Here is a 144,179-nt window from a genome sequence, read left to right as displayed (position 1 = left end):
TGACCACTTGCCTAAAGAATACTGGTCTTGGTTTTAATGAGCAGTCTACAAAGTTGTAGCAGGAAACTGATGATCTTTAGAAGTTGCTTACAATTCAGGTTTCCTTGTGAAGGAGGTATACTTCACAAACTAGTGTCCACAAGTACATACTTTATTTTAGTTTCACTTTGTGGTACCATCAGAAGTTCTTAATTTGTACAGCACAGTAAAACTCTTGAAGAGCCCAGGATGATGATGAGACCAGTGAGGTCAGCAAAGGATAAAGGAGACACAAGTATGGCTCATGTTACTGGTTCAGGCAGAAGAGGTTGAGGAGAGCCTAATGGTGAATGAAGGGCAGAGAGGGGAAGCTTATTGAACAAGGTGGAGTTTTTGATTGACTGATGCTTCACTTAACTGAGCAAATGAATGTAGTTTTTAATAGAAGAATTAGTTACTAGTTATATTTCTGATAATTTGACTATCTGGTAATTTAGTTGAATTGTGTTAGTTAGAAGTGATTGATTCCGCTGTTTGCAGGGATATGGTTCAGTGCCACTTGGGGTGCCAGTGGATTAACACAGGCAGCAAAAGGGATTGGGAATGGCACAGCAAACACTGCAAGGTTTGTACTTAGCTGTCGGAACACACTTTCTCTTTCCTACAGCCTTTAGCAGCTAAGGTTTTTAGATGATATTTATAATGCATTGTAAACTTTATTTATCTATGTAGGTAGCTTTGGATGTTCTGATTATAAAAACAAAGATGGATCATAGATTCAGGGCTAATTTATCAATTGGATGTTTATTCTCCCTCCATCTTGTTTTACTTTGCTATCAAAAGACATTTTCTTTCTGTTAATCTAGAAAATTAAGCTGTAATAATCTAAGGCTACGTGCCCTGAATGAAACCATTCACATGCATCTTAAATACACTATAATTTACGTAAATTGACTTCACACCTTTAGCTGATTGATTTATTTAACTTTACTTGACCCTGTGTAGGCAACCAAAACCGTTTTTAATTAGTAAAATGAGGACTGGTCTACTAGCTATATCTCTTACAGCTTCTCTCAACCCCTATCCTGCACTTTTTCATTACTATGAAAATTTAGCTCACTGCTTGGACAACACTTTGGACCCAGCATTTTTCTCACTGCCATAGGATCTTCTCTTCCAGCCCTGTTCCTGCAGCACCCCATCCTCCTGCCCAAGCGGTGCTCCCAGTGCAATGCACCAAGGTGTCTTCCAGTGTTACCCACATACCTTGATTTTTCTTCTTTGTCTTTCTGACAAATTTTCTGCTTCTTTCTGGTACTATGCTAATTTGGTATTTTTCCTTGAGTCCTTTCCAAGACAGACTCACTCCGATACATTTCCTACCAACACAGCACAATGCAAAGCCCTGATGTAGGAAATCCAGGAGTGCCCCCTCTTGTCTGGTCTCCAGTAAAACATCTTTGGCATCTTTTCCACAGAGTGAGGGGAAAATACAGTAATTTTGATTAATCAGTCCATTTGCATTTTTTTTACAGACTGAAATGGAATAAAATAGACAAATTCACAGAATGATAAATGTAGATGCCTGTACATGCTTTCAGACAAAGGTTAAGCAGGTTTTTTTCAGTGGGGAGGAGATTCAGAAGTACAGACGCATGTAGTAATAGTTTTTCTGCCTACTTCACATTCCTCATTTTTTTTACCACATACAGAGTTTTTGGTATTGCTTTGATCAGAGAGTTCTTAGATGATAAAATATTCCCTTTTTTCTCAGCCCTGCTTGAATCATGTGATTCACTTTTTCTTGAAACTGTATCTTCAAAATGATTACATGAAGAAGTCTGATTTCCCAGCTAGTCAGACTCATAAATATTAACATTCTCACAGCCCCTCTGGAATACTATAGGAAAAGAAAATATGTCTATCCTTTTGAAATGTCCCAGGTGATGAGAGTGAAAGTGACAAATGGAAGTCACATAAAGAACTACCAGGAGGACAGATCTCCCATGGTTACTGTAGTTGAGCTGCAATCTTCAGAGCCAAGCTTGCAGAGCTAGCAGGGCTCTGTCAGGGTGCTGTGCTGTGGGATGGATCTGGACAGAGAAGACTGTGGGGTAGGATCCATTGGGAAATGGACCCAGGCAATCTGTGTACTTGGGGACAGCCCCTGGCTTGGAAACCATCAGCTCTTTGCAGTTAGATGAACATGGATGGCTTGAATACCAAAATCCTAATCTGTGGATTTAAACATTTCCCCATAAAAAACCCTGAAATGTTTTCATATCATAAATTGAAGGTGTGCAACACAGCCTGATTTTTGTTCTCGCTTTGCCTTGTTTTCATTCTCCTGCACAGCTTTTGATTTGCTGGCTGGAAAGTGACCCCTGGAGACAATCTTATTTCAGGAACTGTGCCCGCAAAACAGAGATATGACTGTTGAGTTCTGGATAATACTAAAGAAAAACAAAACACAATGCAGCACTGAAGTCTGTGTGAAGGCCCTACTTCCAAGCAGGGCGACACTGACAGCAACAGGGAATAGAGGCTCCAATGTACCCAAATAATACAAGCCCAATACTGTGTTATCCCACTAGTGCACCCAGGGATCAGGGCTGTGTCTCTACCATCTAATCAATATGGTGCTGTGTCTGGCCAAATTAGTTCACATCTTTAATTAGAACAGCCTGGCCTCTATGCTGATGTGGCCATGTTGCTTTTGGACTTTGGCAAGTGTCTCTGCACATCTCTGCACTGCACAGACCAGTCAGCTTGATGGGATTTGAGAGGCCACTCCATGCTGTGCAGGATGTGAACAGTGTAATCCTGGTCTTTGTTTGATGCTCAGCCCTTGCTGAACCACCAGACTTGGTCTGACTGAGCAGCTCGTAAGCTTTGTTCACGCTGGAGTCCTCTTCTGGGGAATGAATGACCCTGCAGCCATCAGCAGGACCAAAGCACATTTCAGGGTTTTGCCTTAGTAATCTCCAAATACTTGACTCCTCCATCACATTTTCTGTCTCCTGAGCAGATTCCACTGAGTAGAGTTCATATCTTGCCCTTAGTATAATTGACTTAAACAATAGGCAAGTCCACCAGAAATGGGCTTCAATGAGTTCCAGAGGCTTGAGAATGGACATCTCTCCCAGGCATACAGGGTGGGCTGACACCAGCCTCCTCCTCCTTGCCCAAGTCACACAGTGAGGTGATTTCACTTATCTCTGATCCAGTCTATTTTTTTCCCAAGCCCTTCAATGCTAGCTTATTATTTTTATTTTCTTTACAGCTTTGGGATATTTTCGCTTTTCTAGGATACAGTTCCCAGTTGAGACTGCACTATATTCTGTCAAATCTCTGCCAGAAAAAATTACAGATGTTTCAAAGGAATTGTACAGGAACCATGCAGCTGAAACAGAATAAATTATGCTTAAAATCAAGGAAATGTCTTAATAACTGAGAAATGCAGCAATTTCTCTAAGAGTTTTTTTCCACTGCTTCTACCACCTGTGTTTATTTTTGTTTTTTTACTTTACTGTGTGGTACAGCAGATGGTTTCTTCATATGAAAAAGCCTGCAGTAAGGCCTAAGTTTGAGAGTACTTTTCGAATTTCTGAAATTTTCTAGCTTCAGAGTACTTTGCTAAAATTTGCAGATGTATTTCTTAGTCTGTACAGTCAGAAAACATTATTCTGGAGCAGGTGTTAGAATTACAACCCCTCTCTCACAAACTGCATATGGAACACTTGACCTAGTCATTAGGCAGAGCCCCATTTGTTGGCAGAAGTGTTCCCATTTTGAATCAGTGTAGTGAAATATGTCTCTGAACTCACTGGATGATGTCTCATTTTCTGTCTACAACATGCTGTGAGAGACTAAAAAGTTAAGGGTTATTGACTCAAACAATCATCCATTTGCAAAAACAGAGGGTGTTTTGCTGAGGATGTGCAAAGTAACAGACCAGGTGCAGAGGATGTGCATACCCACCACCAGAGGCTACAAGATGGGGTTTGAGCCACATAAGGGAAGAGGCTGACTAAAAGCAGATCCTTTGAGGTGGGATAATGCTTTTGATCATGCCAATGTCCTCCCTTATGCAACTGGCTTAGGTGTAAAAACTCCCATTTCAGGGAAGTATTGGGACATTCAAATGCAAAACTAAAGATGGGGCATCATCCAGGCCCATCATCCCTTCTGATGAGGCATAACTGTCTCAACTACATGATGTGGAAGGCAGCTGCCATGTCTTAGAAGGTTTTGTAAACCATCAAAGATCCCCAAAGTGCCCACAGACTAATTTCTGGGGCCTTCTGCCAGACGACTGCACATGGTCCACAGTGTTACATCAGAGTAAAACTCCCCCTCCAAGGGAGGTAACTGGATTTTCCCACCTGAACCTTAGTTACAATAACCCACTGAACTTTGTATTCTGTGGGCTTTGCCCACCCCCAACGGATCAAGACTGTGACCATCACTTCAGTCAACAGACACTGAAATTGTAATAATCAAGTCTCATAGCTAGATCCATGAGTGTTGCTATCTTTCTGCTTTTATCCTTTTTTCTCTTTCTTTATTTTCCTTATAGATTTTCTTCAGTGTTATTTTTATGCTTTTATATTGCTGTATTTCTACAGATAATAACCAAACCAGCATATATGTATACATATACTTATAAACATCATTTATTGTCATTTCACTCTAATCTGCCTCAAGGGATCTATTATTAACAAGAACCTCAGTTGCCCCACCTTCAGGTGTGGGCCATAACACATGCTGTGTTTAGAAAGGAGCATTTCTCATCTTTTTTCTCCTCATATCTGTATCCCAGTGAAATTGCAAACATGAGTCACGCCTCTTGGCTCTTTGCTTTCCATTAAGCTTTTCCCTTACTTAGCGATGCCCATTGTTGCACCTACACATACTCTAACTGTAAAATACTTCTGGACTGCTAATTTTAGACTATTCCTTTTTTAAGTCTTCTTGAAAAGAGTAGCCAAAATTCTCAGAAAACCCAGTCCAACAGAAGATATCAGATTTTACACATGCCTTTCCAAACCAGAGCTTCTAATCAAATATACAATGGGATCGTCACATAGTCACCTGTTTCAACACTTACTCATTCCCTTCAAGTACTATCTAACCATGCCCGAAGCTCATTCTGTCTTCTGAACTTTCCTGAACAATTGTGCTAGTCACAGCAATAACACTCATGAGATGAGGTCATTTGCCCTGTTATGGAAGAGAGACATAATTCCACTGGAATTTTATTGTAATTTAGCATGCATTTAAGTCTGCTTATTTGAAAGTTTTTTCTGGATAATGAATTGTATCCCTCCAGCACTCCGCAACAGTCCTTCTTGAATCATACTTCTTTTAGTAATACTATATCTTCAATGCATTTTTAATACCAATAAGTCCTTGTCAAGCAAAATGCTCAAAACTGAATGTATTTTCTCTGGTGTAATTTAGCTCAGATTTGAATTGCTTTCTAGCTGTGTATTTAATTATGCCAGCTGGGGACGAAAAAGAGTTTTGCCATGTTAACAGAAAGCACAAAAAATTTTCCAATGCCAAAAAATGTAAATCTCCTCAGCTTTTGTTTGGCTCCCAGACTTACTGTATTTTCACGCACCTTAAAAGTCTGTTGTACCAGGTGCATAGCATCAGCTGTCACAAAACCAAGATCTTGCTGGCCCAAGTTTGGTTTGCAAATGTGCCTTTTTTTTTTGTAGTTTATGAATAAGGTATAGCTCTGACATTGACTTTTTTGTAACGTGATCCCTGGTTGTCTGGTCTGCTTTTGGAAAGAGGCTGAGATTTTGCTCACAGAAGAAAGTGTTTGAAACCACTGGGTCAAAATGAATCGTGAGCCTCTTACCAATTCTCCCCATCCACAGTGTTAACAGTAAGCAGTGTGCCCAGTTAGGGCTCTTACACCACTGAGATCTGCACATGCTACCCCATGTCACTTAAAAAACTACCATCTATTGTCTCCCCATGTTTCCCTCAGCAGTCACAATCATGCATACTCTAGCTCTCCTTCACAGTCACTTGGATTGTTTTCCTTCAGACTCAAATAATAGGTCAATTAGAGCAGGTTTAGCCTCTGGGAAGTGAAACCAGTTGCTCGCTCTCTTCCAGAATGAGGACCTTAAACTATCTGCTTGAACATTTTGATTCCCTTTCTCTTTTTTTTTTCTTCAATCCAGTGAATCCTTTCTCTTCTAATTAGCTTGCAAAAGCCATCTATCAAATGTTTCTCTCATTAACTTAGAATAGTGCTTTGCATCATCTTATCAAGCTACAGCCAAGTTTAGTGTCTGGTGGAGCTAGAAAACAAACAGCCAATCCATCCCACCCCAAAAAAAGCTCTGCCTGACTCTATGCTGTTTTCACACAGGAACAAGCTTATTTTCTTCCCTAGCTGATGGTCTCATTTTACTTCTCTAGCAGTTGGGAAAAATCATGGTGGAGTCCTCTTTTATAAACACCAGTAGTGTTTAGACAGGGAGACTACACTGCTGGTCATGGTTTTCATTTCCTGGATTAAGACAGGCAAAAAAAAGTGGTTAGCCAATATAAATGAGTTTTGGCCTTGTTCTGTGTTAAAAAGCAAGCAGATTCAAAATATCCGCCTGTTTTCTGTGCCTAGAATTTAAAGGATCAGCACTGGTTCCTTGACATCACATCTGATGCCACCAGCAGGATCAGCAAGAGAAGTGGAAGGGTAAAAGCCAGAAAAATTATGGGTTGAGATAAAGACAGTTTAATAGGGAGAGCAAAAGCCATGTACACAAGCAAAGCAAAATGAGGAATTATTTCACTGTTCCCTGTGGGCTGGGAGGTGTTCAGCCATCTTCAGGAGAGCAGCGCCGACACCATCACTCCAAACCTCTCCTTCCTCCTTTTTCTCTCAGCTTTATACACTGAGCATGATGTCATATGGTCTGGAATATCCCTTTTGGTCACCTGTCCTGTCTGTGTGTCCTCCCAGACTCCCGTGCACTCCCAACTTCTTGCCAGCATGGTAGTATGGAGAGCAGACAAGGCCTAGATCCTGCTCAGCAACAACAAAAACATCTCTATGTTATCAGTCCTGTGTTCAGCACAAATCAAAAACACAGCCCCATACCAGTCACTGTGAAGAAAACTAACTCTACCCCAGCTGAAACCAGCACACCCCAGAAGCAGCAGCTGAGGCTTGGAGTGGCAGTTACAGGAAAGGCAGGAAAGAGCCAGGGAGGCACTCCAGCTGTGAGCACAGCTGTGTGAGGTCTCTCAGCGTCCCCTGTTGCTGCCTCAAGCCATGCAACAGTTTCTCCATGGTGTCTGGATTGTTGCACTCATGTTACGTAGGAGATGGAAGATGCAGGTTTTGTTGCAGGGCCTCAGCTGTCAGTAAGCAAGTAGAGGAGGCAAAGCACGACAACAAAATCTGCTGACAAACGAGTTTGTGAGAAGCTGCTAAGAAAAAACCTGCAAAGACCCTGGAGCCTGGCTGTGGACCCTTTTAGGTGATTTCTCTGAGTACTAGAAAATACACCTCCTGTTTGCAAACAGATCACTGTAACTGTAGTCTGGTGTAATGTGGGCCTTGATTTAACAAAGAACATATTAGAAAAGTGTCGGATTAAAAGAATCACAGCATGGATTTTTTGACGCAAAGCTGTTCAGAAAAGCTAATTGTTTTCAAATCTGGTGGTTTGGTTTGAGGGGAAAAAACCCAAAATGTTTACCCACAAGCGGGGGAGGGGGCCTCCTCCACAATAATCACGCCACTCTGTATAAAATTTAAGGAAAAAGGAATTTAATACAAGAAGGATAACTGTTCTTAACAGCTATATATAAACAGACTAGTGCAAACCGCTTCCCCAACACCACAAGAGAAAGAAAAAAAACCCCATAACAACAACAAAACCCAGCAGGTTTTCCTCCAGGAGGAAAGTTATACTTAAGCAGTGTCAAATGTCACAGTCCGGTTGGCTGCGGAGTGAGTTCCCAGTAGTTCCCAGTCCCTCTCCAGCGAGACAGAGTGGTGAGCTCCCAGATGAACTCTGTGTCTCTTGTCCCAGATGAAGGAAAAGGAAAGCTCAAAGTGGGGAACCACCACGTGTCCTGCAAAAGCAGCTGCACACCTCTCTCTCCCGGGTCACGGCCCCAGCCGGGGCAGGCAGGCCGTGACGGTGCAGGCGGTGGTGAGGCTGGAACAGAGGCCCCGGGATCCCAGATGCAGGAACCAGGAGAAACGGCCGCGGCGAGGAGAAAAACAGCTTCTCAGCCAGAAGCCCCAGCAGTGCCAGCAGAGCAGCTTCCCTCCTCGGCAGCCACTGCTCCCGTGTTCTGCGGAGCTAAAAAGGGAAAGATGGCCTCCAAAACAAAAGAGACAAACCTGCCCCCATCCAAGTGATCAGCAGTTAACTACTTCTTTTGTTAACTGCTGGCATGGGCAGTTAGTGGCAGGGGAGATAATTTACATAATAATCCCAAACTACAACATCTGGAAATGCAGCTTCTGCTTTCATCTTTTCTACCCACTGCGCATGCATCTGGATGCTCTGGGTATTTCACTTGGGACTATACTCTGAATTGCACGTTTATGAATCTTCATCTTTTGAACTGTGAAACACATCCTATATTTTAAATTTAACAAGGCAAATATCCATTGACAGAGAATGAGAGGTTAATGTCAGGCAGAGCCAGTAAGAGAGACAAATGTAGAGATGTGTGTGTGGAAAGCACCCAGGCAGTCGCCAAGTACCTCTTAATAGATTCTGGTGGCAGCTTTGCACATAGTGTTCAGCAGCACCAGTGTCTGTTGCGGCTCTCCCTGCCAAAGAGCTCCCTTTGGGCTGGACTCGCCATGCATCAGGCTCTTCTCAACATCCTTCTTCTGGCACTGGGGCTGAGATTAACAGCCTGGCCAGGCTGGGCCAGGGGCCTCTTGATATATTCAGTATTTAGAACAAAGCCATCATTCTCCAGGGCAGCTGAATGTGCTGTAATGAACTAAAATAAGGCAGAATGTAAAGGCAGGGAGATACAGGCACTCTGCTGGAAAGCAAAGTCATTAAAAATAATGAGCAGTTTTTCACTTCCTTCTTTTTATTAACTTTCTGCAGAGGACAACCTGGGACTTTATTTTTAACACACTCCCCACTTTAGTAATATCTGTTAGACAGATGGCTAAATTTTTTTTCCACAACATGCCCCGTAATATTTAGAAAAACAGTTAAAAACTTTTTTTAAAAAAAATTCAAAACTAGACTCCTCCTTCCCAAATTCTTCTCTGTATTTCTCAGAGAGTTGTATTTCAGTGACTTCTCCGAATTCAACAACTCCTGTCATGCTCTGTGGTGATCTCATGAAACGTGACATGCAAAGGTGGCATGCTCAACAGAATATGAAACATGTATACTAAGCATCATTAACAATTAGTGAAAATTTGAATGAATAAAGTTCTGCGAGCTCTTCCATGGGACAGAGGCCTGTCTGTAGCCATGGACAGAGCTCTGGCATCTTGATTCAGGCTGGATAAATCAGTTGTGCCTGGAGGAGCAGGGGTGACACAGGTGACAGGAACCTCCAAGAATTGCATGCCTTAAGCTGCTTTCAAAATGATTGTTCAGGCCCATCTCTCCAGCCCTTAGAAAGGTCTGATAATTTGAAACAGGACTGTTTATTGCTTTAGCAGCAATCTCCTCCCATAATCACAGAAATATTCAGGTCCAGCTCAGAACCAAAAGGTCAGATTCTGACCCTGTTCCCCAGACCAGCACCACCTCTGGGCTCCTCTGCCCATGCCAGATGCCCAGGCTTGAAATGCAGGGATTTGCAGCCCTTTATAGACACTGAGGTACAAAGTACAGTCAGTGAAGATTAAACTTAGCTACAAGCAATGTATAATCAGACATGTGGCTGAAATCTTTGACCCAGATCTAAAGAGTTGTTCAATGGGATTTAGACTTCTAATTTACACTTGCAACTTGTATTTGTTGCCACTCTAAACTGATCTTTTTTTATTTATTACTGCAATTCTACCATAGTGGTTAAGGCTTCCTGGACTTCTGAAAACCAAAGGATCTCTCCAGGCTCCCTTGGGTGAGATGTGCCCTTGCTGTTCTCTGGTCTGGGTTCTTAATTTTTGTCACTTCCCTCCCTATACCCACACTCAGCACCTCTGCACTCTGATCACAAAGATCTGCAGTGAGGCCAGAAATTAATATTTGAGAAGGGTGTAAGATAAACTGACATCAACATGAATAAGCAACATATTTGCATCAGGCTTGAGAAGGGGGTGGATGGGAAGAGAGAGGGAACTTGCTGGGGACAGAGAGCAATACCACAGAGCTCTGTACTACCTGCTGGCTACAGCCTGAAGTGTCACAAAAGTCTTAGATAGAGAGCAAAAGGAGCCATGAGCAGCATGTTGATGCTCTTCTGGCCTGCTCAAGTATGTACAGACACATGTACAGCCCACAACTGAATTTAGCATCAGAAGATGACACCTTATAACTACAGAGGCCCCAAAGATACCCAAAGCACATCCTTTAAAAGAACCTTCACAAACAGCTGCATGGCAATTTTGTGTCTATGGTATAAAAGTCTAGCAAGTTTGTATAACTTGCATGGTCTTTGTATTTCCTCTGGTGCAAATTTTCAGAGAAATGGCAGATTTCAGACATTGACCCAAAAGCTGAAGTGGAATAATTGATGGTAACATTTATCCAGAAGATGTCACCTATTTTTTATATCACTTTGGCATGTCAGTACCTCTGTACCTTACATGGGTTAACTCATGACAAATCACTGGCTAGACCTAACCTCCCTCTTCTGACACAATTGCGAGCAAATTGTGATTTCTGCTTACTCAAAGCTCTTGCTGGAGAAAGCCATATTGCTTACCTCAACCATGCGCTGAGGAGGCATCTGCCATTCATCCTTCTCTGCGGTGCCTTTGTGACTGGGATTGCTCAGACATCCATTTCAGTGGGAAGTCTGGTCTAAGCACCCTGTTCAGGTCATATCCCTGACCTAAGATCCCCTTCACATGTCCCCACTGGCACCATCAGGAAGTGATTACATGCCTCCCAGTAGGGAGGCATACAGGGGATGCCAAGACCCGCATCCTCTTAAGAACAGTCCCTGCAAACTTGGGGCATCTCTTAAGATGGACCTGTAGTCCTTTAAATCTACTGCTTCCAGAGGAGGTTTTAGAACCTGAAAGAAGTCTGAGGGATGGGGCTTTTACAGTCACTGCCCAGCTCCTAACAAATCCAAAGTGTGTGCTAGATGAGGATGGCTCTTAATTCACAACTTTTCAGCCCAGCTTGTTTTCAATCCTTCAACATTAAACACACATAGCCCTGCCAAAAAATCACCATTACTTGTCCCAGTGTTTTGTATAACCAAATCAAGCTGACACAGCATTTTCCTACATGACCGCAGCAAAGCTTCCTATCATTCATGTCAGTCTGGATTTATAGGGTTGTCACGATGACCTAGCATTGATCCTCTGATAAGAGAACAAATATTTAAGTCTGGGTTGGTTGCAAATATTTGCAATCGAGTTATGCTTCTCGGTTGTAACTGATAAAGTGTGTGTTGCTCTTTCTTTCGAGGAAGGTCTGGTGTTTTTTTCATTATACATTCCAGAGGGATATCCCTCTGAGTTTGCTATCCATATTCTGGCCAGTTTTACAGCCACTTCCAGCAGCAGCAGAATGGACAATCCCAGGCACCAGCAGCAGGTCTGCATTTCATTTCAGATGTTATATTTCCTATTTCAGATATTTTTGGAATTTTCTATTTGTATATGCATTTGTACATATGTGCATGTGTAAAAATATGTCTGTCCTGGTTAGGACTGACTCAAATTTCCAAAACCTTAAACTTTTCATGAGCAGCATGAAACAGCAGAGCCTTTGTTTCAGTCAGTTTGCTACAGTAGGCCAGAGGAAATTCAGTTAAAAGAAAAATATTCTTTGTGCTTATGTATCGTCGTGTATTAGTCGTCCTTCTGCTTCGCAAAATGCTGTGGGCTATACTGGTATACAAGGTATACACCAGCTGAGGATTTGTTTTTGAAATCCCTTTCGGGTTTGCACTCCAGGAGGGCCTGTGCCAGAGACTATCTCTGACAGCTCAGAAGAGATATGAACTGTAATTGATTGTGCCCCTGAGAGCTTTTCTTCCTGTTTGTCTGTGTGTGTGTGTGTGTGTGTGTGTGTGCATGAGAGAGAGAGGGAGACTGTCTTTTATCCTTTGCCAAAAGTGGCTTTAATCCAGCACTGAGCTTTTCATCTTCACTCATGTTCTGAAATGCTCAACATTATGTGTTTTCAGGGTGGGATCAGCAAAAGGCAGTTTTCAGAGAACATCTTGCTCTAGAAATTTCAGAAAGATTCCTATTTTTTTTCCAGTTGAGAGGCAAGGCAGGCAGCAGTAGTGATGACAAAGTTCAGTTTTGAAGACATGAGGAAATGGCTCTCAGCACCTTGCCAGACCCTGTGCTGTTCTGAAGGACTCTGTCAGCAGAGCACTGCCAGATCCTACCAAGACAGTTAGAGGGGTCACAACTTGCCCCCTCTTTGTCCCTTTACATTCACTTCCCCTGCTAGAAATCCCCATCCCAGTGCCATGGCATGCAGCAGTCTGCATTTCACACCCAGCCTGCTAGCTAGTGAGGAGAAGGCTGGTCTTTTTATCAGGCTGGGAAGCACATGGGAGGGATGTCAACTGCTTTCCCTTCTGCTGCATCTACTCGTCTTACAGCCTGTAAATTAGAATCACAGAATCATAGTACATCCCAGGTTGGAAGGGACCTCAAAAGATCATTTGGTTCAATCTTTTGTGGCTAAGGAAGGCTAGATGATATTATTTAGCATCCTGTCCAATCACATCTTGAAGATCTCAGGTGATAGGGGATCACTGGAGGAAGGGAAATTATTTCAGTAAACCTGGGGAGGTTATTCCAGTAAATGATTTTTCTCACTAAAATAATTTTTTTCTTATATCAAGATGAAACCTCTCCTAGGGCAACATGCACCTGTTGTCCCTTGTCTTCTCTATGTGGCTACTTGTGAAGAGAGAGCCTCCATCCTCTTTGTAGCCCCCTTTTAAGTCCTCAAAGGTTATGCAGCTGTTCCTTTTGGAAGCCATTTGCCAGGACATAAAAATATGGGAAGTGCTTGGGAATAGTAGGAGTGGACTGGGTTGGTGACCAAACAGGTAGTACTCTGTGCTGAGGTGACTGGTAGTCAGACACAACATGTTTACACCACTTTGACTACAGGGTAGTTGGAAATTGACTAAATGAATGGTGACCAGGAAGACCAAGGACAGTGAGCAGCAGGGCAAGGCTCATCCAGTACCTGGTTAATAGTGTCATCCTCAGGGATCAAGCCATTACAGTTCAATATCTTTATTAAATATCTGGACTACAGGATGGGGTGCACCTCAGTGATTTTGCATATATCAGTATATTCAGCACTTGTGAAAATAGGTTTGGTGTGCTTTGTCCAATTTTGGTCAGCTGCAGTACAAGGAAGACATTGACAAGATGGAGCTAGTGCAGCAGAGAGCTGCCAAGCTGGTTAGGGACTGGAGCACAAGGCACATAAGAGGAGACTGGAGAGCTGGGCTTTTTCAGTCTAGAGAAGAGATGTCTTTGGAGTGACATTATTCCTGTCCACAAAAATTTAAAGGGGTGTAGAGAACCATAGTCTTTTCAGCAGTGTGTAAAGAAGCAGACATAAATTGCAACACAGAAAAGTCCAACTAGATAGTAGGATATAATTTTTTTCCTCATTATGAGGGTAGTCAAACACTGGAAGAGAATTCCCAGACTATGCAATCTCTGTTGTGGCAGATATTAAAAATTTAAATATCTGATGGGATCCTGAGAAACCTGATCTAGTTAGACTTCAAGTTGGAAAGCCAACTAGGAATAGAGGAGCAGGGTTCTGCATTTTATGTGACATTTTTAATTCACAGCCCAATGATTTTTCCCCTCCTTGTTGTATAGGGCCAAGAACTAGTCCCTGTGGATCCTGGCTCAAAAAACAGTCATCTGAGGATGTTTTCTCTTCTAAAATTACAGTTTTTTGCTTCTGCTATTGAAAAAGCTCATAATGATTGTATTAAATGCCCTGCAGAAGCCTAAACAATTTTATCATCTGTGCTGGTTTAAAGGTAAACCAGAAGAAGAAGTGAACCCAACACAATAGAGATTATAAGTCAGAGTTACAATTTAATAAAAATATTACTATAAATGCAATGATCCAAAGAAAAATTGGTTTTAACCAACAAAAGCCAGAAGCATAACCCAGCACCCTGGGGCATAAACACAATGATGTTAATTGGCTGCTGTGCTGAGTCCCACATGATTCCCCTGAGTCCAAAGTAAAAAGGAAGGAAAAAACCTGTTGGTGCGGATGTCACAGTTTGGTCAAGAGTTGTGGTTGCAGTCCTGTCAAGGTTCTGGTCCTCTTCTCGATCCAAAAAGTGGTCCCAGAAATCCCCAAACCGCAAGATTATATACCCCCAGGTTCGGGTGGGAATGCCCAGTACCTCCCCCAGGGCAGGGAGTTCCACAATGAGTGATCTAACTCAGTGAGTCATGGGGTATTTTTGGAATTGTTGATGTCCCATTAGCAGACACACCCCCTCAGGCTGGGTGTGGAGGTGCTAACGACTTCCTGGAGGGGAGTTTTCACAGCTCCTATCTCACAGGCTTCTTTAACACCCATTTCACATCCTGAGGGGTAAGGTACACCCTGGGCAGCTGCTGCAAATGGTCCATTGTTAACAGTTCATGAGAAATTACATAGAGGATGAAGAATACACAGCTCTGGTCACATCTATGCAGTGATAAACTGGTCCCAGCTGCTGAACAGGACATCATCCTAAAACCTTTATCAACCACTCTTATTTCACTAAAACTTCTGTGTTAAAATAGTTTGAAAAATGATGAGTTTGATGAACGGTTTTCTGTAAAACCATGTCAACTGGTATGGCTGATAGTATTGTGCTGCAAGGAGAACTCTTCAGTAACTCTGGTGTTTTGCCCGGGATTGATGGTAAGTCCAGAAGCCTGCTTTCAGATCATGGTATTTATGCCTTTGAAATAATGGCACACAAATGAGCTTTCTTACAGTTCTCCGGAAACCTAAGCCAAAACTTTCCCAGTTAGGTGTCATAGACTGCACATTTAAATTATGTCTGCAAAGGCCATGGGAATGGCAGAAGTTTAAAATTAGGGCATGTTTATTTATATATTGAAGATGGGTTTAGAAATCTAGCTTCTTATATGAAAATTATACAAGTGTGAATAGCCCATTTCAGACAAACGTGGTTATGCTTGTGATCATCTGCTTTGCTTATAAGTAAAAACATGCTAAAAGTGGGTGTAGACAGCAGGAGCTCACAGCAGGGATATGCCAGCAGGGTTTCCTCCACTTTCAGGTGTCAAATGCAGCATCAAACAACAGAGGTGTGGAACAACATACAACATGAAGATGCACCTGTGTGGGAATTTGCCAACAAGTAGGTACAGGATGTAGATTACATGGTGTCTGAAGAAAGGGAAACAGAGAGGGGGAGGGAGAGAGTGATAATAACCCTTAAAATTAGATTTAAAGTGGGAAGATGATAAATCCTGTCAAGTCCTACTAAGGTACTGCTGTTGAGGACAGGGCTATCCCTGTGTTCACACCATCTCACTTGCTGCCACTTATACTGCCATCAAAGTGTGCTTCTCCAACTGGCTGCATTCCATCTCCCAAGCTAGGAGCTACATATTGCTACAAAAAAATCCAGCTGAAACTCATATGTAGTGTTAAAAGTCATATGCACATCACAATCAGCCTGTGTTAGTTGGGACCAAAATCCATAGGAAAGAACTTCACAGCAAATGTCTTTGCAGTGCAGAGGGTGCGAGGTGAGATTTTGGAGACAATCTAAGTACATGCCTCAGCAGGGCTGTGTTTCCTGCACATGCTGATGCATCACATCTGATAGTCAAACAAGCTTGTTTGGAACAAGCTGGGCATCTCTGCGTGTCCTTGTTTTATCATTAGAGCTTTGGCTCCTGAATGAATAAAGAATTTTTAAGTGGTACTTCTGGCTAGAAATGGAACATATTTAGGAACCAAATGAATATTTAAATCACTGGGAATTAGATGGCAGAACACCTTTGAAAATCGGATTCTATGGCTTTCAAGTAGCTGAAATGCATCTGTAAGTCTTAGCCAAAGGACTAATCTGATCTTGCCATCTATTGATAGAAACTCGCAGCTACAGCTGGGAATGTATTTTCTTTACAATCTTTTGCAGGTACCTGAAAGGCCAGAGCCATTCAGTCTATGAAAATCAGCTCCTGCCCTCACCAAGATGAAGAGCTGATATTTACAGGGTATTCATTATCCCTTGACAGGCAGAAAAAAGCCTGTGTCGCCTTTATTGTTTCTGAAACAATAGAACCCGGGGAAACAACTGTTTCTAATATTGGCCAATACATTTCCTCTTCAAAGACCATCAACTTATAATGTGGAATGTCTGCTCTATCTCCAGTGCCCCATTTGAGGGCACAACTCCAAGAGGCAAGTTCTGCAGTTTACACCCCATTCAGGTTTCTCACCTTAGTTGCCCAGAGAAGACCAGACTGATCAGAGTTACAAATAAAAAGGAAGTCTAATAAATTATGTGGGGACTAAGTGTGGGGCAGAGAGTTTCTAACCCTCCTGTGCTTCAAGAGTCTTACTTGGTCATCATGTTTATTCCTAGCCTTGCCTCTGGAGAGCAAGTATCTGCTCTACAGTGACCATCTCTATTAGGCCTAATGTACCACACTGTTTTTTCATGCTTAATTCAGAAAGGAAGGCATTTGTGGATCATAAGAATTCACAAAAAAAAAAAAAATCAGAGGAAGGGAAGAAGGGAAGGAAGGAAGGAAAGAGAGGGAAGGGAGCAGAGGAAGCAATCTTGCAAAAGGATGGATCAGAAGCAATAAAAGTGCTTTTCCTTCTCCAGCATCTAGGGAACTTGTGACTTCTAATATGGGAGGATTGAAACTTGATATGTAGTACTGAAGATAGTTTAAAATAAAATCAACAAAGTACTTAAAATAATGAACCTCTGCCAAAAGAGCAAGCCATTAAAATATGCCCAAAGTATGTTATATAAGCACAGTTCAATGTAATTGCATGGTAAGAAAATATTTGGAGTTGCTAAATTTGTACTTAGCACAAATCAAAGTGTTGTGTAATTAGAATTATTTTGTCACCATCTTGTGGGACACTATGGTGATATCTGGCATGCTCTTGATTTCAGTGGGTTCAATATGTGATGAAGAAAATGGTGAGAAAGTAATTGCTGTAATACTACACTAGTGTTAGGGCAAACCATACTGTAAAATATCAGATCATTTTTAGAGCACTTTAGGGTTCCAGCAGTTTTACAGTGCTGCTGAGCAAACTTTCTCATTTGCTGGCCGAATATTTCTCCTAAAGTGTGTATGCAGATTCTTATAAAAGTTGGCACAATAAAGGGGGAAGAGAAATCAGATTGCTAACATAAACAGTTGTGTTTTCTCAGAGAATGTCTCTGTTTCAGCCATCTGATTTCAAATGGTTTCCTTAAGCCCTAATTTATTACTTAAAGCTCAGAGACTGTGACTAGTCTGAAGAAGCTTAAGAAATATGCTCCTTCTCTTCATCAGTCCAAGCAGTTGGTGTCTGACGCAGACTTTTCTGGTTAAATGTGAACCAGATGTTCCCCAATCCTAATTTGTGAACTTCTGTCCCAAGTTTCTCCCCTGACCAAGGGAGCTGTGCAGCAGCAAAGGGCTGTCTGGATAAGTGTGCTCCTTCAGACACTCCTCACTGTCACAGGACTCCTTTTCCTGTGCCTGGTCACCAAAATGCAAAGCTTCCTCTTTCTGGGGCCACTGCACAGCACCCTGTACAGAAAACAGATTTGCAGCAAACACACACAAGACATCAAGCCTGCGTGGGCTCATTATGGCAATCCCTCTGTGCCAGCTCTGTCCGTGAACATCATGTTGCAGCCAGCCCTTCTGCTAGTGCTGTGGTGGTCGAAGATGTTGTTTGTACGGGAGAGGTCTGTGAGACAAATCTGGAGTCAGATTGTATTTCCCAACTGCTAATAAAACTTCCCTTGGAATAAAATTAGAGGAGCTGGCGCCACTTTGTGTTATTCAAAACCACAAATTTCCCCTCTCCTGCAATCTGCCAGGTTTACAGAGTCTTCAGCAACTTCTTAAATATTCGAGATGTTTTCAGGTGAGCATCCCCAACCAGGGGAAATTAGTGATACAGTTTAGTGTTGCTATTTATGAGGATTGGGAAGAGTGATATTGACCCAGCACTACCCATGCACTGAGAATATATTAAGTTTCATCCCTGCATATCCCCTGCCTTGTGCAGCAAATATCTCTAGGACTGATGCTCTGTGGCCAAGGTGAAGGGGATAAGCTGTGTGCAAGAGGAATGAGGGGGGATCTCTGCTCTCAGCCTCAGGGCTGCTCTGGGGCTGGTAAACCAAACAGAGCTGGGACAGGCGGTGACCTCTGCCTTGCTGGCTCTGGCATTAAAATGTCACCACATCTCTTGGTGCTATTTTGGCCTGTACTGCTCTCCAGTGTGTGGGCACATTTTGGAGAGCATGTGCCAGAGGCTCCCTGCAGCAAGTAGCAACCGTGCCTCGGAGTGGGGATTTATACCTATAGATACATGGAGATGAACTATGTTGTGCCACTACTTAGTAGCGGATGAAGGCAAGATATTAACTTATCCATGGCAAGATCTGCTTAATATTTCTTGTCTATATTGCTAGTCACATTTTCTTGTTAAGAAATAACTTTGACTCTAATGCATATATGTAGGGAACTGAATGAGAAATCATTATTTCTGTTATTTCTGTTTTTTTAACAGAACATGTTACCTTATGTCTTTCACTGCTCAGTGTTTTACAGTCCTACTGTTCTAAGGCTTCTGGTTGTATAAAACAGACCACTGATATCAGCTGGAGCATCTTGTTATTACAATAATGAACTTATGAAATTTGTTACGTTTAATAAATGCTAAGAACAGTCAAGAATCCTAAACCAGTCAATTGTATCTTTCACATTTTATTTGTATCATTCTTTCCAATAAGCTGAAAGACACCTGGATCCTGAACATAAAGACGGCAGAAGGAGGTCTGTCCTGAGCAGGACACAGCATACACAGCAGTGCCAAGCCTTGGAGCTGCACACAGGACACCTGGGCTCCTTGACAGTGCCTGCAGGAAGAACTAGGACTCAGCTATGAGAGTGACAGCTATCACACTGCCCCTTGGTGGTGTGAAGGCATGAGCTCTATACTGCCCACTGCAGCCCACACTGTAAGGAAGCACCTCCTACCCTCCCACTTCACAGATGAACCTTCTCATGACAACAAAGAATTAACAAATTATCACTGGAAAAAGGACAAGGAGGTGAGTGAGGATCACTTCCCAGAAGAATAAGCAGGGATTGTATATATTCAAGGCAGATTCTTGGACGTACTCTGTAATTCAGCAATTGAGAGCATGCTTTCTTTTTAGGGAGACAATCTAGATTTGAGACTACCAAACAGATAGACAGAAGATATGTAGGGATGACAGCCTGTCTACTCCTAGTCAAGAGGTCATTTTAATGTCCTCATTTAATATTCTGATATTTTTAGTACATGGCAGGGCACTGAAGACATCATTTAGCTTTGGGTCACATGGTAAAAGGCAGCATGAATTAGCAGCACAGTAGGCAGTTAGATAGACCTTTAAAGTAAAATATGCCCTTAGATTTGCATGAAATTTCTGCTTTTAAAGAAAGTGATTCTTGTGTAGCTATGGGGAATTTAATTGACAACCTTTCAAATAAGACCAGCATTTTGAAGAGCAACTCCTGATTAAAAAATACCACAAGAGCTCCTGTGTTACATCATTTATCCTGTATTTCTATCAGCAATAGTACATTTTGAAAAATAACCACACACTTTGTCCTGAACAAAATGCTAGAGGAGGGCACATATCCAAGAACAAATATTCAAAAAAGCCCACAGCCTGAAGTCTCAAGTGTGGAGTACTGGATCACCACAAAAGACCTGTGCAACAGTGCAGAATTACATGCCTGTTACTGGGATTCAGTGAAGGGCTGCAAATATGGCCTGATATGGTGACTTGTGAAATCAGAGCCAAAAATCTGAAGCATGGTCATGCCAATTCACAGAAATTTTTGAAATGTACCACATTACGAAGAAACCCAAGGAGCTTTGCCAAATTGCTTGTGCCGGTTTCTGCATTCTGACATGGAAAATGGCACCAGCTTGATGACGAATGGAAATGTGTGGGTGGGTAGAAATACTTGGATATTGAAATACCTGGTTGCTTGAATGTGTGCTTCTAGGGCAATATCATTAAGATATGACACCTCACTTCTTTTTCAGTGAGTAAAGCAGAAAGAAAATTTCTAACTTTGATTAGAAAAGTCAAGCTCATCCAAAAGATGTGAAATAATGTTTTAGTGCAGAGAAAGAAACCAGAGAGTAAAAGTAATTGCACAGTACAGAATTGCCTATAGATGCCTTTGTTTTTAATTAAAATGTTATGGTTCTTACAGCTTATGTATAATTTAACATGGCAGTAACAACACAACACTGATAATGGTGAGAGGTTTGTTTTTTATGCACAAGATAAGTTTTTCAAGCAGCCAGGAGCATGTTTCCATATTAGAGATAAAGCCCTCCCTCTACCTTTGCTTAAACAGGGTGCTAGTTACTGCTGGAAACTGTGCTCCACAGTTCACTTCCTTTGCTGGTTGGAAAATATTCTGAGCATCAAATTTCAGATGAAGCAATGCTGTCGACAGCTGGTCAGGCAAACACATTGCAAGAGGTGTGCTTCCAGCCCAAAGATTATCTCCCTTTTTTATGCCTGCCTATCTGCATTCTCCATAGATCTGTCTCAGAATAATTCCTCTGAGTAAATGTCTGGCAGCAGGATACAGAAAAATACACCCAGCCACAAAAGAAAAAAACAGCAATGGATCTCTAATCCCAGCATGAAAGAGAAGCCTCTAAAAGCAAAATACTGTCATTTACTGTCACTTTCTGATCCTGCTTTTAGATGAGCACACAGGTTGTGTGGTTTCTCTTTGAGGTAAAAACTATGAATTTACTCTTCCCCCCCCCTCCCCTCCCCCCTTCTCTTTCAAAAGTTAGAAGCAGGAATTTAGTTAAAGAACTGGAGACAGTGTTACTTTTCTGGCAAGAGTACTAATAAACGTAAGACAGAAAACAGTAACTGAAGAGCAAAAATATTCTTAGTTAAAAACCTTGATGAAAGGGGCTACTGGTGGCAGCCTTCCTAGCCCTGTCTGAGTTGCAGAGCTTCCAGAAATACCAATACTAGCAGGGTTGCTGTTTTCTTTACTGAGGTGCTAAATAAATGTTTTTACAATAAACCCTTTCTGCAAGACACTTCGAATACAGAGCACTAAAAAGAAACTTTCTGCTTTCTCATTTTACAAGCACCATTTTCCATTTGTGTTCTGTGCAACCAGATTTCTAATTATTTCAGCTTCCTGAGGAACAGCAAAAAACTCATGGAAAATGATAAACTGACCATGAATGTCGTTATCACAATCAATGAATCACTGCCAGAGACAACTCAAGTGCAAGAAGGATTTCATCCCACAAGACGTAAATACATGCTGTTGCTGTGAATCACTCTAATCTACATATAGAAAATTCATGAGTTCTCCATGAATGTTTCTTGCTTCTGTAAATCAGACTGTAAAATCAGACCATATAGTGATTTCAAAAAAAGTCTTTCAGTGTTCATAAATGAGGGGTTTTGCTTTCCAAAGCAAAATAGTAATGATGTGCAAGACAGAAATAGCTTGTTTTATATCAGCTCCTCCGAGAGAGTCATTCACTACCATTTACAGCTCAGATTCTTCCTGGTTTTGTACTTTATTTAATTATACAAATAAGACTTGAAAAACATATGTGGACAAGAAAGTTTTGTTTCAGGAACAGAGATAAAACTCACACACGGAGATTAAAGAGGAAAACATTTGTTTATTAAGAAAGAAAACGTTCTGGATGGCAGCACAGAGTCAGACGAGACAGATGAATGCATGCACAGCTGTTCATGTTTAAAGGCAGAACATAGACATAAATACAGTTAGATCTCTGCTCTGTTGCTACAGTATTTTTATACAGTCAACTCAAAGAAATATCTGTCATAACTGAACACAAGGAGAAATTTCTGAGAAACAGAGCACAGATTGTTTCTCTAAGGCTGTGATAAACAAAGCCCAGAAAAGCCTCTCAAGCTATGGTATTGCAAAATAAACTTAATTGTGCAGAAGCAAATCACCTTCTGTGGATAGCAAGATTAAATGTCAGATCCAACTCCAAGTCAGATAGTTTGTACTTCTGTTTGAACAAAATGCAGGTAGTTTTCCCCTGCTATTGTCGCAGTCCTGCTGTTTCTGAAGGAAAGCCAGTATTGTGAAGCAGGAATGTCCTTTAAAAGCAGTAACTTTTTCCCCTATGATCTATTCAGCCTATTTTCAAAGCACATCAGAGAGACAGACAGAGAGAGAGAGGGAGAGAGGCTGAGGCCTCCCTCAATATTTTTTTTTAATGCATAGATACAGTCAGACCATTATTACAGGAGAGCAAAAGAGGCTGTTCAAGAAACCATAAGCTGGTCCATAGGATACAAATACTTCCCCAGAGTTGCCACTCTCTACCCTAGAGGACATTATCTTGTATTGGTTCGGCCACAGTGACCTCCAGTCATACTTTACCTCCACTAAGTAAGACACCACATAACTATTCAAGGCATTTAAGTGAAGCCTTTAGTATTTCATGGTTCAATTTCTATACAAGCAGAAATATGGAAGTATATCACAAAAGTTAAATTTTGAAAAATGCTTAGGTGAGCCTCTTTAGAGTGCAATTAGGAGTTGTTTCAATTTATAAATAAAGCCAACACTGATCAACTGCCAACATGGATTACTATGAATCTTAGCTGTGATGTTTATATATGATGCTCATTTTAATGTTTCTTATTTAAATACTCAGTTATCTTGAAAGCTATTTTTATAAATAGCTTTCCTGCTCTTTTTTAAAAAAGTTAAAATACTACAGTCTATTTCTGATCCACTTCTAACTCGCTAAGAAGTTAAGTTGTGATAGCCACAGCACATCAATTTCCACAGATCTATTAGTTTCTTTATAGAAATAATAAAAACCAACTCCTCACATTCCTCCCTAATCATATTTAAAACCTTGCATGATGTAGAAAGCACTTGTAGACAGTAACATTTTGTTCAGATTCTGAATTTCCTAGAGATTTCATGTGTTAATGCAATAAAACTGCAAACACATAAACTGCCTCCCTCTTACATGTAATTTTCATTTCAAATAGTCAACAAAACAGAGAAGTTATGCTAAACATATTCCAGGTTACAGGAGTTGAAGAAAACTCCCAACCTTCCCCTCATCTTTTCAACTATGTCTTGGATATTAGAACCTTTCAATTTGATAAGAAAAATATATGACTATCTATCAGAAACCAGCACAGACACATATACATGCTGAAATTACACAGTCACAGCTCTTCCCATGAATGTAGGATTGACTGATTGCACAACACGTGTGTTCCAGGTCAAACACCTGGGCACATCCTGCTTCTCTGCAGAGGGAGACTACACTAAGAGGAATTCCGCTAGAACAGAGACCTGTTAGTGTATCCAGAGCCATAGATTCCATCTGCTTTGCTACCTCCCATACATAACCTATGGCAAATACAAGTAGAAGACACCTAGATAATGACTTCATCAAGAGAAATCACCAATATGAATATGGCCATGTGAGTGATCCAGACTGTAAGGACTCTGTGAGATTGAAGAAGATACCAGCAAAGAATAAACAATGATGAATACAGGTGGGCAACTGGGAAGAGCACAGAGACACAGAGTTTGTCCCTCTGGAGCAGGATGTTCTTCCATAGAAAATAGTCCTATGCCTATAACCTGCTTGTTTGGCAGTTATTCCAGTAAAAGTCAACATACACCACCGTGAGGAAGTATTAAGAATGTAGTTATTCTGTAAGTAAAGAAGTTGAAATGTATATACAACATTTTGTACGAAGTGTATGATATAAAAAACCACCCAAACAAATGTATTCTGGTACCATTCACACAAACATTTATTATATAAATATTCATAAATTACAAAATTTTAATTGTAAATGAAAACATCTCTAGGAAAATATTTTTTTATATTCTTATTAATGTTTACAACTACTTTAAGGCACATAGTGCAAAAATACATTTCTGATGCAGAGATCACAAAATAATTACCTACATGTGTTATCTAAAAATAGTTGCATACATTTCTGTGGTACAGTATCATTTTTAATTAATACACATTGTTTATTCATGGCTAACTCTTTGTGGGTAAACATATTACATAGCTGCCATTTGAACTACCAATTGTACTGGCATGCAAAATAAATATTTGGTATACAGAATGCATATTTTCAGAAAAAGCATATATAATTATCTGGTACATAACATGTTATTATGCAGGTAAAACATTTTATTCTGAATACCTGAGAGTTGGCCCTGAAATGCATTATCTGTATATGCATATATTTCTACATTTCTGGACTGTAAACTAATACAGAACAACAAATGAAAGAGCTAAATCCTTTTTTAAACCTTGTAACTCTTTCAAACACTGTCTCAAAGAAATAATTTTAGAACTGTATTTACAAATGTTGAAAAACAGTCAAAGATGGACATGAAAACCACTGTGGAGCTTGATACTGCCTGTGTCCAGGTTTGTCACTAAGGTTATTTAAAATTATTTTGAATTGCAATATACCAATACGCCATTGGCCAGGGGAAAGAAGCAAGGTATTTAAGCAAATGCACAGCTGTACAATCACATACAAGATGCTATGGTAAATAAAATACACTGCTTTTACAGTATGCTTGGATGAGAGGGAGGGATTTAAAATCAGTTTTTGAAGAAATTTGTTTCCTTGTTTTCTTTTCCTGTAACCACAACAAACCTAAGCCCAGAGGTTTAATATGTGCTATGGATACTACAGAGGTTAAACCACACTTCTCAGGATTACTGCTAGGATTTGAGCACCAAAAGAATATAATGAAAGTGGAAAATGCTTTTATTGACAGAGAAACACACACTATCTGAAGCGTTTTGGTTACTTACTTTTCTGCTGTAAGTTATTGACAGATAATCCCTAAAAGTTTGAACAAAATTGGAAATACTTGAAATTATTACCTCTCTTGTCTATATAGCCACAAAGTTTTCCATTCTTTTAGTACAGTCAATCAAGAAGACCAGTAGAGTGTAAACTTTACTGAATACTGCATAAAGAATCACACTGCAGGTAAAGAATTAAAACTCTGGTAAAATTTAGAGTGTTATCCGTGATGGTAACCTCAGTGCAATTCACTGGCAAATATATACTGTACATTGAATGAATGTCTCCCCATTAAAAGCTGAAGGGTTATGACTGTGACTTATGCACTTGCCAGCCCACATACAGGCAACACAACCAGAGTAAATCCTGAAGAAAACAGGAATTCTTGTAGTGAGCATTACAGTAATGGTCATTACAGAGATGAAAGAATTAAAATATATATACACAGCACCTACAATTTGAACCTAAATGGCAGATGTTCCTTCTTTGATGCTCTTAGTACATCAGAGTTCTCACTGTATTTGAAGCTGGAGACCAATAACTGTGCTAGGAACACATTTTCCACAAAATCCTCCACATCTTCCATATATTTTAGTACCATCCTGGGAATTAGACAAACAGAACAGTCAATCAAAAAAAGCAATTGAAATTACAGTTGTACAATAAGCTTGTACAGGAATTTTGCACACAACAGGCCTTTTGACAAATCGTACCTACAAATACCAAATTAAGAGATGGCATCAAATTAGCAAAACAGCCACAGAGATCGTCTATCACTATGGCTTTATACCTTGTTTCCTGTATTACCATCCAATGTTGTCTTATGCTGTGCATGCTTGCTGTTCCTGTTCAACTGGTCTTGGTTTCCCATGCAAATCAAGTTAGAGATAAGCAATCTATGAAGATCATCTATAGTATGATATCTTTAACAAACTGTGAGGGTTTGGGTGTTGTGTTCACTTTTTTTAAAAAAAGTATTTTCAAAAGATACTTGAAGATCTCTTTTTAAAGTCATCTTCAAAACTTCTAATAAACCTGATTAACATAACAATAATCTTAAATTCAGTTAAGAGAAGGATAGACAAGCAGTGTTGCTCTGAGTTAGATACTGGACAGTGTGATTAAACACAGTTTTCTGCATTACATCTGGAAGAAGACTTAGATGGGTCAGAGACCTTGAGTGCTTTTTTTGATTCACATCTATCTTTCACTACAGTCAAGACATGTACCTTTTGAGGCATAAAATTCCAAGTCATAAGAACAGGTAAAGGAAAATGCCATTGACTTACATGGGATTTGTGTATGTCAGCAGTTGCATAGTTGCCCTGAGCAATCCACCTAACTGCACTGGATAATCTCAGACCTGTACCAGCCAAATTAATGCTGAACTGTCCCTAGGGAAAAAAAAAAGAAGTAAAATACAGAGCTGATAGACAGGAGTTCAAAACTCTAAAACACTTTACATTGTCAAATATATATATCATTTAGGATACATCTGAACATTAAGTACTCAATGTTGTAAAAATAATATGGGTTTGTTACCCTTTCATGAACTCTCTGCAGAGACACAAAAACAAGTTATTCTGCAATAAGCACCACCTGTGCATCAGCTGATCTGTAACATCTGTCTGCAGAGTTGAAAACAAAATTAATATCAGAGAATTCAAATTATTTTTGCCCTTTCTATGTATGTATCTATGTTTGCAATACAAACCATTCAAAACAGATATAGAAGCTATTGATTCTAAAATATTTGCCTATGCAAATGCTCTGAAAACTAGCTTTAAAACAGTCACTTCATATGAGAATAGGAAATATATTAAAGGCAACAAACTGCACTACCATGGGAAGAAAACTGGGATATAAAAAATTATTAAATTGCATTCACACAGAAGTGCAATATGCTGGAAAGAAGTAGTACCTCCACAAAGAGCCTAATGGTTATTTTAGGCAATGCTACAATCAGAAACTGCACACCTCCACACTATTCACTGAAGGACTAAGTTTCTATATTCAGACCTACTTCAAATTGCCTAAACCACAAGATCAAAGCTTTAGCAAAGGTAAAATTTTTCTTACAAATGGTAGCTTTTGTGTTTTATTGCTTAATAATGTTATATCTATATCTATCTATATCTATATATCTATATATATGTCTATAGATATATATAATTTTGTGGGTATATGTATGTGTGCATGTAGAAAATTCAGTCTTACATTGTTTGGTATGGCAGATTTATTTTGAGAGCACATCCGTGTAAAGTTGCTGTGCTTATAGCATGCAACTCAGGACGAGCTAATATAAACTCATAAGGATAGGGTAGGTTATTCTTCAAGGGCCCACAAAGTGGAAGACTTTCATTTAATGAAGGAGGAAGTTTCTACAAATGGTGTGGAATGTTTTCCATAGTTAACAGGCCCAAAGCAACTTCTTTCACAGTGATATTGCAAAAATAAATGAGAAGTGCTATGTACAATTATGATGACAGTTAACAGCTGCCTAACATATCATACTCTTGGCCAGGAACAGATTTCATGGACTGAGAGTACAGGAATGGAGGCCTTTTGACTGGATCCAAAGTGTTAGCTTCAATGGAGATCTTGTAGACAGAAATGTGTCAGTGCCAAACCACGTAAGCAGAATGACCTGACAACAGAAGTTACAGATTGCAAACAGATTTGTATTGTACTGCACCCGGGAGTTTGCAGGTTGAAGGTATCCAACAGCGTAATGAAGTCCAGATGTTTTCTTGTCAAGGGTTACGCCTGCCAAACCTAGGCCCTTCATTTGTACACATCATCATCATCACCATCATGGCTAGGCTTCACAAAGATTTTTTGGGAAAGGCTCTACCCACGTGGGTGTGTCCTTCAAGCCCGCACAGTGGATTTTTTAGGTGAGCCACAGCATGCGCAGAACTGGCCCCGCTGTTTAAGTCCTAAGGTCCATTTGCCATGGATGGTGACAGTGAAGGACTTGAACCTACAGCCCCCGGTATTCCCAGGAAGTCTCCCATCCAAGTACTAACTGGCCCTGACCCTGCTTAGCTTCTGAGATCTGACGGGATCAGGCGTCAGAGTGGCATTTAACTGCCTTTTGTACACAAATCACACAAAAATTGTCTCTAGCTGCCCTTGGCAGCTCCACCCACATAGCTTAAATTTAGGCATACAGGATAGATGGACAACAGGGCTTCACGTCCACGCAGGACTGAGCCAGTCAGTCTTAACTCCTTTATAATTAGTGAAAAGAAATGCACTTCCAGAGGTCAGGTGACCTCATTCCAAATTGTCTAATGGTGTAAGATTAGCTGAATTGTTTTCTAGGGAATCCTGTTTCTGCCAATGGGCTCCAAAGGCAGGCTAGGTTGACTAGTTCAGACTAGGACTACATCTGCATTATCAAGAAGGGCACTGAGTATGAGCAGACTTGTAGAGTGAAAATATTGGCTCAGAGAGCCCAACATCTATAGACAATGCAGCAACCAGGCTTTTACTTTGGACTAAGTCTCTTCTAGTCCCATAGACTGAATCGTCATTAGCATTGGAGTGTAATAAGATCCTATCTCTGAAGTTCATTGTTTGAATTAGCTTCATCCAGAAGGCATCCTGTTCATGTCTTTCAAAACTGTTCTGTGATGTGAATCAACAAACAGTAAACTGGGGCGATACAGAGATTAATCTAAAAAGCATCATCCAGTAAAAACTAAAACACTAATGTAGACACACCAATGCATGTAGAAATTTTAAAGTATACTGCTAAACAAGACAGATTTCCTCTAGTGGTCTTCAATGATATGAAGCATGAGGAGAGAAACAAAGAAAGGATAAGAAAAATTATGCAGGATTATACAAAAGTCACAGGAGGAGAACAAAAATTGAGAAGGGGATACATCACACACAGAGGGAGGGAAAGTAATACATGAAACACATCGAAAGCTGGATATACATACACTGAGTCTACAGGGAAAGGGTGGAGTAAACAGTTTGAGGGAGAGACTGCAGGGGGGGATGGAGAGAAGAGAGTAAGAAAAAAAATACTTTCTAATATTGTACACTGACTACACAGAATAGGAGATTGTTTTAGAACCTTACAGCTCTAAACAAGTCATGCAAATATTTTTTTCCTCCCTTACATGAACATTTTCAGGTGATAAGAAATCACAAATACCTGTGGACATCTGGCAGCACTGTAGCAATCTCCAGCTGTAGCAAAAGGTACTGCTCTCCCAAGTATAGTCTGAGCAAAAAGAAAATCTGTGGCTAGAAAACAGAAGATTACTCAACACAAGCTGCTGCATTGAAGTTCAAGTGAAAACAGTGTGAAAAGCCATTAACAGAGTGTTTTATTTTTTGCTTTGAGTGTTTTTTGTTTGTTTCTTGTTTGTTTGGAGGGGGAGGATGTGTGTTTTGACTTGAGAGACTACACTTCAAATTTTGGTTATTGCAACACTAGTCCAACCTACAGGCCCAGATTTCTTTCTGAGACACAAGGGGGATAGGAGGAAGATGGATGTATACTTGGACACAGAACCAAGTGTGCTGCTTATGGGCCAACTTCCTAGCTCCAGGCAGGGGCTTGAAAGCATTGTGAGATGGCCTGTCCATTTATTTAGTGCCACAGTCAGACAAGGGACTAAGTAGGGAATAGGAAGACTTCCACGAGAAAAATAAGCCATGTACTGAAATGAAATAAAGGGAACAAAACCTTAGAAAATGAAGGTAGTTCACATATAAAATAAGAATCCATGAATTTCACACTACTTGACCACTTGAGACAAATTAACAAAGGAGGTAGTGGCAGTTTTGATTTATTCTTTTTTCCTTTGAAATTCCCATTGAATTCCTAAATTAAATAAGAATTTTGTTAGCCCCAAAATGGCACAACTGGATCTATAAGTGGGTCAAATTGGTAATCATGACCATGGACAATGTCAATAGAATGCTCACATTGGCTAAAACTGACAAAATGCTTACTTTTAATTTGCATGGAAGTTACATCAAATCTTATTTTGCTAAAAATTGTGAAGCCAGCTGCAGGGTAATCATTTCGACAGGCACAGTCTTGCCTTCTGCTTCCATTGAAAGGACATTCATAGGGATTCTGCAACCTACAGAATAGCAAAGATTTAGTTTTCCTTTTGACATTTTTCCCCAACATGATATCATAGTGAAAAATAAGTGTATTGAACTATGCCACTTAAAAAACCATCAAACAACTGTTACTGAACAAGAAGTTCAGCTTTTAATCTTGCTTCAACTGAAACACTAATGTAGATCAAAGCCATTTCTACTACAATCAAGACCAAAAAAATTATAATCAATCACTGCAACTAACATAATTCCAGTCTGGAAGTACCTGCATTTGCATATATGTATTCACATGCCTAGACATTCAGAACAGAAAATCAAGGACAGGAAACCTATTCATCTTTCTCATAAAAATTAACTATTATTTTATTCTTTTCATTTTGAAGGAATAAATGCACTTCATAAAGTTATATAAAATAATTTCTGTACCTGAATCCATATACTTCAGAAAAGTTGTCAACTTCACCTTTTACTAATGTCAAATATTCTTTGGGATTCTCCAAGTGCATGCCTGAGCAGTAAATCTAGAAGAGAAAATACAGCCTTTTAGCAAAATCTTTATTAGAAAAGTGTTATTTCATAAAAAAAGTCTTCATAAAAAGTCATTAACAGTACCTTTATCATCCTTCCCTTAATGTTAAGTAGGTATTCACCATCCTTTCTAATCCCTTTTTTAATCTGCATATCTTTGCAGGTGGTAAGAACTTCACCTTCAAAATGAATGATTAAATCATATTAATATTTCACAAATAGAGCTTACTTTTGGACTTAATTTTGCATAATTGCGCTCTGAATATATTTATAGCTTTAAAATACATAACCTTGAAAAACATTAACTTCAGTGGAAAATAACAGCTGTCACTTACATTCTTCCTCGTGGCAGATCCTTCTCGCATCTGGTTTTAAGCGTGGCAGACACAAGTCACTGGATAAGCCATTTTCACTCATACATTTTACAGTTCTCTCCTTTATCCCCACTCCACAAGATACTGAGCACTAGACATGGATAGTCATCAAGAGTTAGTTTAGAAAGTAGCAAATAATTAATATCATTACATCAGCAAGTTAGTCTTGGCATTCATTTATGTTAGAGGCAACTATCAAAAATAAGCTTACACATCTGTACTCACTTTCGTCCACTTCCCCACTCTCCAGGTAGCTGCTTGTGAACATCCATTGATATTACATTTATAAATGTATGGGGATGACTCTACCGGGCATTCTTGGTACGCTACAGTTTGAAGGCCATGGGCATGTTGATTTCGAACAGAATGGATTCCAACACAGTATGTGATCCTCTGCTGGTAACCAAACCCACAGCTGGCTGAGCACTAAAATAAAATCACCAAGAACAGACATTATTCCTGTGAAACTGAACCTTTCAGCTCTGATCCTTGCTCTGGCAAAAGCCTGTGATTGGATGTGTGCCATCCTGGGCTGGCACATGACTATGCAGAGGTCAAAATCTACAATAGTTACACATGCAAGGAGCTGCAAAGCCCCATTCTGCCCTTTTCTCAGAGCTCCCAGAGCCATCCCTCACAGCTGTGATACATGTACACACACACACACAGGTAGTGCAGATGTGCAAGGGAAACAAAGCACTAATCTATCGCTTCACTGAAATCAAGGAAGAGATTTTTGGCTACTTCAGTGATGTCAGCTTGCAAAAATGTTTCCTGAGAACCAGCAAAATAGTAGGGGCAGCTCTCCTCTAACTAGTGAGTATAGGTCCTGGGGAGTTAACAGAGTGTCTACAATAAATCACGGCTGCCTGGGAAGGCCAATGTGAAGAAAGTTTAGACAGCCATGTGCAAATGAAAATATACTTTTTTCTTTTTGCTCCACACACATAAAGTACTTTTTAAAGCAATATAACATTCTTAAATGTAAAGTTACATAAAAAATGTTTGAGCAGTATAATTACTGTACCTGTGACAGTTCTCCTGTGAACACAACATATTTAGAGGGAGCCGCTCTGCAGGTTTTGGATGATGGAGGCTTTATGGCAGGATCACAGAAGCTTTCATCCACCTGGAGTCGGTTTTTATTCACACACTTAACCTTCCGGTACACTTTCTTTCTTCTAAATGATGCTGAACACTAAGAATGAGAAAACCAGTCACAATTTTTGTACTTAAACTAGTCATTTACAGAATGAAGTTATCTACTGATTGCCACACACCAGTAAAACCCAGGCAGCAATACCTTTTATGACATCTGCTGTCATTGTCAGACTGAAATACTAACTAAATCAGAATGCTTCACTTTGTTTTCAAAGTTCAGGTATCTCTAATCAGATGAAAAAAACAGCAGCGTGTAATAACATGACATTGTAACTGAGGAGAAAATGAAAATGTCAAGCCAAGATGATAGGGTGAGTGTAAAAGCTCTTCTGTATGAAAAGGTGAGAGCCAAAAAATGTTTTCATAAAATATGAAAGGAATAATTTGGTCTTGAAAACAAAACAAAAAGCATCCTGCAACCATGTAGATATTACACTGATAAAGAAAATGAAAACAAAACAAAACTGTCTATTAATCAAGCCAGTGCTAGCTTTGGGCAGCAGCACCTGTTGAGCCTGTGCCTTTACCCTGAAAGTCCTCAGACCTCTCCCCATGGCAAGCTGTTGGAATGAAGACTCATCACAGCTCTGCCAAGACAGGATGAGAACCTTGCTGCTACCAGAATCCAGAAAAGTGGAGGTACAGGCTAAGTAATACATATCAACATCATGTCCCCAGCTATGGGTGCCTCGACCATGATGTTTGAACTTGCTGTGATAGAGAAGAAAAACTCTCCAGTCTCTTCAGAGGCAATAATCATTAGCACCACTTTCTAGAGTTTACAGGTTGCTGGCCATCCCTGCTGACAGGACACACAGCTCGCCCACCCTCAGCTGCCCACCAGGATCCCAGGGTCACTCATCCCCAGCCTGGGTTGCTGCAGAAGTGCTTCCTTTCCAGGGGTAGCACTTTGAATTTGTCTCTGTTGCATCTCATGAAGTTCTTGTGGTCCTATTCCTGTAGCATGTCTGGGTTTCCTGTATGGCAGCCTTGCCCTCCAGCAAACCAGCCTCCCCACTTTGGCACTATCTGCAAACTTGATGAGCAAGTACTGAGCCCCAAGAAGCTGCTCTACTAATTTCACTGACCTAAGTACGCTATTGAAGGAAGTAGAAAAATACATACTTGGGCTTACAAACTTCATTTAATCTGAAAGCTCTAAACATGCACAGACCAAGACAAGCAATCATTCAAACAGCTTTATGTTTTTATTCTCTTCACATGAGCAACAATTTAAAAGGAAAAGCAATCACTAATATCACATTATTGATGAGGAAAAACAATAGTTTCGTTCCATCTGAGGAACAGTCTGTCATCACTTTATCACTCTTTGTAGCAGGGTGGGGGGGTAGTTGAGGAGAAAGAATGTGATAAAAATTCACTTGAGTTAGGTAGAAGCAAGGTCCTAAGACCCAAAGGAGAAATTTAAGCATTGACTCAGGACTAGGGTATTAAGTGCTTATAATCTCCAAGTCTTGGTGCGTGATAACCTTCTTTCTTGAAAAGGTGAAGTGATAGTGAGGATGGCAGGAAATCAGAGAAAGCAGTGAAAGTATATCAGTGAGAAAGGCTTATCTACCTGTTCAGAAGACCCACAAGATACTGTGGTCCAGCAATGGAAGCCATTCATGAATTAAGCCTTTAAGAAACCTAGTCACTCACAGAATGAAAATGTTGTGTGGACTTGTATCAGAGGATGGAATGTGGATACAGTTGGATGGTGCAATTTACAGAAGTACCTTTTCTTTTAATAGCATGGAGCAGCTCAGGATATTAGGCACATAAAGAATAACCCAGTCATGAGGTGATGGGGACAGGTAGAAGAATTCCTTTCATGATGCTTTATACCTTAGCCTTGTAGACATTCTCCTCCTTAGGATAAAAATGCTTCAGCCAGTCTACCAGTTGCAAGCCGGACAAAATGGTACATCTGGAAATACCTCTGCTGTGTGAGGTGAGGCAAGGAAGTGACAGCCAAGCACTCAGAGCTAAGACAGCTGGGCAAAACATTGTGAGTTTTGTGGATGACGTACCATTACCAGGAGTGGATAAGCACTTGAGCTACTATTAACACTACATACACATATGAATGTGGTCAGAGAAGGGAACAGAACATAGGAATTTCAAGCAAACAGCAATATTCCTGTGGAAGAAGTTATGAAATAGCTGGAGGATGTAGTGAAATACAATGCATTTGTAGCAGAGAGCCCCAAATACCCAGCTGGAATATACAAATATTTGCTGGGAAAAGAAAATACTCTCTCATTCTTTGAAAGTGTATATTTGTGCTAAAAGGACATCCTGAGCCACTTTCATTAATTCCTGATTTTAGCAACTACATAGGAGAACACTTGGAAAAAACATATATTTGTCAGCTTTCCCTCAATACAGCTTAATTGAGGAATACATATGTCTGAACTGCATTACTATAATCCAGGTTTTGCAGAGTGCCAGAACATTTTTTATATATTAACAGCTGTCACTTCTACAGAATTTTGTCCTCAGACTTTTGAGACTTTATATTAAGGTTTCAGGACAATTGCCCTAGGAACTTTATCACTTCAGATTATTAAGGTGCCACAGTTGTACAAACTGGGTTTTTGTTGAATGTTACAGTTAGAGACAGACTCTTTGGTACACCATTTCAGGTATTATACATAATTTTTCTTTTCTCTCCCTCATCTTTATATATGTTTTTATGTTTGCATAAAACAACAGAAGTTATTAAATTTTTGCCATGTTGAAAATAGTCATCACATCTTTAGAAATGACATCTCTCTCCTGAAGGTAACAGTAGATTTTCTTAAATATGAAAATGCATATATTTGGTATGAGAATGTTGAGTTTTATTTTCTTATCTTACTTCATAATTGGTAGAAGAATAGTGAGTTTTATTTTGCTCCTTATCTTTTCTTTAAGAAGAAAAGATGCTCTAGGGTTTTAAGATGCTTTAAGTCTTCCATACAGAACTTTTTGAAAAGTTCTTCCACATGGCATTTCCTTTGCATTTCTATTCTTAAAAACTGTGAGGATTTATTAAACATCTTATGCAGTATATAGAGACATTCCTGTAAATAAGTACCTCCTCAGAGCTCCACCAGAGCTTTTCTCTATAACAATAGATAAGCAAATCCTCTATAAGAGAGCAAACAGTCTCTGAAATTTTTTTCACTTTTTAAGTTTTGCAAGCTTGACCTTCAAAATACCGAGCAGTCACTTGCTATTCTGCAGCATAACAGCTATGAGAAATGCATCCACATGTCGGGGGAAAACAAGCAAAAAACCCAAAACCAAAACCCCCAAACCTTATTATGACATATGACATCACTCGTTTACTTCATACAAGTTGAAAACCTTACTTACATCTTCCCATTCATCTGCCAGCCAGTGGTACAGCAGGCAGGCAGGCAGCCAGCAGTGTCTCTTGCTAGCAGGGCGGGTATCACGGCTACACATTGCTTCACTCACTTGCCCCAGACCTGTCAGCTGACAATAGATGTCTCTTTGCTGAATCCCCACTCCACAGGATACAGAACACTAAAATTGATCAAAATTAGTTATGTCAGTGTGAAATGAGACAGTCCCCAGAAGGGGATGCAGCTGTCATTATTGTAAGTTCTAAGGATATTTTTAAAATATATTTCACAGCCCTTACAATATGAGCATTTCTTTAGACCTAAAGAAACTGATGTTGAAAATGTAGAACTACAATTAAAATAAAATTTTTTTAAAAATACGGAAAACAAGTGCATCTGAATTACCTAACTGAGCTTTCTGCTTATCTTATTTCATAGTACAGACGATCAATATAGGCATATGCAGAGCAAAAGTTTACATTTTTGCAAGAATAAACAGCTGAAGTTCTGAATTTTCATCTTGCCTTTATTAGAGACTGACAGTCTTGTCTGTTGTTTGAAAATGCAAATATTATAATGATAGAAAACAAAATCTCAGCAATTCATGTTAGAAAATCTTGCACACGGTGCAGTATTTTGAGGGCACTTCTCCTTTTGCAGGTCGTACTAAGGATTTTGAACCCTGAGGAACATAAATGCCAAATGCCTCTTTTACTTCTTTCCTGCCAAAGGCATTTCTCTATACCACTAATGCTTGCTCAGATAGACAGACCCCTTTTACATCAGTCAGAAGCAGGACTAGATCCCAAAGCCTACCTAAAGACTCAAGCCTAATCATAAACTTCATATTGTTCTATCAAATGTGTACAAACTGTAAAGAGTTGTAGCATGTCTTTACCAATCTGGGAATTTATATGTTGAAAGAGGGACTGAAATGAAAAAATATTGCAATGTTTTCAGTTATACACAATTTTACAACAAGGTGAGAGATGTTTTAAAAGGCCAAACAGCAAAAAGGCCAATATCTGTGCCCACAAGCTCTTTTTCTTGTCTTTCTCCCATAAACCTGTCTTCATTTTAATATTCAGATTAAAATAGCAAATACAGAGATGCTACTGAATCCATCACAGATAGTAAGAAGTAAACTTTAAACATTTACTGTTAATTTGAATTTCCAAGGTATGTTGAGGAAAGTCCTAAGTACATATTCAGTACAAAATTCAGATTATCAAATACTCAATTTACACAGACATTTATTTTTCATTATTCTTAAAAGAAAGAAAAAGAAAATACAATTAACTACTTGCTAATTTGCTGATTTCCTTGTGATGTGCATATAAAAAAACATCCTGACAATTATTTCCATTAAAGCAGTGTGTCATGTATGACATTGTCTTGCACTACCACGAAGAAGACAGTTATGTCAGAGTTTACATACCTCTTTCCATCTGCTGGCCTTCCAAGCAGGACATCTTCCAGCTCTACATATTTTATATGTTCGTGGTTTTTTCAAATGTTTGCAGTTTTCTTCTTTTATTTTAGATTGGAAGCTATTAATACAATGCACATCACGAAACTTCAAACCTTTTCCACAGGAAACAGAACACTGAAAAGAGAAGTGTTACTTTGTTACTTTACTAAAAATCTCAGAGTAATAAAAAAAACAGAAGAAGTTGTAGCATCACCCAAAATGGACTTTGTGATTATAGGAATAAACTTCTGTATATGACACAACATCTGCTGTATATATCTGAAATTTTTGTGTAAGCTCTCTCATACTGAGCATTACTAATCAGGTGCCAAATATTTCTCACATCTTCTTCATTCATTGATTTCATTATTGACAAATACCTGAGCTCAGCCATCTGTATCCATGCAGGAGACAGCTTGACACTATGATTTCACAAGAACATGCTCCAGTTGCCTCCTGTTTCCAGCATATCACTATTTTCATGTAAGCATGATGCTTATTGTAAGTGTTAAATAAAGGAAAATGCAAAATCATGGCTGTGTGTTTCCAGCTATTAGGCTACAAAGCCATGTTTGCTTGGTGTCTCCCTTCCACAAGCTTTGGGTATCTTGCTGTACGTGGCAAAGAGGCAAGAGAAGAGGTATAAAGTAGACACCATTAGCTAAGGTGGAGTCCTTGCAGGCATGGACTTGCCCTGCCACCCCAGAGTTCTGTTTCCTCCCAAAAACTGCTACAATAATCACAAGTGTCTTTAGGATCTCCCCTGCTTCCTTCAGAGTAAAACCGATGGGACTGTGGCTCCATGCTGTGAACCCCACCCTGGCAGTACGCCCTAGCCATGACTTGAGTCTCTCTGATGGATCAGACCCTTCTGGAGAAATGGCCGTTCCTGTGATAAATTGCTGGGCTGCTGTCAGATCTCAGCGAGGTTTGATTTAATTATTCACATCAGGGCTGTCCTGTGCACCTGCACTACCTGCTTTCAGTACAAAACCTGGCTGGATGAAAGCTTTTAAAATATAGAACAAGCAGCTAGAATAAATTAACCTGCTAGATAAGAAATATTTTTCACAATAACAACAGTTTGTTAAACGGAATCTCAGCCGACTCAGTTGTCCTCAATACCACAGGGATTCCTGTGGGTCCTTACACATTGACATGTGTAATTTTTGAGGTTTAATTGAAACTGCCACCATGTTTAAAATTAAATCTTTGCAGAATTAAGCAATATATTTATCACACAATACAATGGGTAGCATGTTTCTTTTACACAACTGCATTTACAAAAAATAAGAGCACTGATTTGGCCACAATTTGCCTTTTGCATGTCTGCTGTAAAATCTCAATAAATGTTTGTTTCTAAATTAAATCATTTTGCTCTCAGCAAAACCTTTCAATATATCTTTTTAAGATACTGTTCATGAAGTTTTACAATTTATGTTTTATTGACTTGGAAAGTACTTTAAGAGAGGAGGATAACTGAATTAACTGAAATTAACTGAAATTTTAATATATGAGTAATGTGGGTCAGAAAACTTAAAACCCTGGAAACCATATAATTATAAAAGTCTGTCAGAAAACTCAGGCCTGAATTCGAGCATTTATTTATCAAACAGGCAAAATAACTTGTATGTACAAAAACTAAAATACTGTTATTATCTGATTATTTACTCTCCCTCAAAGCTTTTTTCAGGAATCTGAAACATAAACTAAAAACTCAAGATTCTTCAGTTCTTTAGTAGGAAGTGAAGTGCAGCACAGATTTACTTAACCTTCTCCCATGATGTGTTAGGAAAATACTAAATGTCCCTTCTTCCTCAATGGCTCTCCTCTCTGCAGAATAAATAGAGGACTCCAGAGTGCTCCCAAGAGGCCTTATAGCCCTTTTAGGGACAGCATTGCAGGCTGTGAGCTGCAACCAAAGAAGCTCCTTCTGACAAGTCTCCACTTCAGCACATGAGGCTACCACAGCACAGAATAATCTCTCAGCACAGCATAATCTCACTCTTTGTTTTATTGTGTTTTGGTTAAAATTTTTTAACTTACTTCAGGAAAGAACACTGATGTTTAATTCAATAGGTTAATGTGCTGCTCTGAAGGAATGAAAGTTCCTGATACTTTTGAAAGCTAAAAGACCCCCCAGACATTAAACATATATAAACTTCTGTTAAATACAATTGCCAAAACTTAAATAAAACAGCAAACCAAGACTTACCTCCAAGCAGCTTAGCTAGAACCAAGTGCTTGGACTACTGTATCTCCTGGGATTTCATAGAGCTGCTCCTGTCTGCCTCAGCGTGGTTCTTACATCTACTGCAGTAACCATCTCCCAACAAATATCTCTAAGGACCACATCCTTCACAATTTCAACAGGACTTTAATAAAATTTAGGCAAATAATTCAGGGATTGCTATTCTTAAAGTCTTGCATACATATCAGTTACAGAATTACCTAGGTTGCCCTGAGCCACAGTGAAAGACCTTAAAAAAGGTCACTTAAAAAGTGTTGAACAGATTAATTCTACAAGCATGCACAATCTTTTTAAAACACTGACCAGATGAGTGCTTTACATGCCCATAAGGATGATCAGCATTCTGAAAACAGTTTTTCCTCTATTTCTACTAGCAAGTTAAAAAAACTCAAACAAAACAAACAATTTCACTGAGTGTATACTGCACAGGCAGCAGATGAGTGAGGCACACAGTGGTAAACAATATTTAGTGCAACTGAAGAAAGAATAATGCTCCTATTTTTTTCCTTTTTTACTTTTTTTTTTCTTTTAACACATGAAAAGCTAATACACTTGCCCTGGATGTAGCAGTTCCAAGATCATCAATGGAAAGTTCTAGATGACACATTACTCTGTATGTACAGTGTTCTCCTGAAATTGGGCGTATTCTGGCTTCATTCCTTAGATAAAATATAAAAAAATGGTACTTAAAAGGATAATTTCCTCTGGAAGTGCCTTGGCAGCAGATGCAGGCAGGCTCAGCTGTGTTCTTCAACTGGATAGTGACCCACCTTCAGCAAGAGAAATGAAGACTACTCCTGTCTAATACAGTTTCTCATAGGAGGCTCCTGACAAGTAGGTGTTGCCTGGTTCTCCACTACAGAAAATGCATAGCAAAGAGAGCAAACTAAGTCACTCAAATGCTGAATCAAAAGCTTTAATCAATATAAAGTGGAGGATAGCTCAACATTTCTGTAAGGGCAGAGCATAGCTCCTGCTCAGTTCTTAGAATAAAAATACAGAATTCATAAAAGATCCCTGAATGGGAATCTTAAGCGCCTAAAAGCATCTAAATACAGCTTACAGGGAGACACCTTGCCCACATCTATCCCCACAGTCAGTGGTTTCTTTAGAGAGCTGCATATTGAACACTGACCTAAGATACCTGCCTGATCAGTTTCCCTTCAGCTCTATAACATCAGAAGAGTTGTCGAATTCTCACTGCTACAGGAGTGAAGCCTTGTTCTGTGCTCTGGAAGCCACTCATGCCCTTTTAACGCATCCTGCCTATAGTGCATTTCTTATGGGGCTGAACTTTGCCCTTCATAAGCCTGTGTTCATTCTGGAAGCTCCTAACGTGTTATTATGTGGTCTGTGAGGAAATAACTCTGGCTGTTTGACCTCCATCATTCAAACTTGAACATGGTCAAGAACAACATAGTCCTTACAGTTCAATTGTCTATAATGTGGTTTCACTTGTACGACATTCCAGACAACTGGAGGCTTATGGAGAGAGAGTAGAATTTTTCATATACTTTTTGCTCATGTAGGAAAAAAATAAATTTGTAAGAACTTCAAATCTCACCAGAAATTTGAACAGTTCTTTAAAGAATGCAAACTGAAAAAAACCATCCTGTAACCATTTTACATAGAAATTCTAGCACTTGTCTCAACATTGGCAAAAGTAATATTTCCCATATGTCAAGTTCTTTTAAAAACATAAATCTGCAGTAAAAGCTGGACTTCATTACTATTGTTCAAAGTCATTCCATAACACTGGTAACCAGGATTCATCTGTTTGTGTTTTCTTCATTGCAATAAAGTTCTGTGAGGATCAGTCTGACAGAACTGGTGCTTTCTGTGGCACAGATGGACTCTCAGACAGGCATGCTATCATCAATTCCTACTAAATTAGGGGTCTCTCTGCAGCAGACATGCAACTTCGCTAGAAGCTTTTTTTATTCTTTTGCAACTATTATTTCATTGAAAAGTTGAAGATCTTGTGTTTGGTGGATTCTGTACCAAAATTCCTTAACCTTTTCTTTAAAGGAAGCGATTTCTGTAGTTTAGCTGGGAGCTCAGTGAGCTTCTGCATACTGAAAAACAGACCAGTAAATGGAAAGCATGCAACATTTTCTCTTTTTATTTGTATTAAATATACAGATATTTTAAATATAAAAGAGTGACTAGAAGCAGTACTGTAACTTCACTGGATTTGGCTGGGATGGAGTTCTTCATAGTAGCTAGTACAGTGATTTGTGACTAAAACCCATGGTTATTTTAGTTATAGCTAGACTGTGCTCACACAGCATCAAGGCCAGTGAGGAGGCTGGGGATGTACAAGTGGTTTGGAGCTGGAAGAGCAAACCACAAGGTATATCTCAGAACAAGTGATGTGGTCAACAGTAAAAGCTATGGGGAAGAAGTAAGAAGGAGTGGCACATAGAGTGATGCATTTGTCTTTCCAAGCAACTATCACACATGACAGAGCTCTGCTTTCCTGAGGGTGGCTGCCCATGAGAAGTGATGAATGAATTCTTTGTTTTGCTTTGCTTGGTGCAGCTTTTGCTTTACCTATGAAAATTACTTTTTCTTAGCCCATGAGTTTTCTCACTTTTATCCTTACAGTTCTCTTCCCCATCCCACTAGGGAGAAGGGAGTGAGGGGCTGTGAGGGGTTCAGCTGCCTACTGTGGTTAAGCCACAATAGTAGCACTGAAAAAGGACAAAATATATTCCAAATGTTGAAAGGTATTTTCTTCCTCTCTGTCTTTTTTGGTCAGGACCTTCTGTGACTGGATATGAAGACCAGTTTAGAACCTACAGGATTAAACAGGGCAGTTGCTTGAGTTGCCTGACAAACTCCTTTTTATTATCTCTAGTTGGTCCAAAAGTCTGTTTGAACTCTTTATACTAGAAGTAGACTGGGATCACTACTGTACAAGTCACTAATAAAATTTTGAGCATTTCTTAAACTTTTCAGGCTCTTGTGCCTGCCCTCCTCTGCTAGGTGCATTTCCCCAGGGTATTTTGTGATGCTTGAGCACAAGATAGACATTTTTTAACTAAAAGCATTCAAAAAATTGTTCTTTCCTTTAAGTATGTTGACTACTATGAAGATGCAACACAGAATCTGCAATTAAGTCCGATGAATTCTTTGATCCAGTCAGTAGTTCTTCACTAACACAAATACAAACACTTTTGCCATTAGCTGAAGCACTCAGAAAGGACCTCCTTACAAAGGACCAAATATTCTATCACTCCTGAGAAAATGTGGATTGAACTCCAAGAGGTATGTCTATTATTTACGGTTATATCTAAGTTATACATATATCAACTACAGAAGTTAGATTGAAGATATTTTTAAGTTAAATCATTTGAGTACAGCTTGAAATCAAAACTTCAGTTTTAGATGCTCAGAAAATGATTTGATTAATTTTCCTTCCATCTGTAAGTTTGCTTTGCCACTTTTCTCAATGTGCTTTTGCAGCTTTAGCAATGGAAGGGAGGAAGGCTACACTAAGGACTTAGACGTCATCCAATCCATCATGCTGCTCAGAGTTTGAATCAGCTATATCTGGACCATTCCTGGCAGCAGTTTGTCAGTCTTGTCTTCAATGACAGAGATGCTACAGCCTCCCTTTTCTGTGTTTTTCCACTGCAGAACCATTCTTACAGTTAGAAGAAGTACCTTATGATTTAATGACAGTCTCTCTCACCATTAAATAAGATGGTTACTTCTCATTCTACGCTTAGTGACTTAGAAACACTCACTTCTTTGTAACCACTGATTATGTGTTGCAAAAATACCTCATTCAATCTGTTCTTCTATAGTCTCAGTCTTAAGAAACACAGCTACCTCCAGCCTTTCCTCCAAGTTTCTTACCATTCAAGTGGTTTACCTTCACACCCTCCAAATGCCCAAATGGCTTTTTATGAGGAGTTATCCAAGACTGTACACTGTATATCAACTAAAGCACTAGAGTTAAAGCATGCCATGACAAAAAGCATATACCCAACAAGCAAATACCCAGTACTATTCTTTGTTCCAGTTCTTTCTGGCCCTCCCACTTTGCAGAGGTCTAGATGGCATTTGGAAGATAAGCTCTGGAGTGAAAGATTTCTACAGTAATATTTTCAATCCTACTGCTAACACCATTAGATCTTTGACACAAATGCATAATAAACACACTTCCCTCTTGTAAGTATGACTTGTATTCCCACAAGGGCTGCAATACTACAAAACTACACTCTGATCCAAACACTACTCTTAGATGATGATCTTACCACATAATTTGCCTGGATTTCTAAGCTCTAACATATTTTTTCTGTTTAAATAACAAAAAATACTATATTTGTAATGACAAAACACATGCACAGCCAGATGAGCCCAGGGAGGTCCAAGTGGTCCCTTTCCCTCAAGCTGAGTGATGTCTACTTGCAGAAAGTTCTTACATAGCCTCCAGTTACTGAAAATTCCTCCCTGTCTGTTGCCTTTGCATGACAAAATACAGCAACCCTTGAATTTGATTGCTTGTATAACAAAATGTGAAAGGTGAGAAACCAGCACTGCTCCTCTTTCTCTATGGTGCAACACAAATATCATCCTGAGAACACTTCCTAAAGTTCAGTCTACAGCACAGATTTGGCTCACCTGACAATGACAGATGGTCTATCGAGGTCAGTAACGCAGTAACACAAGGTAAACTTCCATATTTCTACTGCTGCACTTGTCAAAAACTTTTGCAAAGTGTGTCATGAGGTACTGTAGTGCATCTGAAAACCAAACCACATATAGACAACGCAGCAACACATGGCCTAATCACACCTCTTTAGAGAGGTAACAAACAGGTGATTATGAGGTTCAACTTTTGTTCTTTCCCAGGCTTTAGGCATAGAGTCAAAAATACTGATATTCTTCTGTTCAAGCTCTACAGTGAGACTTCACAGCAGAGGTTGCCAGTTCTATGCCACAAAAAAGGTACAATTTTTAGCTGTTGCAACTAATACCTCTTAAAAAATACAGATTTTGATTATCTGTTCAAAACTGAGTCCTCCATGTAACTTGTTAGAGCTGCCTGTAATCCTTTCTGAATCCTTGCTAAACCCGATAGCCTATGATTTCACAACCAACTTCCCTCATCTATATTAATACAAACATTTTTTACAGCCTCTGGAATAAGGTTTTATCCCTAGATCCTTCCCTATCCAATATAAGCAATACTATTGCTGTGACCTGTGGAGACATTCTTATGACAAAATATGTAGATAGGCTTAAGAGTCTCAGAGCTTCTTTATTCTAACAAATGAAGAAAACCATCTTCCTTTGTGAATGGATTCCCCAAAAATACCATAATATTGCAATTGCAATAGTTAACACTTGAGTTATTTATAGCTAGAGTCTGCAGATAACAATAATGTTTTTCTAGTTAACATTGGGTTAAATTTCATCAAGAAAGTATAATTTTATAATTTTTTTGCATTGGAATTTCAGTACTTATGACAACACCTCTTTTGTATTCAGATAGCTTTCCAATAAAAGTATTGCTCCAAGTTAAACATTTTTAGTGTTACTTCAAAGTCCTACATTTGAAGACCATTTTGCCTCCCCAGAATTTTCATCTGCATTACTCATATTAACTTTAAAACTTGCAAATGTGGTGTAAAATACATGACTTTTGTAAAGAAAAGAACTGTTGAAAGTCAGTTCTGATTATTTTTCATGAGGGAAGTTTGTATATTTGCTTTTCAGAAGCTGTTCTCTTCAACATAGCAGTTCAGGAAGGACAGCCCTCATGCAAAGTAACTGCCAATTACCTACTGCCCCCAGTGGAATGGAAGCCAGAGAACAATCTGCTTCAAGTGTCATCATCTAATATTGGAATTTTTTAACTCAGCAGTAAAAGAAGGAAGTAATCATTTTCTATAGTCAGCCCAAAAGGAGCTTTTACTTCTTTTTTTTTTTTTTCTTTCAGCCTAGCTACATATGCTGGCTGCATAAGAGGCTGGGAAGCAGGCACACACCAAGTTTCTACCATACACATTGTTTTCCAGGGCTTCCAGGTACACATTTTGGATGCTGACACCAGTGTTCTCCAAACCAATCCCAGTAAGTGTGTAGGAGACACGAGTGCATTGCAGTACGACCTAAGAGCCAGCCTGCATGCAGCAGCTGAGAACAGAGACCACAGTGACTTTTAGAGGTCATTTACTTGTCCATTGTCCCTAGACATACCTTTTCAGTTAGGAACAAGTACTGTATGCTCCATAAAAAAGGGGCTTTTATGAACTCTTTTTAGGACAATTTTGTTTCAACTTTCATCTGAAGTTATGTAAGAAAAACCTCCTGAATAATTATTTTCCGAGCATGCTGAAGTGTATCTATCTAATAGATGGATATATGAAATCATGTACATATACATACAAACATAGAAAAAGTCAGAATGATGGAGGAATACAGAAGATTTAGGACAGATTTTCAGATTGATGTGGATAACTGGAAGGAAAAACGGCTATGAGAGGATGTATTTGGTATCTACCAGGAATGTGCTAATGTGTTCCTTTCAAAAATAAAGACATCCTTATTAAAGTCAGAACCATCCACATATATTTTGAAAGTAAAATGATTTCATGTTTGCAGAAGCCAAACTCTACTGATGCTGCTACAGAGAAATTTTAGACAATATTTTAAAGTTGACAGCACATGGTCTGAATTTTTTTGTCCACTGCAACTGGCAGTAGTCTTAAAGAAGGAAAACAGCAATCTGCCTGGATGGCAGACAACCAACCACACTCTTTGCAGCTGTTCGAAAAATCAAAACCAGAACTCTTAAAATTCCACTTAATGATCATCCACAGAATTTCTTTGATTCATTCCAGTTAGATTTGGTAGTCTTAATTTGGCCTACCTCTCTGACATCTCAAAGCACTGTTCATTATCTTGAGTTCAGAACAAATAGAAAACCAGGTCCTTCTTTGAAAGTCCTATCATGTCTTTACTCCTCAGGATGAACACTACTATTCTTCCCATCACTGCCTAAAGCCTGACATCCTTCTTGATGCCAACTACAAAGGATTTGAAAAAGAGACTGTTGCCACACTCAGCTCCCCACCTACCGTGATACTCAGACAGACTTCACTGTACTGTGTATTCCCACTCTGTCTACATATATCTCATAAATGAGACTAAGCTTTTCCAGTCACATAACACAATTAAGACCTCCAAATAAGCTTTTAGCTATTACAATAGCAAAAGAACGATGTATTACAGAGATGCAAGTGTGGGGCTGGATTTAAAAATAATAACCATAATTTCATGAGTTGATGATTAATATGTTCTCATTTAACAGCAATGCCATATCATATTTAGTGTCTCATTTAACCCTTTATATGTTCCATTTCATCTCTCAATTACAGTAAAAATTGAATTGTATAGTTATTCTTCCTGCCTTACTTGCTCTTCATTTGAATCCACTGTGTCTGGTTACCACCTGAGCATCAAGAACCAATAGGTATTCCTGCCTCCTTTCAGCAGCCATTTGGCAGGCTCAGCTACCTCGTGTGCAGGTTGTCACTGAAGGGTATGAATGTGCCTTTGCTAGGAACTTAAACATCAGCCCTTATTCAAGCAACATTACCACTGTCATTCATGACAGTATATATTAAAACAATGAAAAGTATGATCAGCTTGTTAATTGCTGTGAGGGAAGGTAGAGAGAATCTACATTGCTCAGCCAGCATTCCTGCAGCAGCATATCTGGTACGTGTACCTAACTTTTATCATCTGTCATTTGAATGATACATACAACAGACAGACGGGTGAGGCATATCACAATTAAAAATACAGAAACATTAGTAATTTAAAAAAAAACAAGCCAAACAAAAACAAAATCAACATCTGCAACAAACAATTCTGCCTTACCCGTCCTTCTGAAATCAGTGGCAATTAGAAACAGAGCTAGACTGTCACTAGGTCTTTCTGCAAATCTAATATAAAAGTATAAATTTCTGTCAAATTTACAAAATTGAACAGCAGTTCTGTTCTTTGCCTTCGATATCTTTTGCAACAACTTCATACAGGCACTTTCACCATTACAGCATTGCAGATGTCAAATTGCTTACTTGGCCACACTTTAGCAAGTCTCCTCGTTCTTTACCCCAATGTCACATAGCACTAGTAATACTTTTAAGCAGTTACATGAAGGCAGCAGCACTGGAGACAGTGAGTAAAGCGCAAGCATCAGGAAAGAAGAGTGGCTGAAATGAAGACATGAGAGCTTAGGGAAATCCACTGTGAGCAAAAGAAACACAGGATTTTTCTCCCTGTTTCCAATAAATGGGTAAATTTCCGCGTACATTTTTCAAATAAAGAACAGATATATCTGTGTACATCCAGCAGTTGTGTTCACAAACCTCCATGAAAACCAAAGAGCAACCCAAAGTGAAACCATTTGTTGCTTCCAAAAACTGGACACAGTTTAACAGAATGTATCACATGGAAGTTAGCTTTCTGCCTCCTGTGAAGATGGGGAAAACTGAACCAATGCACAGGAATGACACAATATGCACTGTCACTGGTCGCTTGAGAGGGACATTTTGTTCATGGGTCTTCACAATGAGGGCCGGATCACAATTTTAATGAGACGGGGGAAGTTACGTTTGCACAAAGGGGTTGCACAATAAAAATGCATTTATTTATAATATTTTCATAATTTACAATTTCATTATCTGAAGAGATAGGGCCTTTTCAATTAACCAATTACAAAAGTAACTAGACATAATGCAGTCTTATAGCAGTAGATGAATTAGCTTCAGTTGAGTTTGCAAAAACCTATGAGCACAAGAAATGCTGAATCCCAGGAAATGTAATCTCTGATTTAGCATTTTTAGTCATGTTGGCAACATCAAAACAGTAGCTCAGAAATTAGATTGACAAATACATGATCTCTGTGTGTTTTTCTGCTCTATAAAAAGTATCACTTCCTATCACTTCACTTTTTGAGTTGATTAAAATCTGAGATTTTGAACTTTAAAAAGCTGGAAATACAAAGCAATATATACTGGAACAATATAGTACTACCAGAAATTTTTCAAACTTTTTTAAAAGCATACAAAAATACAACTCTGTGTCATTTGACTAAATATCACCTAAAGAATTACCCTCCCCCAATTTATGTTAAATATTAACTTTCATGAAAATATGAGTGTATTTTAGATGAGAAATACATTTTACCTAGCTTCACATGTTCAAATCCAGTTTGCTTTCCACCTAAGCCACTCTTCTGAATCTTTTCAACTTACTAACAATCAATCTTTTCAACATTACATTTCACGTGCATAATACATATAAGCACACATGAAAGCTTCTGAAGGACTGATTCAGCAGGTAATCTAAGAGCCCAATCCTGCTCTCACTGACATGAAAGGGCCATAGATAGATGCATGCTAGAACATATACTGATCACTATAGCACTCTCTCTTGGTGGAGTCACCAGTCTCCCACAATTACAGATTTTCAAAGAAAGGACTAGAAACTGCTGCAATACAGAACTGTGGAATATAATGTTCATTTTCCAACTTATATTTGTGTATTGACCCTCATAAATGTTTGGAAATGTTAATACTTTAAAACATGTTTAACAACTTTTTAAGTGTGGCCCAAAAACATGTTGAACCAACATTCATGATTTCTGAACGGGGTTTTTGAGACTGCTACATATATACAGGCAGCTCAGAATGATTTTCACACAAATCTGACCACCTAGACCCCTTCAGCTTTTTTGGAAGGTCTAATAAATACACCAGTAATGTCATATTCCTTTCTTTCTCATTAAATGGCTGTATGTATTTAGGCACACTGTTGAGGACCACCTGGCTTCTTTTCCCCTTCTGTTATATTCTGGCTGTTGGGGGTCTGTAGCATTTTTATAATAACTTTTTTTTTTTAATAAGTTACCCTCTACTTGTCCTCTTTCTAAATTCAGTGTCTGAAAGTTCTGCAAACCTCTTCCTGCAAAAGGGTTGTAGGAATGCAAAAAACCATGTTATGTTTTTGACATTAAGAGCTGAGCATTATGTTATGATCCTCAGTTTTCTATGTCTTTTGGCACTGACTAAGTGGGAAAGGACTGGGCCATAAAACTGGAGCTCCAGCAAAAGGTCCAACAGCTAGGATCTTTAAGCTTAGTCATCAAAGGTCATGTGCCATCTACCTATTTTAGTCCAGTTGACCAATGGCATCAACTGCTGCTTTTATCAGTAACAGTATTCTTTTTCTGTTTAAGTATGCGAGCTTTCCCCATGAAAACAATGTCACTAACATATCATATGTAGTTAATTCCAACACAAAGGTTACTCTAGAGCAAAACAACTCTCACCTTCAGGAAAAGTGGTTAGTTCCCATCCCACACTTTTGTTTATTTTTAAGGACTGTAAACATTAACATTCCTTAATAAGGGGCACAATAAATATAAACACAAAGCCACACAACATGCATGAAAAAGAAGGGTTAAAAAGCAACTGTATTTCACAGACACAAGTAACAGTCATTAAATTAAATTATCACACATACATTATAAATTATTTATTCTTTCAAGCTATACATCCAACATAGCACCAAAAAGGAGAAATTTCCTCTAAACTTGATGAACATTATATAGATATTTGCTTTTGAATTTTGGAAACAAGTATTTCTTTTTTCATTTTTATTAGAATGACCCTAAATGAGATTCACTATCCCAAGTCTGTTTTACAACATTATTTGGGCAGTGACATATGTTATCAGTTATCTCTGAAAAGGACCCCCCCCATCAATTTCCCAAGTTTTAAAAAATGAATAGCAGATGCTAACCTTAAGATGTCAGGCCCTGCAATATTAATTTAATGTGCTGTATTGGCAGTGAGGTATTTTGAAGTTCAACATTAGGCAGCAGTAGAAGTAGAGGTAAAAAACTGAAGCTGGTTTTGAAAACCAAATTTACTGATTCTGAATTCCCTTTTAATATAAAAGATTATTTTTAAAGATATAAATACTTTTTACACATTGGAAAAAGTGAATGAAGGCACTTGTCATACATAGTAAGAATTTTTCCAATAAAAAGAAAAATAAATATTTTACTTATGCAAGTTTGGGCTGCTTCTACTTCTGCAGAGGTCAATGGGATACCTGGCAGTAACAACACTGGAAGGAGACTGGGACTATTTTTTAAAAAAAAATTAGATTCATATTCATTAAAAGAAATAACAGATTTCTTCCACTACCGCAAAGACAGAATTGTATCAAAATTATTCTGGAGCAAGTAAGTAGAAAACTGAAGAACTAGAAAAAAAGTCACTTCAAAGAATATTACATTGTGTGTCTGAAGGGCAGTAAGTAATAGCAGTAAAACTTAAAGGTAACTTCAAAGATGATTCACTCTTTTTATGCCTATTTTCTCTGAATCACAAGTAATTATGAATTACATACAAACCCTAAGAGTGAGGAAAATTTAAAAAAATTAAAATCTATATTTTATGAACATTTCAGACAAAGTATAATTATCTGCTGAAAAGAGCCATGTATTCTTTCTAAAGGAAAGAGAAAGGATGAGAAAGAAACATATTTCAAGTTAAAATAATTCAGGTTAAAATGTTTATGATAAAATTTAGGCACCTATCCACACTCATATAAGAATGAACACCCAAATGAAATACAAAACTTTCAAGGTAACATCAACTGCTACCACCAACTGCCTAAGCAGAAACCTTGCTGTTTGTCTGCCTGGATCTTTAAGTACTTTTGTAAGCACTGAAAAACCACAGAGGGCCAAAAATAAAGTCAAGCTCCTAAATACACTAAAATTGTCATCCAAAAATGTGAACAAACTTTCCCCACTCTGTGAACCCTGAGGATTTTGTCTTCCCGTATAGGAATAGTTTATTCTATTCCTCCAGCATAATACCTGCCCATGCTTCCTAAAACCTTCAGAAAAATATGTAAAAATTAAAGATACACAGCACAACAGAAGTATATATAAAGAGAGAGATCATGAATTTTGAGCAAGTTACATTGTTTTCTATTGTGCAGGCAACAAACTAGGTGGCATTTTAGAGAAAGAGACTAGAAAGGAAGATAAGACATTTTAACCAAGATAAAAATATCAAAACCTTAAAAGAAACTGAGATAGAAAGGAGATGCTTCAGTTAGTAGTCAAATAGAATCCTTAATGTGAAGGCACGACAAAAAAACCTCCATTAAGAAATGCATACTAGATGCATAGAAGAGTTATCCCTTGTTGAACAGCAGAAGTAAAATAAAACATATTACACATTTTGCCCAGGTACTAGGCAAGAGTTTTGGCATGTAAAACCTCCTGACTTGCTACTGTGTGTCAAATTATTTCCTGTCCTAGTACTGCTAAAAGTTGTATTTTAATCTCTAACATGCTATACACCAAAGCTTCTCAAGACTAAATATATCTGAACTATGTAGCTGCAGATTTGTTATACCTAAACATAACCATTGTTCCAACTAACATTTGACTTGATTGCATTCCCACGCAACTTTTTGTCAGGTTACAGACAATTGTCAGAATACTAAAGCACGTAGATATGGGAAATGCTGCTCAAATTTAAAAGAGCTTAATATTGAAAGTAACAAAGCATCATTCTTAAACTCAATTAAGATAGATTATTCTAAAACTCTTCCAGCACAAAATTGTTATATATACTAATTATGGTTCAGTTTAAAAGCCTTCTGGTATCTTTGCAAATTTGTAATTCTCTTTTCATGCTTCAAGTAAAACACAACTGGTTGCCATTAGGGTCAGAAAACCAGAACCACTGTGATGAAAATTAATACAATAAACCAGAGGTCTTACTGCCTGGACTAAACACAGAAATCAAACAATGCGCTCTTGAAAGAAGTGATACAATAAAAATCTATACTAGAACAAAGTACTCTTAGATAGCTGTCAGAACACTATGCCATTTCTCTTGACATTATATAATGTGACATATGGTTTCCATACTTTTCAGCTTGTACTTTCTTCATTCTTTCATGAAGTTTTGGAACATTGCCTCAACCCCTTCACCAATGAAACTAGAGTAGCATAATAGAAAAATATTCAGGATATATGAGCTAAATTTACTGGTGGTGCAACTACATTAAAGTAAGCAGTTATATTTACTTCAAGTATAATTTTACTCATAAATACATCACAAATATGCATATATCAAAATATATACATCTGTATTCTTATTTCTATATATCAAAAAAGATGCAGTGTACTTTGATACATGACAATTTGGCAATGAAATTGAAATAAAATGTTTCAAATTTTGAAACATTTGAATTTAGGAATGTTGGTATATTTATAAACCTCAATTACATTAAAAACTGACACCAGTATTCTTTCAAGATGTATGGACTGGGTGTGAACCCATTTCATTTTCTCTGGATTTTGTTGAAAAAGCAGTTAATATAAAGAAAAAAGAAAAAAATGAGAATGATTCAGTTCTTACTAAACACAATTGCAAAACTTGCAAAAAACTGAGAGGGATGACGATGTAAGCCACATTCTAAAAAGATCATTGTCAGAGTCTCTCAATGACCTCTAGATCAAACAAATTCAACTTACAGGCATAAGGATGTGTTTCCTAACCACCTTCCTTGAAAAACTTCAGAGAGTCTTTCTGGTTTGGATGTCATTATATGAAAATACTGGACCGAATTGAAGATTCATAGATTACCAAAGAATCAAAGTTTCTGCAGATGCATGACATTTCTGAGAAAGCTTCCTGGAGTGGAATAAGCCTTCAGAATTTGAGATTGACTTGCTTCACATCCATTTGGACAACTGCAAAAATCAGTAAGAGAGGAGCACACAGCCTTTAAGCCTTGTGATGGTCAGCTCTGGTAGCCACAGATAGACGTTATAAGTGTAACAGCCCATACCTGCCAAACTGCAGAAAGCATCAACCACAATTCTGGCTTCAAACAATAAGCAGAGTCTTCCTTGCAACTGCCCTGTTGTGCATTTACAAGGTATGTTTTATTTTAATTACATTATGAAAAATTAATCAATAACTGAATGAAATGTACTTAGAAAGCATACTGTCAAAAGTCTTCTATTCTCCCATATAGCAATAGCTAGTGGAAAAAATTGGAATCACAGAATCACTAAGGTTGGAAAATATTTCCAAGATCATCTAGTCCAGCCTCTAACCAATCACCAACTTGTCAACTAGACCATGGCACTAAGTGCCATATCAGCAGTTTCTTGCTAGAATTCTTTGTTAGGAAGAAGCTAGAATGTCCCAGTATGGAAGAAAGCACAAAAGACTGACAACTGATAAACTAGAACAATCCTTCTACATGGTGGATCAGGTTCGTGACTGAGGGTTCTGAATTAGTCTTGGCTAATTTGACTTTTTGCTGAATCTATTTCTGCTGGTATCTAAAATCAAAGAGGAAACTATCTTGCTATGAAAAGCTGGAATAATCCATGAGCAGTTCAGACACTGTTTAGACAAAGCTACATAAGAACGATGAAAAAGTTTTTTAAGCAATTTTGATACCATTTCTGAACTGGCTGGGCCAGAGAAGAGCCCATACTCAAGAAGGTCAAGGAGTTTTTCCAGGAAAAACAATTAGTCAGAAATTTCCTTCTTTTTACTCACCCTCCCAATCTTTGAAATGCATGTCAGAAAAAAAAAAGTGGCAGAATTTATTACAGAAAATTACACCACAAGTGGAAATTCTTGCATCTCAGTTTCTGCTTAACATTGGAATCTCACTAGTAGATACAAAAGTGTACTGCATTGCTGTCCTGACATGTAAATATCACTCAATACTTTCATGAAAAAGATAAGTAGTGTTTTCTCTGGTTCTTGCTGTCTATATAGAGAAGGAAGTAAGTGTAGATGTGACAGGCTTGAGGACTTCAGCCTCCAGTCACTAACAGTTCCCTATATTAAAAGGAATAACTTATATCAGGGTCAAACTAACACATCACTAGTTTTTCATGTCTAAACAAAGCTGTTTGTGCTAGGCTGCAAGAGTGTTCCTGTGACTAAAGCTTTTATGCTCCTTCTTAATAGTCAGCCTCAATGAATTCACTTTGCTCTTTTTTAAGTTTTTAAGTTTGTGTGTTGCCAGCAATCAAACTATCTAAATTACTAAAATGTGACAGCATACTCCATATGTGAGCCTGCCTTTATTTCCTGAATCTGCTACACTTGTTTCTGCATAACAGCATATGATAGTGTGATGGAATTATATCTTTTATGGGTTAACCATAGAGTTTGCAATCATATATAAAATAGAGGCCATAAAATTTCTCTCTGACATATAGAATCCATTCTAAACTTAGTTTTTGATGGATTAAAATGGCTTTTTATGTCAATTGATACACAAACAACATGAAAATCTTTATGAAAATAAGACCTATGTAACATTTACAATACAAGAACTTACAGGTAACATATTAATGCAGGAAAAACTGTATTGCTCAGGGAATGAACAGGTTGTGAATAATTGTTGATATAAAAGGAAAAGAAACATTGAGTTCAAAGGCAACTGTGTGCTGGACCATGTTAGTCTTCTCAGCACCTGAAGTATATACAATAATTCAGCATTAGCAAGTCACCATTAATTGTTTGGCTAATGGCTAAATAAGATACTCTGGTGTCTGCCAAACACAAACAAAAACTCTGTTTTGCATAGTGGAAGAAAGAGATAACTGTGGTATACCATAAATTCAAACTCCCATTTTATAGTCTATTTGCAATAAATTATAATAGATTATATAAACACTACTAAATTATTATAGTTGAAACTGGAAAATATTTTTCAAAAAGTCCCATATTAATTCAAAGAACCAAATTACATAATTTTCTTAATAAAAAAACCTCAAACAACTGTTGCCACAGTCCACCTTCCAGGGATGTTAATGAAAGGTTTTTTGCTGAATTTGATGGAACCAGAACTGGATACAGACTCCTTTGATTGCCAATATTCTCCTTAGAATTTAGCACAATAATTGATATTGTTATCAAATTCACAGCTTGGGAAATAAAATGTACTCTATATTGCAGAGTTTGCTATGATTACTTTAGGATGTTAATAATCTGCTAGAGGCAATTTTAAAGATTAATGGTGATTACAGTAAACATTTTTACACGTTAATAGACAGTGACATGTAGACAATAACACATTATAGTTACATACATAATTATACATAGATAGCTTTAATTAGTCCCTGTTTTAAAACCACTAATAAACATTTATACACAAATGTACAGGTAATATCGAGTAAAATGTTTGATGACAGAGTATATTATACATGTGTGTGAGTTATTTTACATTTAAATAGACCATAGGAAAAAAGTTCTGCATTTAAAAGTTTGGACTTTTTTTACAAATATATATATGTAGATAATAGTACATCATAAATTACAACATATACTTTTAAACACAGATCAAATCATAACCCTTCAAAATAAAACAACTAAGATGATTTTTGGTAATTTTCAAAATATTTCCTATAATCTCTTGCAGAGCATGATACCGGTTCCCAATGAAGGAAATGGCTGCTTCTCATTTAATTCAGTGACTGCAGGAACTATTTCTTAATAAAACTACACAGACTATATTCCACATGCAGCATTATGTCACTGTTATCAAATAAAACAATAACACAACTTTGAAAAGACAAGGGGAAATAGAGTGACAGAAAGAATAAAAGCAAAAAATGTTAGTGAATGCTATCGTACCGATTTCCACGGTCCCCGATGCCATGAAACATCACCAGGGCAAGAATGCACATTACATTGTGCCATATTAGGTGGCTTGTCTAGAATTTCACAGTTTTGATCACCCAACATTTGGCCAGTAGGAAGCTGACAAATCACCAGTCTTGTCTTTATTCCATCTCCACATGTCTGAGTACACTGAAATACAGAATTTTACAAGCAATAATTCTGTTAAGAGAGTCATTACATACCATTAAACCAAAAGATCAATACATGTTAGTATCTATTATGTTTATTTCCATATTCCCCTGACATCCTGTTCTAGAAAAGGGACTTAAAAGTCTAATCTTATGTAATGAAAAAAAATTCTTTCACCAAATCATTTATCAAACTACATTTTTATAGTTTATCAAGTGATTTTCCGCAGAAAGTCTGTTTCAGAGATTTTACTCTGTCAAGCAGAAGTAAGCATTTGTGAGAATAAATGTGCATGTATCTCTTTATTTACTACGAGGAAAATATGGAAACTTTTTTAAAGCTAGTTTTTGCTGCCAGACACTGGGCAAAAAACTCAGACACTGGGCATATTTTTGCATAGTTTAATTTATACAGATTAAAACACACGTAGGATGTGTCTTCTGGGTTTTGGTTTGCCTGTAATTCTGCAAAACCAGATAAAAATACGAACTCTCATTCCTGATGAGCTCTTAAAAACATCCTGTAGTAGTTTATAGCTTTTTACTGCATTCCCAAAGATGCCAAATAAGACAAAAACGGCAGCATCTGCATTAACCAAATCCCAAGTCTGCAGCTGTGGATAGGAAAAAAAAAGACACTCAGACTGGCTGTGAGAAATGAATGGCTAAATCTGGCCAAAATGAGGGGGGAAAAAGTAAATTTAAAAAGTCACTCAACCAATTTTTCTTCTTTTTTCAACTCAACATGATGATTTATCAAGAATAAGAAAAGTGGGCAGGAATCATAAGAGGCTAGATTAGAATAAATGCAAAACTAACCATTTTTAGCTCTTTCTGTAGTTTTTGAGCAAAAATGTGTGGTCAAGATATGACATCACATGGCATGGAGAAATTGCCCAATAACATAAAATGTTTCATCAAAACATTCTCACTGAGGCACACCTTGGATGTCTGATCCCATTTTCATACTTCTAATTTGTAGTTTTAACCCAGTAGCTACTACAACTTGCAGTTGCTCTAGTCAGTACCTATGAAAGTAGATGTAAAAGTTTTTCTCAGCTTCTTTTGCTCATTTTTATCTTTAGACTAGCTATCACAGCTTTTTCTGTATAAAATTAATCTTTTTGTAACAGAATATATTTTTGTAGGTCTCAATATTCAAGATACTACTGCAAGACTGTATGTTGTACATCCTTAGCATCATACAATACTTTCTTCTTTTGGATGTTTATTCACACAACTCATATTTCCACTACAGTTCTGGATTTGATCAAAGTTTAAATAAACAGGTTGAAACTCACTCTTTCTGAGTACCTAAAAAAAGGTGTTTGGTTCCACTCACAAATATTTATGTTTCTACTTCTAAGCTTATGTTGTAAACAATGTTTCCCTTTGAAAGTGAAATGCACTTACTTCTCCCCAGCTCCCAAAATTCCACCGTGGGCAGGGTCCAGAATCACAGTGTCTCGACTCTGGAGGTTTTGTTGCCTCATCACAATAACTAGCACTTCTTCCTTCCTCATCTTGACATACTACAACTCGACGGTGAAATCCACCTGCACAAGTACTAGAGCACTACCAAAACATGTAAACATATGTATTGCCATTGCATGACCAGAAAAATGTAAAATATGTTGTTAAAACAACTTGGCTTTTAAACATTAACTTTCAAAACTGACATTTGCAAATAAAAGTGACTACTAAGTAGAAGTATTTTAAATTTCAAATCACTGAAAAATTACATTTAAAATTTAATATATTCTGAATAACAGTAATAACCACAATAATAATAATTTTAAAAATTAATGTGCTTCTCTTTCAACCAAATCTGTACTGCAATAACATTTCTAGAAATATTAACACACATGTGAGAGAACAGATTAATATATTCAAAAAAAATTCTTACTGCTCCCCAGGGTCCAGTTCTCCACTGATACCCTCCCACAGAGGGATGGTTCCACTGGTTTAAATTGTCTTGTGGACGATGTATTGGGAGATAACCTATTTCTGGAAAATGGCTTGGATGGTCATGTATTTTCGGAATATGATGATAAATGGGTGGACATGGTGGCATGTTACATTCTTGTTCCTCAGGAGGTCGGCCTTCAGGATCACAGTAATTTTCATTGATTTGTTGATGAGAGTTGACACAGACAACTTGTCTTGTTACTAGTCCACTATCACATGTAACTGTGCACTGACCAAAAAATGAACACAGAGTTTGTAACAACACATTGATAATTAATAACCAAAGACATTTATATTTACTTTCCACAAGTAGAAACAAATACGTTGCTTTTTTGAGGGACTCAATTTCATCACACTTGCACAAAATATGAGCTTTCAATTTCTAAACAAAAACTTTGGCCAGTAATCTAAATAGACACTAAAAATATGTTACAATTAATACTTACAGGGGACCAATTTCCAACTTGCCACTCCCCGCATGGGCTAAAGCAGCTTGAAATTTCAGCTGGTCGTGGTAAATGAGCACAGAAAGATTCATCTGCTATTTCTCCACGAGCATCTCTACAACTCACATAGCGAACACGATCACCCTTCCCACAGGTTGCAGAGCACTGTCAGAGAACAATCCAAGCTCATCACAGTTTAGGAGACCAAAACAAGATCATGCATGTATCTAAAATACTAACATAGCTTAGTATCAGCTTGAATTTAGAATTAAATTAGACTGCCATTTCATCTTAATATTGAGTCATGAATTCAGAAAGGAAAGTGAAATATTGCTGGATGGTTTAGGCCTTAAGAATTCCTGTTGGCTTGGAATGGAATTGTATGACCTTAATTCTCATGACGTAATTCAGCACATATAAACAGGTAGCATTTAAACTATAATATGGAATAATTACACAGTTGCAAAGGAAATTTCTCTATTTATTAACAAGAGAAACATTGATAACTTCCTGAACATTTTAGTTATTACACAGTGATGCAATATTTACATCAGCTGTTAAAATAAAAACTGATATTCACAATCCATTTACTATTATTGTTTGTATTATCATATTCCGTTAAGCCCCTTCTGATGCCTTTATATCTGAGAAGTTCAAGGTGGATTTAGTGAGGAGTTTCTGAGTAGCCTCAGTCTATGCACACTTTACTGCTAATTACTTAAAATAGTTGTGCAAAGTTATAAGACACAATTAACAGACACACACACACATTTTTATAGATAGTTTCAAAATTTCACATTGCTATCCAGTATAAATAATTTTCAACATTATCAAAATAAAAAAAAATCTTCCATCAAAGAGTTGTGTAGGAACCACTATCATAATGATGATTTCACAAAAAATGTCCAATTAGACTTTCAAAGACCCAAACTGTTTATACTATTCACATAAATTATTTAAATCATAGTTTAAAATCAGAGATATCCTCCATACTCAGAAATGGATCAATTACTTTTAAAAAACACTTCCTATCACACTCTCAATTGTATGAAAACTATTTTTCTCAGAACCCCAGCTCTTAGAATCTCACTTTTTTCTCTTGTTATTTTCCCTGATTGGATTTAAAGTACATGGTTTGCTGGGAGTGTCTATCTCCTCAAGAAACAGGTTCTTCTCTTAAAAAAAATATGAGAATTCCTTTTTAATTTATCCCAAGTAGATTTAAGTCTGAAAAATATATTAAGGAGAGCTTTATGGGAAAATGGGTGAATGAGTGGATAGCTGCTCCACAAGATGTGACTGCTACATTACATACTGGGGTCCATGATCCATATCTCCATTGGGTCACCTTCCCCACACGAACTAGAGGAAGTGATGTAGTCCATAATTCTGTATTTTCTGGACAAGAGGGCAATTCACATTCCTGTGAGGGTGAGGGGGAAAAAAGCTTTCAATTTATACATTTAAGAAGAGACAAATGTAAAGCAAATGACTCTGCAGACACAGATCCTACTATTAAAATAAGCCAGCATTAATGAATAAGAAAATACGATCTGCTAACTCTTTCCTGGAGTTATTCAGAGACTTTTCATTGAGTTGCTTTGTTTTCTGTCAAATCAAGAGGTATTAAAAAATGACAGATTTAAATTAAGTGAAGTGATGAAGTAAATAAACTGAGGTAAGAAGAAAAGTTAAGGAACCGTACTGAATCATAATCCATTTCTACAAAATTAAGTGAAGTGATGAAGTAAATAAACTGAGGTAAGAAAAACAGGTAAGGAACCATACAGAATCATAATCCATTTCTACAAAGTTTTTAATCAGTATTATTCCAGCAACTGAAGCTTTCTTCAAGTAACCATGTTGTTTTTTTAAGAATAAGTAGAATTTTAGGGAATACCAAGCCAGTTAGATACCATTAGTTGTTAAGCATTATAGCAAGCAGTCTCCTAATAATATTCTACATGCTGTAGCTTCCCCCACTACCAAATAATCACAGGCGTCCAGATTTGTTTAAATCATTAACTCTTCAATCATACACGAAATTTTCAAGCTTTCAATGTCGAAATTTCTCTTCCTTTACTTTTTTCCCTAGGCCAAATCTGACATTTGTGGAAAAAAAAGCAGATAGTTTCAACAGTTTTTTTTCTCATTTTAGAACTTATTTCCTTCAAATTGCCTCCAAGAGTCAGTAGACAACACTTGTATTTAGATGATTTTAACTAAGCAGAGAGGTATTTTTAACTTACTTGGTTATCTCTAGGACGAGTAGCAGCATTGCACTCCCTGTCATCACTCAAAATAACACGGTAAGTCCCCGTGGCACATTTGACTGCCCGCAGCTGGTATCCATGTCCACACGTTACAGAACACTGTTAAATCAATAACTTCACACACTTGAAATGGCACCATTTATAATCAAATTTCACTTCTATTACATCTACTACTTTAAAATTCCTTCCAACATACATAGGAATGACTACTGAGATGGTGTTAACCTTTGTGGCAGACCATAATGCACTTAAACGGTGTCCATAACACACCAATGTTTTGGCTACTGCTCAATAGTGCTTGTGCAAGATACAAGCTTTCTCTCTTTCCCCCCATTCTGTCCCCTGCAGTGAGTAGGCTGAAGGTGAGCAGGAGACTGGGAAAGAACACTGCTAGAAAAGTTGACTTGACCTGATCAAAGGAACAATCCCTGATATATAATGCTCAGCAATAAAAACTGGTGTACAGAAAGTGGAGGTGGGGGAAAGCAGGATTAAGGAGTGGCTTCCAACTGAATCATGAGCTGTAGCTGTTAAAGGTCTCTCCCTTCGTTAGGAGGTTTGACAAGAGCGGACATAAAAAAGGCAACTAAAATGTTAGATGGCTAAAAATAAAGTGACACAAATCCTATCCCTATAAATGTTGTGCTTCAAGTACAAATATTTGTAAAAACTCAGTTGTGAATGGCTATTACCAGATGATATAGCAGAAAAACTGCAATGAAGAGGTCTTCTACAGTGACATGGATTGGCAAATTGTTTGTACAAACTACTCCAGCAAGCTATTTTTTATTCAGAAGAATTCTATCATGGGACTGAATTCATTTTTTATTTCATTTTTGCACTTAGTTTGTAGGAATGGAAAACCAGCACCTTGTGATCAAAAGATTACACAAAAGGAATTCAACATTCAACACTGTGGTTATCTCTATGGTAAAAATAGTAAAAAAAATAAAAGAAATGTCTAAGTTAATAATATACTTAATTTCCAGAGGCATATTTATTCTGTATTTTACTAAAAGATATGTAAAAAAATATGTATCATCTGCTATTGAGTTATGAATTCCCACTAACTTAAAAGAAACAATGAATAATCCAGCACTACTGTTGGTTTGAGTAACCTGATTTTATCAAATCTCCATGAAATTGAATACCTTATTTTGTTAACTATTTCTCATTAGGTGACAAAAGTTTCTTTTGCAAATTAAATCACTTTTTTCCAGAATTTTGAAGCCACTCTGGTATATGTTAGGTGAGTGTCATTGCACACAGGAACATATTTTTCAACAGTACTTTCACATAAATAGATAGCAGACTATTTATCACCAAATGTAAAAACAAAACATAACAACAAAATAGTAAGTCTTTTTGCCTACTATTATTAGCATATGCACTTCTATGATCTTAATTGAAGCGACCACTTGAATATGCCCACTCATCTATAAATATTTGGTCTTTCACCTGTCTCATTCATCTGAACAGTTTGCTACCCACATTTTCAATATTCTGGTGTTATAATACATTGGTGTGCAAAAGCATCTTTGACATTAAGGCTCAGGATCAATGGCTATTTTAGGCATGTAATTTATATTTGGGTGTTCCTAAATTTCAATGTAGATAGCCAATGGAATCCTGCAAACAAATGTGTGAATCAATTCAACTGAAACAACTCTTTAAAGATTAAATTAAAATGTTTAAAAGATATTGTTTTGTGATCACTCATAGCCTGAACTATAAAACAAGAAGTCAGGAATCCTTATGTACTCACTGATCCCCAAGGCCCTACTTGCCAAGATGCACATTCATGAAGTTCACACGGTGTTACTGATTCTGGTCTATCATTTGGATTACAGAAATCATCTCTCAATAGTTCATCATTAAGTTGGCACCAGACTTGACGATGCTTCATTCCACTGCCACATGTCACAGAACACTGTAAAATTATTAGAATCATTGGTTTGTAAAGACATGAATCTGCCTTAATGGCTTCAATTTCTTTTAGTAATTTTTCGGATTTTAGGATCACATAAATTACAAAAATATTCCATGAAATGTAAGTAGTCCAAAAAAACCTAGTTCTCTTATGAATTCTCCACTTGCTGTAAGCATCAACTCAAATGCTAAAAAAAAGAAATCACTATTAAGATTCTAAGCTACAAAATATAAGAACTATGTACAGATAATTTATTTCCATTAGAATAAAGAATACTTGTTTAACATATGAGTGCATATATCACAGCTTTCACTGGAAAAATATTTAAACTAAGTATGATTCTTTTAGATCCATATAATCTATAATAAAATGAACATAATTCTGTTTGTCAGTTGGTTTTATAGTTCTCATTGCTTCATAAAAAGGGAAGGTATGCATATTACTGTAAATAGATTTACTTTAAGTAGATTCACTACTTCATTTTAACGTAAGAAAACTTAGGAGAAAAAAATATTCTAGGAGTGTTTTACAGAAGCTCTTGTACCGTTTTTTTTATATATCTGGGATGTGTATCAGTTAAATTGTAAAACTTCGGATTTTTTATTACTTTGTGACACAAAATGGAATAAAAAACCTCATTTAGTGCATTTATTTTAATATTGATGAATAGGACAAAATGTGCCTTAAGTTTCACATGGTTTCATTACCTTGCTCCAGTCAGTAACTGACCAGCTTGGACATAAGAATTCATTGCAACTCTGTGTTACAACCTTTGGAAGTTCCCGGCATTCTCTGTCAGAAAGATGATGCCCCAAGTTGTTCATACAAAAAGCTTCTCTGGTTCTGACACCTCCTGCACAGGTCTTGGAACACTGCAATATATAGAAAATACTAAGAGGAAAGAGAAACAGAACACTATAAAACCAGGTCAAAATACATTATTAGTCTTCAAGGTGAAAGACATTAATGATTGTGCTAAACAAATGTGTACTACATTTAATGCACAAGCTGCTAATATGCTCATTTGAGATAAATTCCGCACTTTGTTTAGTAGTTACAAGAGAAAATTCCTGAATGAAGAATAAAACTGAAATTGTACTTACTCTTTTTCTCCAAAATACCAACTAAATTATTAAGACTGTAAATAAAACATACAAAATCTCTGCTGACTTCCAAAACCAAGCCACAAACAAACTACAGTTTCTTAAAAAAAATACGAGGAAGTTGCTGAAATACTGGTATTAGCTGCTCCAGCAAATCTTTATTTGTCAAACACTGTTTCCTTTTAGTGAAACTAAAAAAAATACTATACAGATAAAAATTTGGTATGAATGCTAACCAGAACTATAATGGTACAATTATAAACTGTGTAATTTGTACCTCTGACCATTCTGTGTAGTGCCAGTTTGTTAACATACAGTCACCATGGCAGGGCTCTCTGGCTGGTGGTTTCTGCTGATCAGCACAGTACTTGTCATCCACTGGAGCACTGAGTCCCTTTGAAATAGAGTATTTCATGCAACGGATCTCAATAGAACGATACCCTGGGCCACACCTTGATGTGCAGTCACTTTTGCCAGCACTGTGCCACCTACAAGGACAAACTGTTGTAGAAAGCTAACTATGTTTTAAAGAATATGACCATGGTAAATAAAGCACTCAGAGAATGTGCCAAGGATTATAATGTAAAGTTATATATGCATTTTAGGGAACAGAAAAGTCTGTCTCATTACTGAGATTTTCAAACCAATATAAAATAATTAGACTCATGGGCTTAAAACAACTTTTTAAATTTAAAGGATCTTTTGTCATAATCTCCTAGGTGACTGAAAAATGTAAGCTATAATTCTAACTCTTCATCCTCTGAATACTTCAGTGTGGACTTTCTTGGAGTGTAAAAACACAAGTCTGCTTCAAATTAGTTCCAGTTGTGGGTACAATTCTGATGGAAAATGTATTCCATCCCGCAATACAAGTTTTTGTGCCAGGATATATAGAACAGATTCACAATCATAACAAGAGACTTTGTACTTTACAATAAAAACTAGAATACTACCCTTAGTTTTACTTAGATTCAGAGGTGTAAATATAATGTACAAACCCAATATGCCAAAAGATTGGAAGAGAAGAAGGAGAGACGGGAAGGATGAAGGAGGTAGAGAGAGATGGAGGGACAGAAGATAAAGAAATCTGAATTACTTTGTTTCAATCTCGATCAATCAAAACATGTAGGACCATGATGGCTCCATCAGTTAGGAACCTCTTTTTACCTTAATTCACACTCTGTATTGCACTCCTCAAAGACACTTGGTACAGTGGGTATAAATTCACATCTTTGATCAGACACTACCACACGATCACTTTTATGTATACATGTCATTCTTCTTCTTCGAATACCTTGTAAAAGCACCAAAAAAAGCAAATAAGGTCCTAAATTAAGAGTGCCCTATGGATTCCATTAATAATTTAGGAATTTAACTGAGATACTCCATTAATACTAAGCACTGTATACAGCATGTTCTGCACAAACATGCTGTTTTGTGCCTCTGACTACATTCCAGGTGGAGAACAACCTTGTCCCAGTGATCTTTGCCATCTCCCAGCTGTCCTACAGTGGTTTCACAGGCTATCAACTGCCAGAGAACTACAAAAATGCAACAGCCCATTCACTCATCAGGCTAAGTATTCCAAATGTATCATGTCCACCCTTTGCTAATTAACATATTTTCAAACCACAATGTTAACTAAGAGGTTGTGATCCTTTATTTTAAAGAAGTAGAAAATTTGATCACAAGGTATCTAAAAGATCTGAAGTGCTGGGAGTAGCAGCACCATTGACAGATGCTCCACTTCTCTAGCATATGAGCACATCTACAGACACTCAAACTAGTATTCACTAATACAAGTGTCTGTCAAAGATATGTGTACATACACACACAAATATACACATTTCATAAGTATTGTGGCTTTATTATTACACTGGAATGTCCTATAAAATAACAGTTTAAAATAGCAAAATACATCTTTCAACAGCTTCATCCTATGTAGCAGATGATCAAAAAAGACAAAAAATGTATATGAAAAACACTAGACAAATCACTAACCATCTAGAAAAGGGATAAAAGAAGCCTAATGCATATTAGTAGATATACAATTCTGCTTTCTAAGGATGCATTAAACTTGATTCAACCTTTTTTTATTTTTTTTTAAATAAACCACTTCTATGCCTACAAATGTAGGCTTGAATATAGAATTGCCCTGCATAAATACTGCAAATGGCAAAAACAAAAATCAGAATTTATTTTGTCCTTAAACACTCTGAGGACTTAAAGACTACTGAGAGTAACAAGTTTCTTACTTACAAATAAGGGTGAAAAGCCAGAATACTTAAGACTAATCTCTTTCTAAATGCTGCCAGGTCTTCAGTTCTGATGAAAAAATAATTCACAGTACCTTGGCACATCCTGCTGCAGTCTTGCCAGGGTCCATAAGGATCCCACGTAAACAAATCACTGCCATCTTCTATTGGGATATTGAATGAGTAACGCACATCAGGGTTGTACAAATTCCCTACACACAAAACCTTGATTGAGATAAAACGATAACTGTTTTTCAGTGAATATGAATATAAAATTATGAAGATAATGTTCATGTACGATATTATCAAACTTATGAAAAAAGTAAATATACACCTGTAAGGTGAGCTCTTCTTCAACTCTATCAGTGCAGTTAATTCGTTCTATCGTACTGTTTGATCCACTGTACTCAAAAATGGCTCCTTGTATATTGATTTCTCTTTTTGACATGCTTACAACAAAATTTCCATTCAAGATAAAATTTCCATGAATATCTGATAAAGCTATAAGTGAAATAAAACATTGGAAATAAATTATTTATTTAATTTAAAGGTTCTATCAATAAAAACTCTTAATAATATAATTTCTTTTCAACACTTAGCTTTATTCTAGTCCATGGTATGAAGTCATATCAAACAGATTCTAATGAGTGGATTCAATCCTAATCATCGGTAACTTCCACCTGAGCAGCTGACATGGATTTTCTCTGCACTATAGTAATTTAATGTTTGTTTTGTTGAAGGGCTGACTCCAGTCATGACTTCTAAATTTGGTTAGGTTCTGCTATATAGAAGGAAACAGTAATTATCTGTATTTCTGCCTTCTTCTACAGCCTACATACTTATATTGGCTAGAGATACTTCTAGTGCAGTGGCTTTTAAAAGTAAACATGAAAGTAAAAATAAATATTAAACATTTATAATGGTAATTTAATACAATGACCAATTTACATTAATAAATGACAAGTTAAAAAATTTAAAAATAAGGTAGAATTTGTAGTACAGGTGTGCTATTCAGGCATTACTTCACTTGAAATGACAGCTAGTGTCAGGGATTAAGGGTTGGGTTTGTGTCCCGCCAACTGCATGTGTAACAACTGGGCCACAGGTGTCAAGGAAAATATTTTGAGAATTCTGAAGTTTGTTGACTAGGATGACAATGGAAGAAAACAGAAAGTAAATATGCATCAATATTTTTTCCAGGCACTTCAGATACAATGTAACTACTGTGAAATAGAACAACCAGGATTTTTGGTACAATGCTTATGTATTCTTTGTTACCTACATACACTTGCAATTCTACTAATACCTGATCTTTATACACAGACATCATAGAAAAAGAGAAATATGAGACACAACTGATAATTTGTTGATGGGCAGATTCCTTCATTTACAAAAAAACTTCCAAGATTTAAAATAACAAATATCTTCATTATTCCTAGGTTCACTTGTGGAGTTTTAATTAACACTGTGACAACAAAGTAAAAAGTAGACAAAATAATGGAACATGCTGCAATTCCTATTCCCTGACAGATGAACACACTCCTTTAAGAATTAGGAACCTAACAACATCTCACTCATTTTTATGGAAACTAATATCTACTGAGAGACTCAGGCAAATGAAGTTACAATGTAAATAGATATTTCGTCTAAAATCTTTATCAGCCTTCTGATAATATACATCTAGGGCAGATCTCTGGTAAGAGCACAAAACATATGACCATGAAATAATAGAATTTTCAGTCCTCAGGGATGTAAGGAGAGTCACCATTAAAACCTCTACCTTGGACTTTCGGAGAGCAGATTTTGGCCTATTCAAAGAACTGATTCAGAGCATACCCTGGGAAACAACCCTTAAAGGTAAGGGGGTCCAGGAGGGATGGACATGTTTTAAGAGGAAGATTTTGAATGCACAGCAACAGGCTGTCCCAGTGTGCCGAAAGGCCAGCCGGAGGGGAAGACAGCCAGCTTGGTTAAATAGGGAGATTCTGCAAGAAATCAGGGATAAAAAGAAAGTTTACAGACTATGGAAAAAAGGGCTGGCTACTTATGAAGAATTTACAGATAGAGCTAGGTCATGCAGGAAAAAAATTAGGGAAAGAAAAGTGGAATTTGAAGTAAATTTGGCTATTTCAGTTAAGGATAACAAAAAGTCCTTTTATAAATACATTAATAACAAAAAGAGGGGCAAGGAAAACCTCCATTCTCTGTTGGACTTGGAGGGAAATATAGTTAAGGAAGATGAGGAGAAGGCTGAGGTACTTAACACCTACTTTGCCTCAGTTTTCACCAGTAAGACAGGTGGCCCTCAAGACAACTGGCCTCTGGAGCTGGTAGACAGGGAGAGGGAGCTGAATACCCCTCCTGTATTCCAGGAGGAAATAGTGACCGACTTACTGAGCCAGCTGGATCCTAACAAGTCTATGGGACCAGATGGGATCCATCCCAGGGTGATGAAGGAGCTGGCAGAAGAGCTTGCCAAACCGCTCTCCATCATCTTCCAACAGTCCTGGCTCTCTGGGGAGGTCCCAGATGATTGGAGGTTGGCGAATGTCACCCCAATCCACAAAAAGGGCTGCAAGCAGGACCCTGGCAACTACAGGCCTGTCAGCCTGACCTCTGTGCCTGGCAGGGTTATGGAGCAGTTCATCCTGAGTGCAATCACACAGCACCTTCAGGGTGGACAAGGGATTAGACCCAGCCAGCATGGGTTTAGGAGGGGCAGGTCCTGTCTGACCAACCTGATCTCATTCTACGATCAGGTGACCCACCTGGTGGATGAGGGGAAGGCTGTGGATGTGGTCTATCTAGACTTCAGCAAGGCCTTTGATACTGTCTCCCATAATATACTCCTGAAAAAGCTGGTAGCCCATGGCTTAGACAAGTGTAGCCTCTCCTGGATTAAGAGCTGGCTGGAGGGTCGGGCCCAGAGAGTGCTGGTGAACGGAGCTGCATCCAGCTGGCGGCCAGTCACCAGTGGTGTTCCCCAGGGGTCTGTGTTGGGTCCAGTCCTGTTTAACATCTTTATTGATGATTTAGATGAGGGGATTGAGTCCATCATCAGCAAATTTGCTGATGACACCAAGTTGGGAGGGAGTGTCGACCTGCTGGAAGGCAGGAGGGCTCTGCAGAGGGATCTGGATAGACTTGAGAGATGGGCTGATTCCAATGGGATGAAGTTCAACAAGGCCAAGTGCCGGGTCCTGCACTTTGGCCACAACAACCCCCTGCAGCGCTACAGGCTGGGCACAGAGTGGCTAGAGAGCAGCCAGGCAGAAAAGGACCTTGGAGTACTAATTGACAGGAAGCTCAACATGAGTCAACAGTGTGCCCAGGTGGCCAAGAAGGCCAATGGGATCCTGTCCTGTATCAAAAATAGCGTGGCCAGCAGGACCAGGGAAGTGATCCTTCCCCTGTACTCTGCATTGGTGAGGCCACACCTTGAGTACTGTGTTCAGTTCTGGGCCCCTCAGTTCAGAAAGGATATTGAGATGCTGGAGCGGGTCCAGAGAAGAGCAACAAGGCTGGTGAAGGGACTGGAGCACAAGTCCTATGGGGAGAGGCTGAGGGAGCTGGGGTTGTTTAGCCTGGAGAAGAGGAGGCTCAGAGCTGACCTCATCACTGTCTATAACTACCTGAAGGGAAGTTATAGCCAGGTGGGGGCTGGTCTCTTCTCCCAGGCACTCAGCAATAGAACAAGGGGGCATGGGCTTAAGCTCTGTCAGGGGAAATTTAAGTTGGATATCAGAAAAAAATTTTTTACAGAGAGAGTAATCAGGCATTGGAATGGGCTGCCCGGAGAGGTGGTGGATTCACCATCCCTAGAGATCTTTAAATGCAGATTGGACGTGGCGCTGGGTGCCATGATCTAGTAAATGAGCTAGAGTTGGACCAAGGGTTGGACTCGATGATCTTGGAGGTCTTTTCCAACCCAATCGATTCTATGATTCTATGATTCTATGATATCCATCAGAGTTGTACACAGGAGGGTTTTACCAAGGTAGTTGTCATCTTCTGGTTTCCCTGAGTAGCTGTGCTGTTGAATATCAATGTTTGTTGCTCCTTTGGGAATATTTACTACAACATTGTAACCTGCAATGTAATTATTCACAAATTAATTACACAAAACCCCAGTCAAATACTAGTAAACATGAACATAGACTTAACTAGTTTTATTCCAAAACCACTACAGTGCATCACAGTTTTAAGAAGTGTTAGGTTCTGTGTTCAGAAATGTGAATTCAGTTCTTTACTACTAACATGATTTCAGTCTACTCATAAAAATCCCTAGAAAGCAGCAACTCTAGAAAGCAGTCAAGTATATCAAGTGAGACAAAGGAGAAACATTGTGACTCCTCAAACTTCAACCACAGAACTTCCACAGAAACCTCAGTAAGTCCTTAACAGGAAATACCTCAATTCCCTGTTTATACAAGTCAGGTAGCTTTTCTCTCACAAGAGTATTTCATGACAGCACTTTAAAGAATGAGTCTTTAATAATAAGAATATAATAAAATAATAATAAAAAGAATGAGTCTAAAATACTGCAGAGTTTCAGCTCATATGCTGAAAGGTAGGTGTATCAGTTAAATTAGCAATGCTTGATCCCGATTCTCCTGCTGAAAAAATTGACTCTACTCCCTTTAAAATACAAATGTTTCACAAATAAGTCATCATTTCTTGTAATATCTCAAAATACTGTTACAGTAGCCTTGTCATGAGATAATAAAATAAGACAGAGGTTAAAAAATCCAAACCACTTTCTCACAGATGTTAATTACAAATTCAAAAGGATGCTTACAGCTGAGAAAACTGAGCAAGGCAAATGATGGAAACAAATAATAAACACAAACATGCAATATGAAGTCTTGATATAAACTTTGATAACTTTTTCCAGCTATTTCACTGTGTTTAACAATCTTGCTGTGATTTAACTTCAGTTGACTCACCTCTGTGGGTAAAAATTTAAAATTTAAAAATCCTTTTCATTTTATACTAGGTTTGGCTGGGATAGAGTTAATTTTCTTCACAGTAGCTGGTATGGGGCTGTGTTTTGGATTTGTGCGGAAAAACATAGATAATTCACGGATGTTCTTGCTATTGCTGTGCAGAGCTTACAGAGTCAAGCCTTTGCTGCCCCTCACCCTGTCCCACCAGTGAGGAGACTGGGGTGCACAAGAACTGGAGGGGGACACAGCTGGGATAGCTGACCCCTGCTGACCGCGGGGATATCCCAGACCATACAGAGTCATGCTCAGCATATAAAGGTTGGGAAAGAAGGAAAAAGGCATGTTCGGAGTGATGGCATTTGTCTCCCCAAGTCACTGTTACCCAAGAAGAAGCACTGCTTTCCTGGGGATGGCTGAACACCTGCCTGTCCATGGGAACTGATGACTGAATTCTGGTTCTGCTTTGTGGCTTTTGCTTTACCCATTAAACTATCTTTATCTGAACCTATGACTTTGCTCACTTTTACTTAACCAATTCTCTCCCCCATCCCACTGGGAAGCAATGAGTGGCTGTGTGGTTCCAGCTGGGCTTAAACCACCACACATTTCATAACTCATTAACTTCCCAGTGCTTTTAACCTATTAAAACTATGCCATGCATTTAAATGAAAATTTAATCTAATTGCAGGTCTATCACATTTACCAGCTGGGGGCAGCACTGCAATTGCAAAGTGACACTGCAAGCTCTGGATAAACACAGTTTGGTCTATCTTCCAACATACTGGGACAAAAACCAAAACACACTCAAAAAAACGCCTCATCTCATATACTAAAGACCTTGTGGCAAGAGAATGAAAGAAGACAAAATATGGCAGGAAACTATAAACAAAGCTGCATAGCACGTTGTCAAGGATACACAAAGAGAATAGATCACATACTAGGGCACAGAGAATGACCATTGTCCAGGAAATGCTCAGATACTCTAATTTGACACAATAATAATAGCCAACATAATAATAATGTGCACATAATTAGATTACCATTTCCTAAAATGGGAGCCAAGCAAATTAGTGTTTTACTGTAATGAATTTCTGATGATTGCTTCACTACTGCTAAACAGTTACCGACAACATTATAACTGCGTGAATACAAGCACATACCACAGGCTGCTACTGTCAATTCCAAATTCTGCCTTACAAGTAAAATGACTCATCTCAGTATGAAAGGGAACTGAATAAAGTTAAAGGAAAAAGATCAAGTGCACAGACTTCAGCATACTTATCTTGTGATCCAAATTCAAAAGTTTCTTGGAAAAGAATACTTCAGACAATGTCTTCAGTCATCAGCCTAGGGATGCCTTAGGCCTCCCATGGACATTGGAGTTTTAGTGCTCAGCTAACTACAACCTCTTGTTTGCATTGCTGTACTCCTAGTTGAATATGCCTAAATGATAATCTCAAATGTTTAGCATACCTTCCAGTAGTATAAATCAGTATCATCTTTCGTATGCTGTAATTCCAAGAATTTAAACATAATTTAAAACATTCAACTAAGTATAAAGCTGAATAATAAACCAAGGTTTTCCTCATCCCAAAACATGGGGCACTTTTTCCCCTCCAAGTTCAATTTGAAGCAAGTAAGTAAGTCTCTGACAATGGAAAGCTGATGAACAGCTGAGAGAGACAGTCACAACCATATTTGCATAAATGGTAGTTTAACGTAACAGTCACTTGACTTATAACAAACGTATCTGTGACAAAATTTGTGCACTACCTATAATCAGCTTCTCAGGAAAGACACAATTAAAAATACATGTATTTGAATGGGAAGGGTATCTGTATTCCACCTTTACAATTTTTGGTCATTTTCAACTGATGTGAGCTCTCTGCCAGAGGAAGAGAAAATCCAACAGGACACTGGGCATACTTTTCTCTTGACCAGCAACTCCTTTGCTCTATCAAGATTCTATTTGACAGCTGTCCAGGTATCATTTTCACTTCTCCTGTGGTCTTTTCCAAACAGTGAAGTGGTATGAAGGAGCCTCTAGGCTGACATTAACCTGGAGACTTCAGTCCTTATGTCCTAACTACTTAACTGCACTGCTACATACATACAATAGATCCTCCATCCTTCTCAAACAGACTACATATAGAAGAACTATGAGTAGCCCTATTAAGGAAAACTAAATCAAATACATAGGAAATACCAGGGTTATTCAGAAGATTCTCATTTACTTCCTGCCAGTGAAGAGGAAAGAACATAAATATTGCTACCCCTCGTCTCTGGAAAGAGAAGGCTCACATTTCACAGGCTATTTTTTCACTACAGGAGAAAAGGAGCTTCATCAGCTGCTTACAACACAAAATTCCTGCTATCTCTTTACAGAACCAAAAGAAGACATTGGAAATATATCCTTCAGCTGTGTAATTTCACACAAGGGAATGCAAAGTGCATGTCTTTTGCTTTGACCTTAGAGCAGATTGATTTTGTTTTTCCCACTTGGATGACTTACTATGTCACAATGTTTGCCTCTGCAACCTTGAGAGGGAACATGACTGAAAATCAGAATATTTTTTGTTGATAGAAAGCATAAAGAACAATCACTGAAATCCTACTTCCTTAAATATAAAGCGTAATTTCTAAGCCATACTGAAATGTGCATTGAAATTAAAGAAAAAACAAAAACAAAACAAACATACCATAATGAGCACTGTTGAAAGTACCTGCAAGTGTCTTACATGAAGAATTATCACCACCACAGATTCCACATTTGTCTGTCCTTGCCTTGGAATTCAAAACATGATCACAGCCTGCTTGCTGAAAAAAAAAATTTAAAAAGCCCAGTGTCAATCAGACCAATGGAAAACAATTAAAACAACCAATGTAAGCTTCCCACTACCCGAAAATATTCTTGTTCACTGTATATATATCTAATCTTCCTTGGCAATTAATTAAAAGCCTTTTATGTTTCTGGGTAAGGGCAAAACAAACTGGTGCTGTTGTACTGAGAATGTACAATCCAAATACACTTAACATGTAAAGAACTGTAAAAGAAACATAACAGTATGTAAAGATTTTATACTAAAACAAAATCAACACAATGTATAAATTTTAAGTTATATTTACATTAAAAGTCTTGGAATCCTAAAAGCAGTATATGTATGTGTACATGGTCATCAGTTCATTTAAAGTCTGTCATTACTGTAAAAGAAGCAAAGGAATATACATAGACTGCTGGTTAAACTAATTTAAGCACAATTTTTGTTTCTGTATCTTTACTTCTCTTTTTATTGAGCTGTGATCAAAAGGACAGTTCTCTGGCATTTCCTCTTTCCTCTTAATTCAACACTATGGAAAAAGCTATATTTTCTGCTCATGCTGAATTTACTCAGTTTCACTGCAATCAGCAAAACAACCAGGGCTAGACAAAAAAGTCCTGAATTGTTATAACATAATATCCTTTTCTCCCAACAAAATCCTGTGGCAATGCCATAGTTGCTATTAAGCAAATAATGCTGAATTGATACCGTTCAAGGGTCAGTTCCTCCTGATTTTACAATTAAATAATAATTATATAATCTATCTACCCTTGGATTTCCCACTTTTTCACTTCTGTGGTACCAGAAATACAATGGTAATAAACACACAGCATGCTTCTTTCCTCTCTTTATGTCAGTTTTGGATTAGTTTCTCTCTGCTTACTTGGACAATATTAACTCTCTCACATATAAGGCTTAATGAAGCAAGGCTGTGGGTCTTCATATGTTCTTCACTTAATTGGCTCCATTTCTAGATCTCTAACTTGATAGGGAATAAAATCCTAAGTAAACTCAGAACATCGTATTTTCATTAATGTTTATTTGTATTAATATTTAATATCTACTTCACCATCTGCTAAAATTGATTTTAATAATTAATAAGTTTAGATTTAAATACCCTGCATAAGCCTTGAACACAAAGGTCATTGGTTTCTGCTCCACAGGGAGTACCATCAGCAACTCTGTCCTTCAGCTGATAGTAGGAAGTTGTTCCAGAAACTCGGCAAAAAAGTTTACAGCGATCTTTCATAGAAACTGGAAAGAAAATCCAACAGGTTTCTTGTCTGTTTTAAAACTTTAATTAAAGTAACATTTTTATTTTGTTAATGGAAAAAATGCATAATTACTTACTACCACTGTATTTTGGAAGCCAGCGAACAGCAGATGTAAGACCATTGATATTAAAGTGTTTGCCATCAAATTCAGAGCACTGTTGCTCCCGGAAATCTTTCTGGCCTTTTGGACATGAATCAGTATTACATGACCGAAATTTCATCCTGCGACCAACACAGAACTTTCCTCCATTTCTTGGTCTAACAAAAGAAGATTAATGTGAAACACACTCATTTTCTAAAATTGCTGTTTAGCATGAAAAGTGGTTCGAGCCACTGATCTAAAGGCGAAAATTGCACACAGCATTGTGAGCTGTTACTGACTTACACACACACGCTTAACTTCTATTGCACTGTGCATTCATTTATACCCAAGAAAATAAAATAATCCTTGCAAAATACTACCACTGAGGTAGGTGTTAATCAAGCTACGGATGTTTATTAATGCCTATTGCACTTTTATTTCTCTTAGAGATATAATTTTTTTTGCTCAGGAAAAAGCATTATTAACTTCAATGCTTTTATTAATTCAGCTAAGATTACAGACTTATTTTTACAGAAGTAGCATGTCCTCAGTAATTTGAAATTACTATTTCACAGAGTGACAAAGAAAGAAGACCATCAGGAGCTGACACACTCTTTTCTGTAATCTTAATATTGGTTTCAGTTTGGGTATAAAAAAAATAATAAGAGAAAATTGTGGAAAACACCCCATTTGCTGTAAAGTCTAAAATACATTTCCTAGCAGTCATAAACCCTGACACAAAATAATTCACTATTAGTATGTTCTTGGGGAATAAAAAAAATCAATACTATATTGATATTATCAATTACTACAGACTGACAGAGGCATATCTAATGGCAATCCAGTCTACTGCCTCTTATTCATCAGAGAAAATAAAATAAGCTGTTGAAATTCACTTATCCCACTGATAATATCAAGCAGACATAACTTCCTGGAAAAATCCTGAAACTACCCAAGTAGCAGCTGTGGTTCTGCTTCTGGACAAGTTAAGAGCAAAGTTCTCCTTGACTTTTATTACAGAGAATGAAACCCACATGGTCCTATTCAGTCAGTGGAAGTTTCTCATTATAAAGGTAAGCTGTAAATGACTCTGCTATAACCAGTGCTCCTTGTGGGAAGTTACTGGTGCCGATGTTGTGGAAAAACCTTAAATCAAAGGAAATCAAGTAATTCACTAAAAAGATTAGTAGGAAATATATATATTTGTTTTTTCAGCTCTTACTCCAAAGAAAGCATCTCAATGTTTAAAGAAACCTCAACAGTTAGAGTAAGGCGAGAAAAAAAGACCCTGCCAAAATAAGTCTTCAAAACATCTTGTCCGTTGAAAAGAATGCTATACAGAAATTCAGGAATGTAGCACAAACCATGAGAATCTGTTAGAAACTGTTAGCTTCTACCTCAAGTTTGAGAAACTATACAGCTATATAAAAATCTACAGATATACAAAATATTAAAATCTACAAATATATAAAAATCCTAAGACATCATTATAAATGATATTGTTGAAGAGTAATCTAAAAATCCTCTGCATAGTAGAGTCTGCAGACTTAGTACTCTTTCCAAATCTGGCTGAAATAAGCATTTTTTTACCAGTGCTTCAAACTAATTTGCACAGCTCCCAATACCTTCATTTTGTTTTGAACCAATCCACTGTTTTTTAATATCTTAATTATGCATTAATGTAAAACCCAATAGAAAACATACTCTGGTCGATTACACAGCCTGGTGATGCTCTTGATTCCACCTCCACAAGTTCTTGAACACGAGCTATAAGGTCCCCATGGTCCCCATTCTCCATCTACAGGACGCATCTCCATTTCTCTGCTCACACAAATTCCATGGCGGCAGTGCTGCACAGTTGACAAATAAAATAAAACTTACAATTCCAAGAAAAAGTTTACTGTGTACTTTAGCCACAGAAAGAACAAAATTTAAGAGCTCACTACTGTTATCTGGACCTGGATATTTCCTAAAATGTTCAATTTCCTTTAAGATAACTTACCCAGTACTCATATTTTCAAAATGCTGTCTAGACTTGTTTGCTTGCTATGAAAGCTACTGGACACTGAGTATATATTTAAGTCTTGTTACTTTATCCAAATGCCTCCACAAGAATCTTACAATTTTGAGTTCCTGATATGTTTTCATGCACAAACCTCAAACATATATTTACAACTGTCTTTTATGTTTGAGATTTTCCAGTTCAATTTGGAATTCATGCTGATACAAAGAGTGAAAAGTTATAACAAACCATCGAGAAAATCAGGGTGTTTTGAACATCTCAAAAGCTTACTATCTAGTGAGATTGTTTGGGAAAAGCAGCCAAGCACTTAAGACCCTGGTTACGGTGAAGCAAGGTGACACTATAGTTTCATGCTTGAACTCAAACTTTCACACCTGTAACAAAAGGTGTGAAATACTGGGTTTATATTTTTTAAAAAAAATTATTTACTACTAATTTAACAAATGTGTTATCACCATTAAAATGGAATTAATAGCTAAGAAATAATAATTCTTAGAGCAAGATACTACATTGCAATATCTATTCTATTACTTTAGATTTTTTTCCTGGTGAAGAACTAAATATTTCTGACTAAAAATTTACATAAAGGAGTAATTCTTATTTCATCTGCTGAGATTTATGTTATTAAGAAGACAAAGATTGCAAGACTATTTTTTGTGGTCTTGTCAGTTTTGAGACCTCACCACACCATAACTGTAAACTGTTATTATTTATAGAAAGTTGCAATTACTTTTTTTTTCCCCAGAACCATCAAGTGATCAATCTCTTGCTTCTAAATATTTACTACCCCAGTCTCTGACTGCACTTCAGTGGTTATTTAAGCAGTACATGTCTGAAAAGTCTAAATAAGAATCTTATGATTGGTGCATGTGTGACTTTTTCCAAAGAACCCGCAGGAATTACTAGCACTAATCCTATTGATGACTTAAGGCAGTTGGAATTCTAGTTCACTTGTATGCTTTAGAAAATCTCAAGTAGTATATTTGATCCCAACATAGTGGAACAGTTTACAGACTAAAATAGAATATTTACAAGATACTATAATGCCAGCACAATGTATCCTGCTAACTTCTATGTGGATAATGTGGCAACTTTGCCCTTGACTCCAAACACTGGGCAGGGCTGAATACATAGGGTCAGTGCTCATACATAATAGAGAGAATTCTTTATTTTAGATACCTATTTGCAGACTCAGGATTAGACTGATCATTAATTAGGTTTGTTGTCAGGAGGGATTCTCCTAGTCACATTGACAGGGAGCAGCTCATTCCATCTTTCCCTGCAGTATATCCATGGATCACTTACTAGAATCATCAGAACACATTATGTCAACTCAACTGCTTGTTACTTCTAAAGCTTTTTTTATTTGTTATTTGCCTCTCTGCAGCACAAAACAGCCTTGAACTACCTTAAAGTCTAGAAAGATTTTGGTAACTAAAATCTCTGGCACAGAAAACAATTTAAGAATCTCTGATACATGAAAGATAAAATAATTCAAGAATTATACCCCCTTTTTTACAACAAATTTAAATGTTACAGAGAATTTCTCAGGAGTTATTATGATGTTACAAATTTATTTTAGGAACTATCAATTACATTAATTTTGCTGAACACAAAAATTGTGTGCAACCTGAATACAGCTCAATGACACAAAATTCAAATGGTGTTAAGGGTTTTATCACTGCATAAAATAATTTTGAAATGCAATTTTTTCCTAATTAGCATGTATTTTTATTATATTGATACTTATGTTCATACACTATTGATCATTTTGCTCTAAAAATAGGAATTTGTCACAGAATCAGATTCTCTTTTCAGGGTTCTGCCTGAGTTCCTAATCATTGCCTGCCTGTAAAATTCTTCATCACACCAACTCTTGCCCATAGACCATATCTTTTAAGCCCTGAATGCCTTCCCCTAAGAATATGACCATTCAAAGTGATCGTCAAGCCCAAAGCAAACACAAAACAAAAGCTGGACCTTCCTTTTCATATAACCATTTAAATGACCCAGTCAGCTGGCCAGATCAGCACCTGTTTGATGCCAAGGCTAATGCTTTAACTTAACACCAAAAACCCCACCACTATTTCCCTGCATATCTGCATATGAATTCTCATTGGAGTGCTTACTGTTAGTTTTTATCACTTTTTTCAAGATACCCTTAGGGTACCTTTACACACAAACCTCTAGTACCTAACATCAAGTACTTAGGAATAAAAGATAAACTTTTTACATAGTGCAGTCATAAGGTAAAAGAGGAAATATTAAAAACTTATCCTTCCAAGAATTGTCATTAGCATCTTAGGATATAATTTTTTACACTATAGGTTGTATATTTTAAGTCTTTCTTCACAAAATGAATACTGCATTCTAATATGGGACAGTGACCTAGCATTTAGGTTTTTCTTGAAGGGAAATTTCAGGAAAAGAGAGAGTTGTAAAATGAAATTTTATACCCACAACAGCATTATTCTGATCCATAAAAACGCAAAGCATATGTTCACATCTGGGATTTTAATAGCTTATTCAACAAACTTGTCTCAGCTATTATTCTGCTGCATTCCTACAGAAGGAACATGATGAAGTCACGGTAGAAAACTCTAGCACGAGGCACGTTTCAGACGTTCTTCTGTGCTTGACCGAATCATTGCTTCACTGAGAATACTATGATACACAGAACTTCTATAAACTTAACTAGAATTGCTAAACAATTTTTCCTACAGTTTTTAAGGCAAATATAATGTATGCATCAGGTAAAGTGCATATCACACTTCATTCCAAACATAGTGACTGCAGTAAGTGGCAATGCTGCACTAGTCAAGACCAACAGTTGGTTTTCTGTAAAAAAGATAGAAATTCTGATCCAAATCTGCATATAATTCCTATATCTTCAGAGATAAAAGGAAGGGTTAATGGTTCCAATTTGGAATCAACAAACCTATGGGTAGCCAGATTTGTATTTATTAATAACTTGCCTAAAACAAACAGTTTGAATCTTACCTATGGATTACCCTATAATTTGATAAATTGACTTTGAGTGCTTCCAATTTATCTCTTACTGAACTTGCTAAATTTCCAGGAAAGGAACTTTGAAAGAAATTATTAAAACGTTACTGGCCAGGCTATGCTTGATTTCAACTGAATCAAGAAGAGCAATAGATGCACTGAGAACAGGACTAGAGCTCCTCTGAAATCAAGCACTTCCTACACAGCCTTGAATGAGTCACAACAGGAAAAGGACTCTAAGTTTACTCTTATTGTCTGTGTTTTCGAGGCTACTCATAGATACACACAGGGTTTTTGACGATCTTGAGGCAAAGACTGACCCACTGATGCTCGGTCTATGGGGACATAATTTCAAGCACTTGAGCCCCATGCAGACTTGCAGAAAGAGATGAACAGTTTGTCCTGATCCTATTTCCAGACACAGACGTTACCATAGACACTACTGGTAGATACAGGTGCTTTTAAGAGGAAATAAGATGACTGAACACTGAACACAAGTATGAGAAGAAAATGAAAAGGACAAAGCATTGCAGAAGTGGACATGATAATCTGTATTTTGCCTGCCAAATATCCAGTTCTATTGTTCTGAGCTTTTTTTTTCCTTATCAAATACAATCCAAACAGCACCCTGCGAATGACTGTGAATAGCACAGGAAGAGAAAGTTACAGTGGATTGAAAGCAGGAAAGGAAAAGAGGCATAGCTAGTGCCACAAACCAGAAAAACAATGAACAGCTGCAGCACAAGATCAGATCACTGTAATTTATCTGGCCTGTAGCTGAAGTATGAGTGTGAACTGTCTCAAAGTAGATTGCAAACACATAGAGCTGGGAAAGGAGGATTACAATCACATAGAGCTGGGAAAGGAGTATGAACTTTAGAAGTACATACAGATTCAGCACAAAATTCCAAGAGCAGGGAGCAAGATAAGAACACCCACTTAGATGAATGCCAAACTCCTATTGTTGCTAACTGTACCTATGTCTATGGAGTGTTCCCATTCATTCCCTTGAGTGAATGTACTGCTGCAGGCCTCTGTCTTGTCTGCTGCAAGTGGATGTGAGGAAACCTTTTGCTGTGCACTAAACCTATGCCTGCTCTCCATCTTCCTCCTGTAATATACAGTCCAGAAAGCACATTGTTCTAAGAATCAAGACAAGAAGTGGGATCCTACAGCATATAAAAGGAGTCAAAACAGAGCAGTTAATAAAATCAGTATACAAGACAGAAGAAATGGAGCTTGGAAAGACATATAACTGAAGCTGTAAACATGACACCTGAGGTCTCTATCTCTGTAGCATGGATTCTCACACAAGCCTACATTTATAACTCAAATGACATTATCTACAAAACCCACAATATTTTACTTTTTCAAGATTTTCAATTTTTTCTTGAAAAAATCTGCAGACTTTATTTTTCCCTTGAAATTTTTAACTTTTTTGTAATTACATCTCATCAGAAAAGTATTTCACAGAAATCCCAGTTTATAGAAAAAATTCTTGGTTTAAGCTCATACTTTTCTCTGTTCTTACAGTTCAAAAGATCTGCTGCTGCTTTCCAGATGGTGAACATATCCCCCTACCATTCAACTCTGATAAAATCCATCTGAATTTTTTACACTTACTTTACACATATAAACATAAAATGATTTATTCTTTCACATTAAATATCTTTATGTATTACATTCATGAGATAGCCCAGCTATGCAATGATTTTTAATAGAAATCAATACATGGGTAGTAATGTACAACTGAAGAACCGCAAACATGTTTCAGAATCAGACTGGTACTTTTTGCACTGTTCAAAGCAATTCTTTGTTGCTCTGCATTCTCAATTATCTCTGTATCCTTATCGTTTATGTTAAAGGGACTAGGATGAAATCTTGATTCACTTGGTAGCTATTCTAGATATTTTTAGATGCTAACTCAAAATACACTATCTACAGTAGTGAATAGAAGTGATAAATGTTTCTTTAAAACACACAAAGGTTTTCTAATAAAACTGTCACTTGCATCATGTGAATTCCTTCTTGCTGTTAAAGAAGAAAATACTGAGAGTCTGCTGATCTACAGAAATTTTAAAGCTCAAAGAAATTTTTTACTAAAATACAATAAGAAAACCTAAGAGGAAGTGAGGCTAGAAGTTATGCCCTAAGTTGTCCACATTTCCTAAACATCCATCAAGTTAGCTCCTATGTGGAACGTGACAAGAAGAATTATGGTGATTAAGAGAAGAAAACCAAGTCAGCTAAAGCAGTAGAGTTTCTGTTTTAATGAAAAACAACTCTCTCATGTGTCTTGTAATATAGCATTGTAAGATAGCATTCTCTGCTATCTTGGTCCTCAATGCAGCATATAAATACTGATCTTACTGTGACTTATGCTTTTAATTTCTATATATATAATTTATACAACTGTATCTACCAAATTCATTGTGGCATCCAGGGAGTAGACTACATCTAAGTAATCATACAGCACTGTTCTCAGTTCTAGAGAAAAATCCCATGGTAGCTTTGATGACAGAAACAAGACAAAAAAAAGCACTCAACAACTAATATTTTCATGTTATTGTGCCACATTTCACAATAAAAATAACATTTCAATAAAAACTTTATATTGCGGTTATGCCATATAATTGTATTTAGAAAGACAACTCAGGAAATATACCTTTGTATTTAATAATATCTCTCACAAAAGAACATCAGAAACACTTTCAAGTGCTGACTAATGTAGTCCTATGGTGTGTAGAAATTCACCCCTGCAAAACTAACAAGTGTTTACATACAGCATGTCTAGCTATACTTACTACTATTTTGTCTCTGAAATACCAAATAGGCTGCAATCTCTGCTTCAGGAAAGATCTGTGTGATGTTAAAAGAGCTGCCAGAAGCTTAGACTTCCTATGAATCTTTGTGAACCCAAACAGACAAACAGCATCTGAAGCGATGAGACAGAAATGAAGTGAGAAACTTTACTCAGACATGGCAGAATTGCTACTTACAGGCTACTGTCATCCCTAAGAACTCAGAACATATAATAAGAGGAGGTGAAGAGAGATTTTCAGATATTTCAGTGGAAGCCCAACAAGCAAATATAATTAATTTTTACAGGTAACTCCAGGACAAGCAACGTACAGTTTGGTCAGCTCAAAGAAATTTAACTAGTCAGCAAATTGAAGTAAAATTTAAAGTTTCCTATTTTAGAAATAATAATATAGATAATTAATAACATTAACTCTATAGACTTAATACATGCAGCGTTCACATTCTCAAGAAAATATTTTCTTTATTGTCTATAAGAGACTGAAAAATTAGGTTGCATTTTCCCTTTAATGTTTTAAGAAAACACCACCCATACCTACTGCGTATATTATATATATATTACGAAGTCACTGAGCTCTACAAGTGTGTGCACCATGAGACACAGAAAACACAATTCTCTTTCAAAATGTGTGCATCCAGATAAGATGGCATATGGTAAGAAAATACTCCATTAGGAAGTGCAGGTAGTCAGGAAAAGCTGTTTGCTCATTTACTTGAGAGTTTCTGATATTAATAGATTTCTATCTCCTTGTAATTTTCGGGACAGAAAGACACAAGGATTGTTAGAGAAGTGCATAGTGGAAGATCCACTAATCAGACATCCAGGCTTAAAAAGTTGATTCTAAAATAGCAAATCACTTAAACGGATCTCTTCTGTTTTCATCACAGCAATAATGTCTCAAATGCCAAATATAAATTGATTTAGCTTGCTGGAAAATATTAATTGCAATTACTAGTCACCATGCCTTATGTCCATTAACATCAACAGCAGCTTGTGGACTGAGCTTGAAAAGAGCTGTCCCTTAGACAGGAACAAAGACAATTTGTCAGATTAATTAATTACTGCTCTTTCTTACATCTATCAGAGGTAATGACTGTAATTAGCTCTTCACTTCCTGGAGAAAGATGGTTTCACTGCACTAATTACAAAAACCAGGTTTCTGTATTCTTATATAAAAGAAAACCTCTGATGTTGGCAAATTAGAGTCAATTTAATTGAAGACTACACATGAAGTTTACATAAAAGATGAACTTTCTTTCTCATCAGTGACTGACTGAAAAATGGGTTAAACATTGTAACACCAGCTGCATGCATAGGCTATAATCAAGCAAAGCTTCCACTGCAACCTTCAAGTAACTTTTTCTAATCTTGCAAGACAGAAAGAAACCCTTTGAGACAGTTTACCCCCTAAGTTGCTATCTATTAAGACACTATTTTCAAATAGCTCACTGTTTTACTAAACACAGAATCTGCCGAGATTAAAATTTATTGGGGGAAATTTAGAAATAACAAAGTGAAATCTAGCAGCCTTGAATTTAAACTAGATTTTTTAATCATCTCTAAACAGTTAAACTATTAAAAAAAAAATCATTGCTCCTCCAGCCCCTGAAGCTGCCAGAGTACACTGCTTTGATCTTTCTTATCAAAAACTGCAAGTACTGAGAAACAAAGCAAGGCTTACCATTCCCACACCACAAGCCGTTCCATCAGCCAAAGGCATGTGCTGAGTACGACAACCCTTGTGAACACCTTCTGTGCTTGTGCACCATAACCGTTTGCATTGTTTCTAAAGAGAAAATTAGATTACTTTTGTGGTACCTTTTAACGCCATTTTAGACATTACTTGTGATATTTCTGTCTTATACTGTGTGGGCTTAGTGTTCTTGCTACTAGTACTACCATTTTCCACAGATAAAACTGCACAAAAACATAACAGACCTTGCTTAAAGCAAAGCAGGAATGGGAAATATTTGAATCCGATCCCATCAGAATAATAGTTAACTTCAATCTCTATTTCAGTAGCAAATTTAATTTAAAAATACGTAAGAGCTTATGGTTAGCATTGCACAGCACAGTTTACATATAGCCTCAACAAAAGGACTCTCTCTACACTGAGTAAAAAATTGAGAAGTCTCCTTTTCAAACTGTTAAAAGACTCTAAACAGACAAATAACGTCCTCTTCTCTCCCCATAAAGCCTGACTCCCTCAAAATAACCTTTTTCCTCACCAAAAGTTCCACTTACTTTACTCTGAATCTGATCTTAAATTCTCTCCTTTAAACAGTTCCAAGAAGCCATACAATATTGGTAGAGGTATTTCACAAGTTAGTCCAAAATCTAACTCTACATGACATCCTGACAGTAACGAATAAAGTCATAATCTTATATTTGTGTTTACATTGTGATGGGCACATTAAGTTTTCAAAATACAACTTAAGTTTTAATGTTAATCTAATCAAGTTTTCTTTCCATATCTCAATTTTGTGTACAAAATGTATACTCCATCAGACACAAAAATATTTTTTGTCTCTCTGACAAAGTAGAGGGAATCTACGTTTTGGACCAAACATTTAGAACACGTTTGAGATAATATATTAACTTTTAAGTTATAAATTTTTAAAAAGCATTAACAGAAGCAGAGAAGCAAGATCTGGTAATTTAGGATATGTGAAAACATTAGCAGTTTGTGTTGAAAAAATTTTATTTCAGTTGCTGCAGGAAAGCTTAATTTATGGATCTTTAGATCCTTTAAAGGAATTACCACATTCACAGACATAGAAATCAAAATGAATGCATCCTACTCTTTATTTCTATCTATTCTCACATATGAAATTGCAATGATGTTCCCTGGACACTTAACTCTTCAAAAGAATATAATCTGAACTATTACTCATATCAGGATAAAATTATTCCCAAAGCAATAATTTTCAGTAGTCTTTTAGTATAGCTTGAGCATGACTTTTTCTGTTTTCACTCACCAGATATGGGCATACTTGTGACCCAATACCAAATGTAAGTTCACACTGCTTGTTGACATCATACATTGACCCAGGCAACTGAGGGGAAAGATCATATATTCTTCCACTAGGTTTATCTAGGAGGCATTCACCATAGCCAGTACTGTTGTAAAACATGAACAAAATGTAAACAAATCACTCTCAGTTCACTGGGAAGCTCCCCACTACTCACACAACACTTCCACATGCATATCTCAGTGGAGTTACGGGTTTGCATGCTTACTTGACTATACAATGACTTCAAATAAAATTCAGGAATAATGAAATAAACCAGGTTACTTGATTTTCCTTTTTTCTATTTTGCATTCAGATCCACCAAACAAAATTAAGGGGTTTTTTTCTGACGTTTCTCATTTAAAAAAATAAAGGTTAAAAAAGAAGATGGTACTGCCTAAATTATACCTATCACTTATTTTTTACATAAAAACTTCAGAAAATAATGGTTTTCTTATTCTAACCTATTAAAATCATACTAAAGGTTTCTTCAGTAAACAATGGCACTACATTTAAAAACATAAAAAAATCCTTTAGCTCTGCATGTTCAGTGCAACTTTAACAAGATCATGAATTATATATTTTTCTGGATGACTGAGGCCCTACAAGCCAGTGGTTAAACCTAAGAAGAGTTCAAAAATATTATTTAAGCAATACCTTTAAAATACTTCTCAGAAATAATAAAACTCTCAAAATCACAACATTATATTGACACTCACTCAAGAAATTCAGTGATATACTTTTGACTGCATTTTGACCAGGTCCATGGACTTGTATGATAATTTAAAGTTGGAGCCATCACATGATACTGATTTTTAATTCCAGCTTCTTTACATTTAAAACTGTCATCATGAGGCACATTAAATCTAAAAAGCAAAACAGACAAACTTCAAAATAAATTCAGCAATTATTAACTGAAACTCTCCTTGCTGTAACAGTAAATGCTTTATTTTGAGTTTGAAAATGCCTTAAAATTTAAAGGAATTCACTTAGTATACCTATCTGATATTATGGCAATAGGTATCTTTAAATTTTCTTTATTTGTATGCATATTTCTGTCCTTACCCAAATATCTTCAGGGGTACAGGAAGAATTTTAGAATTACATAATGCTTTAGCTCAGCAGAAAACTTCCAGTGTTTTAGGAATATGCCACTTCAAAGGAAAAACCCATTTTCTCAACTGAATATACAGGCCATGGTTAGACTGTCCACATGTTACCCCAACATTCATATCATAACTCACTATTCAGTAACAAAAACTACAGAGCACATCAATATTACACTTCATGCAACTAACGCATCATCTTATTTTACATCTCAGTATCAGTACTATGACAAATAGTATGTGCCCAAATGCACTTGCAGGCACATGAAAATTACCAAGCTAGCTACCCAGTTCTGTAACTTTGTTGTTACCTACACTGTAGCATGCCTCATGGAGCTAGAGCATAGCACCTTTCTGCCATCACTGATGAGGTATGCTTCAGAAAATAAAATGCTGGCATCTCCTCTTATTTTTCTGTGTAAAGTATTTCTTTTTGTGTTACTCTACTGTTTTCTGAAAGGATCAAACACAAGGAAGAATATTTCTGTGTTACATGAATGATTGTCTTAAATTCCAAGCACAGCTAGAACACAGAGTTAACAGGACTGTGTTGTATATCTAGGATATATTCCAGTGTCCCAACCACTTCATATGACAAAAAGACAGAATTCAGCTGTTTGGCTAGTCCTTCCTATAATTCAGGACACCAACCAGGTTATAAAATTCACAATTTCTTTACCTCTAGATAATGGGCAGAGCTCACTCACTGTAAAGGGCAAAAATAATGATCTTCTAAAAGGGCATGTCAGACTGTGCCATCTGAGAAATGCACAGCTCATCACTGGAAATTGGTTGTATCCAAAAGGAAATAAAAAAGTACCTGCTGAGAAATAGGTACTTACACGTGTCCAAGCTCATGTGCTATAGTGAAAGCAGCACTCAGTCCATTTTCTTCACTTACAGAACAGCTGCGCAGTGGGTCACACATTGTACCTAGCTCTGCTAAACCTGCAAAATCAAATCCTTATGTAAAAGCTTAACAGAACAAATGTTCATGTAGTGCCATGTAGTGCAATGAGTACAGTGGCACTCAAGTTAAAAGTCATGCCTCGAGTATGCAGCAAATTTACACAAAACCAGCAACCACCTGGCACTAAAGTACATGCCAGGAGAGAACAGCAAGAAGAAATGAGAAACCATTACTTTTGTCTGTGTGATTTGAATTTTACATGTATTTCCTGATTTATTCCTAATTGATTTTTCTCCATACAGTGAAATTCTCATTTATTTTCTGTTATAAAACCATATTGGTTAAAAAAGAATGACTCACCAAGGGTATCACACTTCTCTCTAGCTCTGCAGATATCTTCCCTTGAAGAAAAACATTTAAAATTATTACAGCATCTGAAAGAGTATTTTAACATATTTCAGTGTTGCTATACTAGTTACAAGAATTACAAATTTGATTCTAAATTCTTAATTTTATAGTCTGTTCAAAAAATTGGTATTCCAGTGAAGGAAGGAATTTAAATTCACCAGACTAAGATCACAGTACTGCTTTCTATCTAGTGTGAAAAGAATAAAACTTAAATACTATGCTAGTTTTCTACAATGGAGACTGTAGATCAAGTATAAAATGCTGCTGAAAAACATGAAGATTGCAGTATACTTGAAACTACCTTGAAACAGTGTGATGTGCTGGAGTGTGTCCAACTGGTACACAGGGGGGAAAAATTAGTGAAAATGAGCAAAAGAGAGACTATTTCAATGAATGAACATCAGAACCTTCACTAAGGTGATTGATGTACAGGAAGAATACATATTAAAATTTAAGAATTTTTCATTTTAAGTTTTTGATACTTTTGATTACACCTGGGCTATCAGGGGCCGACCATCATTGCATCCTTCATCTGATTTCATTATTCACAAGATGCTGCCCCTATCACATATACATACAATAGCTAAAGACTTAATTTCCTTGTAACAATTTCAGGTCTAATTTATTTCAATCATCTTTAATGAAAGGATCATCAAAAGCTTATCTATCAACATAGCACTATCAGAGTAATTCCTTACATATTGATAATCATTGGTTTGGGAAGTGGAAGATAGTCTTTATTCACTTCAGTTATCTATGAACAATGTCAGTGGAATGGTTAAAAGATGATATTGCAAAAACAAAATGGAAGCAAAACGAGCTTAGTAATTGTGACTATTTTAGATACTGTACCTAGTGATGAGAACAGCAGTATCATGATGAGAAGGGTGAGCATCATCCAAAGTGTTTTGTGATTGCTGCCATATGCAAAAATTACGAAGAGTGGTGGCTGCATTAAAAGTGATAGCTGGTCCTTCCTAAGCAAGAAAAAATCAAAAACATCAATAAAGGGTTTTAATATTCATGCATGTGCACTTAATGCCTTGTCATTTGTGCTGCTAATCTGCAAAACAATGACTGTGCATGGAAAGTCAGCAGGACTCTGTGTGGGAGTTCCCTCAACAGATTTGTTTGAAGGATCAGATCTGAATTAGGCCACAAGTCATCAGTCATGAGATCTCATTATTTTAAACAATGCATGCGAGCATTTACCATGTGTTAAATATGAAAAAAAGTGACCAGACATTTATGATGAATATTTATAAAACTCATTAATTTGAAAACCATACACTTCTTACAATCTTAAAATATTACAGCTCTTAGGGCTGAAAACCCTCCATCAAAGCACATAGAAAAGCTGTCATTTCCCTGTCACATTTTCACGTGTATAATCACACTTTAGTTAGTTATGTTATAAGCTTTCATATACTATCTGATTTATGTCAGTACAGGTCAACTGGAGGTGCTAATAGAGAGACAGGGAAATACAGGCATTAAATATATGCCCTGAAGTTAACCTCACATTTGACATTTCATCTCTTTTTACAAAACAAAATTTTATAGTTAAAGAAAATATTTTGTATTTAAAACTTAAAAAAAACAACTTTGGAATGACAATGAAAATTCATGCATTTTGGTTCTTATACCAGAAAGAAATCTTTTAAATATTTATTTTTCTTACCCGTTCATTGTGAATTACAATTAATTTGACAATAACTATATTTATAAGATTTCCAATACTTGAATCTTTATAGATTGCCGCAACCTAAAGAGAAAAAATCCCAGAAGATTAGAATATTCAACTCATCTTTTAATCGAGCAAAAAAATTGTCAAAGGAAAATGAGTCATTACATAAGAGATATCTCATGCATCCATCTGTACCTTCTTACCCAAGGATGTGGTGACAAATCCAAAGAGTTGTGTAGGTTTTAATACCCAAATAGCTACAATTTTATATTCATTTGGACACTTGGACACCACACTGAAAAGCTGATGTAAAAAGTGCATTTATTATACACTGTAAAACCTGTAGTTTATTGATAAAATATCAAAGAAAGAAAAAAGCAACTTTACCACAACTATCAGGTAGAAGCTCGTTTATGTTTATTATTTGTAGAATCAATTTCTAAAATACTAGAGAGTTTTAGAAAGCAACTTTGAACAGGTAAGTTTTTGCCCTTGCTTTTAATGGAAGCTGGACAGAATTGTAAACCTGTATTGCAAATATACATGACAAATACACTGGTTTCTTTCCTCATTCTCAAAATTTTATTTACATACCCAACAGGCATTTTTATACATAGTCTTGCAGACAGATAGTGAAAATCATGAGTCAATTCCATACACTAAAGTGAACCACTTTGAAAGTTATTCTTCATAAAAGCAGTAAAAAAGTTTATACCTTCTCAATAACAGCATCAGACATCTCATCCATATGGATTCTACAATTTGGCTTAAAGCAGTTGTCAAATTACAACCTTATGTAAAAAAAGAGTTGCCAACAAACACATAAGTATTGGCTTTTGTCCCTTCAAGCTTGTGCTAAGGTTTCAAGTCTACAGAATTGAGCAAGGAACTGATGCAGCTGCAAAATTATGATTTTTTTTTTAAATCAGTTTTACTGATCAACATGATCTCATTCCTGATGCAATTCCTTCTGCACCAGTGCCGACAGAGGGAAAGGTGAAGAACAGACTTCTCTCAAAAGTCACCTACACTCGAATTGGCTGAAACTGCTTGTGGAACTACAGCCTTGTAGTATATGAATTCTATTTACCTGAGATCAAGTAATCCTGCTAAAACTTGGAACTGACAAAGCACTCACTGGCTCCCAACTCATGCTCCACCTTTCTCTAAACTGGAGAGAGCACAATGCACAGTGTTGTCCTTCATTCTTTTGCTGGTACACAGGCTGGAAACAGAGGATTCAATAAGGGCAGGGAATGAGCCAGAGTTTCAGAACCCATGTGGAGAACACATTTCAGAGCAGTACAGCTATTGTTTATTCTTTCCATATGGAGTCCTTTCTTGGTTACTAACCAGCAAGCATCCAATTATTCTGAGGTGGGAATAAAGAACACCCCTCAAATAATCACTGAAGAGTTGAATCCATTGTGCATGGATAGATTCAGAATCTTTTATCAAAAAAAGATGTGTGAAATGCTCAACCACTATTTAGGCAGAACTTGAGCAGAATAAACTACCATATTTCTCCTATCAAAATGACTTTACCACAATCAAGCTCATAATATGCTCTTATACTTAGAGATCCATTTTGATAAACTTAGAAAGTATATTTCTCAATACTTATCCTCCCCAGAAACAATGCATATTCCTGTATGAACTTTGTCTTAGAATAACATAACACAATTTTCACATTCATCTCAGCTCATGTAACTAACTGTAAGCAAGTTGTTTAAACTTCAGTTTAGAAGGAGAAGGAATGAACTGTTCTGTAGACATGACTATCTAAAGATATGTATTTAGATATACATATTTTCATACAAAACTGAAAGATAAGCTATTTCATTTCTTCATCCCTTTACTATGGAAGGAGATGTCTGATTTTCAGATGTATAAGGCTGAGGGAGATTAATTCCGGCCTATCTCTTTCAAGTTTTATTTCTCTTTACCAAAGAAAAGTAATATCAGAGAGAAATCTGAAATGAGATCTGTGAGGATCTTTGGCTTATAATGTGAATGTGCTTGTTCCAAGGATTGATTCTCAAACCACTTAAGCTGATCTAAGAGCCACTTACAACTGACAATTTGTTACAAGATAAACCTATACAAGAAGATTACACCTGTATAATGTTAACAGAGACATCTTTCCCTACACCTGGTTCTTGCATTTGGCCTTGTAGATCTTCACGACAGTCACATGGGCCCAATCCTCAAGCTTGTCAAGGTCTTTCTGGGTAGCACAACTTTCCTCAAGCAACTCAACTGAATCACTGAGCTTGACGTCATCTGCAAACTTGCTGAGGGTTCACAGAATTCCGTTGTCTGTGTCACTGATGAAGACATTAAGAGGTACTGGTCCCAAGATGGACCCTGGAGGGACACCACTCATGACTGGTTTCCATTTGTATTGAGGTATTGGCATTAATTCTTTTGACAAGGCCATTCAGTCAGTTTCTTACCCACCTAACAGTTCACACATCAAACCCATATCTTTCCAATTTACTGGCCAGAATGTTGTGGGAACCATACTAAAAGGCCTTACAGACATCCAGGTAGATGACACCTGTAGATCTCCCCTTGTCCACTGATGCAGTCACTCCACTGAAAGCCTTTTGCAGGTTTAAGCATCACCATCATAGAATGCCGCTAGATTAGTCAGAAACATCTCTCAATTAACTTGTAAATCAGTCTAGTTAATGTCTGGTTTTGGAACAGAAAGCTCTTACACTCTGGAAACAGATGCATTTCACTGGCTCTCAAGTAAAGAGCATGCAGGTCACCTGAGGTAGTAACACCGTCAACAAAAACCAATACAGGATTTGTTCAGTTCTACAAGGGTATATATTAGGTAGAATAGGTAAAGGGATTGAGAACTGAATGGGTGGGTTAACTAGATTCAGCTAACACCAAGTAATACCTGAGTGCCTAAACTGTGACTATCAACCTTCAGTGCAACATTAGCCCTCAGTTTCTCAAAGGCCTCCTGTACCATACATAGTCCCTTGAAAAAAACCTGCTACTTCTGTGCAAGTGCTGACTGATGAGGTTATCCTGATAAAAAAATCTGAAAACACAGAGGAAGTAACACAAAACACAGATTTAATAGTCCTTCTTCCTATAAGTCGACATAATACCCATTTAAAATATTCGAGCAAAAGTGTATCTTCAAAACCTAATACTAGTTATTATACCTCAAAGGGCATGTATCAGACTGAGTCAGTCAGAAAACAATATCTCACTGCACACCTGAAGTGAATCTGTTCCAGGACTTTCAACACCTCATCTACACACCATCTGAATTACCTACTGGTTATCTCTGGAGATGAGCTGAGGACTGAAATAATGTCATGTAGATGCCAGAGGCCAGCAGCTCTTGCCAAATTCTGAAGCATACCTTCACTCATACTGGAGACAGGTAAGTTCATCCTAAACCTAAGAGTAACAACTGCCTTGATTAACTCTACACTTGAGTCAAAGTATGGATCCTTTGCCTCATGGGCACTTTCATGACCTCCAAACATTTAGTTATTACCACTGCTTTCAAAAGGCTGAAGAGAAAGCCTCTGTGCTGGTAAAAAGATGCCCTTAACTGCAAAGGTATGATGTTCTCTGGCTGGCTGAACACATGTGAAAAGAAAAAACTTGACAGTTGGTAACAACAAACCAAACTTAAAGATTTAGCTAGAGAGCTGTGCAGACTAAAGTTATCAGCTGAGATTTCAAATGATAGGTCGATACAGGGAACTACCAAAGATCTGAAATATCTTATTTTCAATGAAAAAATTTAAGAGATAAGTACTCCCTGCTCCTGTACTCTAATGATACCTCTCTCCATCATCTCTTATTGGAAGCATTCATGATATGGGATAGGAATTTAACAGAATACACCATTTCTTTACAATTTCCAGATCTACTTGCTTTACATTGATCTAAATACAGGCTTCACAGAAGTAGGAAGTAATAGACAAGACAAAGTGAAATTAGTTTTAAAAGATTTTTCAGATTCTCAAAACCAGCATCTGCACCACAGAACAGTTCTGTTTGCCCATCAACAAATAAGGAAAAAAATACATAAATTAAATTAGTTACCCTTCAGTGGAAGGATCACAGCTTTTATTTTCATGGAACTCTCAAAGATTAAGTCAGACTTTTTCATTGCCAAAGCTGTGGCTGCCAGTTGATTGGAAGCAACTTGGTCACAAAGTTTAGTTTCTCTTGACATCCCTGTTCTAACTGTCCATTAAAATGCCCCATGTAGAAAAGAGGCTAATAAAAAACAAGTATGCCTAGAGGTTGGAAGACAAGTAAATGGTATATCCAAAACCAACTGGACTTCTTCAGGTCTTTTTTTCCTTTTTTGTTTCTTTCCCTAAATGTCGTTATCACAAGGTCCTTTTTTTTGTTTTCCTCTTTTCTGTTACACACAACCATGATACCTTTGTGGGCTCCAACAATCTCCTATTTATCACTGCAGTGCTGAAAGTATGTAAGATATCCAGGATCTGAGATATTTCGCCTTCACCTCTTCCACTGTCATACCATGATTCTGTCATATAATTCATAAGACCCCAAAATTGTCTGAAGTCATGAGATGTGAGAAGTTATAGCTTCACTGAACAAGAAAGAACTGTGTTATTTCTGCTGGTGCTACTTTTTTCTGTTCCATGCATATTTCTGTACAAAACTGGCTTCCATCAGTGGAATTTAATGCCAGAAGAGACTTCTCATGCAAACTTGCACAAGTATATCTATATGTCTCAGAGTTACCATTTTTCCACTATGGTTTTTACATTGCCTTCTGTCCCCTCATCCAAGTTTTCGTCGATCTACTATCCTTTAAGTTAACGAAACAGAAGTTCCACATGACATCTATTAGAGTGCTTTAGTGGAGGCAAAAAGCCCTTTAAAAGGCTGAGTCACCCTGGGTGCTGGTTTTGGCCGGGGTAGAAATAGTTTCCTTCACAGCGACCAGAATGGGGCTGTGTTTTGGATTTGTGCTGAACACAGGGTTGATAATACTTTTGTTATTGCTGAGCAGTGTTTACACAGAGCCAAGGCCTTTTCTGCTTTTCATACTGCCACATTGACAAGGAATTTGAAGGTGCTTGGGAGAGTGGGAGGAGACAGAGCTGGGACAGGTAATCCAAACTGATCAAAGAGATATTTCAGACCATATGACATCATGCTCAGTATATAAAGTGGGGGGAAGGAGGAAAGAGTGGTTTGCACTGATGGTGTTTGTCTTCCTAAATAACCATGATATATGATGGGGCCCTGCTCTCCTGGAGATGGCTGAATAGCTGCCTGCCCATGGGAAGCAGAGAAGTCCTATTCCTTGTTTTGCTTTGCCTGTGCACTTGGCTTTTCCTTTCCCTGTTATACTGTCTTTATCTCCCCACCCATGAGTTTTCTGGCTTCTACCCCTTCACTTCTCTCCCTGATCCTGCTGGTGGGGAAGTGAGCAAGTGGCTGCACCGGGCTTGGTTGCTGGCTGGGGTTAACCTACAAACTACTCAAGTCTACTGCCTATATTTAAATGATGATATGGCAGTATCAGTAATGACAAATATTCTTAAATGATAGTATGCACCTACATTTACTCAGAGTACTATGGAAAGATGAACTGTTAACTGTTGCATAGTATAAACTTCAAAGAAAGTATAAAAATGTTCTTTAAATTCATCCCATATACTTTGGGACAAAATTATCAGGCTGTTTGTAATGATGGGGGCAGCACACTGGTGCACAGGATCTTTCCATACAGAAAATATTTCAAGATCAATGAGGATGCTTAGTGGTCACAAGCGGAAAAAAAAGCATAAACAAGGCTACAACTAGAAAAATGTTTGTTAAGATCTGTTACGCACTACCTTACATTTTACATCCCAGTAAATAATGGTAGTCACAAAACATGACAAAATAACATTAACTATTTCAAGGTACTTCGATGGCAGCTTGATTTGCAGAGATCTGAAAGACAAGACTACAGTAGGAACAAAAAACACAGTCAAAGCCATTTCTGTGCAGTCTAAGTCAGAAACCCCGTCCTGATGAAAATCAAACCCACTAGGTTTTAACACCGCATTATAATAGTACTATTTTACCATTATATAACACCATTTTATGATTCCACAATCTCCCTTAACATTAAATGATCTAGACTGATGCTGTGCCAATACTGTTCTTGAATGCATGGCACCCCCCCATGCTCCAACTTTAGCACTCAGATGACTTGGCAGTCAGCCAAGTTCATGATCTAAGCTGGCCACCACAGCCCTCTCACAGGTGGGTTTACATGCTATGATTTCTTTTCAGAAAGGCAAGTAGTTTTTTACTACTAAACAAAGCAGTACAGTACTTAAAAGGATGTTAATAATCAGGGGGCCTGATAAAGAAAATGAGGATAGTACCACAAAATGTCTCATGGAAGCAGACTGGAGGTGGTTTTGGTGCTTTTATAGTAAGTTCCAGTGTCTTAATGAATTATTTCAGTTGCTCAGATCAAGCCTTTGTGTTAGGGGCCTTGAATTTTCAAAACATAGTGTGTCTAAGATGAAGTCCTCCAGCTACTAAAGGTAGTGCCTACTGCCTGCTCTACTGACACAAAACTTGGAGGACCAACAAAAAACAGTGCAAGTTAAGCGATCACAGAATTGTTTATTATTTTATTTATCATTTCACATTAAATAATGCCACTTTTACTGTATTTCAATACAAATTTTTTATAAAGTCCTATGGCAAAGGTATTCCATGTATTTTCAATAACATATTTCAATCAGAACCAGGAAGTATTTCCAAGACATAGTGTAAATAATGTGAATACTCATATTGCCAACATTTATGCAGCTTTAAAGAAATGAGAAAATGCATTACAGTTCCAGTTCAATGGGATTACTTGCATGCTGAGAGTTAAGCCTTTTCAGGTTGAATTGGATGAGTGACAAGACACTTAAAACCCTCAAAATATTTAGCAGCATATTTCAGTTCTTATCTTCCACTCATAAAATAGCAGCAAGTTTACTCTGGTGGCTTTGTTGTTGTTAAAAAAACAAAACAAAAAACAACAAAGGAAATAAAAGAAGAATGGTCCAGAATTTCAAAGGTTCTTCTGGGAGCTAGATGTCTAAGTTTCATTAAAATTTAATGGAATTTATATGCTTGAAGTTTTTAGGTTTCTTTAAAATCCAAGCCAAACCTGAATAACCTTTAAAGTTTCAGAATTATTACAAGAGTAGAGTATAATGCTTGATTCACTTTAAATGCCAGCAACCTGACAATTTCCCATAACAGGAGAAGATGTTTGATCAGACACAAGTACCAGTTAAATTTAATAATCAAAGCTATAGGTATAATGGCAGAAAGGATAAAATTTAATAGTTTCATTTCTTTCCTTTAGGGGTAATCGAATAAGACTAATAATGGCTTTATTTCAAACACTAAGAGGCTGTGGGTCAAAAAATGACCCACCTGCACAGTGATAAATTCTAATACAGAATCCATGGCAAAGAATGGTAGTCATTCGTTTTCCTATCCTTCATAATTTTTTACTAGTTTACTGAAAAATAATTGTTATGGAGAAGGATGAGAAAAGAAGAGACTGAAGACTGTGTATTCGTATGCATTATTTGATTTGTTTGACAAATCAATATATATGTGAGGAGACAGACCAGAAGACTTCCGATTATTCTGTGATTCCAAGATACTGCTGAAATGCTTCAAGGAGAAGGGATATAAGCTGGGATATGTATTCTCTGGGGGAAACAGGGGCAGGGCAGCAGAATTAACTGAACTGTAAACAAAATCAGAATTAAGATTTGAATTCCTATTTTTTTAAATCTGCATTTATAAAAGCTCAACAATGCCAGAAACATCTTGAGAAACTTTTGTTTCAAGATACCCTCAGAAGTAGTAGATGTACATAATGCTCATGCCGTTGTGGAAAATCTAAAAATAATTACAATGCAGAATATGCTAGCATGCCTTTTCCTATCATTCAAGAGATGTCACAGTAAAATTTTGATTATACCAAGCTTATTGTACTGTATTCTGAATCAATACAAGTTATGACTTTTGGTTCAAAAAACAATTTACCACAGAAAAATCATAAATAAATTTTGCCAGTTGAAAGTCTGACCCATGCTAATCTGAAATTACTTGAAAACTTGAAAAACTAGGATTACCACAACTCTGCACTCTTTTTTCATAATGCCTTTTATCTTGTCTGCTGTAATTAATTGATACATTTAACTCCCTGAAGCTTAAGAATTCTTCTAAAGCAACAGAAAATCAGGAAATTGGTCACATCATTTCACCTAAACACCTTACACTGCATTAAACTGCAAAGATTCATGACCTGAAATTTTGGCCCTACTTTTTCATTTATATTTATGCAATCTCTCTCTTTTGATACAGAATTTGGTCAAACCAGAAGACAGGAAAGTTGCAGAAAAGAAAACAAAAGAACCAAAATAATTAAATTGTTAATACTTAATAACTAAAGTTTACTTACTATTGACATCAGTGTTAGTATGTAGTGCTGCAAATTCTGCCCATGGTGACGAACCATTTTGGCATCAGCTGTAACCATCACTTCCACATATCTTGGATAGGAAAGAAAACGCTTTTTCCTGGAATGTGGATTGCCACCATCCTCTACAGAGAGGTTATTTAAAGCATACTCTGAACCAAGAGACTTCTGTAAAACACTGTTCTCTTCATTTAAACTGCGCAAGGTTGAACGTAATAAAGTGTTCTTCAACTCTTTATCTGTAAAGTAAAAAATATTTACTGTTGAATGCAGCTTCTAAATTTAAAAAGAGGCAAAAGGCTGCCCAAAATAGCCAAAGCAAACTTCCATTTATGATCTTAGAGAAACAGTGCAAGAACTAAAAAAAATATATGAAATGAAGAAGACTGTAATAGGAACATCAAATCAGATGTCTTGTACATTATCATAGAGTTCTATCATAAATAGATTTTTTGTTAAAAAATTAGTTATGAGACAGCAGTATTCCAGGCCAGGATGCCATTGGCCTTCTTGGCCACATGGGCACATTGCTGGCTCATGTTCAGCTGCTGTGAACCAGCACCACCCAGTTTGTTTTCTCCTGGGTCAGTTTCCAGCCACTCTTCCCCCATCCTGTAGTGCTGCATGGAGTTGGTGTGACCAAGGGAAGGACTCAGCACTTCATCTTATTGTACCTCATACAACTGACCTCACTCTCCAGATCCCTCTGCAGAGACTTCCTACCCTCCAGGAGACCAACAGTCCCACCTGGTTTAGTGTCATCTGTGAACTGACTGAGGGTGCACTCTATCCCCTCATTCAGATCATCATTAAAGATACTAAACAGAACTGGCCACAATACTGACCCTTGGGAACACCACTGGGAAACCAGTCATCACCTGGATGTAACTCCATTCACCCCCACTGTCTGGGCCTAGCCACCCAGCCAGTTTTCAACCCATTGAAGAGTCCACCTGTCCAAGCCATGGACTGCCAGCTTCACCAGATCTGTGAGGCAGTACCAGAGGCTTTACTGAAGTCCTGGCAGACTATATCCACAGCCCTGCCCTGATCCACTAGGTGAGTCACCTGGTCATAAAAGGAGATCAGGTTAGTCAAGTAGGACCTTTCTTTTCTAAACCCATGCTAACTGGGCCTGATCTTCTGGCCATTCTGTAGGTGCCATGGGATCACACTCAAGATATAATCTCTTCCCCAACCTTTCTTGGCACCAAGGACAGGCTGACAGGCTCCTTCCAACTTTCTTTTAGATGGGCATCACACTGGCCAACCTCAATCTGTATGGAACTGCCCCTATTAAGCAGGATAATAAATGATGGAGTGTGGCTTGGTAAGCTCTTCTGCTGGCTCCCTCAGTACTCTTGGGTGAATCCCAGCCAGCCTCATAGACTTGTGAGTTTCTAAGTGGCACAAGGGGTTATTACTTCCTCCTCGATTGCAGGGTTCTATTCTGCTACACATCTTTGTCTACCAGCTCAGGGGGTTGGTCTTTCTGTTGAAGATGGAGTCAAAGAAGGCATTAAGTGCCTCAGTTGTTTCCTCATCCTTGGTTGAATGTTCCCCTCTGCATCCAATAAAGGATGGTGATTTTCCTTAACCCTCCTTTTGTTAATGTATTTCTAAAAACACTTTTTGTTATCTTTCACAGGGGTGGCCACATTGAGTTCTAGTTGAGCTTTAGTCTTTCTATTTACTTTCTACACAACATAATCACACGCTTGTACTCTTGATGAGTTACCTGACCCTTCTTCCAAAGGTTATGAACTTTCTTTTTTTCCCTGTCAAGTTCCAGCAAAAGTTCCCTGTTCAATCAGGCTGGTCTTCTTCCGTGCCAGCTCATCTACCAGTACACAGGGATGGCCTGCTCCTGAACCTTTAGGATTTCTTTCTTAAATCATGTCCAGCCTTCCTGGACCCCTTTGTTATTAAGGACTGTTTCCCAAGGGACTCTCTGAACCAGTGTCCTAAATGGGCCAAAGTCCTTCCCACCACATCTCACACCAGCCCTTTTCTGTTCATAAGCAACTGTTCTAGCAGGACACCATCCCTGGTGGGCTCGCTTACCAGCTGTGCCAGGAAATTATCTTCCATGCACTCCATGACACTCCTAGACTACCTCCTCTCCATTGTGTTGAGTTTCTGTTTCATGAAATGTTAGCCAACAGCTTATAGAATATTTTATCTACCTCTTCATCTTGGTTGGGTGGTCTGTAACAGACTCTCACAGGGACACCTGCCTTGTTAGTCTTCCCCCTGATCCTTCCCCAGACCATTTAACCTTATCATGATTACCCTTGAGCTCTATACAGTCAAAACACTCCCTAATGCACAGAGCCACTCCACCACCTCTCCTTCCTCACCTGTCATTTCTGAAGAGCTTGTAGACATCCATTGCAGCACCCCAGTCATGTAGGTCATCCCATCACGTTTCCACGATGGTGACTACATTATAGCTTTACTGATGCATGAAGGCTTTCAGCTCCTCCTGTTGGTTTCCTATATTGTGTGCACTGCTTTAGATGCACTTCAGCTGGGCTATTTTACACCCAGCACTGGCATGACATCCCCAGGCGCATCACTGGTGAGTCTGGTCTTACCCCCTTCCCCCTTTAAACCTAGTTTAAAGCCCACTCAATTAGCCCTACTAACACATGGGCTAGAATCCTTTTCCCCTTTTACACAAGTGAACCTCATCTGTCTCCAGTCTTGTGTCAAGCAAACCACCCTATGACTGAAAAAAAACAAAATTCCAAGGATGGCACCAGACTTTAAGCCATTTGTTCATCAGGTGGGTTCTTCTGTTCCTTTAGGCATTCTTCCCTGCTATCAGAGGGACTGGGGAAAACACTACCTGTGATCCTGTCACTTTAACCAGTTGTCCCAGTGCCCTGAAGTCCTTTTTGATTGCCCTACGACTTCTCAGCCTTGTCACTACTAACCCAGACAACCAGAAATAGGTAATAATCAGAGGGCCATGTTTATGATTAACCTATATACTTTGAAACTATGAAAGTACAACTATTTCCTTGTCACATATCCTAGTAATAGGCTTGTAAATTACTCCAACCTATTTTAAATAAAACTAAATATTATGAAAATGTAGCATGAATAAAATATTAAAATACTCATAAGGACAAAAATCTACTTTGAGGGGTAATATTAGATACTCCCATTATTATGGAAGACAGATGTCCTGTACTATCTGTTAGACTTACAATAAGTTTATTATCTTCTGTGAATATAAGCTACAACTCCCATGGATCTACTCTTTCAGTGTTTACATATGAGACAATGTAGGTATAAAACCAGACCCACAGAGAAGTTCCTGCAATATCACATTTTGATTGGTTTTTTTTTTTACATGCACATCCCAACCTACTTTTGGATTAACTGCTGTCACAAAACAAAAGGAATGGCTGCCAAGCCCATGCAAAAGAACTGTGTAGGCTCTAATGGAACAATCTGGAGAAATATTATGACATTAAATCTTGTCTGTTTAAAAAAAAATCTGACATTTGAAAGTCACAATGAAATTTAAAGTATGACTATACCTGAAACTTCACAAGGTTTATGGGTTTTCTGATACTTTTTTTTAAGTTCTTCATGCTTGTATATAAGATGCGGTTTGTTATGTTCATCTTCATGTTCACCTCCATCTGCTTTCATCAGAGGTTCTAAAATATATTCACCATCATGTGCCTTAAAGGTTCCTATCTGAAAGTAGGAGAAGCAATTGATTTATTTTCCACTAAAAACACTGATGTAAAAATAAATTTCATTGAAATAAAAATTATTTATGACAATATTTTGAAGTTCATTATAGTACATTTGCATATGAAACAGAGGAAACCTCAGTGGATGCTGGAGATAGAAGATGGAAGGTGAGACAAGGCTTTCAGAGACTTGTCCTACCAGAGTAACTCAGACTACCTTGCATATTAACAAGGGATCACAGACAATCACTATAAAGAGTTATGAAACAAAGGAGATGACAAACAAAGAGAAACTAGATATAACCAAGCAGGACCAGTTCAGCACTGTGCAAAGGAGAGCAGAGCCCATCAAGAACTTTGGAATTTGAGTGCTACCCAAGTTCTGGACTGATTTGTTGCCTTCTGTCCTTAACATAATTTATATAGTATTTTTCCTCTAAAATTGCATTTTCCCCATAGATTAGAAACAGTGTTAACCTGGGTTTTTCTAAAGACTTTGAAATGAGTATCAGGAATTCAAAGATGACAGTGTCATTAGTGTTTTCCTTCTTGATTCCTGCAACAGACACTCACTGCCCATCACAGACACACAAGCCCAACTATGTACGGGGAACCAAAAGAACTTGATTACTAACAAAAGCACTGGCGTATACACAAAGTAAAAGAACAAAAATTAAGCTCCTTTCCCACAACCCCCTTACCTCATAATCCTTTTAATTATAAATTATAAAACCGAAACTCTACTTTCTCATTGCACATCTAACCAAATTTATAGTTTCCTATGGCTTGAGAACTTACTTCAGGAGCCCATGAGGAGGAAAACACATGTAAGAATTTCATCAAATTATCTTCGGATTTTTTAGCAACTACCTCACTTCAGCCAATTAAGCTCCCTGAGTGAGTAGTTGCACTGCATCCTGACAGATGTTTTGCCAGTGAAGAATGCTGACCAATAAAATAGTAGTGATAATCCACATAATATGCTTTAGTGGCAGAGCAGGATAAATGAGAAGAGAAGCAAGCATAGTTTTTTTAAAGTCTTTTAAAAACTGCTGCAGACTACCTTAGTGCCCAGAGTATTGTACTGGAATTATAACATCCCCTTGAATTTGGGATCCTTCTAATTAGTTATCAGTTTTCTTTGTTTAAGAGTCTGTTAGGCTTCAGGCCCACATCACAATATTTGTAATCTAGCCAGATACATAATATTATTAAAGATACTGTAGTAAACACAGTGTGGATGGACCCTCCACACCATCTTTGTGGCAGAATGAAAAAAAGACACAGCTAAATATTATTTTCCTTTCAAGACTGTTGAACTCGCCGAAGCATTTTTTCCCTTCAGCTTCATTTAAATTCTTTGCAAGTAGTCTTCAAGCCAGATCCTTTATACATTCAGTTTCGCCTTCTCACATCCAGTGTTTCCAGGGCATGTAATTTGTAGAGGACAGCAGACTGAGCACACTGAGAATGCCATGTGTCTCCTTGGAAAGGGCCTCAGGAAAACAGACAGGACACAGCTTGTCAGTTAGCCCTACGGTGCAACCTTTTGGGAAAAATGACAAGGACAGACAAGAGCCTGTCACTCAGGAACAAAGCATCAGTTCTTGCTGCTAAGATTCATGTGAGTGTTTCTTACATATATTATTAAAGTGCCATTAAACAAACCATGACTTCATAGTGTTTGTCAACACTAACAAGCTAATTAATTCTTTTCTCCTGACATACCATAAACCTTATTTCTAGATAACACACATTTAAAGCACATTCTTTAAGTCAGAACTTTACTGCTACTGCTTTATATCACACATACATTTTACTTCCATCCTATTATTTCAAACAGGTGGAACAGATATTCTGAATTTGTTCTTCAATGGATTTTCTAATAAACAGACTTTCAGACTTTACAAAGAAATGGTCTCAGCTACAACAAATACACAGATTATGAGAATTGTAGCCCAGAACTAAACAGGAAAGAGTTTGTATTATATTTTAAACTAAACTTGGCTTCAAGCACAGAATATCAGACTTCCACTGGAAAAGATGAACTGCAAGAACAAGGCTATATTATTTTTCTACACTTTCACTCTCAAAAATACCAAAACCAAACAAAACAAAAAACCCAAAACACAAGGTCATATTTTTGACTGAGTCTCCTCACTTTGAAAATTCACAATAACACACCATAAATTTACAGGCCCAAAAGTTAGGACAGATACATGGAAGGGAAGAATCCTATATTATGTTTCGAGATCTCAGAATTATTCATAGCTTTTTGTTTTCAATCAAAAGATTAATACAAGATGGTACAATAGTGTCTTTCAGACTGGAGAGTTCACCATTACTCATACCTGGGATAACTATTTGAGGAAAGTGGAGTCAAACTTTGTTTCACTTGCTCACTCTCTGGCCCACTGATTCTCACACAGTATCCCAGGATCAACTGCCTGTTTAAACATGGAGGAAATAGCTGAGCAAATATCTGTAAGGCAACAAGCTTTCATTCTTTCCTCAGTGAATTCTCTCCTATTCAACAGTGCATGGGTAAACAAGCGATTACTATCACTGAGTAGATCAGAAGGGCTCCAAGCAATAAACCACAGCAAATTTTTTTCACATTCCCTATCCAAGTTCAGAAGAACTCAGTATGCTGTATGTGAGAAAGAGCAAAGGTTAAAAGACGTAAGTAGTGCTCTATCTTAAGAAAGGTATTCATTATTTGTCATTCAAAACCCAAGAAGGTACTGAATTTCAAGCCACCAATTCTAATCCTTTTCTCTATGTAAACTAAAGATGGATTTTGATTAGCAGTACATGGTTAGCTTCTCATTTTCCTAATACCTGGGTCTACAAAAATTCGGTCATCAGCCACAACTGTCTGTTACTAGTCTTCCATTCATGGAAGTGATATTTCATGTGGTCACAGACTGCTGATATAAATGGAGCTATTATTGCATCTTGTGGGCAGAAGGAAAAGGGCTGTGTGATCCAAATGAAAAATATTTCTGCTAAAACAAAATAAAGAAAAGTTACTTACACATACAGAGCCAGATTGCTGTAACAGGAGCCCAAGCATTTTCAGGAAATTAAGTCAGAAATTAACTAGATTTACTTATCACCTACAGATGCCTGTGTATTGGGTTTGCATGACCAGGTTTTGGTAGTGGGGGGGCTACAAGGGTGGTTCCTGTGAGAAGCTGCCTAAAGTTTCCCCCCTGTCCAGTAGAGCCAATGCCAGCCTGGCTCCAGGATGGACCTGCCACTGGCCAAGGCCAAGCCAGTCAGGAATGACAGTAACGCCTGTGTGATAACTTATTTAAAAAGGAGAAAAAAACTTTGTTGGGCAGATGAAAATTGCAGCCATGGAAGAGCAGAGTGAGAACACGTGAACAACAATGCAAACACCAAGGTCTGTGCAGAAGGAGGAGCAGGAGGTGCTCCAGGCGCTGGAGCTGAGGTTCCCCTGCAGCCTGTGCAGATCACAGTGAGACAGCTGTGCCTCTGCAGCCCACGGAGGACCATCAGGGTGCAGAGATCCACCTGCAGTCTATGAAGCAAACCCACACCAGAGCAGGTGGATGCCTGAAAGAGGCTGTGACCCTGTGGGAGTCCCATGCTGGAGCAGGGTCCTGGCAGGGACCTGGTGGCCTTGTGGGGAGAGAAGCCCAAAATGGGAGCAGGTTATCCTGGTAGGACTTGTGGCCTTGGGGGGAGAGAAGCCCACACTGGAGCAGGTTTTCCTGGTAGGACTTGTGGCCCTGTGGGGACCCACACTGGAGCAGCCTGTGCCTGAGAGAGAGCATCCCATGGAAAACTGACTCACATTACAGCAGTTAGCGAAGAACTGTTGTCTGTGGAATGGACTCACACCAGAGAAGTTCATGGAGGACCATCTCCCATGGGAGGGACCCCAGGCTGGAGCAGAGGAAGGACTCCTCTCCTTGAGTAGCAGCAGGAACAACCTGTGATGAACTGCCTGTGACCCCCATTCCCCACCTCCCTGAGCCACTGGTGGCGAGGAGGTAGAACTTGGAAGGAGAGGAGGAGTGTGGGGAAGGTTTTTTTAAGATTTATTTTACGTATTCTCCTGCTCTGATTCTGTTAGTAATAAATTTAAGTAATATCCTGTTTTGAGTCTGTTTTGCCCATGATGGTGATTGGTAAGTGATCTCTTGTGGTCCTTATCTCAACTTATGAACCCTTGTCGTTCTATTTTCTCTCCTCTGTGCAGCTGCAGAGAAGAGTGAGAGAGCAGCTTTAGTGGGGACTTTGTGTCTAGCCAGGATCAACCCACAATAGCCTCTCAAATCATCTAACAAGAAATCTGCCTGAAATGTACTATTTCTGTTCTCAGATAAAAGTACATTTAAAGGATCTCTTCCGTAGAAGTGGAGTACAAAACTGAAAACAGTCTCTTGCACATCATAAATAAGTGATCCAAAGAAAGAGTGCTACCCAGGACTATGCATATGCATAGATTTGAGGAAATTTATGAGAGAACCCACATAAAAATGATAACTTATTTTTTGGATTTAAAATACAATAGATGAGTTAGACAGTTTATATTAAATCAAGATTCAGTGGATCAACACATCTACTCACTATATGTGGTATGACTTAGTGTTTTAAAGTGGCTTAAAGCTGTATAGTCTTAGCCAATGTGTTTGCTCTATTCCAAGAGTAAGAGGAATAAATATTGCAGTATGGTTAAAGAATGCACCATGCTCATATACACATTAAATCTTTGTGTATAATGGCAATTTCACAGAACACATGGAAAATACAAGGGATATAGAGCAGGTTTCAGAAATGAGAAACTAACCTTGTATGGCCAACAGCACAATTAGAAAGGTTTCATAAAAAACTCAAAAAGAACAACTGAAGTTCTGGAAAACATGACTCTAAACTGGCAGACTCCCTTCCAGGTAAGCTGTGCTGCTGTGCTAAAGTACTTTTCATGTCCTCAACTCAACTTAAAAATGTGCAAGTAGTTTACAGCAAGAGCACTTTAATGGTCAAAGTAAATTACAAAATCCCTTCCTTTTGTATTGTTCTCTTCCATCCCTTCCTCTTGTGTGTATTCAAAGCTCCTGTTATGTTTTCTAATGAAAGACTTAAGCAGCATAGCTTAATTAATTCACTAAAGAAAGAAGAATTACAGGCTATCTGATCATGGTACACTGCCAACATCTGGAATAATTATTTCTACTAGAAGATAATTCTGTCAGAAACATAACAAGAGCTAGAGGTTACAAACTAATGTCTTAAGAGCAGAGCTAATATAAGAAAATAGCAATAAAATCATAAATAATACACCAGCTAAGTAGATGGGAAGAAATATCTAGCAATGAAGGCTTTCTTACAGAACACCTTTACAGAAGTGATTGAAAGTGACATTATGTTTGAAGTTCTAAGAAAGAGAATAAACTGCTAAAAGTTTGTTACACACAAAAAACCCCTTCATAGTAAGTTTGACTATGATCCTTAAAAATTCTGTGATGTTAAATTTCATAAGCTGACAGTAATCACACCTTTAGCATGCTTAATCACATCTTCAAAAGAATTGATGGGGCATTCACCTAAGGTTGTAAGTACCCAGGTCTGCAAAGGCACCTAATCACTGGTTAAATAAAATGACGTATTCCCAATTGAAATCCAGGTTCCATGTAATCACCTAAAGACATCTTACCTATTTGTATGTTTAGATCACATCTTATCTAAACATACTGATGGCGACAGTGCTGGATCCAGTGTCCTTACTTTCACTCAGGAATAAATAACACATATGGGAAAAAATTATTCTTGCAGGAAGTATAAAACCTGAGTGTAGGTACCCTGAACATCCCTTTGATAAGCTATTCTAGGCAAAAAGTCTGGCTGAAATCTAAGGAAAATGGTATTGCAGAAGTTTCTAAATAAAATTTGTAACAGGAACAGAAGGGCTAAATAGCAGAGAACTTGAGAGAAAACTACAATAACAATCTCAAAACTGGAACGATCAGAGGTTCATGGCAATTAACAAGATTCATTGGAGTGGAACGAAGAGAAAGAGGCCACTTTATTTATTTTTACCTTTATATACAATTCACAGGGGACAAGCTAGACAAGCCAACTAAAAACATACATAAGTTTTTTTCATAGTTCTATACACGGAGATACATTACAGAAAGGCAGCTATTCTGCAATACCTGCTGAAACTGGCACAACAAAATGTATATACACATAAAGGAATTTTTTTATTTGTTTGGAGATTTTTGGGGGGAGGGATTGGGTTGTTGGGTTTGAATTTTCATTTTTAAGGAGGGTTGGTTTTAATATATAAAATATCATCAAGCTAAGTATTCCGACAGAACACAGACCTAGAGGATCCATACACCTTGATCACCTCAGATAATGCTGAGCAAATTTACGTTTGCAACTTATCTCCCTTTAAAGGGGACTTCCTAGTTTTGATGTTATCAAGTACATGTCAAACCACCTTTTTCTCTCAGTGGGAGATGAATAGTTCCATATAGTCTTTTTGACTTCATAAGTACCATCAAGCAGTTATGACTCAAGCACACACAAGATATGGTTATTTTCACCTTACTCAGCCACACAGGTTCAAGCTACCTTAAGTACTTCTGTCAATATGTGCATTCTCAGAAAGTATAACCTGTGCTCACAAGGTGGCTTTGTTACCATAACCTCGCCATTTTCTGCATGAGGCTATGTCTGAAACAGAATGAGAACTATCACAGATACACAATCTCCTGTGGGAAGCCTATGTATTCCAGGAGTACAAAGTTTCCTGAGACACACAATGGCTAACTGTTGACTGCCACCTGCAGCTGGAAGCATAAGCTTCAGACAAACAAACAAAAACAAAACACAAAAAATAAAACAACCAAACTAACAAACAAAAAGCTGTTTGCACACCATTTCAGTGATTTAGCTCACATAGAGACAGCAAAGGGCCATATGTTGTTTCCCTCTGCCCTCCCATAACTCACTGAACCTTCTGTTTACTTCTTGGAAGTTGAATGAACATGTATATATGTAAATGTATATAAAAAAGTAAACCAAACTTCCTATGGCTGTCCACATCTTTCTGGCAAATTTACCTGTGTCACATAGATCCAAACCATAAAGGCAGTAGCCAAGAACTGGCTGCAGCCATCAGAACAATTTATGTGGCAAACAGAATGTGCCCAAGTAGCCACCAGGCAGGAAGGCCACCAGACAGCATGTGGGCAAAAGGCAGGCCAGCAATCGCTGAGCACCCTTGATGTAAAATGTTACATAACCACGTCCCAGCCTGTTTCAAGGACAATTCAGGAAGAACAGCTGGTGAACAGGGAGACACATACTCAGGTCCTACTGCTTTCGATAGATGTTTTGTGTGACAGACCTTCAGCAGCACAATCTGCAACTCTATGTATTTTCTCAGTTTACAATTGCAATTACCAACCATATTTGCTGACCTGGCCCATGTGTGAAGGTAGAGCACCTGTGGAAATATTTTCTGGAAAAGAAGAGATGTAAAAAGCCCGGGGAAATCATACTGGAGAGGTTTCAGGCTTTTTATAACAGCTGTAGGGGGGGGACCTAAGCTGCCTTACTATTGTATAACAAGTTGTGTGATGAGCAGGGATTTTGCCCAAGCAGGCAAGAAGAAATTGACTCTGGAATACAGGATATTATTCAAGTAAATTCAAGTGTTAAGGTCCATTCTCAGATGTATGTGAAATATGTAGTGTCTGTACATGGGAAAACAAAGCTAAAACAAGATGAGATAATAGTATATTTCATTCACTCCATGACCAGCAGAGCAACAATGAGAAGACTTCTGGCAACTGCAGCCATTAAAATAGACTCTTGTTGAAAAATGCTAGATTAAGTGCCACAGAAGTGGAAATATTTAAAAACTGGTCCTGATCATGGAAACACATATTAAGGAAAAATTAATAGGAATACCATCCAAAGTAAATGAGGTGAAAATTGCAAATGAAATTAAGTCAAGAGCAAAAGAATAAATAAACAGAAGAAAGTAGTAAAAAGGAAAACCAAATGAAAATTCAAGTGAAACAGACGAGCACAAAATTCTTTATCTAGACCTTTTCACTGTAGCAAAGATAGAATTCAATCTACTTCATGGTCCTTTTCTTGTTGTTTAGATACAAAAACAACACACAAAAAGAAAGAACATTGTATCGTTAACTTGAAAAGTAAGTCCTTTTACTTGAAACCACTCCGTGCTGATCAGAGACAGAGAAAATACACAGGGTTATAATGGAAGCACTAAAATTTTTCCTATTCTGCAGATTCAGAGGTGGGAGTCTCATCTTGTATCCTTATATGACGTGAGAAACCAGAACTACTAAGTGGAAGTCATCAGCCAGTCATTAGCAATAAGACTTAGTTTGTTCAAACAAGAATTAATTGTCTTGAGTTGACATTTTAATAGGATTTTTTTTCCTGTCTCATGATGGAATCAGTACATTAAGATAAAAATCTATACAACTTAGCACATGCTTTACAGATGCTCGTGGGTTTATAAATGTGACCGGAATGCTTCAAGCTATCCTGCCTTTCGGATTTAGAAGGTCACTTTTTTGAAGTGACAGCTTGCAAGTTAAAGCAGTTACATCAAGGTAAGCATATCTTCCATTTACAAGTGTTAAAGCTTTCTTGGAAAAAAAAAAAGTAGTTTGTTTCATTCATTGACATTAAGGAGCAAAAAATCATGGAGCAAATATCTGGAATCTGTTACCTGCACTAGATTTCCACAAGAAACTAGATGCTGGCTATGTCAGCACTACCTTCTAGACAGTTTTCGGATATTTTTTTTTAAAACCAAACAAAAAAAAATCACATTCATTAAGACAGTTTCCAGGCCTGCCTATTTTTCCTTTAAAGGAACCCCTATACCCATCCATAGCAGCAGACAGAATTGTTTTCAAAACCTCTCAGAAAGGTGATTCAATGACCCGTATTATTAAAAACTAAATACAACCTCTAGTACTGAGGTTTCTGAAGATGCAGACTTAGGTTCACAGAATCCCAGAATCCCAGAATATTCTGAGTTGGAAGGGACACACAAGGATCATCAAGTCCAACTCTTAAGTCAATGGCCCACACAGGGGATTGAACCCATGACCTTGGCATTATTACAGCCAAGTTTTAACACACTCCTGCCATTCTCCAGACAAAAGTAAAGTGCAGTAAAGGAGTGGTACCAAGGGGCTTCCTTGAGCTGACGAGGAAGGAACTTGTCACACAGACCTTGTTACACTCCAAAGCGACATTAGAACACAGCAGCTCTGCCCACCTGGATTGAAGTAAATCCATGCAAGAAGAGATTCATGTGTACTTTTCTGCTCCTAACTTCTGCCAGTCAGTGAGCATGTGAAGCTGCCCTACACACCAGAGACCATACACTCAAAACAATGTATTTTTCCTCCTTTCTTACCTTTCTCTCTCTCACAGCAGTCACATAAAACATCTTTAGCACATTCTCCCAGTGCACAAAAACTGATTTCAACTATCCTCAGCATCAGTCAACACATTCCTAACCCCCACAAAAGAATACCAAGCTTCTCAAAGGACTAAACAGACTGTTTTTATAGCAATCATGCAGGTTTTTTTTTAAAAATAAATACTCCTTTTTTAGATGGGGTCCTGCTAGGAATTAAAGGTGCATTCTAGTCATAAATGGTTATAGTTCTCCTGTTTTAAGACATTTTCTTCTCAGATATTTGCTTGTATTTGTCAATAAACTTGTAAGTCATATGATCTTCAAAGTTAAATGATTTTTAAGTTTTTAGGGGTTTTATTTCTTTGATTTTGCTGTCTTGATAACACTCAAGAGGTCTCTTTAGACTACATGCATCCAGGGACATCCTCAGCAGATTTTGTTTCCTCTGTTTGTAGAAAACTATAAATGATTAATGCAGTAAAAGTAAAAAAGATAGAGAAGTTAAGAAAATAAAGGGAAATAAAGCATGAAATCTCCAAAATTACTCTAAAGATGCAAGAAATATGCCTGTATATGATCAGGTGTTCAACTGGGCACCCAGGCCATCACTCCAAATGACTGTCTGCCTCTGATGGATCTCAAAGTTCCCTAATTACATGCTCCTTCCTTGCAATTACTACAGACTCCCTGCTGACCTTCTGACCTCCCTGTGCCATTTGCATCCTGAACCCAGGGCATGCTCTGAAATGTAACACAACAAAAGTTCATAGAGGGTGTCAGGAGCCATTAAGCAATGCTCCATGGGTACTCTGGGTCATACGTGCTCCTACCACACACAGAAAAAGGCTTAACTGAGGGTGAAAAGGCAAAGCAGAGTGGAGGGGGAGAACACACACTCAACATGAGAATGCAAAACCAAATGAGATGGAATTTGAGAAGCAGCAATGAAGCTGTGAATGAAGGCAGTGTAGAACTTGGGAATAGATGCCTACAGGATAAAGTGAAGTATCTTTCAGAAGACTAAGGCACATCTCCAGAACAGTCTTTAAAATTCCATTGTTACACTTCTTCTACCTTTATATCTAAGTCCAAGTTATTTTTTCCTCCCTAGTTTTTACAGTATTGGTCAAATACAAGCAATTGTCTTATATATATATATAAGACAGATCCTACAAAAAGAAGATATTTACTTAAAACAAATATAATGCAAGGCTACGAAGTCACTAATTTAGCTTCTACTGTCTCAGTCACAATAAATAGTATCTTACCTCACCACCAATCCAACTTTAATGTTTAGATGTATTCATGAAGCATGGCACTGTTCAATAAAAGACCAGTAACTGACTGATGCACTTTTTCAGGAGCCTTTGCTGAATGCACAAACTATGCCATTTTAAAAAGCTTGAGAATAAAAACATTTCTTACTAATTTTTGAGGGTAGCCCCATCTGGGAGTGGAGAGCACTTTCAGGGAGGACAAGATCTAATAGGACAATTTCACTTGGCCTCTATTTCCCTTTTTTCTCATCCATTCTTCTTTCAACTCCAAAAAAAATTCCTCCCTTGGCAGTCCCTTAAAGAGTGTCACATTTGCTGTTCATCCATAAGGATGAACATTAACTTGAAGGTTCTGAGTCAGTTTGGAGGACTCTACAGATATAGGCAATCAACTGGCTATGACCATCTCTTTCTCCCCACACAATCCCTCCCTGGGAAACTACAGGCATGTCCCACAAAAGTGCACCAACACACATGTAGGGCTCTGCTTTTGTTTCTGAAAACTTCACCAGCTTCATTAGTGAGGGGAAAGCAGTCATAATGCGGGGTATGCTACATGCCTTCTAAGGATGTGCTGGCCTGGGCAGAAAGTGAAGGTGAGAGAAGGTCCAGAGAGCATCAGCACAGAAAGGCCTTTGCTGGTGGCTCAGGCTGGACACTCTGTCAGCCAGGCAATGATTCAGGACAAAATCTTCAACTGGAAACTGCAGGGAAAGTTCACAAGGCTCATCTACAAAAGGCAAATTTGCAGTTTAAAGGCACTCAGAGTTTTCTGAGTGTACGCATACAAGATGCAGACTTTAATGTACCAGTAAGGGGCCAGGGAGGGAAGGGAATGCGAAAAGAGAAGCGAGACATTCAAATTGGTACAGAGAAGAAGAGGGTCTTGTGCTGAAGAGTTTGAGAACTACTAAATAATAGGTAGCTGAGACAACTTAAGTGCAGTAGATACAAGTTTTTTCAGTGCACACAGTCTCCTTGAAGTAATGAAAAGCAATGGTTTTATAGGATTAGAATTCATACAGGCAACAAAGGTTATGAAAAAAAGAAAGTTTTAAACTTCTCTTATTTATTCCATGTGAAGAATGATACTATTCTCAATGAAATGGTATTTGAGTATCTACCAAAACATAAAACATGGAAAACACAAAACAAAACCAACCATATTTGTGATCCCTCATCTTTCCTACTTCCTCACTGAATTAGTACAATATATTGTGTTTGGTATGGGTTGGAACTTGGGTTTGGATAATGAAGTCAAGAACCAGTAACAGTTGTTTGTAAAGCAATACATATAGGGAAAACTCAGAAGAATACAGAATTGCTGTTCTCAAATGCTTGCTTTTCCAGAAGTTTCCAAGGATTAGCCAAAGCCTACACACCTCAACCCAAAGACAAGATAGTATATACCCAAATATCCAAGAAAAGCACAAGACAGAGGTGTCTGTGTCAAGTACAAGTTATTTCTGATTCTCTCTTTCATCATGTGTATCAGCTTCTTTTAACACACATTAAACACTCCTACACACACCCAACAAACTCCATTCTATTTTCTGTAGGCTACTAGAAGAAGACTAGAATACAAAGTTGGACTTTTTCAGGTCCCAAAAACAAGAGTTTTGCACCTTTACTTTCCTGAGTGACTGCAAAAAAAATGGAAGAACCCCAACTTAAAATGGAAGAACATCAACTTAAATTCACAGCAATATTTACAACATCCTATATTTACAGTGTACATGTCACACAGACTTGTCCTCAGCATTTCAATAAACAGTGATGTGGCAAAGCACTAGATGTCAGACTCCTTGACTTCTAGGCAAAAAATTATAAAATTCAGCAGCACAGTACAAGTGTTTTGATGGACAGTTATGTGATATTAATTCTCCATTATCTCTTTGGAAGACATAATAAATACTATGAAGGAATAAGTAAAGAATGTATATCATTGGGAGTTCTGATTTGTTTGCCCAATTCAGTTCTTAAGAAGCGTTTCATAGACACACTCCCACTGAAGTTAGCAGGAAGCTTCCCATTCCCCTTTAACAGAAATGGGTTTAGAGAGCACTGCTTCACACTTTTTAGAGTATGACATACCTCTATGGCACTGCTGAAAACAGAGGAAGAAAAAGGTCAACACTAGTTCCGCTCTCAGTCATCTCAAGCACCATTATTCCTCACTCACAACCACAGTATTTGTTAAGCTACAAACACATAACGGATACCAACTGACAGCATCATTTTATCAAATCAATAGCTTACTGTGTTTCTAAGGCTTGCTTTTTCCTCTGTTATAATGCTCTTGGTGTTAGGAGTTACATCAACCAACTACATTATTGGCCAGCAACAGATCCTTTGAAAGCAGCATTTGTATATCCCACCAAAGTACCATCATGACTGTACACTGCTGATGCCAAGACATTTCATGACCAACCACTTGGAATGATGCCCAAGAATTTCCAACTTAGCTTTCCAGCAAAGGCATCCCACTACATTTCTTTCACAAGAAGAATATGAATGGAGATGGGAAGCAGTGACCAACGCGCTTACCAAGCCACCACAGATGCTGAAGACAGCTATGTGCGTCTCCTGGGCATTGACATGACCGCGGTAGAAACAGTGGCGCAAATCAGGGGAGGACTGCGTCTGTGGGGCCCCGACGTGCACCACCGTGTACTGAGCTGAAACGAAGCCGGCATCAGCACTCAGGTTGAGACGGAAGACCTGCCCATATGCACTGAGCTGGTAATGTGTTCGGAAAGCAGCAGGCTCCGGCGGTGCCTCCAAGCTCCTTTTCCTCCTTCTGAAGTGATGCGTGTGCGGGAAAACTTCTCCAAACTCATTCACTCGGACAGGTGTGATGATCTCATAGGAGGAGAGCTGCTTCACTAAGGTCTCTGCAACAGAACGCGGGAGGCTCAGCCTGAGCAGCAGCCCCTCGCTGGCATCCTCCCGGCTCCTGGCACGGCATTCGTGGCGCCAGCCCGGGCTCCGGTGACAGGCGTGCGGCGGGGGCTGCCGCCAGCACGCCCGGCGAGACCCCGGGGGCCGCCGGGCCCCACCGCCCCAGGGCCGCCCCGAGCGGCCGCCCCAGTGTCACCGGGAGGGAGCGCCCCCTCCTCCTGCCCTCCGGGGACCGGAGCCGCGGCTGCCCCGCAGCGCACGGCGCAGCCCCGGGACCCCCGGGGCGGTCGCCGCCTTTGTTGCCGCTCGCTTACCTTGTCCCGGGTGAAAGCGGAATGTCCACGACGCGGTGGCGAGCAGGGAGAGGGGGCACAGCAGACCCGCCAGCCGCCTCGCCCCGCGCATGGCTCGCTTCGCGGCTGCCGCACCCGCAGCGCCCCCGGGCTCTCAGCGCCTGCCGCCCGGCCCCGCACCGCGCCGCCCCTCCATGCGCCCCGCGCTGCTCCGCGTGTTCCGCCGGCCCCGCGCTCCCGCTCCTCCCGCCCCTCGCCTCCGCTCCCCCAGCTCCCTCTCCGCCGCCGGCGGGGGCGAGGGCGGCCCTTCCCTTCCCTTCCCGTCCCTGCCTCCGCCTCCCCTGCCGCTGCCCCGCGGCCGGCGGGGCGGCGCGGAGGTGCCGGCGGCCCTCGGGCGGGGCCATCCCGCACGGCACAGCCCGGCCCGGCCCGGCCCGCCCAGGGCCACAGCGGTGCCCCCGCCCCGCCGCGCCGGCTCGCGGGTCTCAGCGCTGCCGCCAGAGAGAGGGGTGGGCTTATGAGGAGCCTCGAAACTCCGAACTCCTGCGGGAACGGCAGAGGGCGCGCGCTGAAATCCAGGGCTGTCAGTGTCCCGCAGTATCGGTGTCACCCACGCGTCCCAAGGCATCGCCTGCACCTCAGCTTTGGGGGGAAGGCTTTTCCCCACGCAGCTTCGAAGGAAGGGGAACTCAAGGCAGAGCCTGACAACATGCTGTCGACAGATGGGACTTGTTCTAATTCCGGATCCCCTCCTTAGGGGTTGTCCTGTCTGGGCAGAGTCTTCCTGAAGCTGCTTGCCCCATCATTCCGGGACCCCGGCACCCTTTGCATGGAGCGTGTGGACTATCTGCCTTACTGAAAACAGGTTGTTAGAAGGCAGTACTTTTCTCCTGAAATGAGGAAAGGGGCTGATAAAGCACTGAGTGAAGCTGTGTAATGCTGGAAGAACCTCCTCTACTAAAGTCACACAACCCATGTCAGAGTCCAGGACTGCAGAAGGGATATCTGGATTTTTTTCCAATGTATATTGGTTTACAGCATAATATTGAGAATAGTCTTGTTGAATATTCAGAAGATGGAAGCACCCAGATGAATATTAAGCTGTTTTCTCTGTGTAGGGTCACTGATAAGCACTGTCATATGAAAAAAATTAAGTATTTGAGATCTGAAGACTTCTGCAAAGTGAGAGCAAACAGAAAGCCTATGTCTTCAAATACCATAAATATCAAAGGAATCCAGCAGGAAGCAAGCATTCCAAAGTATTTATTTTAAACTGCACACACTGGAGAAGACTGATCATGATATGTAAACAAAACACCAGTTCTGAGAATTGGGTGTGAAAAAAATAGGAGATGGGAAGAGAGCACCCCATCCTCTCCAACACTTTAATATGAAGATACAAGACTCATTTTAGTACCACAAGATACTCAGTTGCAGAAAACTAACACATGGACAAAGTAGAGTAGAGCAAAAGTGTAGCAAAGTTTAACAATGCATGCTTTGATTTTACTGACATAAAATACATGAACAATAGGAAGACTCTAAATTGAGAGGTGTAATTGTTGCACATTACTCAGATTTCTCCAGCAAATGAGAATTTTCCCATTTCTTGAATCTTACTTGAAGCAGTAACCAGAGTGCAGCAAGTTATCTCCTTCCTAGTCAACTTAAACAGTTTTCAGCGATGAAGTAAATGTGCGCTACATCGTTAAACAAAAGCAAATACAGTTATTCAGATGTGATGTTTCACTTGTTTATGATTTACCGAATTACTTGCTCTGAAAATAAACAGAAGCACTCAGCATCACGAAAGTCAAAGGTTCAATGTTCTTACTCCAAGCACAAAGCTTTGTTGTAGAGCAAAGCAAATATAAGAAGATGACTCAATTTTTTAAACAATGTATATATTTAAGTAGTTTTAGAAGGCATCATTTACTTCAAATATGAGTATTTAAAAAGCAATAAAATTACTTTTCTCAATTCTCATTTTAATGTACTCAACCTTCTCTGTATTCTTCATGAGCATGTAACACCAGCTCTTCTATAATAAACACTGAAGGCCTATTTCTGTCTACAAATTGACTGTTTAGGGCAACTTAAAACTGACAACATTTAATTAGATTGCCAGTTGTTCCAGTAGCTCCTGTGAATGCCATGGACAAAATCCAGTGCTCACTAAGCCATTTTTTCCCCCAAATTTTCAATTGAAACAAAAAGTAAACTTCCAAAGATGAATTTGGTGATTCAGGCAATGTCAGACCAGACAACTGAACACCTTTTTATACTTAGCAGCCACTATGCTTTCAAAAACCACTGAAGCTCTATAGGTATTAGGCATGAGTCTAATTTTCAAATGCAAGATGTGTTAGATGTGCAGGAGCAAAGGACAATAAGTGGGTTTTTTATGGAAGTTCTAGTATTCATGTTGCCTGAATGGCTTTGGGCAATAAGCTGCAGTCATTCAACCTGACCTCTACCCAATATGGCATCATTTTGAGTCTTTTGAGGAGCAAATATAACACTGTATATAAAAGCAAGGGGTATATTTCTATTACAAAGAAATGTAAGTACATCACAAAATTCTGAACCCATGGAAATAGTATGTTTGCTAGAACTTTTAGAGGTAGAAGAGTAGAGATAGGCACAAGCATGAAACAAAGATGAAAAATTATGGAAGCTGTTTAAAGGAGCAGAACTAGAAAAAAATTGAAATATTAGAAATAAAAATAAATTTTTAAAAAGGAAGTTGAGAACTGAAACAAGGACACAGAGAGATTGTGCAGCCTTCATCCTTGTAGATACTCAAAACTCAACTGGTCAGGAAGCCCTGAGCAATCTGAACTAATTTTGAAATTAGTCCTGCTTTGAGCAACCTCCAGAGATTCCTTCCAGCCCAGATTATTCTATGTTTCTATGAAATAGAGGAAAAAAGGTTCCTGGAGAAAGCTGAAAGGTCTGAAGTGGAGACAGAGAAGAGAATCATTAGACCTATTAAAAGAATAGAGATGTAGGGGGGAAAAATCAGGAGAAAATAGACTTAGGCTATAAAGAAACAGAAGAGCAAGAAAGGAGATGAAACGGAATCTTTGATAAGATTTTTCAAGGCTAGAAGTTACAGACTGGAAAAGTTCCATCTAAGGCAGTGTAACTATGCTGGTTTTCATCTGCAAATGCAGTCCTCAGCAATGTAATATATTCTGACTTCATTAAATCTCCATTGACATTAAAGGTTGCTACTGAATACTTGCCTTTAAAATGCCTCCTACATGAGTTAAATAAATCCATCTATTTACAGTATTTATTCTTTTCACTTTTCTCTTTCAGTGGATATGTTTGGCATGAAGTATGTTGTGCCAATTACTTTGCAAGTGAATGAAATAGAAGGATATTCTGTGCTTGCTGAAACCATTTGTCCTCCTTGAAGTTTCACTATGATTGCATGAACAAAATGAATTTCAATTATGTCATGATTATTCAAATATTTGTATTGTGCACTTAACTTGCTGCTGTAGATAATGCTTACCAGATAAAAGAGTAGAATTTGTAAAAATGCATGATGAATAGTTAACTAATTTCTTCCTTAAGTCCAATACAGCCTAACATAGATTAGCTATTAAATCCTTTCACTTGTTTTTGCCTCCATCTTTTTTAAAGTGGTCTTTTATAAGTGTTTTTGACTGAAAATCACAATTTGGAAAATAGCAGTGTTATAAAAGTCAGTTGTTCAGAAAAGGAAAAAGTAGCAATTAAGTAAGTGAAACTTTATAAAAGGTGGGGCTTATGAACAAATTTTATTTCAAAAAAGAGACTATATGAAATATATATTTTACTTCCTTATTATTATATCTTGGCATTTTTCTGTTTGTAGGAATACAGTTTAAATCAGACCTTCAGGCTCTTATTTACTGTTTTTGTCAGGACACTAAAGAGATTGCACAAATCTGCCCAATTTGCAGTCACTTCTCTCATTCATCAACTTGTGATGCTTATCCTGAGATATTTATGCCATATATTTACCTACACCCTGGACCCACCTGAACTCTGGCACCAGGGCAAGAGTGGCTCGAGTCCCAGTTACTCAAGGCTACTGTGGTCTGGAGCAGGCAGGCCTCGTCCAGCCACTGGGTCTTGCAGTGCCTATCCAGTGGCACTTCCCATCTGTGCCCCACTGTGCCTCCTGCACAGCTCCATCTGCAGTCAGGTGTGGGATCTGAGGCTGTTGGAGGGCAATGTCTGGCTGGGTCGATCAGCCATCTGTGTGGGCTGACAGGTGGGCTGTTCCCGCATGACCAGTCTGTCATCGCAGGAAGCTTTGGCTTTTCTCATGAAATTCAGGGCAAGCAGAAGCATCCTCAAAACACTGTTGGAGACTGCCTTTCTGCAAGGGCTCTGGGCATACTCCAAATAACTTAAAAATGATGTAGGTTTGTTGCTGTTTCCCCCGTTCTGAACCCTGCTCTCTCTTCCTTTGCCTTACACCACACCATCCATTCTGGTCCTTAGCTTCCCTCCCAGGGTGTCTGTCCACCTGCCAGACCAGCTGCAGCTCCAGGGATTGGTCAGGGGGAGGAAGATCTAGCCATGAAACCCCCATAGTATACAAGGGCAGCATATATGTTGCAATGAAACATAAATTTGTTGTCACTGACATGAGTAAAATAGAGGTTAAATTACTATAAAATCCAAATAAAAGTCATTTAAAATAAAATTATCACTAGTCAAGCATGAAAAAAAAACAAAACACCCCCTCCCCGCTCCCCCACTCCCACCCCCCCCGCAATGGATGGCACAGTTGCAAGGTCTTCTCTAGTCCTGAGAGCAGAATGGGAAGGTCTGCAAGAACCGTAGTGTATAAAGAAAGGTGTGAGGACAGCAGGGTTGCTGTGCGAGGTGCTCTCAGGTGAGCCCAGAAGTTCATTCTGGTAGGGTCTTATTCACCCTCGCTGGCTGAAGCTGAAGTGGACTGTCCCTTCAACCAGTCTGGTCACTTCAGAAAGAGCCCAGGAGTACATCTGTGTGCACAGTGTGGATACTGAGGAGACCAGGTCACAGGGGAGAAATTCAGAGGGACCCTGTAAGTGAACTCAGAAACCCACATCATTTAAAGGGAGTGAAATCAATGAAATTTTACAGAAATAAGTAGAAATCTTTTGGCATTTTGAAGTACATTGTAAATCAATTCAATAGTTTGATATTGTAATCTTTTTCACTCTTATGTTCATTCAAAAATTCTGGTGAAAAAAATTATTTTGATACATATTGTAGGGGAGGAAAGTGATTTTTTGTTTTACCCTACACTATGTATACATTTCTGCTACTCTCTACATTCACACAATAGTAGCTTTTCAACAGTGCTGACTTAGTCAAAGGTTAATGTCTGCACATACCTTCTTTCCTTAATCAAAGGTAACTGAAGGTTCATTGGTTTTATATAATTTAACATGAAGTTGTTTGTCAAGTTTTATCCTTTGAAATATAGGCTTACATAGAGACTGAAAAGTACTGAATACCATACCATGTAATCGAAACTTGCTTCCCTGAGTTTTTATTGAGATCCTGAATTGTTTTTATATGAATAATTTTGCAGCATTGTCTATGAAATAATAACTTATTGGTAAAAGGTATTATTTGCAAACAAATATATACTAGGCAGTCATAAGTACTAACTTAAGACACTTATGGTTGATTAAAATTATTTCTCTGTGTTATAGCTGAAGACAAGCACTTTGATATCATTAAAAACCCCCAAGGAAGGAAAGAGAAGAGACATATGGCAGCTACAAGGTATTATACCCAGCATTGTATAAGCAAGCACCATGGATGTACCATGGCTCAGTGTCCTGGGACAGAAGCTGATTAATTTTACATTCTGCTAACCCGGGGTAAGGAATCGTGCTCTGACCTTCACCCCATCTTCGTGTTCCATCAGCACAAAACACCTGTTGTATTGGACAGAGGAATTTCAAGGGGAGGCAAATGTAGGTCACCATGTACTCTCAGAGAAGCATGCATCAGGAAAAAACACCTCCAACCTGAGATGTACAAGTGATCCCATACAAATAATTCAGAAAAATTAGGAATACTGTAGTGTGAAGACAAAGGCATGTGTACTCTGCCAAAAAAAGCATGTTTTTGTAATTTTTTTTTAAGTCACAAGCACACTGCAGCTGTTACTCTGGCTGGAGAGAAACTATTCCCTACAGTAAAGAGACATAGGGCCCAATTCATCTCTCATATCAACACTGTTAGTTATGCTGGGGATAGTTTGGCTCACATAGCACTCTCATAGCTACCAGCCTTTTCCAGAGTCCCACTCTGGGTAGTACCCTGAATTTAGTCCACAAAAGAACATAAATTTGACATTCCAAGACACAAACAGCAGTCATAAAATTGGGCATTGAATTGTTCATAGCAAGTGAAATGGTTCCTAATTGTGCTAACTCAAATCTGTGTTTGCCCAGTGCCATCTAGAAATGCTGGCATTAGCAAGAATTAAAGTCCTCAAACCCAGAAATTTGTAATGAAGTATATGTCTGTCTGAGTGAACTGCACAAAGACTAGAAGGATCCAGAGCCACCTGAACTCCTTCACTCTGCTAGGTGAGGCTTTACAGCATGATAAAAAGGATTACTCAGAGCACAACAGCATCATGAGACGCCCTTATATCCTAGTGTTGTATTTCAGCGGAGGTGTGAGCTTCTTTGACAATAACATTACTGTTTTGACATTATAGTCATATCACAAAAATGTGGGAACATCACAAATTCATGGATCTTTGTAGTATCTCACTGCACAAGATATTTTCACTCATTGTTAGAATACCATTCATATGTTGGAATGCTTAGCTCTGACTGTGTAATTGCTGAAGACAAAAGCAGAGGGAAATCATGTATAGCATTAACAGGCAATTCCTGGAGACAGTCTATGTTTCATGTCTTGCAAGAATCTTAGAGGAAAAGAGTTGTAAGCTCTCTGCCAGCTGATAGTCACTGAATTAGCATACAAGAAACTACTGGGTTTTTTCTGGTTTTGGTTGGGTTTTTTTTCAGATACAGGATTTTTTTGTCATCCTTCAGACACTTCTTTTCCCAGCTGAGAGACTCACAGGAAAAATAGCAAACTTATCAAAAAGAAAAAGACTTCCATGACAAAGAATACAAAGCTGTATGTAAATAATTATATTGTGCCTCCATCTTTACTAATTCTGAAAGACTATGTCCTGATAGCCAGATTGAACATGCTGAGTTTGAAGAAAGTAGTGACATCCTAACTAGGCAAGGAGATTATAGGAAAATTGCTGTTCTGGTAAATAAATCCAAATTCAAGAGATGATTTTAACTGAATTTAGTTTTTGATTTACAAAACTAATTAACTAAGGGAGTTGTTTTATCCTACCCAGCAGTTAGAGAATTTATCTAGGAGAAAATCCATTTTTAATTCTATTTCTTACAAAGGAAATTTGATCTTGCGTTTCCATTAACTCTTCAAGAAACTGGGCATGCTTGTTACTCATTTTCTCAATGATCTTCCTCTATATAATACAAACCTGTCATTTCCCTAGCAGAAAATCTGTTACAGTATAGCAGTTAGATCAGCTTACTGTTGCATGGTTTCATATCTCATTAAGGCACAAGCAGAAAATGAACACAAGGATCTCACATCATTCTTGTTGAAGTCTAAGTCAGAGTTATTGGGTAAAACTTCTTTCTCACCAGCTTGAAAAAAATGGCATCAGGCTGGAAGCTTTTACATTTCTTTTACATTGACCAGTCCAAAATTTTGAGGAAAAAAATATTTAGATGAGATTTGAACAAAGAAAGTAAAAAAAAAAATTGGTTCAACCACCGAACAAAAAGGTAATAACTTTATATAGTGTCAAGCAGAACCCAAAAAATGCCTTGAGTATTTATGGTCCTGAACAGATTTGAAGGTTAGATTGCTGAATGAACACGTCACCAAGTGTACTACATTTATATGTTGTGGGAATTGAGTACAGAAGTACGAGGATGCTTCCTTCAGTGCTTCAAAAACTGGTTTAATATGAATTTGCAATATTTTCTTCAGATGCCACTGTTCCACTTGAGATGCAATTCCAGTAAGTGAGAGGCACAAAATTGAGGTACTTGTCTAAAGGCAGTATTGAGAGAGCACGTGTGTGCTTTCTGTAACCTAGGGCACAAACTTTAGTGTTACTAGCAAAATACAAATAATTATTATTGACCATCCTAGGACTTTCATGCTAAGCAAAGGTTGTTGTGTTGTAGATTCTGTTTGTTGAGCACTGAAGCAAAATCATCAGGTCATTGGATTTCACCTTGGAGTGTCACAAAATGGATAATATTAGAATAACAGTAATTTGAATAAAACTACTTTGAATCTGAGCAAAAAAGACACTTTAATTCCCTTTTTTATCTTTCTAAGACTGGGTCCCTCTTTTTAAAAACATTTTCATCTATAAAACTAGGGAAATATTAAGCTTCTCTACTCAATAATGCATTTCCTACTAAAGAATGAGAAACCCTTAGTTCCACTCTAATTTTGGCATTAGTCTCCCACACATGCATAAAAATAAGGTCTCTCATTACACTTTGAGACAAAAATGAGTTCTTTTATTTAATTCTTAATAAAATAGTAAATTGGTTCCCTAGGCACAGAATTACTGAAAGGGACGTAAGTGGCTGTCAGACCTCTAACAGAAAAAGTACTTTACTCATATGCACATTTCCTCCTGAACACTGCTGCTATAAAGCATGGAATTGCAGTGAGTTACCTGGAAATTAGCCATTCTTCAAAACCGGCCGTATCAATTCAAGGCTCACAGGGAGAAATTACACATTCCTCTTAAGCTATTCAGGCAAAAATAGTAGTTATGGTAATTTCCAAATGGCTGTCTCTTTCTGTTTCTAGAAGACATGGACAATTTGCATCCTAATTTATTTGTAAGGAGATGTTAGTATTACATATACTGCATCATCCTCCATGGCTTGGCATCTTATTGGCAATTAACCCTATAAAAAGAAGTAAAAATTGAATTAAAAAATCTAAAGTAAATTCAATATTTGAATTTGTTATGGAACAAAACTACATTATAAGTAAGAAAAGCATAATTCTTAAAACCCAAGTCATCATATTCTGAATTTTTTAATTCATCATTTCAGCAATTTGAACCAACTAAAATTAGCAGAATATTCCAGAGGAAATGCCTGGATTAAAATACAGGCTACAGAAACAGTTACAATCTTGTCACTAGTATGTCAAAATATCAGCTGAATTCCATCTCTGTTCTCTACAGCAGGTGGTAGAAGGAAATCATCTGATACAGGGATCCCAAGTTAGCAGGTGGTGGCATCAGTTATGCTTTTCATAAAAAGAAAATTGGCCTCATCAGAAAGTTTAACACTAACATAGAAAAACACCATTCCTTCTTAACATGTGTTTTTGTGAGTCATTTCACAAATAATTGAACTCGTTAGGGGGGCTCAAAAATATTTACGTGAGGGAGACATCTTAATTCATAAGGTTGTCACTATTCATGTCAGTGTTGTTTACTTACCTTTCTTAGGGTTTTTTCCAATACTCAATCTATCATTTGCTCCTTAAAATTAATGTAAAGACTGCTTAAGTCCATTACCCTGTGATCATTATCTCATTAGGCTTAGTGGATCTGTGAATGCACCTGTCTGTGTGCAAATTTCTCTGCTCTCAGATTGCCATGAAGGACCATGCTGGTAACTCTCCTCTTCCTATATGCATTGCAAAGACACAATTTTATTTTAAAATATCCAATCATATTTCTTCAATGAAGTAATGTCATGTGTTCTGTTGTGTCCTTTTTCTAAACAATTTTTTATTTTTATTATTAATTTTCATTGGGTTATTTATTGTAATTCCATTTACTAATTTGCATTATATTTATATTTATATTTACTTTTTTTTTCTCCTTTTTTGAAATTCATTTACTAATATATATATTCAGTACATATTCCTACAAATAAACAGATTTTTAAAATAGAATAGATATACCATTAGGAGTTCTTTATGTATAATGCATTTTCCAAAATATACAACTATATTTTAAATAATAGAGTTAATTTAAACTTCAGTTTCTAAAGAATTTTGCTGATAAATGTACTCTTTTTTGGTTTGCTTTGTTTTTTTAACAAATATACACATGTACACACATTGTTCTCATAGCTGAGTCAAAGCTGTACACTATGTTTACCATTAGATTTTATTTTTTTTTTACTCATTAATTGTGACTATTAGTTACAGTCCTTCTGATTTTGAACCATTTTTCTTCAAACTTTCTCCAATCGGGCTATGGAGGAATATCTTCTCTAGTTGCTAAAAGATAATTTTTGATAATATATGAAAACTTTTCCTACAGATTTTAGCAGTCTATGTGGACACAGATCGCTTGCATTAGTGAATTACCTAACAATGTTCTCTTGTCTTCACTCAATAATGCATAATATAATACTTTAGGCATAGCTAAAGACTCTCAGAAATATGGTAAACACATTATCTATCTGGAAGTAGAAACTAGCCTGTGTTGCTTGCATAATACTACTATTATTGCTGTATCTTATTCCTCTTTGAAAATAATTACCTCCTTCCACATTTAGAGAATGGCCAGGACTAAACAGTTCTGCAAATGGCACCATACCTGCCTAGTGAGTTCAATCACCTTTGTCTGAAATCATTGTTATTTACAGACAGCTACTTCATACCTTGCAGAGGCACACTTAAATATAATGACCTGTAACTTTATTACAGTGTCATAGAGGTGAAAACCATTAGCTGCCAAGACTGACTGTGATAGACTACTAGACATGCAGAAATCTACCTTACTCAGGTCACTCCTTCTAGTAAATGAGAAGATAGCTAAAACTTGATCTCTGTAACCACAGGGAAAAGCCTACACAGCAGCAGATACATCCTTACTTGAACTACTAAATCTGGATATAGTAGGAAGATCTCTTATGGTATAGTAATCAACAATAAGTACTGTTTATCATACACATAGGAGACGGTCCTATCAGTATACAATTATGGACTATGTTGCTTCAGCTTTGATAAACTTATTCTGTGTAGTTTTCCATTTTCTGTTATAAAATATTCCACTTTCTGAAAATGCCTCTGTCACTGGCAAATTATATTCACCACAGTATATCCATTTTTTGTATCTTAATGTTTTTAGATTCATGTAGTGCATTGAAACAAAAGCTAAAATACAAAACTTTATGAAAAAATTAAATTTTGTGAAATTCTTTTTAAACTAGAGCATCTGCTAGGTAGCAATACTCTGGATCTCATTTAATGTTCTTGTTATGTAAATGAATGTCATAAAAATGGAGGTAGCAGCAGAAAGCAGCAGAAAGCTTCAAATTTTTGAAACAGAAAGGTCCTAAAGTTAGAGAATTAGAAAGTGGTGTCCTCTGTATTGTACATGGATTTGATGACTAAGGATTGTAGTGGATATTTTGTAGATTTCCATAGAGTTATACAAGTTGAAAAGGTTTCCCCAAGTTTCTCACATTTTAGGTAGTATTCTCACACATTCCTGAACTTTATCATAACATTATAAAGGACACGCTGTTTTGAAGAACACGTGCAAGAACTGAGACAGTAAGGTAACTTGTAGTCAAAACAGAAGAGTCAGCTCAGAGCCCATGAAGGGGCTTCAAGGGGCAGTTTTGAGGAGTTCTGAGGGTGGGCACCATTGGAAAATGGTACCATGGATTGCTCTAGATATCACATATGTTAATTACTGAAAGTTATAAAAACTGTAACATCTGGCTACCTTGTGTGCACATACTTTTGGTGTGCACCTTGAAAGCTTTCAATAAAAAGGGAACTTTATCTGTCTGTTTCCACTAATGTTGTTTTCTGAATCTTTTGCAGGAATTTAGGCACAGGGTCTTGCCAGAAAAGTTGCCTTAGAGGAGATTAGAAGGATCAGCAGTTACCACAGTGATCTGACAGAAGGTTGGTAAGGTGGATTGACACCAGGGTGAAGGTGAAAAGCAGGCACAAAGCCACTGGTCATCCATGTCAGAGACAAGAGGGCAGGAGACTGGGCAGGACCATTGAATATTCTTTCTCCCTGACCTTAATAGAAGGCAGATCAGCCTGAATGCAGCATTTTTTTGCAAACTCTCAGGTACTTGAAAACTACACATGCATTTTCTTCTTATTTGGAACTTGCTGCTTGGAAATATGCAGAAAGGTAAGCTTCTTGTGGTGAAATCCATTGTGCAAAGTGAAGGGCAATGAGCATACATCAAAGAAGATACTTAAGAGTTATTTTTGGCCTGATAAATTCATGCTGGCACTTTGAAAACTCTGTCTTTGGATATCAAAATAGAGGAGTGACCTGCAACTGTTTCTATTGGGAGCAGTTGACTCCAACAGTCATGCCAAACCAAAGGACTCTCTTCTCCTCTCAAACATCCTTCTGTATGCACCAAAATGGAGGGGAGAAACACCATGGTGAGGGACCTCCAGTCTGGTGCCACCAAAGACAGCAGCCCAGATGAGTGCAGTCTGGCATATTCTTCTTGGTGGATGGAAAAGCATGACAAACATTAAGATGCAAGGACAACTAAAAGCAGCGACAGTGAACAACTGCCATGACACCCCTTCAGAAGGGGATATGTTGTTTAATCAAGTCAGTTTTAGGTGGCGGACAGAGTCATGACTCAGAGCATGACTAAGGAACATGCCTTACATTCCCTCAGATATTCTACCTTGATCAGGAAAGACAGCAAACTTGTCACAGCATCCTATGGAGAAATATTGATGAGATAATCTTCATGTAGTGTCAATTAGTCAATTTTCCTACATCACTGCTAGCTTTTAAATTGTAGGCATTCATAATCACTGAAGATAGCTACACCACATGAAATAGAAATGTAGAGAAAACATCTCATTATTTCTGAATACTGCTTTATTAATATCTGCTTTTACCTACCCTTTTTAATGCAGGGAGGGAGATTATCTTGATTTTTATAGCTTTGTTAGTGACTTTGCTGTATCAAAATCTGACCTGCAGGTAAAGAATGCTTCTTTCTGATGTGATAAAAGCATTTTAATAGTAGGGGATGAAAGTCAGAAATTAAATGTACACTGCCGTACACTAAGCAAGCTAAACGCAAGACTGACTAAATGTGAAACAGGATATGAAAATGGGCAGGGGAGTGGACTGAAAGGAGTCCCCACCTCATTTCGTGTTGCCTGCTAGAGGCTCAGGCACTTAGTCCTTCTCTCAGTAGCCCAGGCAGTCCTCACTTTTTTCTCTTCTAAAGGGTTCCCAGCCACCAAACTGGACAGATGTATCCCATTTCACTCCCTGCTTGTGCTTCACAGAGCAAGCAGGAGCTATAAATAGGTATTACTGTAAGCCTCACCTCTTGCTCTGGGGTTTCAGGAGTGGGATAAATCCACACAAGAAGCCAAACCTTGTCAGCTAAGTGCTGCTCCTGGCACCGAAGTGGCAGTTCTACAACTAACATCAAGGATTATGGGATTGAATTAAGTGGGAAAGAATCCTAAAAGCATTCACATGTCTTTCAGAGTAACCATGTATTTTTGCTTGAACAGATATAGTATCATATTTACTAGTTAACATAAGTAGGTATAGTTTCACTGATGCAGTAAATTTTGATTGTTAAAAAATTTAGTCTATTCTTGCTCACTACCCTAAACTTACTTCTACCATAGGTTTTTTAAAATAGAAGTGTTTCAGGCTCTAAGAAGATGTTAAGTTCATTATCAGCATGTAAATGTATAAAGTCATACTACTGGTTTAAATATTCAATAGAAAAGAATAGCTCTATTCAAGATTATATTTTAAGAAATGGAAATTGATATGAATTTCTAAAACTGGTATTTTAATATATTTTTGAAATTATGTATTTTTTAAAAATTTAAACTACTCAGAAATAGGTGTGTGGCTTCCTCAAATGTCATTAAACTGACAGCAAAGTTAAAAATATTACTGGTGAATGTGATTCATTTTAGTCTTTTTTAGTTATCTGTATTGAATAAAATGTAAATTACTCTGTACAGATGACAATATATAAACATTACAATACATTTCAACTGCAATGATGTGTATGACACTCTCGGTCATACACTTGGGGGTTTTTAATGAAAAATGCCTCCAGAGGAGGTGTATTTGTGATACAGTGCATGTTGTAGTACTGGAGAATGTGTGTTTGGGAACAAGGTTCTGCACAATTATGTTTTTCTATTGTCTTGATCTTGAATATCATTGAAGTATCAGCTACATATTTGAGCACTGTGACTCAAAATTCAAGTGCACCAGAGTGCATGAGAGGTTTATCACAGACTTCCAAATTCCCAAATATTCCCAGTTCAACCAACCACATCTTCCAAGATGCTTCTTACTTCAAGTCCACCAATCTCAGTGGGATTTGGGGATGCAACATTTTTTCATGAAAATCATAGCATCCTGCAGTTGTGAGTGGGAACATTTGTAATGCCGCTCATACAGGTCAAAGTCATATAAGAGCTTAAGCTTTTCAGATCTAATTAAACTTTTTTGTGAGGGAGAGCACCACTGTAGCTATTCGTTAGAATGGCACACAGATGTTGCGCTGGGCTTGTACAAACTTGTGCCTATTAACAAATGAAAAGCTTTCAAGATCACAGAGGAGTTTTTGAAGCTAAAAATTAGCCATGATTACATACACAATAACCTGTCACTTCTTTTGCGCTTCTGTAAAATAAAACATTGTCAAGAAGAAACAGTGTCTGGAAGAAATGCCAGAACATAACCTTACACTTGCTTAAAACGTACTTCCAAAGACGCTAAAACTTGATTATGGAAGTATAGCCCTCATTTAAAAAGAGCTATTTGTTGTCATTTTGATTGACAAAAAAAATTTGTGTAAGACACAAAATTACTTCCAGCACTGTAAGAAAGATGGAATTACACTACCTATTTTTTTAATCGACCACCAAATACACTAAAGCTAGTTTTCATGAACAACTATTAGTGTTAAAATATATTAAGAGAAATGCACAACAGCATTCATTACAAGGATTCTGCTTTTATAATTGTGACTAAGTATTTAATTAGTGGAATGTGGTTTATTCTGATCTTATTTGTTTATTTATTTTCCTGTTCTCTTGGAACAAAGACAGCTGAAAGCTTTTAACAATTGTGAAGGAAAAATTTTACCATCTAAAAAGCCAAGAGAAAGTTCACTTGTGTCTTGGGAAAGGGCAAAAGAAAAAAGGGAAAGGAGGAAGAACGTCAGAGCAGAGCCAGAGGAAGTTCTGCAACAGCCAAGGGTTCCTTCATCATGCCCTGCCAGGAGGAAACAGGGTCCCCCTGCCACCACAGGACTGCATCTCCAGCTCCTCAGACCTGCTGTCTCCTGCCTTCTGGTGCCTGGTTTCAGAGTGCCTAACACAGAGAGGGTGTGCTTGGTTGCATTCATAATTCCTGGTAGTGCATGGCCTTAGCACCCTTGTGGGTACCTTTAGCTGAGCCTGAAGGAGCTCTGCACTGGATGCTGATGTTTGTGGAGGGCTCTCAAAGACCCCTGTTGGCCTGTAATGCCTTTGAATCATAAGAGAGAGGTGGTAGAAACAGTGACCAGGCAGCACTCCCCATCTGTGTGCTCATGCAAGAGGACTCTATGCTAGAGAGAGGCTGCTGATCTCTATGACAGAGGATATAGCTATTTAGCTTGATTGAATCCAGTTTGCGGGGGAAATAGTGACCCAGCCACTGCTTGCTGCAAGGAGGAGATCCGAGCTGCCTCACCCCACAGAAGCCTGGCTGGAATTTGCACAGCCAAGTGGAACAGAAACCAGAACTGGGGTGAAGAGAATTCCTTACAGCAGTTACAATTAAAATTGATAACTCCTAAGAGACCTGGGGGTTTTTTGTTTAAAAAAGAAAAAAAAAGGCGAAAAAAAGCTTTTCCCAACTTAGTATTTTTCATTGTTACTAAACCAAGTGGCAGAAGGAGTCATCTGGTATCCTTTTAGGAAAAGTGAAGGTGGTGTACATGCAATTCAATCAGCAGAGAAGCTGCAAAGGAATAAAACAAATTCTATTTGGTGAAAGTCTATAGAGGATCTAAATTGTATATATGGACATCTAGTGCTGTATGAATTTTCAGAGGTTTATAATTTGTCAAAATCTGGAAGAATGCAAAGGTCAATTCACTATGATATATCCTCTTTCTCTGCTCCACGAAAATTTCTTTTAGGTGAGCAGCAGGTACAAAATAACTTAATGTTTGTATATTCAAATTATCAGAGATGGCTACAATGTTTCATTTGAAATTTTTTAAATATAATCAGCTCAAAATCTGGAAAAGTTACAACAATCAACAACATTTTTTTCTTAAACCTGGGCTAGCTGGCGCTTTTCCACTTCTCAGAGGACATAGAAGTCAGACCTGTCTCTTTTTTTATCTTCAAAAACCAAAAGACTGATATGATCTGTCAAGACCAAGGCATTGAAAAGCTGTATATATCAGCTCACTACTAAGTCTGACTGCTGGGACTGACCTTCCTCTGGTATGGCCTCACCAAAACAACAGAGTACATGTAGGATATATGAAAAAAAAAAACCATGCTAGTGAGCAAATTTTACATTTTTATAGCTTGTAATGTGGAACAACTTGTGAGCATAAGAAAAAAATACCCTGAGGAACTCTTGGGGTTTGTTTGGGGGATTTTTTTCTTTTTTTTCCCTATGGTAAAAATACCCTTATTTGAAAATATCCATACCTTTTGGGTAGAGTTGTTGGTGCCTGAAAAGACATCATTTAAGAATGCTAAATCAGAGACCTGCTCTAACCATGCTTTTTTCCACTTCTAGAAAGTCAGAGCAAAAACAGTACAGTGCCAAGACATCCAAAGATTGAGAGATACTCACCCTCTAAGGAAAATCTTAAGGGAAGTAGCTAGAGGATGAACATTTAGAACTTCTGGTTCTCACAATGTCTGTAGTTTGAAATCCATCATATAAAAGATTTAACATGTTTTATTTGTACCTGCTTTACTTCACTGTTACCTCTAACTTTTTAATATATTCCCATAGTAGATGCCTATGTATTTTTAGTTATTCAAATGTATGTGTGCATTATATTTTCTATTCCATCAGGTAAGGAGAATATACTTCTTCTTCATGAAAAATATAACTGAATTTGGATCTTAGACTATTTTTAACAAAGTAGCAGTTCATGTTGGCACATGCATATGTCCTAGCTCAGCAGGTGGGACCAGCTATCACTGTGTGGGGGTGATCAAAGCTGTGTATTCTACCCCCTCTATTCATTCCCCAAGGACAGTGGACCATTAGCAGCAGCTGCCCAGGGAGTCATTAGCACCTTCACACCCAGCCTGAGGGGGGCGGAGCTGCTAAGGTCCATCAACGGTTCAACAATGCCCCCTGGTTCCCAGAGTTAATCACCCATTGTGTGAGTCCCTGCCCTGGGGGAGGGACTGGGTGCTCCCTGAGGGTACGTAAGTGGTGGGTAAGAAGACCTCGGGAGGTCTGGTCAGATTCAGAGGAGCAGCAGGACCTCGACAGGAGGAGATCACCCCTCTCAACCAGACTACAGCCATCACCTGCACCAACAGGTTTCTCACTTCTTTTTGCTTTGGACTTGGGGGGAACCTCGTGGGTCTCAGTACAAGGGCTAACAAGCCCCTTTGGGTTTGTGCCCCAGGACACTGGGTTATACTGCTGGGTTTTGTGAGTTGAAAGCAATTTCCCTTTATGTCAGTGTATTTATTGTAATATTATTATTAAATTTTAGCCTCTGACTTATAATCTCTCTCATGGTGAGTTCATTTCCCCTACTGGTTCACCTTTAAACCAGCACAGTGTACTAGAAGCCAAGTGCCAAATATTCCTGCTCCATATCTCTAACAGCTGAATTAAATTTTTTTAAAAATATTCTGATAACATGTGAATGGCTTTCCTTCAAACTTTTATGTTAAGGTAGATAGAGTTCATAGTCCAAGATAGTCAAGAAAGGCCACTGCAAACAAAGATTTAGGGTATAAATCCCTATCTGAACTATAACTGTAGAATCTCTTGAGAGTGAATAAATTACCCAGTTACAACAGTAATAATACTACATATTCATATATAAAGTTTCATTCAGAGATTCCAAAATGCTTCAGTGAAATATTAATCATCGCAGTCTTCCTGATGAACAGTTGTCATTATCATCCTTTCCAAGATCAAACACTGTAACACATCTCGATTTAAATTGCTTAGCTTCACTCAAGAAACCTGTGGCAGAGCCACAAAACCTTTCCAGATATGGGGACTTCACATTTTAAACTGTCAGTCTAAAGTCTTACACTCTAAATGCAACATGTTTTTGTATTTCGTCTTTATCCAGAACCTCGAACTTAATTTAAATTCTCAGTTTGAAGCCTTGCCATTTGTATGCTGTGTGGCCCACAAGAAAACACTGTTCACATAGTTGGAGACTTTGTTTGAACATAAGATGAACATACCTTTCCCACAAATGTCTTTAGCAAAATCATCAACACTTAGCTATTATATCACTTACCCCAGCGTGTATGGATCTCAGAAGTGGTGTTAGAATGAAGAGGGTGAAGTATGTGGCTTTACATTCTTTAGAGAGCTATATTAGTTTGTACTTCCAGCCTGAGCAAGACCACTTTCACATCCGTCTTTGAATGTGTCAGAGGTGATGTGAGGCATGTGCTGTGGGGAGGGATGTGCTTCAGTGAGATCCAAACTCTTAATTTTAATGGTTATAATTCTGTGCTCCAGTATGACAGGTACAAAGTTAGTTACATCTTATTTTTCTTCCAAATGTGGAAGATAAAAACTGTAGCAAGACAGTTCTTTTAATCCTGAAGTGTTTCTGTTGAGAAGTACCCGAGACTGGTCTAATTGTCATGCTTGCTAGACACAAAGAGGGACCACAGTGTGCTGGTTTGGTTTTGGTTGGGTTTTTTTTCTTTCCTGAATAACAGTGACCTTCTGTTTGTCTAGAAAGAGACATACACAAAAGAATTGTTCTTTAGTTATCAGACCCTGGGATGTTGTGCTTTATTTAGTGACTTTCAGAACAAATATGAGTTTCCAGTCCTGGAAGATCATTGTCTGAATTCTGTTATCACAGAATCATGGAATGCCTTGGGTTGGAAGGGGCCTTAAAGAACATCTTGTTTCAACCCCTGGCCATGGGCACCTTTCACTAGACCAGGTTGCTCAGAGCCCCATCCAACCAGGCCTTGAACACTTCCAAGTACGGGGCATCATAACCTCTCTGGGCAACCTGTTCCACTGCCTCGCTACTCTCACAGTAAAATATTTTCTCCCAATATCTAATCTAAACCTACTCTCTTTCAGTTTGAAGCCACCTCCCCTTGTTCTGTCACTACATGCTCTTGTAAATATTCTTTCTCCTTCATGTAGGCTCTCTTCAGGTACTGGAAGGCTGCAATTAGGTCACACTGAAGCATTCTCTTTCCTAAGTAGCTGTTGCATTAGCCAAGTAACTGCTTCCATAAGGAAAGGGAAAACCTTAAGAGACTCTGAAAAGCTGAGGACTGAAATGCAGTAGGCTAAAACATTGGTAAAACAGACAAATACTTGGAACTCTGGTAGAACTTCCACCTTTTTATAACAGCAATAGTAAAACCAAACTTGCCTATATAAACTTATCTTGTCACACTTTCCCTATACCATTATTTTAAGTGACTAACAAGAAGTCACTGCCTTATGCTTATTTTTCCCCTTCTTGTCATGAGGCATCAATATAAAAGACATCTTGATATTGTGGCAGCAGAAAAATAAAATGGAATAGGCAAAGAATATTATACTGGAAGTAAGTTAATGATCCCACTCCAACAGCACTTACGAGATATCTTGTCTTGGCAATGTTTGCAGCAAAACCAGTAACAGGAAGTAAACTCAGGAAGTTGTGATACAGAAGATACTTGCATGCATTCGAGTCACTCTGAATTTTTACGTGAAAAAAAAAATGATTCTGGAAATTGTGCCAGAAGTCATTGATAGATTTGTACATGATTAAGTAGACAGAAGAAACCATTTCCTAAATTTTTCCTATATGCATACATTGACAACTAATGAACAGGTGACTATAGAGTACCTTCTTGCTATATCCCATGAAAATGTCCCAATGGGAAAAACAGGTTTATGTATGACTGTATACAAACATACATCACAGCTGAAACTAGTCCAGACCTAAAGAAGATGAGGACTACAGCCTTCTTCCATAGGACCATCTTACCAAGATTCTGAAGAATGGCTACTGGGGATTACATAGTAACATAAACAGATTTACAAAAATGAGTGTCAAAGAATTTCTTTAGTTTGCATGTATTTCTCCCTAGTCTGATTTGGGTTTCTTCAGAAAGGTAAGCTCTCCCAAAGTCAACTGACAGCAAAAAGGAAGGGTCACCTAGCTGTAAGTCTAAGTAAAGGACAGGTCTAGTTCTGCATGCTAATTGTACCAAATTTGAGATCTCTCTGAGGTGTGCTCTTTGGGTGAATTCAAGCTCTCCGGTAGAAATTACTTCAATTCTGACACTGAACAAGATCTTGAACTGCCTTTGGGATCCCTACAGTGTGCAGTGCAGTGGATGCTTGGGTGCTGATGCCATCAGATGATTACTCACTGGCAGTAATTGACACATCGCCCCTTCCTTTGGGAGCAGAGGTCTGTTGTTAGAGATAGACTTACAACATAGAAATATAACATGCCTGTCTGCTACAACTCTCTCTTCAAGCTCAGTAGAATGCCCAAGAGGCCTTTGGCACTGTTTCTTGAGGGTATCTCTGAAGAAGCCACATGCATCACTGTTTGTAGGCTCAACACAACAGCTCTGCCACTCTTGGGAGGTCTCCTTGGTTGCACTGATAATATTCAGCACTCACTGAACTTCCTTCTTCCCCCTTAATTCAAGGAAGGGGAAATCCCAACATCCTGCAACTGAAAGAAAATAGCAAACTAATTCCGATATGCTCATGAGCACCAAAAGGCTCCTTGTCTGCCTGAACCACAATTCTTGTTATCACCCTTTATGTGGTGAAACTATGGGCCCTCTGTGGGCCCTACTGCTTTGAAAGAAATTTGTCTACAAGCATAATGCTTTATTGTCATGCACAAAAAATTTCACTATGGCCACACAGAACAGCAGCCCATAATACTGCATGCCCTTTCTGGCTGGCAGTTGCTGGCAGAACAAAACTATTTGCAATCTTTTCCACAGCTGCAAAGTAGTCTTTGTGTATTCATTTCTCTAGAATGTAATGCTACTCAAAATGCAGGGTTCATTTTTAATTTAAATGATTGTATCTTTTGGACCATTGATTTGATGGTTGAAATATCCCATCAGTTACTAAGCAGTATGTGGTAGCAGGCATATTCACCATTTCAGGGACTGATTTTCAGATTGTTTCAATTTATTCTGTATGTGTACTGCTCTGTAGAAAGCATGCATGACATTTAAGTGATTTCAAGTGGCATTAAATTATTTGGCCATAACCTACGGAATTGCGTGCAAGCCAGAAAGGTTGTGATTTATTGAGAGAAAATTGAGGCCAGAAATGTTTCTTGAAGACTGGAACATTCCAGTCTGAGACTGAGATTTGCTGCCTTCCTATTATGCCAGAACTGCAAGATTTTTAAATTCAAAATGTCTGACATAAAGTTCAGCACAATGTGGCATACAAATATCCCATGTGAAAAAAATCCCTCTAACATTATCCTCTTTACTGCCATCCAGAGACAGCATGGAACCAATATTATTATTGATATGAATTACTTGCAAACACCATTTTAGAGATAGAAAAAAAATTGAAGAATAAAACCAGCCAAGGCTTTTCAGCCAATGAGAAAGCAAATAGAAATTATGGAATATGTTGGATGTATAGATTCTACATTCCAACAGAAAATGGCTAAAAAGGCAATGATAAGTTTGAAATAAGATTAAGGTTGAGTGACATTAAGATTTTACCAATGTAAGTTGGGATTTATACCAGCTCACATAACTGAGGTAAAAAAGGGCTTGTGAAAGGTATTTCAATCTTGTACTAGTAAGAGCTTCAGGTCATACATACCACACATATCTTTTTACTTCTTTAAGTATTGCCATCAGTAATAGCTGCATACTACCCTATGTATAATGTGTGTTGTTCAGCATCTCTGCCAAAACCTTAGCTTGAGGAGAAAGATTCATTGAGTTTAATTCCTGCCAAAACAGAAGAAAGTTTTAAGAAGTAGTAAGAAAGTGAAAATACAATGCACTCTCTTGGACCATGGCAGATAAAATAGTTATTTTATCAGCTCCCTCACATTGTATTTTTAATCATCTGTTTTGAAAAACAGCAGATTTCCAAAACTTACTGAATTCTCCATACTTACTGTCTCTTCTTACTTAGACTGGCAGTTTGTTTGCACTTTCCAATCATCCATTTTTCCAAGCAAACAAAAGGACAGCAATAGTTAGCTTATAATATTTTTATCTTTCTACTTGTGATGTATTTGGTAATGTATTTGCTATTTGGTAATGTATTTACAGAAAATGCTTCTTCACCCTCAAAATGCACCCCTGGTCTCTGCTTGTGTGGTTCAGTTGCCTGCAACACTTGCTTTTTAATCTCTTCACTCTAAAAGACTGACCAACAACTTCCCTGTCCTTCCAGAAGCAGCCCCCACACAGACATAAGTGGAACTGAAAAGATGAATTTAGCTTTCCACAGGCTTTCTCTATTGGAATAATTCAGCAATTACTGATTTCACTGACCTTTCCAAGACTTAATCAACTTTGCTTCTCCTTCCTAACCTACAATATAATATGGCCTTAAAGTAGCCTTCTTTGAATAAGTATTTCAAATATACTAAACAATCAAAACATGTGATGTGCCATAAACATGTGTTGGGATTAAGTAAATAACTGCTGCTGTTAACAGAAGGCTAGCCTTTTCATTTGATACTTCTAAGTTATGGGTTAATAGTTTGGAAAAAAATGTACCTTAAAGTTGAAATTATACTCCATTTTGGTACCAGTATTTGGCATATTGCCATATCTCAGTCCTAGAAGAGCAAAATACAATTCCGGTTAGGGTCACCCAAACCTCAGTTTGAGAGTTCCAGCTCAAACGGGGAATCAGCAACCCTGCGAGCATGAACCAGGGGTATGAGGGTGCCTGGGAATGGGCAGATGTGTGGCCCTTTACTCATGCCATCGATGTTCAATAGGTTTGGCAGAGCATGCCCATTTCAAAGGAGCTCTGAGGAGCTGAGGACTGGACTGACATTCCATGCTGGAGGAAGCTGAGGACGTTGTAAACAAGACAAAACCGGAGAGACCATAACCAAACCCTCCCAGACACTCCACAGTGACAGAGGTGTTACACAGTGCCAGGCTCAGTTTCGGCTACTGAGATGAAGTTCAGCTGAAACTGAATTACTCACAACACCTAAGACCACAAATTTAAAACTAAAGATGTCTCTGCTGTGAGCGACATGCAGACACCCCTTATGTTGTGTAAGGGGGCTACTGAAATTGCTGAAGTTACATGCAGGTTTACCAGCTTGGGGGATTGTAGTCCGTGATAGTATCTCACTTTTAAAGATGTTGGTGTAAGAGTCAGTTGTAAAATAGTTGCAAATAAATGGGTAATGAAAATTGTATGTACATAATAAGCATGTAAGAACCTGTTCTGCAAAACTTCTATGAACATTAGTTTTTCTAAAAAGTTAAAGAAAACATTATGAGCAAATTGAGAGTTCCCAACTTAAGCAGTTGACATAAAATTATCAATAATTATAGTAATGCTTTATTTTAGCTACTGATGGTACAAGTGTGAGGGAAAGTGTTTTTGTTTTACCTATCTGCCTTTTCTATATTCTTCATAATAATAATATATAGGTATAGAAAGTGCACGCAGCTATGATAATGACATGGTGTAAACCTGGGAAAACAAAGAAGCTTATATTACTGTAAAACCCTTTCAGCACACTCTGGAGCCTTAATAGAGGCAGCAAAAACTCTGAAATACAAGTAATCTTTCTTGTCTGATTACTACAATGCTCAGTTTGCAGAAGATGAGTTAAGGGGCCTTTTGTTATGCTCACCTTCATAATATCTACCTTTCCAATTTTCCAAAGACAGTTTTGATGCCTTAATTGCTATCTTTTTTTCTGGGCTAATTAACATCAGTTTGCAAAAGTCTCCTGCAAGACATTGTAAAACATCAGTTGTTAAAGAGATTGTGGGGCTTGCTCTTGACAAATGTGAAGTGACATTCTGCCTGTGTCTTTTGTAAGATCATATAAAGGAGCTGGTTCATCTACCAGAAAAAGAAAAAAATCTCACCAGGAATGAGTGAAAAAGACAATACTCATCATACAGAGTCACAGGGCTGAGTAAATGGTTCACACGTCTTGCTCACATGAGATGAAAGGGAATGAATTTAAGTTCATTTTACATTTGATCACAGACAAGGAATTCTCCAGATCAAAGTGTGCCATAATAATGAAGACTAACTGAATGCAACTAGATCCAAAAACATCTGTCAGGTGTTTGATGTCTAAAAATGGAAATCCTTTATATTAATGTATTATTACATAACCACATATGAACCAAAAGACTCTTGAAGTCTTATTTTGTTTTTGTGTATTGTGGTTGAGAAAATTCAACTAACATAACCCCTCACACAAATCTAACACATTGAGAGAAAGAGAGTTAGATAAAACAATTACTCTTGGACCTCTGTTCTCTTTGTGTCTGATCAGGCACTACTTTTAGAAAGGCTAACTGCAAAAATGCTGGTGACCTGAATATATCGGCAGCATAGAAAATGAGTTTGATGGTTGTAATCCAATTTTCTGTGGAGAAGGGTGCAATCACACATCACAAAAACCTTCTCCACAATTAGCACTAATTGGCAACTTTTTTGGCAGTCTCTTTACAGAGGCCAAAAACTGAATGAACATGGAAAGTTAACTGTCCTTTTACTCCTAGAAGTACTCTGTTTGACCAGCAGATGAAATATATTGCAGAAAAAAAAGTCACAGTTCTGATTGTGCTATTCCTGTTCTGGGGATGATCAGAATTCATTCTTGAGGGCTACCAAGGCAATATGTACATGCTAATTAAGGTACAGCAGAAAAGTGAAAACATTTTTTAACCCTTTAGGTGAAAGTGCTTAAAAGGTTTTTAAGGTATAGTGGAAAAAGTGTGTAAAGCTAAGCTCTGCAGAAATAAACAAAAATGAGTTTGTCTTTTTTGATAGAATTCAGTGCTGTTTTCTTTTCTTTTTCCTCTGCAATGACTCATTCCCTCATGCAATACTTCAGTGTAGCAGAGCTAGCTGGATGCTTTGAAAGACCAATACCCTTTCTGGACTGTATTTAAGATACTGAATTTCAGTCTGAGCTCAGTTACATAGCTGGACCCACATTGTTCCACAGAGAATGAGGCATGTCTTACTGCAGCTAGCCTTGCTCCTGAAAAGTTGTTGGCAATTGTCAGGTTGTAGAGCAGCTCTTGGCTCTGCAGAAGTTGGGACTTGTACTGGCATAGAAGTGACCTTCATGTTTCTGGTTGAGTGAAGCTACAGTGCAGCAGAGACTTTGATCCATTACACTGTAATGCAGCTTGCAAAGAAAATCAGGGGACAGAGCAGAGTCCCATTTCTGATAGGTTACAAAATATATCCACTCTTGGCTGTAGGTCACTTTACTGTTGCCATTTCCAAGAAATTGTCCTTCATAGCCTTCACATATCTCTGCAGTTTCTAGAAAGTGTGGGCAGCTCTGCTTCTGGTGACCTAAGTTTCAGTTCTGATAGTATTATTTTGATTTATTCTATAGTCTGGTCTCTTTCTATTGCTGACCTAAAGGAATTCAGTTTATTATGTTGGTGTAGTCTAACAGTACTAATTTCTGGAACCAGCACTTAGTACTTCCTGAGAACAGTTTGTTTTCATGGCACTTCCTGAACTTCACAACTGTCGTGTCATTCAGTTTTGCCACCTCAGTCTTTCATTTCTCTCACAGACTAAGATTCTCTTCTATTCTGGACTGAGATTATTAAACTCTAACACCATTTATGCTTCTTCTGCAAGAGTGTACTGTCTCCAGAAGGTACAGAAAAGGCAAACCAAGGGGATATCACTAGAATTTCTGTTTCTTGCTGTCAACAGTCAATGTCATCATTGCATTTTTGTGGAAGAAGCAACCCTTCTGAAATGGATTTCAAAGCACAGGAGGTGATGTCATGGCAGAAGCAATTGATTGTCTCTTGCAAGTCAGACATGCAGCTCTTCTTAAGGTGTTCACTAGTTTTGGTTTGATATTCACTCATATACTGTGAGGAAATATTTGTAATATATGCAAGTATCATTAGCTAGCAAGTGCTACTGATAGCAAGAGACTACATACTATTAATGTTTGCCAGTGTCCGAAGAGTTTGGTTATGAACCAAAACCTGCATGAGGGATAGGATAACAGAGGGCTATAACTTGAAAGACGGCAGCTCTCACTTAACAGGACACAAATCTTTTACATGAAGCAAGCTGCAAAAATGTTTGATCTACCCTGACAACTTTTCTTCTAACTTTTTATGCTCTTCAGTTTCTTTATTTTGTTTCAAGGCTTTATAGTTTTAATGGGAGACAGTCTTCTTTATTTGCACTTTTTACCAAATTTTTCAAAGAAAAATGAAAAAGTATATACAGTGGCAAAATATGCTGCACACAGTAACAAAAGTTTCCTTATGTTTCACCCTACTCTGTTTTCAAATGCCAATTCTATTCTGCTCAAAGCTGTTCACATTCAACACTCCTCTGCTTCACATATACTACAGGTAATGTAAATCAGTGCCAATCAACGCTTCACCCTGAGCAGATTTGCCACAGCAAGCCAGAGCAAAAATATTAGCAGAGAATATCATTGCAGATAAAGATGTCTGGCTTCAAACTCCAAGTATGACTGAAATGCCACTTTCTGAAAGTGGTTGGTTGGTTGTCTATTAGTGATTGAGTAAGCAAGTTTTTTATATGCACATTGTTTCAATTTCCCACAATTTTTTAACTAACTTATTTATTGTCCCATGGATGAGTATTATATACACTAAAACTCCAGGCAAGTATGAAAAAATACTTTCATAAAGACAGCTTTGCATACTAACAGGAGTTTCCAGACTTTTGGAGGTTTGTGTCATTCTATTTGACAGACTCTTAAGTGTATTTTTGTGTCTTCAGACAGTAAATTACACCATTTATTATTTAAAAATGAGATCAGTTGTTATTTAAAACAGATTATTTTATTAAATTAAAATGATCTGGTTTATTAAAGTGCCAGATAAGTCAAAAATGGAAGAAAAAAAAGGAAGAATTCCTCTCCCTTTCTTTTATCAATTTTAACTTGCATCATACTAAGACCTACTCTGAACTCTATGGCAGTAAATTAATTCTGCTTACATAATGCACCCATGAGAGAACATAAAGATGAAAAATTCTGGCTCCATGA

At 38.0% G+C, this 144,179-nt stretch overlaps 1 protein-coding gene across 1 annotated transcript; it reads right to left on the bottom strand.

Annotated features, from left to right (window-relative positions):
• Window positions 1-25,277: 25,277 nt before the first annotated feature.
• Window positions 25,278-116,927, bottom strand: ADAMTS20 (ADAM metallopeptidase with thrombospondin type 1 motif 20). The gene is made up of 39 exons (XM_071552364.1): window positions 116,656-116,927; window positions 115,988-116,334; window positions 102,545-102,707; window positions 98,976-99,232; window positions 90,464-90,547; window positions 89,635-89,759; window positions 88,735-88,775; window positions 88,307-88,412; window positions 87,078-87,224; window positions 86,326-86,467; window positions 85,029-85,133; window positions 77,202-77,347; window positions 75,492-75,673; window positions 75,259-75,395; window positions 74,022-74,139; window positions 70,370-70,465; window positions 66,711-66,877; window positions 66,472-66,601; window positions 65,289-65,415; window positions 64,399-64,609; window positions 63,726-63,890; window positions 62,854-63,018; window positions 61,065-61,187; window positions 60,131-60,238; window positions 58,816-58,980; window positions 58,308-58,598; window positions 57,815-57,976; window positions 56,226-56,402; window positions 37,212-37,379; window positions 35,781-35,954; window positions 32,284-32,454; window positions 31,482-31,682; window positions 31,218-31,347; window positions 30,967-31,061; window positions 30,781-30,875; window positions 30,238-30,371; window positions 29,432-29,523; window positions 26,550-26,654; window positions 25,278-25,862 (listed from the first exon to the last, which is right to left on the bottom strand). The coding sequence occupies exons 1-39, from the start codon at window positions 116,744-116,746 to the stop codon at window positions 25,773-25,775; spliced, it is 5,733 nt and encodes a 1,910-aa protein (XP_071408465.1). The 5' UTR covers window positions 116,747-116,927; the 3' UTR covers window positions 25,278-25,772.
• Window positions 116,928-144,179: the final 27,252 nt, after the last annotated feature.

This window comes from Pithys albifrons, chromosome 3, assembly GCF_047495875.1.
Source record: "Pithys albifrons albifrons isolate INPA30051 chromosome 3, PitAlb_v1, whole genome shotgun sequence".
NCBI lineage: Eukaryota > Metazoa > Chordata > Aves > Passeriformes > Thamnophilidae > Pithys > Pithys albifrons.
Note: the sequence above shows the minus strand (reverse complement) of the source record. Positions and strands in the feature narration are given on the sequence as shown.

Coding starts and splice junctions, on each gene's coding strand:
- ADAMTS20 (XM_071552364.1), bottom strand. CDS start 116,746: ATGCGCGGGGCGAGGCGGCTGGCGGGTCTGCTGTGCCCCCTCTCCCTG. Junction 35,955..37,211: donor AGGCCAGCAGATGGAAAGAG/GTATGTAAACTC, acceptor GATCAATTTTAG/TGTTCTGTATCCTGTGGAGT. Junction 30,372..30,780: donor TCTGAAGTATATGGATTCAG/GTACAGAAATTA, acceptor GCTATTCTGTAG/GTTGCAGAATCCCTATGAAT.